The sequence below is a fragment of the Alosa alosa genome, chromosome 4 (assembly GCF_017589495.1).
Source record: "Alosa alosa isolate M-15738 ecotype Scorff River chromosome 4, AALO_Geno_1.1, whole genome shotgun sequence".
Taxonomy (NCBI): Eukaryota; Metazoa; Chordata; class Actinopteri; order Clupeiformes; family Clupeidae; genus Alosa; species Alosa alosa.
In genome coordinates this window covers 21,817,239-21,939,738 of record NC_063192.1, presented here as the reverse complement: position 1 = coordinate 21,939,738, position 122,500 = coordinate 21,817,239, and the positions used below count along the sequence as shown (strand labels likewise).

The 122,500-nt window shown below is 41.5% G+C and overlaps 7 protein-coding genes and 1 long non-coding RNA gene across 13 annotated transcripts; 6 read left to right on the top strand and 2 right to left on the bottom strand.

Moving 5' to 3' along the window:
- Window positions 1–16,665: 16,665 nt before the first annotated feature.
- On the top strand, window positions 16,666–19,424 carry LOC125293505 (zinc finger protein 135-like). 4 transcript variants are annotated; one of them, XM_048241444.1, is made up of 2 exons: window positions 16,666–16,767; window positions 17,679–19,424. In XM_048241444.1, the coding sequence occupies exons 1-2, from the start codon at window positions 16,748–16,750 to the stop codon at window positions 18,586–18,588; spliced, it is 930 nt and encodes a 309-aa protein (XP_048097401.1). In that variant the 5' UTR covers window positions 16,666–16,747; the 3' UTR covers window positions 18,589–19,424. The 4 variants fall into 4 exon arrangements, with proteins under 4 accessions (XP_048097401.1, XP_048097402.1, XP_048097403.1 ...); XM_048241445.1 differs by having other exon boundaries at window positions 16,702–16,806; XM_048241446.1 differs by lacking the exon at window positions 16,666–16,767 and adding an exon at window positions 16,889–16,963.
- A 348-nt stretch (window positions 19,425–19,772) lies between these two features.
- On the top strand, window positions 19,773–31,549 carry LOC125293909 (protein-serine O-palmitoleoyltransferase porcupine-like). 2 transcript variants are annotated; one of them, XM_048242136.1, is made up of 15 exons: window positions 19,773–19,957; window positions 20,766–20,911; window positions 21,649–21,841; window positions 22,498–22,541; window positions 22,770–22,951; window positions 24,196–24,323; window positions 24,478–24,498; window positions 24,708–24,722; window positions 24,839–24,964; window positions 25,329–25,429; window positions 29,066–29,142; window positions 29,675–29,738; window positions 29,974–30,059; window positions 30,168–30,278; window positions 30,774–31,549. In XM_048242136.1, the coding sequence occupies exons 2-15, from the start codon at window positions 20,773–20,775 to the stop codon at window positions 30,873–30,875; spliced, it is 1,389 nt and encodes a 462-aa protein (XP_048098093.1). In that variant the 5' UTR covers window positions 19,773–19,957; window positions 20,766–20,772; the 3' UTR covers window positions 30,876–31,549. The 2 variants fall into 2 exon arrangements, with proteins under 2 accessions (XP_048098093.1, XP_048098094.1); XM_048242137.1 differs by having other exon boundaries at window positions 19,773–19,961.
- Window positions 31,550–33,530: 1,981 nt separating this feature from the next.
- LOC125293908 lies at window positions 33,531–35,416 on the bottom strand. The gene is made up of 4 exons (XR_007193452.1): window positions 35,329–35,416; window positions 34,971–35,002; window positions 34,765–34,834; window positions 33,531–34,012 (listed from the first exon to the last, which is right to left on the bottom strand). It is a non-coding gene; the product is annotated as an uncharacterized LOC125293908 (long non-coding RNA).
- Window positions 35,417–36,686: 1,270 nt separating this feature from the next.
- On the top strand, window positions 36,687–44,861 carry wdr13 (WD repeat domain 13). Of its 2 annotated transcripts, none has more exons than XM_048242072.1 (10): window positions 36,687–36,760; window positions 37,518–37,606; window positions 37,816–38,047; window positions 39,138–39,247; window positions 39,723–39,853; window positions 41,074–41,381; window positions 42,030–42,210; window positions 42,502–42,643; window positions 43,182–43,300; window positions 44,078–44,861. In XM_048242072.1, the coding sequence occupies exons 1-10, from the start codon at window positions 36,689–36,691 to the stop codon at window positions 44,260–44,262; spliced, it is 1,569 nt and encodes a 522-aa protein (XP_048098029.1). In that variant the 5' UTR covers window positions 36,687–36,688; the 3' UTR covers window positions 44,263–44,861. The 2 variants fall into 2 exon arrangements, with proteins under 2 accessions (XP_048098029.1, XP_048098030.1); XM_048242073.1 differs by having other exon boundaries at window positions 36,720–36,792.
- Window positions 44,862–45,076: 215 nt separating this feature from the next.
- suv39h1b (SUV39H1 histone lysine methyltransferase b) lies at window positions 45,077–61,501 on the top strand. The gene is given in 7 exon segments (XM_048240253.1): window positions 45,077–45,131; window positions 52,438–52,625; window positions 57,290–57,949; window positions 59,443–59,589; window positions 60,460–60,528; window positions 60,530–60,590; window positions 61,003–61,501. Coding segments are annotated over 7 exon segments (1,278 nt in total). The 5' UTR covers window positions 45,077–45,112; the 3' UTR covers window positions 61,137–61,501.
- Window positions 61,502–66,915: 5,414 nt separating this feature from the next.
- On the bottom strand, window positions 66,916–79,615 carry si:ch211-167b20.8. Its single transcript, XM_048241573.1, has 4 exons — window positions 78,394–79,615; window positions 76,187–76,224; window positions 73,426–73,499; window positions 66,916–69,975 (listed from the first exon to the last, which is right to left on the bottom strand). The coding sequence occupies exons 1-4, from the start codon at window positions 79,233–79,235 to the stop codon at window positions 68,245–68,247; spliced, it is 2,685 nt and encodes an 894-aa protein (XP_048097530.1). The 5' UTR covers window positions 79,236–79,615; the 3' UTR covers window positions 66,916–68,244.
- Window positions 79,616–82,531: 2,916 nt separating this feature from the next.
- On the top strand, window positions 82,532–97,130 carry foxp3a (forkhead box P3a). Its single transcript, XM_048241884.1, has 13 exons — window positions 82,532–82,547; window positions 88,884–88,957; window positions 90,008–90,079; window positions 90,318–90,408; window positions 91,253–91,412; window positions 92,576–92,677; window positions 92,856–92,943; window positions 93,579–93,653; window positions 94,114–94,261; window positions 94,754–94,830; window positions 95,272–95,373; window positions 95,563–95,684; window positions 97,022–97,130. Exons 2-13 carry the CDS (start codon window positions 88,886–88,888, stop codon window positions 97,068–97,070), a joined length of 1,158 nt encoding a protein of 385 aa, XP_048097841.1. The 5' UTR covers window positions 82,532–82,547; window positions 88,884–88,885; the 3' UTR covers window positions 97,071–97,130.
- Window positions 97,131–97,735: 605 nt separating this feature from the next.
- On the top strand, window positions 97,736–110,032 carry tspy (testis specific protein Y-linked). Its single transcript, XM_048241883.1, has 7 exons — window positions 97,736–99,029; window positions 99,234–99,311; window positions 99,493–99,604; window positions 104,256–104,410; window positions 106,792–106,868; window positions 107,602–107,774; window positions 108,031–110,032. Exons 1-7 carry the CDS (start codon window positions 98,124–98,126, stop codon window positions 108,210–108,212), a joined length of 1,683 nt encoding a protein of 560 aa, XP_048097840.1. The 5' UTR covers window positions 97,736–98,123; the 3' UTR covers window positions 108,213–110,032.
- The last annotated feature ends 12,468 nt before the right edge of the window (window positions 110,033–122,500 follow it).

The following is a 122,500-nucleotide window of genomic DNA, read 5'->3' as shown; positions in this document are numbered from 1 at the left end:
TATGGTGGCACTACCTTGCATGCACTCATAGGGGAACAAGCAGGCGATCTGGAGAGAGTAAGCTATAACAGAGCAAAGGAGCATGGACACAAAAGAACAATGTTTCTGTGAATGCGTATATGCTTACCATGACACGGTACCGAACCGACGTGAAAAATACTGGTCGTTACCAATACATCAAAGCTATTGTGTACATCCATGTGCAATTTAATCAAAATACAACATGAGGAAGGAAACAGGACCCAGGTCTCCATAAGGAAACTGTGGTCACAAGAGGAAAGCAATGCCCTGAGAGGTTAATAATAATGAAGGTTCTATAATGAACTTCAAAAGGTTCTTCAAGCAACCTTTGAAAAGGTTCTTCAAAGAACCTTTCTTTAAAGGTTCTTCGAAGAACCTTTTGAGATTCCCCCACAGTTTCAAATTAAAGAACCCCTAAAAGTTCCTCCAGGATCTTATAATTTTTACACGACCGTGTTCTGCTGCTATTTTGGCATAGACTAGGCAGTAGGCCTAGCCTATGCTCGGCTAGTTTTTCAAAATAGTTTATTACACACAATTAACAAAACACCACACAAGTAGCTGAATGCTTCAGCTCTTTTGCGCAATGAAACACTAGTCAAACTATGGGCGATTATTCATCAAAACTCTTATTTTGTTGGCATAGCCTACAGGTCTAGCCATCATATTATCTGATAAGGCTATGTTTTGAATTAGTTAGGCCTAGGCTACACAGCAAATATAGGCCTGTAAAAGATAAATTCAAGAAAAATATTCTTTCTCAGCTGGAAATCCTCCAGGAACCTTGGAATTTACAAGCGCAGTTGAATGAATTTAACTGATGACAACAATAAAAAGAATCAAACATTTAGCGATCATGAAATAATACCATAATACCATAATACCATACAAGATGTTAACAAGCAGGGATATAATGAAGATCAGTAGTTTTACTCAAACTACTTGTGCACGTATAGGCTATGGAAAATTGGTAAAATCTAGCAAGTACAGTAGGAAAATTTAAGTGAATGATGTGAAAGTGAAAGTAAGACATTCGAAAGGCCAAAGAAAGTTAAACTTGCTTTTGACAGTACAAATACTTCCAAAACTGGTGCTCTAAATAGCGATTCTGTTGTCTTTGAAAGGTTCTCTTATCGACGCATTGAACTGCAATTTGGATTAACACCTGCTTTTACAAGGCGGAAGTATTTAGGCGCAGAATAGACGTGTGCCTTCAGGAGTAGTCTTTGTACATACCGCGGAATACATAATTAGGCGCTATTTACGCTTCCCCTCCCATCTTTTTACGCTAAACTCCCACTTTTCTCTGGATCCTCCCATGAATGCATATGCATGACATGACAAACGCAATCTGCCACTTTCATCTCCCGCGACAGGCAGTTTGCTCTTTTACATCATTACGGCCTGTTTGTACATACCTCGCAATGATTTTACACGCACTTTGCGAAACAAATACGCCTGAAGTGGGCGCAAAAGCGTTAGTACATCTGGCCCACAGAGAGAAAGAGAAAAAGAGAATCAGATAGACAGAGAGAGAGAGATAATCAGAGAGATAGAGAACAAAAGTAAAGTGAAGGCAATGAAACAGAGACAGGTATGTGGGTGAGCCCCTGTGGTAGTGAGGGATATTGATATGACAACCGCAGGTCCATTGGCAGTGATGGGTTGCGTGGTGTGATTAATAATCAGTGATCCTGGGTGAGTTCTGATGTGTTGAGCGAGGCAAAGGAGGAACTGAGACCAGCAGGTACAGAGCTGAGGAGTGTGTGTGTGTGTGTGTGTGTGTGTGTGTGTGTGTGTGTGTGTGTGTGTGTGTACTTCAACATACAGCCGACTATTCTGGCAGGAGTTTGTCGATTTGTTTTTCAGCTCAACAATCAAACAAATTACACCTCTCCCAACAGAACTCTGGAGGCAATGTGCGGATTGGCTATTGTTTATGGCTTGGTTTCTTATGGAACCACGACACCCAGAATGCAACACCCGGAGCTGTTTTCAGCTAACACATAGAACGGAAAGGGAGAGGGATAACAATTATCAGAATCTGACCAAATACAAATTAGGATAATATAATTAACTCAAACTCATGTCTTAGAAGATATTCAACAGAGCCCATGAGTTTTAGCCACCTTGCTGGCAAACCTTCCTCATATCCCTCGACTGAGGCAGCAGGTTTTTAGTCTAGTAAGGGGCTCTGTTTCTATATTAGCAACAGACAAGAGACGCTCTTAGCCTGGCGGGCCATCCTATATCATTGAAATGTATAGTCTGGCATCGAACCATTCACCTCGCTTAATCCAAGGGGCGGGCAGAGAATTGCCTTTCAAACTGCCTAGGCATGCAATAGGCCAGCGCCACGACCATATCATTATCCGGGTCGGCAAAACGGCAAATACATCCTTCTTAGAAAGGAATGACTTAAGTGCATTGTGTTGCTCAACTTTCAAAGAAAAGCACAAGTCCAACTTCTCCAAAGTTGACGCCAACGCCGATTCAAACAACCGCTCTTCATTCGCCATAGCCACCTTCCTTGTTGTTCACCGTCGCAGGACTGTCGTTATCCTGTTAAGCCCGCCTTAAGACTCTCTAACAAAATAGAGCGCTGTGATTGGATGAGGTCCACGGCGTCAGCCAATAGAAATCCCTATGGTTTGATACTAGACGTACAGGCTGAGCAAATTAATTTGCCGCCGCTAGGGTGCGTCTAGATTTCTAGGCTAAGACACTCTAATACACATCCAGAGCTTTTACATGAAAAATCCACATAATGGAACAGACTCTGCAACTGAACCATTCAAAAAGGAAAGAGGAAAGAGTGACAGGGATTTTTCTTTTTTTACACCCACCATGCACAGAGGAGTTGACACAATGATAGCAGTGTTTATCTGAAGGACTCTGAAATAAGGTTTCACAGAGTGGTAAAAGGGGGTGAGTGAGAGAAAGGGGGTTGGGTATTAGGGATTGGTTTGAAATTGAATTGTTTGAGTGTGTCATTGGGATGTAAAGTGTCTGTTGTCTGGGTCATGTTGTTGCTCTGGCAGCACTTAATAGCCTGTCATGCCAACAGAGCCAATTACATTAGAAACAGCCACCCCCACAACAGCTCCCCCACCCTGTGATCATAACAACTCAGTATTCCCAATTCCCAATTCCCAGACCAGGGCTATTCCAGATTCCCCATTCCCAACGCATCCACAATCCTGTGATATGCCCAAGCACAGAGGGGGAACGGAGGGAAGAGAAAGAGAAGGACAGACAGAGAAAGGACAGAATAAAGAGATGCAGGGGGGAGGACTGGAAAGAGTGAGGCCAGGGAGGGGGTGGTGGAATAGTGGATAGAGAGATAGAGAGATGGAAGGAAATGTGAAAGGATGGGAGAAGGGTGGGGAAAAGAGGAGAGTACAGAGAAAGAGATGGACCGCAGTCAGAGCAAACACACACACACACACACACACACACACACTCAGTCACCCACTCCCCAGGAAAGTAATAGAATATTCTGAGCTCCAGGATCTTTTTGCCAGTTGATTAAATACACCACATGAATATATTACAGCTCTCACTCTGTCACACTCACACACACACACACACACATACACACACACGCATGCATGCGCGCCGCATGCACACACATAAGCACATGCACACACACACACACACACACACACACACACACACACACACACACACACATGCACACACACACACAAACATTCTCTCTCTTCTTAACTCAGCAAGTTGTTGACATTCAGAGAGAGAGTGAACAGAGAGAAAGAGAGAGAGAAAAACTGAAGGGGATAGACAGAGAGAAGAGGAAAGGAGAGAAAGGGATGAGAAGAGAATGAAAGAGTGATAGTGTTTGCGTCCATTCTGCACCCACAGCCTTATCAGAGGGGGTACAAAGCGATAGCCTGCATGTTGCTAATGCTAACGCATTCTAATTCTACACGCGGCAGACGTCTGGCCAGCATCATTCTTTATTCAATCCATCCCCAAGGCTCCCGAGACAAATGGCGGAGACTGCTGGGGGCGCCCTGCTAAGCCAGCACCACTCTCGATTTATATGCAATCGATAGGCGAGCGGGCGGTGGCAGCGTTACGGCCGAGTCATTTCTGTTTAACGGCCCCGGGGCCTCTGGAGAGCCACCGCAATCTGCTGTGGCCAGCCACAGACCTTGACTTTTATGATACATTTATGACCTTGACTTTTAGCATGGAGTCTGACTTTGTTTGAAAAGTTTCACATGTGCACATAAGATAAGGGGGACCATCTGAAAAATGTGAAGACAGAGCTTGAAAATGTAGCCTTGCAGTTAAGAAGCAACGTCCTTTTTTAATTTTTGGGGGTTTTTATGCCTTTTAATCCGATAGGACAGTGAAGACAGGAAGCAAATGGAGAGGGATGAGGTGGGATTAAGGGAAATGACCCGGGTTGGACTCAAACCCTCGAATCTGGTATGGCCGCTGTAGCCAGTTGCACCACAGTGCTCCCCGCGAAATCTTTTTTTAAATAATAAAATCCCTACACCCTCAGAAGAACGCAGCCTGGTTTTAGAATTTGTTTTTTATTGCAAGTTCCTTGGTTTGAAGTACTGTAGCTGCAGCTGCAAATATTTAGTCTGAACAGAGGTGCGTTCAAATTTGGCAAACAGTGGCAAACATTCGTGGTGAACATGTTTTAACAATTACATTTCAACGATTTGGTGTTAACATTCAAATGTAACGGTAATTGGATTGTTGCCTATCAAACTCCGCCCAGTTCGAGAGAAACTCAGACTGTTTATGATTGTTCGCAAAGTTCCTGAAAACTGTAACGGAAGACTGTTTGCAAACATTCGCAAATGTTCACCTACCAGTATGTTTGTGAATTTGTACGCACCTCAGGTCTTGAGTTGGAGTCTCATTCTAAATGATCAAACACCACTGCCATTACACAATGACACGATTCTGAGATGCTAGCACCTTGTGCTCATAAAGGACAGCTCACAGCACAACGTCCAGGCACAGACGGGAACATCAGGGTGGAGACTGGGGGATTTGTTTGCAGGTAGGCTATGTGAGCGTCTGTGGTTGACACTGATGAAAGTGGAAGCTGTGAATGAACAAAAGGCCTCTGAAGAGTGGCAGCTTGAGCAGGCTGTGGACTGCCAATGAGCTCAAATCATGGAGGAGTTTTCTGAGTTTTGACAGTAGATTAATGCTGCCCCTGGATGACTAAAAACTGTTGACAGTGACTGAATGTAAACTAGGAGGTTCTCTGCCTCTCTCTCTCTCTCTCTCTCTCTCTATGTGTGTGTTTGTGTGTGCGTGTGCATGCATATGTGGGAGTGTGTGTGTGTGTGTGTGTGCGTACTGTATGTGTGTGTGTGTGTTTGCATGTGGGTATGTGTGTGTGTGTGCGAGTGTGTGTAGGAGTGTGTGTGTGTCTCAGAAACAAGAACAAGGCTGAATAATTAGATTTCCATTCAAGCAGGTTGTCAGGCCCCCGAGGGGTCGAGCCAAGCATCTCTGAGCCTGAGCTGGTGGCTGATGGAGAGAGAGCGCATTACACTTACAAATGAGTTATAACAGCTAAAGTAAACAGTCCTTCACTTTTAACAAACACAAATACAAGACACACACACCTTACACAAAACAAGACACACACACCCACACACAGCTACTTCACAAATTCGTACATGAAATTCCCCAAGGTATACTAGCTGCACACAAACACACTAGCATTCACACACAGATACACACACACACCAGTATTCACATCCATCTAAACACAGATATGCACACAAACACACATGGACACACACACACACACACACACACACACACACACACACACACAAATGGGCTTTGTGTGCAATTCCTCTGTGTGCACATAACTATAATCATTCTTTGTGCTATACCCACATGCATCCAAAACGCAACATGCAGACAGATAAACATGCACACACACACACACACACACACACACACACAAACACTCATTGAAAGTACACTTACAAGCTCCTGCTGACAGATTTCCATAATGCTCATAATTTGGCAGGCTGATGTAGTGCACACACACAGATTTGAATGAAAAGCCCTTGTGTGCAAAAACACAAGACCCACTCGGCCTAAGAACAGAGTGCCCTCAGGCGGTGTCAGATCAATATATCATTAGTCAGTCACTCTCTCCACTTACACACACACACACACACACGCACGTACAGTGAGAGAGAAGAGAGAGAGAGAGAGAGAGAGAGAGAGAGAGAGAATATCCAGATTTCTTGTATCTGTTGATGTGTACATTGTGTATTCTGATTCTGAAAGAAAAGCTGAGAGGGAGTTGTATGCGGATAGAGGCAGATAGAGGGGAGCGGGGAGAGATTGGAGAGAGTGAGGAGTAGAAGAAGAGAGAGAAAGAGGTGGACAAAGAGAGAGAAAGAGATATAGAGAGGAAAAGAGACCAAGGGGAAAAGACAGATAGCATGCATAAGAGGAAGACAATAAGAGAGAAGAAACAGGGTGGGTGGGCTTCTGCACTGCAGAGTAGAGTGTAGCATGGGGCCAGTTAGATACAGATAGAGAGAATAAGAAAGAGAAGGAGCGAGAGAGGAAGTGAAAAAAGGACAGAGGGAGAGAAATGAGGGTGAGGAAGAGTGGGGGGAGAAAAAGAATTAAAGGATTGCAGAAGAGACATAAAAAAGAGAGTGGACATGACAAAGAGAGTGAGGGAGAGAGGGGGGGGGCGAGAGAGGGAGAGTGAGGGAAGAAAAAGAGAGAGAGTGAGAGCACAGCTGTAATGAATGTGTAATTGCGCTCTACAGGCTCAACCTCCTGGTGTCCATCTGACTGATGGGGTACAGGGCTCTATCCCTCTCCAGAGTGCGACACGCTACTGATTATCACACACACACACACACACACACACACACACACACACACACACACACACACACACACACACACACACACACACACACAGCTCAGCCAACACAACACGCCCAGATAGCTAATACACAACACAGCAGGAAGACAGAGGAGTAGATTCACATGCAATGGACACAGAACACTACCGGTATATGAGAAGGCTAATTCAGTCTCTATTTAGAACACACTGGTAACCAGTCCAGTTTAGGCAAAACACTAAGGGCATTGGACATGGTCCAACTCCAGTTTACAGAAAACATAATACTGTGGGAAATGAGCAAATTAAAATTAAGTTTAGACAGGATACTGCATGACTAATAACTCAGAGATATAGGTAGAGATCCAGTGTACAAATAGCACAATCTGGTGTACAGAAAAACTGCCCTGAGCAGCTAGAGACACACCCATCGCAGAGTCCTATTCAGGAGATGAGCAGGTTCCGAGTCAACCAACACACACACAACATCATACCCAGGGTAAACAGCTTACCGGTAATACTCACAGAGCACAGTATATGAAGGCCATCTGCAAGCTTACGGAGCACTATATGATACAGGTTAAGAAGCTTATCCTGCAACACACAACAAAAACACCATAGAGAGGATGAAAAGCTTGAGGTCAAGCCTACAACGACCACGACATGCAAGATGATCACCTTCGGCTCAAGCCGTGGCACACTGTCGAATAGAAATAGGTTTTTGTGATCAATTAAATGCAGCTTATATTTGGAGGTGACACAGAAAGAGGTTATTGATTATTAGTGATTGATTGACTAAAGGGATACAGAAATCACACAACGATATTTATGACTTTGTTAAACAACAGACAATTCCATGAAATCTTACATTTCTATAAAGATTTTACGGGATAGAGTCTATGAGACTGAGTCTAAAATACAACGAAGGAATGATATACAGTCTGAATACTTGAGTTTATGCGATAACAGTATGCTGTTTCTCTCAGAGAACCAAACACACCACGCCCAGTCCTAACCCAAGGAGATTAAAGCAGACTCAGAGTGATGCTTTCATGCATAATAATTACAGCAGCAAGACTAATACAGCACAGCATGGCATTTATTTGGTATGTATAAAAGGCAGTTATAGCTATTTTCTAGTATTAATGAAATGTATCACAGTTATGGCTGTTTTCTTAATGAAATGAAACACAGTTATGGCTGTTTTCTAGTATTAATGAAAGGAAAGGTAGTTATAAAGCAACACACATCAAACACACATTAGAGAAATAAGCATTTAATTCTCTCCTTCTCGCCCCTCTATCTCTCCGTCTCCCTCATCCCTCCTTCTGCCTCTCTGTCCTACCCCTAGAGATGCAGGGGAGGGGGGGGGTAATTAAAAGAGGGATGTGTGTGCTGGGAGATGAAGAGTGGAGAGGAGCAACCATGAGAACACACCAGAGGGGATGCGTGGGGTGTTTGTGGGGTGGGGGATCACATCCACCATCGCAGCAAACTGGTGGGGTCGTTTAACGAAACATATTTTGGCAGCCGCTCTGCCGCCTAGCTCCAGGGTTGGCTAATACAAAATGTGTTTATTGTCTGCACATAGAGACAGACACACACACACACACACACACACACACACACACACACACACACAAATACACAGTATACTGTATTTCAGAGCCTAGCAATCCCTACAATCCCTACAAGCAACTCCACAAGAAAGGATGAGGATGTATACCCAGCAGACTGACAGAAATTCAGGCTTTCCATGGAGACACAGCAGCATGTGAATAAGGGATTCTGCTTCCAGTAGAAACCTTTTAGTAAAAGGTACTGGAATACCAACGGCAGAAGAGAGAGGAAATGGAAGGGTAGAATAGAACATAGGAGGAGAGAGGGAGAGAGAGAAGTGGAGAGAATGGGAGAAAGAGAAGTGGAGAGAGAGAAGTGGAGAGAGTGAGGGAAAGAGAGAAGTGGAGAGAGAGAAGTAGAGAGAGAGGGAGAGAGAAGTGGAGAGATAAGGGAGAGAGAGAGGGGGAGAGAGGGCAGATGGAAGTGTGTCACCATGAGAGAACAGGGGACAGGGAGGAGAGGAGAGGGAGGGGAGGAGTAAGGGAGGAGAGGAAAGAGGGAGGAGAGGAAAGAGGGAGGAGAGGGGGCAAGCCACAGTGCCAACTTGTTTCTCCAGGGATGGGAAACAGAGGAAAACAAAATGTCTTTCAGGAGCACACACAGATGCTGGCACACAAACACACACACACACACACACACACACACACACACACATGGAGAGAGAGAAGACGGGGCAGACAGAGAAATGTACTCAAAAAATACATGGGGAAAAATACATGAACACACACACACTCTCTCTCTTTCTCTCTCTCTCTCTCTCACACACACACACTAATTCACTCAACTGTTTGGTAATTGTTTTGTCCCTCAGTGTTCCATTGCGTTACCAACTGAATTAAAAAATAACTTGAGCATAATTTAATATAATTTAGCTCCTGTGGCTTTCACTGTTGAATAATTTTATTTGGCTTGTTTTCCTGGGCTTAAGCCTGTCCCGCGAATAACATATGCCCAATAAATGACGGGCATTGTCTACTTGTACAAGTGTGGGAGGAAATACAGCCTTTGTAGCTGAAAAGGGATTTTCTTTTCAAATTGGTGAGCCATAGTCTATTGCACTACACAAAAAACGTAAAAAAAAGTGGTGTGGTTAGGTAGGTGTGCTATAACAAAAGAATTGGTGTAAAAGTAGCATTGTTTTTCTTTTACTAAACATATGTCTGGGACAGTCTGAGTGAAGCATGCCGCCATTTTTGTGTTCCCAACCATTTCACTATATTAAATGTTATGCTGATATGCTATATTTCGATGCATAGTGATGTACAGTTGTGTGTGTGAGAGTGAGTGCATGTGTGCTGAGGCTACAAAGATAAAGTTGAGTAGGCCTACTGCCAAGCCAGATTTTTGTGGAATTGAACTCTGGAATTCCTGGAATTGCCGTGTCATGCATGTACGTGTTAGCGTGTAATATATTGCAACGCCCAGAACGGAAAAGGATCTCACAGGGATTAGGCTTTGTGGGAGCAAAGCTGTGTAGAGTCTGACTAGGGTCAGGGTCGGACCCATGCCTGAGGCAGCCACTGTCCGGCCTAACAGGCTACATGAGGCTGACTGCGCGTCATATTGAATTGTGTGGATATGAGTGCTGCCTGTCAGGACAATTGAGTATGCGCTTTGACTGCCATACCAGCAACTCTGGTGCTTTTGCATCATGGTTAGTGGTTTGGTCCTCTGCATACCTCAAAACAAGCAGGTTTGGTCCTCTGCAGTTCCTCTCCCTGTTTCAGGATACCTCAGCAATAATATCTCTGTTTGCTTAACTTTTTCATTTCGATAGACCAATTTCACAGTGTCCAGGTGTCCGGCCTCATTGATGTTAATGATACCTTAATTGGCAGGGTAAAACGTCTTCCTTTTTCTGTCTTTCCTGTGGACTTTTCTTTTGCTGTCTATGGGACAGTGCTCTTCCACAGGAAGTTGATTTACACAGCGGCCCCATCTTGTGAAATGGGCTAATTGTTAAGCTTAACAGAACAATCTCACATTCAAACACATTCACCCAGAAAAGTTGAAAAAAAAAGTCATTGCATCTATATGAGTCAATATGATTGATACCCTTTTCATACCAGTTTTGAAGAAAGATTTGTTCTTGCTGATGATCTTACAGTTATTCCAAAGAAAGGCACATGTGGGGAGAAATTGTGCAGGTAGCAGATTTTCCAAGATAGCAGTGCTTGTTGGTGAAATTTGGACAACTTAATTGGAAGTTTGGGTATCGAGTAATCACAGTGTAGCAGGAAATGTTTACCACCAACCATGCTAAAGACATTATGCGGAATAAAGTTCCAAATAGAGAGAGGACTACACAAAAGCCTCTTAATCCAGTTCACTTTAAAGGAATAATTCAGGTCAATAAAGTTCACTGCCTCAAGTCCACCCTCTCCTTTAGAGTTAGTGATTATCCCTTTTTTGAGTTTAGCTGTTCTGTTCTTCCAAATGAAATTAAAGAATAGCTTATTTATCTCTTTACAAACAAAATCATTAACAAAAAGACAGAGAGAGGGATAAACAAAACGTGATAACCCTTCAGCTTTGGACAGAAAAACTCGTCCAAAAATGGACACATCTCTTATTAACCAACTATTCAGTTTCATTTTAGCCATTTTTAACCTGGAGGAAAAATTAAGATTTTGCCTTTCAATATTGTTATTAGTGATATGTATACCCAAATACTTCACTACAGACCGCACAGCTATGTTACAGATAGAAGTCTCTGTCATTCTGTGTAAGGGTAGCAAATCACATTTGTTCAAATTAATAGTTAAACCAGAGGCCTTTGAAAAATCTTCGACTAAAGCAATGACTTTAGGAACTTCATCCTTATTTTTCAAAAATAAGGTGGTGTTATCAGCCAATTGAGAAATGTTCAACTGTTTACCAAAAATGTCAATCCCTGAGATACTGTTTTCTTCACGTATATGCTTATAGAGAGTAACTCAACAACCATCAATAAAAAAGGAGAAAATGGACACCCCTGTCGCACTCCACGACTGATACTGAATCTTTGTGAAGTGTTATTTCCAAGAATAACTACACTATTTATATTATTATAAAACATTTGTACCACATTAATAAAACTGTCGCCAAAACCAAAAACTCGGAGTGTTTCAAAAAGAAAATTTTGTTCAACGGCATCAAATGCTTTATAAAAATCCAGGAAAAGTATGAGACTATCTATTCCAACTAAGTGAGCATAATCTACTAAATCTCTAAAAGTCTAATGTTGTTACTAATGTGTCGATTTTTCATAAACCCAGTTTGTGTTTCATGTATAATAAAGTCTAAACCTTGTTTTAATCTGTTTGCATAAGCACTTGCTATTATCTTATACTCAATAGTAAGAAGACTGATTGGTCTCCAATTATCAATCATTAAACTCTCTTTACCCGGTTTGGGAATAAGTGTTATGATGCCTTGTTTCAAAGTGTCTGTCATTTCTTTATCTGAATACATTTATTAATCAAGGCACAGAGAGGTTTTTCAAGCAAATCCCAGAAATGTACAAAAAACTCTGTGGTGAGTCCATCTATACCTGGCGACTTACCCTTTTTCATTGCCATAACAGCCTTTTTAATTTCACAGGTAGATAGGGTAGAGTGACATAAATCTCTAAACTCACGTCATATTAAAGGTGCTTTCAACATCCTGATGTGTGAATCCCACAATGACCATTCTGCGTCGTCACTCGAAACGCACAAAGAGCAATAGCGACACCTGATGGGATAAGCATTCTCTTCAAATCACCAGCTTTCTGTGAATCTGAAAGTTAGGCTACATGTTCCATGTAAATTAAATGTAGGATATATAAAATCTAAAATCTCACATCAGAGTTATCATCATACAGTACCAACCACTTGAAAATATTGGAGGAAACTTACCACAAAAGGAACCATTGGCCATGGAAATCTAGGGACAGGGGCTCTTGTCCTGAGATGCACAAGTTTCTATTGTCTGGGAAGTTTTGTTTTTAGCTTTAGCCCCGAACCTGAAAAGTGGGAGTTTCACGCCTTTGCTCTTATCTCTCAGCTGTATGAAACCCTGCGTTGGCATGTAGCTGCCAAGAAGCCATGAGATAACGTGACTGTTGTGGTATTTTAACATTGATTGATATTATTGGCTAGCTTGAAGTGCTGAAGTGCTGTCAAAAATTGCATTCTTTGTCTTGACTTGACATTGTGCATCATTTTACATGTCTCGTAAATAGGTGATTGTGCTTCATCAGCATATGATATTAATAAGTAAATTGATACCTCAACGTTTTTGCTGTACATTGTTGGGTTTGATCCAAATGACCATGGGTTTATTGCTAGATAAAGAAGGTCAAATGTCATTATTGCTGTTTCTTCTTCTAATAAAACTTGTGTAAAATGTGGGGATTGAGTGCCAGATAGCTTCATCATTCATGCTGCATGTTGAAGCTATTATTTGATTGTATGGTAGTAGGCCTGCCAGTAATGTTGGATACAGCTGTTGTGTCTGTTTTATAGCCTTTTGCATGTATAGCGCCACCTAGTTAAAAACAAAAAAGTAAAAATGAGATGTTGTAATAGTAGGTATCTGTGACCTAACATGGTCGAAACTGCACAAAATTGGAAGTGTAGGATCATTATGAGACCCTCTGAAGGCTGTAGGTGGCGGACAAGTTTTTCATGGAATTAGGAGGACCACCTTTTTCATGTTGGTCTTAAGGGGCCATACAATAAATTAATTTATGTGTACATTTAGTGACCGTATACCAACAGAGTTTTCTGTGAATATCTTGAGAACCGTAGGGCCTAGGATGACCAATTTGTTGCGTCAGTTTTCCTCCAGGGGTCATGTTAACCCATTCCAAATGTACACATGTGCATAAACAGATATTCACACACACACACATACATTCATAAACAGAATTCATCACACACACACACATACATTGACACATACACATACAGTAGACATATGTACGCATGCATGCACATGCACACACACAGACACACACACAGGCACACCCACAAGCACGTGCACGCACACACACACACACAAACATAAACACGTACACGCACACATGCACACAATTCAAGAATTTCTCAGAATTATGAACAGGCAAGATGGGGGTGGGGTTGTATAAAATCCCAATGTCCTATTGCAGTGACAGGGACACTGTACTGCAGGAGATGTTTTCCTTTACATGAATGTTAAATTGAGGTCCTGAATCACCATGGTTGTTAAAGGAGAATTCCGGTGTGATATTGACCTAAAGTGTATTGAAACATGATACCGAGTGTGAACGTATGTCTCATAGCCCATCTCGGCTTGTCCCCTGCACTCCAAAATCTGGCGCTAGTTAGATTAGTTAAAATAATTCAGTGGAAATGCATGGATTCCAGTTTCTTCCAGTAGCAGCAACTGGAATCCATGCATTTCCACTGAATTATTTTTGGAATCTGATCCCTTATCATACCTGTTCATTCTTACTTGTTGCTCGACTTATCGTGACTAAATTCAAGATGGCTGCAAACGCTAAACTTTGTGAAGATACTGTCTGTATAAATCGTCTTGTAAGTAAACTACCAGTGCTTTTTCAAAGTTCTCAATGTCTCGTTTTAAATGTCAGGGCCCTCGGAAGTCTACCAATGAAGTGTGGAGATACATTGAGCCTCGTAAATGAGTGTAAAACAGTGATTTATTTGCATGGCTAGCCTGATTCGAGCACCACTATTGAAAAAGCTGTTGGTAGCATCGGCTAACTAGCCAGATTTTTTTTTGGAGTGCAGGGGACAAGCCGAGATGGGCTATGAGACATACGCTCACACTCGGTATCATGTTTCAATACACTTTAGGTCAATATCACACCGGAATTCTCCTTTAAAGATCCCATGGCACTTATCGCAAAGAGTAGGTGGTTCCCTGATTTGCTTTATTTATGTACACATACATAAAGACACACACACATGCGCACACACACAAAAACACACACACACACTACACATGCACACACACATACATGCACACACACGACACGCACAAACACGCACACAAACACATAAACAAACATACACACACACACACACACACACACATGCACCCACACATACAAACACACCTACATACACATACAAACACACGCACACAAACACACACACTCACACACAAAAAACACACACAAAACACATATACACAAAAACAACCACACACTCTGCAGACACTCAATTACAAACACACAAAAAAGGAACAAAGTAGGAAATTAACACAATTTGACAAACGTGACTTATTTTTCTGGAAAAAATGTGCTGGACTGGGCAGCGGTCATATTTTGTACCGCTCTGCGGTACATCTAGTTGTACATGATAGTTGTACATGATAGTGTGGTGGTTACATTAAGCACACAGTTTAATTTAATTCACACATTTTTTTTATTTGTCTTGCAGACTATCCACCACCACTGAGGAGCCGTGAATGCCATGGATGAACTTGATGCCCTTGATAAGGAGGTGCTGGCAAGAGAGGAGGCGAAGGAGGAGGCCTTGTGGAGCCTGCACCATGCTGCTGTCCATGTCGGCATCTCACCTGATGACCAGTGGCAAGCCTGATGGAGCCCAACCGCTCTCCTCTGTGTCCAGGCGACTGCCACGGCCCCGCTCCTCAAACCATTACACCTGCGAGGAGTGTGGCGAGATATTCCTCTCCATCATAAGGCTGACCAAGCACCATCAGTTCCACGACCCCGGCCGCCTCTTTCAGTGCCCCATTTGCAGGAAGCGATTCTTTTCCAGCAGTAACCTCAGCAATCACTTGCACGTGCACAGTGGTGTGCGGTTTGCTTGCTTGTGAGTTCTGCAGCCTCACCATGTCCTCAAAACACAACCTCATGCGCCACATGACCATCCACGCGAGAGAGGAGAAGTACCGCTGCCAGGAGTGCGGGAAACACAAGTACAACCCCGAGAAGCTCCGGCTGCCCACTGCCACCGTGCTCCCTGCCATCGCTCAGGCTCCCATCACACAAACGCTTGTCACGCTCAAGCACCAGCTCCCTCTAACCAATGACATGCCTTCCTCCTGTAATGTGATGACGAGTATGGAGAGGATACTTGTGGAGAAGAGGGAAAAGAAGTTGAAGAAGAAGAAGTCCTCTCCCGCTTTTCCCACCAGCCAAGAAGGAGCACAAATATGACTCTACTCTGTATCATAATGAGCAGTTGTACAGTACGACTACAGGAGGAGAAATGCGGCCACTGTGGGCCACAGAAAAGCACATACCGTGCAGAGAGTCACTTATGACATCGAGGTGGTGTTGTAATGTTACTGTGGAACACATCAATCATCAGGAATAAGGTGTAGGCCTATGAAGTTAGCAATGTATTTGAGCATATTGCATACGATAATAGTTGGTTTGATTGTTCTATTTGTTTACTTGTTTGATTGTTCTATTGGTTTGTATTTGTTTACTTGTTTTTGTCTAGTAATTTGTAAGGGGTGACATGACTATTAGACACATTTATGTCTGTTGACACATTTATGCTATTGTGTTTTAAAACATTCTACAACAGTCTACCTCAATTGTGTTTGTATTGTGTTTTGTGTGTGTGTGTGTGTGTTTGAGATTTTTGATGGAATAGGCTAGATTATAGACTGGAGAGAGAGCGCTAGGGATGCAAAGCAGGTTTTGAAATACCAAGATAGTATCACTCTGCACAATGACAATGAAAGTTCATATAATGGCATCCAAAATGGAGGAGGGGGGGGGGGGCATTGTCTATTTGCATTCACCGTTTCTTATTCACGTAGCTATCACTATATCGCATCTGAGATGTTCTGTAGTGAAAGAATCATGATAACAGAGCCCGTCTCTGATGATAATCAAGGTTGGCAGCGCTCTCTGCCCAGTTACTTGTGGAAGAAAGAGCAGGAGCGACACCTGGCGTAGCGGACTCAGCAGCACTTTTCAAATAATTACGAACGGGTTAAAGTTGATAGATTTTTGTAGAGGTCTAGTCACCTTTGGTGACATACATCATCATACATACATTTTATTGCAGGGAGATGTGTAGACATTTGTTACGTTACAACTGGAATTAGCTCTCTTGCACTTCACGGTGAATCAGTTGACTTCCTGGGCGGGAAGTTTTTGTTCCACAAGGAACCTTGGGCATGGGGAGCAAGGTACAGGGGCACAACTTTTCTTAGTCCGGATTGCCGGAAGTTTGTGTTACAGCCCAAAAACCAACCCGGCAAGCATTGATGTATTCACCGACTGAAAAGTAAGAATTGTGTACGCCGTTTGCTTGTATATCTCGGAGGTATGTTTCAATCAGGGTTATTGTTTTTAAGGATGGCATTGATGGTGGTGTATTACGTCACATGCGTGTTCGTAAAAGAAACCGCGCGCTGGACAGAAGCCAAGAATCCACAGGGCTAATGTTACTGTTGTGGTATTAGCGGTTGGCTAACTTGAAGGTGTGTCTGTTGTTTGTGTTGTCTTTTCTTTATCATTGATAGCTGATTTTGCGTCCCTGTATGCGTTTGCTGAAACATCTTATGATGTATTACATGCAAACGGAATGACAGTTTGTAAGTAACGTTAGTTGAACCTGCATTATGGACCTTGGTTCAGTATGCACATTGCTAAGATAACTTTGCATGGCTCAAATGCTAGCGTGGGTCAATAAACTAGCTACTAGCCTGCGTCAAGACGGGCTAATTTCAACGTAACGATCTCTGCTTACAAATAATGTACTGTCCTCACTGGTGTGAAATGTTGGGGTTTTATGGTGGTTCGAGGCACGTACTTCTTTTCAGCATTTTCTTCTTTGATTTTTGAACGAAGAGATGAGGCCGTAATTGTTCAACCAACACTGGCTGATCTCTAGTACGAAGGTGCAGAGACGTTTTTATATTTTGTCATAATCATGTAATTCATAAGAGGCTATTAACGTGTTCTATAGATAGGCTATGTCGTATTACAGTTTGCAACCTGCATCCGTTCCTACTGAACATCTCGTATACTCTATGCATTAGTGCACAAATGTAGATTTGTGAAATTCCATTACATGGAATTTCCTCGTTAAAATTATTACCAAACTTGACGTCATATTGGTTTGGTGATTACTGGTTTGGCTTTATGTTAGTCTTCCAAGCACACATTTCAAATGTGTTCTGGTTTGTCTTGCAGGCTACACCACCACTGGGGAGTTATGGATGCCTTGGACGAACTTGATGCCATTGAAGAGGAGGCGCTGGCCAGTGAGGAGGCGAGAGAGGAGGCCCTGTGGAGCCTGCACCATGCTGCGGCCATGTCGGCGTCTCACCTGAACAATGGCGAGTCTGACGGAGCCCTACTGTCTTCCTCCGAATCCGGGTCACTGCAGCGGCCGCGTTTCTCTGGCGAGTACACTTGTGACGTGTGCGGTGAGACCTTTTTCTCCATCGTGCAGCTGGCCAAGCACCGGCAGTTCCACGACCGCGACCGTCCCTACGAGTGCTCCATCTGCGGCAAGCGCTTCCTGAGCCGCAGCCACCACCACGAGCACCAGCGCGTGCACACGGGCGAGCGTCCCTTCCCCTGCGAGCGCTGCGACCGCTCCTTCACCACACACCACAACCTCAAGCGGCACATGACCATCCATGAGAAGGAGGAAATGTACCGCTGCCAGGAGTGCGGCGTGCTCTTCTGCCAGGAACACGAGTACAACATGGAGAAGCTCCGGCTGCCCTCGACCCTGCCTTCCATCGCTCCCCATGCGCCACCGTCGCCACCCACCATGACCACGCCCATGCCCGTCATGCTCGAGTCGCACGAGTTCGAGCACACAATCGACGAGGACGAAGCGCCTTCCTCCAGCAATGTGATGACGAGGATTGAGCAGATACTAACAGAGAAGAAGAAAAAGAGGAAGATGAGAAAGAAGCAGTCCTTGATTGATGTCAGCAGAAACATTGCCGCACGCCCGCTCTACTCCCCTCCGGAAAAGAAACATAAGTCTGACACGTACTACGACCAGCCAGCCCTCTACAGGAGGAAAGACGACAGAAAACTGCATGCCAGGCAGAGAGTTGCGTATGATATTGAAGTAGTGCTATAATGCAAGTCCTTGGTGCTGTTGAGCTGCAGGGAAGATTAAATCCAACACCAAAAAGTTGTGCTTTGTATTTTTTGGATGGCGGCAGAGTCGGTGAGGCGATGATCAGGTCTCTCAGATTCTTTATGATATGATTGACTAATCATCATTTTCTTTTCTCTTTTGTTATGCTATTTCCACTGTATGAAATACAACTGAATATCACTTTAAATTGCTGCTGGTTAATCAGGAATTGTAGGTATAGGTTAGCAATGTATTTGGGCATATTGCACACGAGTGGCTTTCCATTTGAATTTAAATTCCCAGATGAAACTTTGAGCAAGTCAGGCCTACTGTCTGTGTGTGTGCTGTACATCTACACTTTATCATTCCAGGCCAGTGATTTTGTAGTGTTTCCCCGTATAGCCTTTTGTAAAGGCTGTCTTTACCATTACTCGTATGTCAATTCTAAAACTACAAACAGAAATCTACGTTGATGATTTCCTTTGAATTGGGCTCTGTGTTATAGACTTCTCTATTGACTTGTGATGGAACATGGGCTTTCCTACAAAACTACCTCAAAAAGTGTGCCTCAAGCTATTAAACGGTCTTCGAATGACATGGTGTGAAATTTCTGTTCTGAAATCAGCCTTTTTTCTCCTTTTGTCTGAATTGAAGACGCTATTTTACTTTTTTGTATCTTACTCATTATTCATGAATATTATCAACATGACAGACCATTGCCATACTTGTTTGTGAATGCCATTTGTTGCTTGAATGTTATGCATTACACACTTGTTTGGTCATAGCCCATGCATCTGCTATGTGTAGACATCATCTACTAATAAAATTAATTATGAAATGGCTCTAATACTTGATGGTGAGTTTCCTTTAAATGCAGTAATCCATATTCTGCTGACGGTTGACTAAATCTTTGAGTGAAAGATGCAGCCATTGTGACCCCCATAATTTAAGTAATTTAAATTGGTCCTGCTTGGGCAATACTGAATTTCAGTTTGCATAAAGGCAGTGTGTTTCCAGCCTCCGCATAGAATTCAAAAGAAAACCCCGCTCGACCCAGCGGTTAATCGATGCCCTCGTTTTTTTCAATGAGCATACGTTTTCATTGGCTTATTCCTTACAAGCGACTAAAGTGATTGGTTTACGTGGTCTCCATTCAGTAGCCCACTGCGTGACGGGCAGTCGCAGTCAGCTGTCGTCGCTGCTGATGGCAACAATAGGAGTCGGCCACATTTTCAGCATCATCTGCATCCTACACATCGCCCATGAAGCGGAGGAGAATCCAAACGCGCACTGATCGGAATTTAGTCTCTCGTTTGAAGTGAAGACACGCCGGCTGCAAAGGATATTTTGCAATAGCCTACACACTTCAGTGAGTGAGTACATTCCGTTGGAGCACAATACGATGACATCCGTGGTGCGGTTGGCATCAGCCGGCAGTGTAGAACAGTCGAGAGCTGGGATGTTGCCGGTCCAGTCAGATCGGATTAATACAATCCAGCAAAGTCGGCTGCATGGCTGGCTAGCTGAAGAATTAGGTTTTGCGTCGTCCGTGGAGAGCAAAACCATTCATTGTTTAAGGAGAAAAATACATTTTATTGGCTTCCAGCTGCATTGCGGATGATTGTATAGCCGAAGTCCCCGAGCTAATTTGAGCTAGTAGAGATGTATAGCCTATCCTTAGTGCTCATGTATAGACATCCTTGTTGCTATGTGGCAAGATTTTATTACTTAGTTTAAATTAAAGCAATTTCTCAAGTAGAGCAGCATTTCCAGTTCCTGTTGCGGCGAGATATGCATGCGTTCTTGACCCGAGTGTGTATTCTGTGGGTTGCTTAACCAGTCAAATTCAGTGATTGAAATGACCCTTTCATTCTCAAGATGCATCGTAAGATTTATGTCACTATTTTGATTCATAAGAGATATGATTATTATATAGCATATCTATGAGATTCATATGTGATTCCTTATTCACACCATGTAGGGTATATGAGGGCTTGACATATAATTGCAACCATCTCAATTATACTAAAGGGAGAATTCGGGAGAATTCAGAATTTCCCAAATGTTTCCTCAGAGTTCATATTGATGTCAATACAATCATGTGACAGTGATAGCATACAGTATTGTGCACTAATGATTTTAACACAATGCCATTTCCCCTCAAATGTCCCTTGTAGAGTCACGATGCCAGCGGCACCCAGCCACCAGGATTTCTTTGCGGAGCTGCCAGGGGGATGCCTGCTCCCTACGGTCCAGCAGGGCCTGGAGCAGACCTGGAAGCTCCTCCTCATCTGCCTGACCTGCCGCTTCCTCTGGAGGCTCAGTAAGGCATTACCTGACAACACCGACCCAAACATATACAGCATTTCAGCAGTACCTGCAACACCAACCCAAACACACACAGCATTTCAGCAGTACCTGACAACACCAACCCAAACATACACAGCATTTTAGCATTACACTACCTACCTAATAATCTTCACCCACACACAGCATTTCAGCATTAGGGTACCTGACAGACGTAACCCACACATGGCAGTTCAGTCTGACTACATCAACCCACATAATGTTTGGGTTACCTGACTAATTTAACGGTGGTTCAGCATTATCTGACAAACCTAACTCATTTGAACATCATTTGGCATTTGAGTATTCCTTGACTGTCTTAACCCACACAACACAAGGTATTTGAGTGTCACCTAATGATCCAGACCAATACACAGCATTTCAACATTACCTGATGATTTTAACCAGTAAGGCAGGCAGCATTTGAGCATTACCTGACTGACTGCTTTAATATAGACAATTCAAAGAACACTGACAATAGTACAACCAAACAACATTTTCCTTGCTGTGCAGTCTTACCCTACACCAGACATTTAAGCATTAGGCTACCTATAGCACTCGGAAACCTTACCAGACATGTGATTGATTGGTGTTGCTGGTGTTATTATGGATAGGCTACACCACAGTACACTCCCTCTTGTTTTCGTTATAAATGTATTACCTTTAACAGGGTCTGTAATTTACTTTACTGTCTGTCTCTTTCCATGTGGACAGGGCTTCCCACCTACATGAAACACCTGAGCACCGTGGGCGGCGGGTTCTACGTTCTTTACCTGTTCTTCGAACTGCACATGGTGTGGGTGGTTCTGCTTAGTCTGCTGTGCTACCTCATCCTCTTTCTCTGCCGCCACTCCACCATCCGTGGAACGTTCCTCTGCATCACTGTCCTCATCTACCTGCTGTTAGGGTAAGCTATAGGAGACCGGACCACAGATTTATGCCCTGGTTCATGTACATATCATCTCTATAGCGTGTTAAAAATATGCTGAATTAGATGTTAAATTCATTTGAATTGATCCACTCTGCTTACCTAGCTTCTAAAGTAATGGAATGAAAAGGCAGACATACTCCTTTGCTGACCAAAAAGGCCCTTTGTGCTGCTAACTTGTGGAGACTATTGTTAAACCTAATGGCAAATAACACTTCAGGGGATAAATCAGAGGGATTCTTCCTAAGGTCCTTTAAACTCTAATTTGTTCGGCCTAATACCTGCCACACAGTAATGCCATTAATAGTGTGCTATTTAGCCATCTCAATGAAAAGTATGTATTGCGGAGTAGTATGTACAGTATTGTACTAGAATTGACAGATGCAGTGCTAAATCCCAACTAAGGCCTCCTCTGCACTGTAGCTTAAATATTTACATACTTTATTGTGTAGCTGTAGCTCTGTAGCTTAAATGTTATTATATTGCTGTAAGTCGCTCTGGATAAAAGTGTCCAAATTAATTAATGTAGATGTATATTGTATTAAAGAGTAACTGTACTTCTAAATTTGACTGTTCATTTTTTAATTGAATGTTTTGTTTTGTTTGTTTTTGTTATTTTGTTTGTTTTGTTTCAGTGAGGCACATATGATGGACACCACCACCTGGCATAAAATGAGAGGTCAGTCACCTTGGAGTCAGTGTCTGCTTCGCTGTTCTCCTTTTACATTCATATAAAAGCGTAGTTGAATAAATGACATCATAGGATATCATATCCAGTCAGTTCTGCTGAAGAAGCCCCAAAATACTCTTATCTGCTGGTTTGCACATTTCTTTTTCTCCTGTAACTCATACTCTGTTATGTTTCATGTCTCTGTTTTCATATCTCTGTTTTGGAAAATCCATTCAGTGTCCCAGATGGTGGTGGCCATGAAGGCCATCTCATTGGCTTTTGACCTGGACAGGGGGGTAGTGGAAAGTGTCCCCTCTCCAGTGGAGTTCATGGGCTACATCTACTTTGTGGGCACAGTCATCTTCGGACCCTGGATCAGCTACAATAGCTACAAAGAGGCGGTTGAAAGCCGCCAGCTGGTAAGTCCACCTACAAACTTAAAACAAAGACTAGGGTAGAAGATATAGAAATGTCTCAAGATCAACGTAACACTGTCCCTATTGCATAGCCTGTTTTTATAACAATGCTGTCAGTGAGTAGATGGAAACACAGAAATGATCGTAGTTTAGCAGCACTTGTATATGTCGCTAAAGTTACAGAATCTCAAGTCTAATCTTTGATCTTGTGTTCATCTTCTGAAATACCGGTAATTTGCATTGTGTTGAGTTAGCCATCAATAGGCTATAAGCACTATAATTTGGCATATCCAAAGTGTGTCAGATTGCACTATCCAAAGTGCACTGCAATTATAAACCATGGTGTAGTCTGAATCAATTGGTATCATTTAGTAAAATGTTTTGAGTATTCTCATGTGCGCCTGTCTGGTCATCATAGATTGATAGATATTCATTGATTGATCGGAAATTCATCATGCACCTTACAGCTCGTCAGATAGACAGACAACATACAACAGACAACAACAGGACCACTAAACCGTCCCATAACCCCACACAAAAACAATACACAACACCACGTATCTCTACATTATAAAATAGTACCAGTGTCATTAGTACCAGTATCAATAGTAAAGTGCAATATCATCAGTGGCACTTTAATATAATACCAGAGTGCAGTATTATCACAGAGAGAGGATCACATTATTTTCCCTTCCCAACTTATTCAACAGTGTAATACTGGTAGGGATGAATGATCTGCGAGCCCGGTTGGTTTGGAAGGACAGCACCCTATTGACCCCTTCACGGTCCACATCACAGCACATGCTTATCGGGGTCAGAAAGCTTTACATCCCATTGAATTGTATGTGTGGGAATTGACTGAAACATCAAGAAAACATCAAGAAAAATGGCTACTTGTTCTACTTTTTCACAAACTGGAACAACTTGTCAACCAGATCTCTGGCCACTTGCTAACGCCGTCTACCCATTCTGTTATCAGCTCAGGATCAGGTAGACAATCGCCATTGCCTAAGACTAATTTATCAAAGTACAGTTCACAGTCCTGGGGTGACAATGACATGTGCATACCTTGACAGCTCAGCATGCCGGTCTATTAGCTGCACCGTTATTCTAACCCCATGCTGTGCGCGCACCCAACCTAGCCTCTGGATGTTTACAAACATTGAAGGGGTCTATACCTTCTGACTGATGATCATGTTGTTTTGGCTCTCTAAATGTATGCTGACGTGGTCTCTCCTTCCCTACAGAGTTTCAGGTGGCTTGTGAAGGCCTTCACCAGCTGGGCCAAGAGTCTGTTCTGCCTGCTCGTCTCCAACTGTGTAGCTCCCTACCTCTTCCCCTACTTCATTCCCATCTACACCGACAGACTGCTCCGGTAAGCAGTGGCGTGCTTGCTTTGCTTTGTGTAGCTTGCTTTTGGTGAGTGTGTAATTCCCATAGTGTATGGTCATCAAATGATGTAAGATGATGATGATTAAATCCACTCTGCTTTTCTTCTCTGCCGGCTCTATTTGGTCATCGCTCCAAAGCAAGAAGAGACGAAAGAACAGGTAACTACCACCTAATTAAATACTTCACATTTAATTTCATACATTTTCAACATTGACACTCTTATTCACAATGTCCTTTGTCTATGGAGTTATGGAATGATGTATTAAATTTGCATACAATAAATGTGCATGGAGTGAGGGTATGTATGTGTATTTATTATGCATCAGAGTTTAATTATTATTTTTTCTTTCGCCTCATCGCTTCGCAGAGGGACTCTTGCAAGGTAAGCTTTTCTCGATCCAAGAGGGAAAAGTGTGCACCTAAGCACAGCTGCCCAGAGCTGCTTGTTTCAGCTTGTTTTTCATCTCCTAAACCCACACTCTCTTTCATCCTCTGTAGGTGGCTGCTGGGGTATGAGAATACCCTCTCCTTCCATTTCAGCAACTTCTTTGTGAGTTACCTCAGTGAAACCACCACCACTTTGGCGGGCTCTGGCTTCACAGAAGAGAAGGAGAACCTTAAGTGGTCAGTGTTGCCGCTTCTTTACCCACAATATGAATTTGATAGATTGCTGCATTGTTATTGTAACAGAGAGGCTACGCCAGGTCCGCAACTGAAGCGCTCCATTCGCATAGCGTAAACATAGTTTTAGAAGACTGGTCTAATTGTTTGGAATGTATGTGCTGCTATCTCATCTGGTGTAGCCAGTTCCATTGATTAAAGTGGAAGCTAATTGTTGCAGCAGACACTACGCGAATGGAATGCTTCAGTTACGTGGCCCGGTGTGGTCTCCCTGTAAGTCTACAGATATTTTTGGTTTAGACAGCAAAAACGACACGCTTCACCTTTGACCTATATTAACCTCCACCAATGGTTTGTTGTCCTCCAGGGACTTGACAGTGGCAAAACCTCTAAACGTGGAGTTTCCCAGGTCCATGGTGGAAGTGGTGACCTCTTGGAACCAGCCCATGTCTCAATGGCTGAATACATGTGAGTGTTGGTGATGACTCTGCTTGCTCTCCACACAGACCAAACCAAGCTCTCAGTCTCCAGTCTCTCTGGCCTACAGTAGTCTCTGGGAATAGTTTCCTTATTAGCAGCTTCCCCATTACAGCAAGAACTCGTCCAATAAGCCCATTTCACAGTGTCCAGGAGTCCAGCTTTGTTGATGTTAATGATACCTTAATTGGCAGGGTAAAACGTCTTTCTGTTTTTGTCTTCCCTGTGGACAATGCTGGGGTGCGTTTCCCAAAACCATAGTTGCTAACCTAGTTTTGGGAAACGCGCCCCTGTTCCAGAGGAGGTTGGTTTACAGTACACAGTGGCGACATCTTGTCAAATGGGCTAAATGCTGGCTCCTTTTTGCTCACCGTCTCTGTGTGTTTATAGGAACAGTCAAGCATTTACACAGTAATTGTGTGAGTTGGGTATTTGTTTTAAGTGTCTTGTTTTAACGTGTCTTGATGGGTCTCCAGTGGATGTTCTACTTTTCCTATATCTGAATTGTTAGGGCTGTGCCTGTGTCCTTAGTTTGACCTCAAAATGCCTGCCTCTCTGGTCAAGTTCTTTACCTTATAGCTCTATCCAGTACTATCTAACTTGGAACATCCAGGTTCACTTACAGTACCTTACCTGTACCTTGTCACTTCGCTTCTCAACCCGTACCCTCCTTTTGTGGCAGACTTGCTTTGTGCTCCCTATGATGTAAATGAATGTCAAAGTCAAAGTCAAAGTCAGCTTTATTGTCAATTTCTTCACATGTTCCAGACATACAAAGAGATCGAAATTACGTTTCTCACTATCCCACGGTGAAGACAAGACATATTTGACCAATTTTAAGTCCACAGACAAACATAACATTCAAGTAAACAAAAAAAGTAAGTAAATAAGTAAATAAGAGGGCACATATAATAATAATAATGAAAAATAAGAGCAGCAAAAATTTTGTTGACATTGTGCATAGACAGTCAATAAAATACTAGTGCAAATACTGTAAAATACTATAAAATACTGTTTGACCTAAGTAATAAAAGAAAGTGGCATAGTGGTGCAAGTTATGTAAGAGCAGCAGAAGTGTTGTGTTTTCAGGACAACAACACCAAGTTGTAAAGTGTACAAGTGTGCAAGTGTTCAAGTGTGCAGGTGGAGTAGTGCAGGCTGACCATTGTGGGTCCAATGTCCAGGATGTTATGTAGCTGAGGGTGGGGGGGGAGAGAGGAGGGAGAGAGTTCAGCATCCTTACAGCTTGGTGTATGAAGCTGTTAGTGAGTCTGGTAGTGCGGGAGGCGCAGGCTTCTGTACCTCTTCCCAGAGGGCAGTAGATCAAACAGATTGTGGCGGGTGACTTGCATCACTCACAATTTTGGTCGCCTTTGGTGGGTGAGGTGGGTGGTGTAAATGTCCTTCAGTGAGGGGAGTGAAGCACCAATGATCCTTCCAGCTGTGTTCACTATGCTGCAGGGCTTTCCTGTTGTATTCAGTGCAGCTTCCGCCCACACAGCGATACAGCTGGAGAGGATGCTCTCAATGGTGCCTCGGTAGAATGTGGTCATGATGGCTGGTGGAGCACTTGCTTTCGCCTGAGTTTTAGTGAGGAAGTACAGGCGCTGAGCTCTCTTAGCCAGTGATGCAGTGTTGGTGGTCCAGGAGAGGTCTTCACTGATGTGCACCCCAGGAATTTGGTGCTGCTCGCTCTCTCCACCACAGCACCGTCGATGGTCAGTGGCAGGTGTTGGGTGTGACCTCTCGGAAGTCAACAACAATCTCTTTGGTCTTGCTGACGTTCAGCAGGAGGTTGTTGTCCCTGCACCACGTGGGTCAGATGGTCGACCTCCAACCTGTATTGAGTCTCATTAAGCCCTTGGTGATGAGACCCACCAGAGTTGTGTCGTCAGCAAATTTCACTATGTGATTGTTGCTGTAGGTTGCAGTGCAGTCATGCGTCAGCAGGGTGAAGAGCAGCGGACTGAGCACGCAGCCTTGGGGGGCCCCTGTGCTCAGTGTGATGCTGCTTGAGGTATTGTTGCCAACACGTACTACTTGGGGCCTCTGACAGAGGAAGTCCAGTAGCCAGTTGCAGAGGTAGGTACTGAGTCCTAGTTTGTCAAGTTTGCAGATGAGTTGTTGTGGTATTATGGTGTTGAATGCAGAACTGAAGTCTATAAACAGCAATCTCACATATGAGTCTCTTTTTTCCAGGTGGGTGAGGGCTGGGTGGAGGGCAGAGCAGATTGCATCCTCTGTAGACCGCTTGGCTCGGTATGCAAACTGGAAGGGGTCCAGGGTGGGGGGGAGAATGGCTTTGATATGTGACATGACAAGCCGCTCAAAGCACTTCATGATGATGGGTGTCAGTGCCACAGGGCGGTAGTCATTGAAGCAGGATGGAGCAGTTTTCTCGGCACAGGTATGATGGTGGCAGCTTTGAAACATGATGGGACGATGGCTTGCTTCAGGGAAGTGTTAAAGATGTCTGTGAAGACATCCTTAAGCTCCCCTGCGCAGTCCTTCAGCGCACGACCTGGGATGTTGTCTGGACCTGTTGCCTTACGGGTGTTGATAGCAGCAAGTGTCCTCTTCACGCTGTCGGCAGAGAGGCACAGGGGCTGCTCATGTAGAGGGGATGGGTCTTCTGTGGGCAGGTGCTGTTTTGCTTCTCGGGCGAGCAAAAGAAGCGGTTCAGGTTGTTGAGCAGAGGGATGTTGCTCTCACAGCTCTGTGGCGCGGGCTTGTAGTCCGTGAGGGTTCAATAATGCTAGTGTTGTGCAGGGATTCTTCTTCATGAATTATTTAATATCATACTATTCCAGTGTGCACATTTACTCTAAGATTCTCTCATCTTTGATGACAGTACAGAAGTATAGCAATATCTTACTGAGCTTTACTGTCTGTTAAATTATTTGCCTTGAACCAAAGTCCTTTTAGGCAAGTCCCTCCACTCGGCGGCCATATACCAACGTTTTATGGGCACTCATCGGGCACAGTCTTTGGGTCGAACTGCGCGTGCGCAAGGCTTCACGACACCAATCTTGCTCCAGCGGCGAGATCACAACACATGATTGGCACGATGTCTTCACAACACACCATATGATTGGCTCAATGTATTCACATCACACCACATGATTGGCTCAATTTATTTACATGTCGACGTTTGGCCGAGGAAGGGGTGGGATATGTGTAGACAACGGCCATATTGGCGTGACAAACTAGCCCCATGCATTTCTATGGAGTATTTTTTGAGTGCTGTGTCTCCACATTAGAAAGTCTCTGCTTGAACCCAGTCGGCCATGCCCCATATGGAAGCAGTTGATATCCTCGGGCGAAGAGCAGTAAATACATTTGCCACTAAATGCCACCCAATTAAGTGATCGCTCATTTGGAAAAAGATTAGTAGACAGTGTGTAGGCTTGGCTGTCAAATTGTGAACCAGGGCAATCTGTATTTAGACACTGTTTCTCCTACACATCTTATTGGTTTCCATATCCGATCAGTTATGGGGTCAGAACAGCGCAAACATGTTTGACTTAATATGTAGTTTGCAGTGTGATCTAGAGCAGTTTCATGTGACTTACTCATCTTACTCGTCTGTATTTCCTATGTCTCTCTGTCTCTCTGTCTCCCACATAGACGTTTTTAAAAGTGCTCTCAAATTCGGCAGTTTCACTGCCATCCTTACAACCTACACAGCCAGTGCACTGCTTCACGTAAGTACAGTCTGTGTTTCCATTACCACAACTTAAATGTCCAATACTTAGGCATAAGGTCATCCTGCACATTTGTTCTTGATGCACTTTGGCATGTTAATAATTTATATAAAACAGATGGCAATGGCCTTCAGGGACAATTAGCTGAGATGGACTTCAACCTGCAGCACATCCCTTAATAAAGGCACATCTGCGAGGCCTATACTGCTTCAGCAAAATAGCCCTCTTAGAGTCGTCTAAGAGACCTTGAGGCAAAAGGTTATCTATGCAACGAAATCCAAGTTTGCCTGACCTTGTGATTTGTATTAGTCTAGGTGAAATCACAGTGGTTTCCTCTGACTGGATCCCTAAGGAACTAACCTTACAAAGTGAAACACATGCATAATATCAGTTCCTTTATTTGCTGCTGGTCCGTAGCTTTGTCAGTGCACACAGCCAGCCTGTGCCCTATCATTTCAGCTCCAGCTTGAGCGTGCTGGCATTAGCTCTCTTTGTACAATCTCTCAGTCTTTGTTTCCTATCTCTCTGACAGGGCCTGAGCTTCCATCTAGGGGCCGCTCTCTTATCTCTGGGCTTCATCACGTATGTGGAGCATGGTAAGACCCCGCTGCCTGGATAATTCGCAGTGGATGCTTTTTAAACGAGAACATAGAGTAGTGTATTCTTCACACGGTGCAGTGCAGCAGCAGCACCAGGCTGGAATGATTCATTGTTTTCTATTTTAGACCACAGGGCTTTTTGTCCTATTTTATGCTGAATTCATGCAGTGTTTTTGGCCACAGTGTGTTCCTTTCATAGGCATACTGCTAATGTGTTGCATTGCATTTCCAGTGTTGAGGAAAAGACTAGCCACTATCTTAAATGCGTGCATCTTGTCCAGGCGATGTCAGCCAGATTGCAGTCACGCACACAAAAAGGTGATGTATCTTTACAGCCTTAATAACAATATAGTGTATTTTTTAGTGTTACGGTTCTCCACTCCTTCTGGATAAAATGCTAATTCCCCTTCTCCAATTGCTCTTCAGGCTTTGTGGGTGTACCTCATAAACCTGGTCTTCAGTGGACTGGCCCTTTTGCATCTGGTTTATCTGGGCTCTGTGTTTGACTCAAACTCAGATGACATGGAGGAGAACGAGGTAAGAAAACAACAATTGTAACACATTTGTACAATCTTTCAAACAGCCCATGACATTCGGCCACAAGGAAAGTTTTTGCTAGACCAGGCAATAGGCCCTAGGCCAGGTTTGAACAAAAGCTAAGAGAGAGAAAAAAATATCTAGTCAAAAAGAGAATAAAGCAGTATGGCTTTTTTTCTCCACCCACACACAAGCTTTTTGATTTGAACTTTTGGGGGCTAAGGATCAGTGTCACCAATGGCAGGGTTCTTCTAGTGATTAATTATTGGAATTGGAAATGTATTTATTTAAAACAGGGACAATGCACAAATAAGCATTAATCTTGTGATACAAGAGAATATGTGTTTGGCCAGGTTATAGCAACAATTGCTAATTTCCACCTGTAGTCCCTAAATGAATAAATGTGATAAATGCAATGTAATGTTCACTTTTTTACCGTCATTGGTCTGCACCTGACAGCTCCCCCTGACCATGTTGCTTGGTTGTCTCTTCCAGGACAGCATAGCCAATCACACCATCAGAAAGTGGACAGAGCTGAGCTGGTCGAGTCACTGGGTCACCTTCGGTAGCTGGGTGCTCTACCGTATGATCCTCTAACAGTTTAGAGACGGGGGAGGACAGAGGAAGAACAATATCATTCTGGACATGAGAACAGGAGAACCGACGAGAAGACAAGAGCAGAAAAGAGAAGAGAAGAGAGAGAGAGGAAATGGAAAGCAATAAATCACATCAGGGCGAAACGCCTACTTCAATCCAATCCTGTCTCAGTGAGGCAGCCCTATATAGGACACTGAACTCTGTGACTGCACTGTGAGATACTTCTGGACTATATAACACACAAACAGAGCAAATGGAGACCCCCACCTCACCCACCCACCCACCCACACACACATACATACATCCTGTCAACAACTACTGATGCACTCTGTTGCTGCTCAAACACTCCTGGCCCTTATTCCTATTGCACATGTCTGAACCAGGAAGATTTGCACCGCCTCTGAAAACCTGGATCAACAGCACAGCAGACTCCAGTTATCGCCGAGCGTGGGTTACTTTTATATTATTCTCATTTTCTGTATGCTCATTTATATTATTCTCATTCGTTACCTGTATTTACTGTGCTTGTTACAAGAAGAATACTGGTCATCTAGTTTACAGTGAGCACAAACAGAATTGGGGGGGAAGATGACGTATTTCACGTGAAGAATAACTACTTTTAATTCTTTGAATAGGAGGAAAACCAACATTCCCTGTGATAAGTGACAAGTGGTTTCAGTGGTTTGGCACAGCCACACCCATCTGTCTGTGAGAGGTGTTTGTTTTCCTGTGGAAAGTACTAGCTTGCCTGAGAGCTCCCACGTGTGCAGGTTTCCAACTGCGAACAAGTGATGCTGATGACCCAGATAACCGTTTAGTCGAGAGCTGACCTGGACCCAACCTGGCTGGGCCAATGCAGAACTGGGCTACAAGTGGCCCCTGGTCAGTGCTCCTGTGTGAGAAAACTAAACTAGACTGGCAGTGAGGGATATCTTTAGACTAATGCGTTCCAGTGGTTAGTCAAGAGTGAGGCTGAATTGGAGGCCAGCTGTGTGCAGTGTTGCTTTCGAGAGAGGCTGAGTTGTCTTTCCTTGCCTTAGGCATACACACACAGCACCAGGCCATTCCATTGAGCCGTGCCAAAGACGCTATAAATAGAAGCCTCGTTGTCAAGTTTAGGGCCATTTTAGCTGGATGACACAGGTAGCTCAGAGCCCTAGCTTGCACACATTAGTGTTGTAGCCAGTGGACTGAGTTTACCAGCTCATCCACCAAGCACTGCATGTGTTCAGAGACATCTACTAGTTGATTATTAAAACATATCACAATCTGCGACTAGCAATCAAATCACTCTCAGCATGGTAGCAAGTGGTCAGTGAACACACATGGCAGAACATGGTCTGGTGGTGTGTCAGTGTGAACTGAGACTGAACTGAACTGAGACTTTGCTCAGAACTATCCTATCCCTTGAGTATGTTGCTGTGTACAGTTTGCAGTTTGCAGTGCATAGTTTTCATTTAGTTACAGTCGTTTTGCAATCACATTTGTTTTCCAGAAAAGTAGCATTAGTGCTTCAGCCCGTGCATCCTGTAACACACTTACTCTTAGAGCTCCCTCCCTGCACTGAGTGTTTCCCGTACGTCCTGGTTCCAAGTATTCTGATTAAAGTCAATGTGTTATAATTATATTCAGTGTAAATATGCTTTGATTAGATAGATTAGGTTTGTTCAGTATCAGTGCCATTCTTGGGCTGCGTTTCCCAAAAGCATCATTGAACAACTGTCACAGATTTTTAAAATGGTAGATCATTTTGTGTACACTCTCTGGAAGAGTGTCACTGATGAGGTAGACACATACATACAGGAAGAACTGGGGAGGATGGGATACGTGCACGGCAGATTGGATGACGTGATACAAATGGAGCGGAAGTGGCAGGATTGAACACCAGTGCTGCAGAAGACGGATTTACCCATCATCGGCCCTAGATCTGTTCAGGAGTCACTGTTCTTCTCCCGACCCTCTAAACTTTCAACAAGGGCGTTCCTTCGGTTGCTATATTTGCCTCTGCCTATATTCATGTTATCCTTTGTTAGTTCAACTTTAATGACTTGTTTTTGAAAACATGTTTTGATTTGCATCTCGACTGGGGTACAACTTTGTAATGATTTGATTAATAGAACAGCTAGTTTACACTGAAAATGGAAACTTGAATATGTTGTTTGAACAATGTACTGTATGTGCCAACTGGAATAATCAAGTCATTGAGTTGATACCCTACAATTAATGTACATTGTTGGTCTTTATAACTTATCCTATTTTGTACTTTTGTTACTTTCTGACCTAATTTCATATTCGTCTTTTCTTTAGTTTTCCCAACACATTATCCTTTAGTTTCACTTTTACTCTGTACTGTATGTATGTGCGTGTGAGAAAATGAAATATATGAAAATGTGTGATGCTTTTATTAAATTTTTAACCAGAAGAAACTGTACTTCTGAGACTCTTTTGTTATGTTTGAGTATTTCTACATTTCTGTCGGGCATCAGAGAGGTGAACCTGAGACTGAGTTTCATAAAAACCTAATATGAATATTGTGAAGGAAATGTGAGTATATGTTTTCATATATGTGAGTGATTGATATTTTTACAATGTACTGTAAATTGTTAAAACATAACATAACACACTGTTTGATTAATCCTTCATGACCGAGTTGTATCCAATATATTATTGTCTTTATTCATTTATCTATTTTGTTTATTTACAAGATAGGTAAGGACCATAAGATAGTCACTGAAAAGGGGCGGAGTCAGTTATAAAGGGGTGGGGCTGGAAGAGGGTTGTGAGCAAAATCTCATGTCATTGGCTCATCAAAGAAGCTCCTCAGCAGCATGTCATAATCCTGAGTAGCCAATAGGTGAAGACAGCAGGAGGGGGAAGATGGAAGACGTTTGGATCTGGCAGACACTGAGGTAGACACTGACCGGAGGCTTCAGGTCATCTCCATGATGACAAGACGAGATGAGCCGCCATTGATTGGCTAGAAGGGTGGGATGGTGGGTGGGGAGGGGTGTGGTTTAGTGATCTCAGCCTTGCCTTCCCCGGGGGCCACCATGTTTACGGCGACAGGAACCCAGAAGTGTCTCTAGAGCCATCTTCACAAAGGCTTGGAAGTTATTGCTTCTCTCCCTTCGGCTGTCCTGCGAGAGAAAGCCACACAGACAGATAACTTAACTGGAAACACAAACTGATGCTCAGCTACTCCACTGCTGTTATTACTAAGTTATTCTACAACTATTAGAATCATTTGATTATTATTGAGCATTTAGTGGTATAGCATGAACAAGGTCCACACTGCAATGTGAACTAGTCTATGTTCCTAAAACTGTGAGTTACTATTTAGTTTGCTGTTACTGCAGCGTTAATAAATGGTTGGGCCATCTTTAAGCATTAATTACGTGGGTGACAATAGGAACGTACAGGGAGATTTTTCTCTCAAGCAGAAAAAACCTTCCCAGTGTGGAACTGAGAGAATTCCTCCAACAGGTGATTATTGAGTCACTGACTGTACGTGATTCAGATCTGTCTCTAGGTAGCAAAGTGTAGGCAAGCTCTAAAACTGAACAATGTTTGTTTTTGTTCATGTCAGTAACTGATTTGTTCATTTCACTTGACAGTAGGCCTAATTAAATATTCCATAGAATTCCATCTGTCTGACTTAATTTTAAATCAATCAAACCGGTGGACAAGACACATAGTTTTGACCTTTAGTGTCCTCAGACTGGAGATATTTACTCCAATCTTGCATGCATCCCTTAGACAGATTTTTGTACCAGAAGGTACAGTCATGTCTTCACACTGGCTGATGTAGATCATTGATCTTAATCTAGATGCCATCTCGTCACCCTGCATCCGTATCATGTCTGATGGCTGTTCAGTGGTCAATGCTTACCTCCTTGCTTTTTGTTGTCATCTCCTTTCTGATCAACTTTCTTCGGTTGCTCCTTAGGACTCTGAGGCTGCTGTTGTGAGGAAACAGGCATAGAGGGTCAGTAGACTGTTCATATGTAACTGAGGTGTAGTATGGAATGTCAAAGATCTCTTTATCATGCACAATTCTATTTGGAATGGATGGTATTTATTTAATCTCGGTCTCACCTTGGTGGCTGATTTCTTGTCCGATTTATTACCTAGAGGACATATAAGATATTTTAGACATTTTCATTAGAAAAGCTCTCCCTAAAATGCCAAACATGAAATTTGCTGTAGAGTAATAACTGGATGCTATGTCCCCATGACATCAACCTAAGCTTGTTAATGTAGACCCCTCAGAGGAAATTATATTTTCTGTACATCCCCCCTCAGTCTTTAGCTATCCTTATGACCAAAAGTAGATAAAACAGTGACTTTATATCCTCAAATTGATTATAAAAGCAATACAAGTATTATATATGGACCCCATAATTTGTATAAAAAAATAAATTATGAATAAAAGTTTAGAGATTTCCTTGTATACCTTTTGTTCCTGGCATTTTGGCTGTACTCCAAAGTCTTTGCACTCTTTTTGAAAATGCAGTGACCTCCGTCATTCCCATCCCACATTTATGGCTCACGCTGGTCAATGCAGCGGCCATTGGGGCCCCTTCGCGAAAGAGCACGCTAACAAGCAAAGAGCCCTGTCAGCTGCGGAGCGAGCCTGCCATCCCATCAGGCTTTGCTGAGGTCAGGTGAAAAGCAGACGCCTGTGCCCATGAGATAATCCCGCCATTGTCTCCCCAGACGTGTGGATGCTTCGCTCCTATACTGTCTTTATGAATATGAAAGGTCACAAATATAACACATATGTACAGCGCTCCACATACATGTATAAAACATATAGGCTTTTAATTAGCATGTAATGAAGCTCTGTAGGCTATACACTCTGCATTATATTACATCATATATACTGTATGTAGGCTGACATATTTATTAGATCTAAAATACAGTGTTTGTATTGATATGTTGAGTGAGTCTTGCAACACTAACTACACTGAGAAAGCCTAATATATGTTTCTGCGGCCTTTTGTTTTATAATGTACTGTACACGGTAAACATCCTACAGTTGTCCACCTCAGTGTTCTGATTGACAGAATTAGTGTAATCTTCTCAAAGTAACATTGCATATGATATTAGTTTGGATAAGAACATTTTAGACTTGGATGGTAATTTAGTGCACAATCAAAGGAAAGGCCTTCATGAATGCAGCCCTGGTAGACAGGGACTGTGATCTCATGAAGGTCAAGGGGTCATTAGAGAACATTGCTTAAAAATGTACCCAGAGTTAGGAGATAGTCCACTTTGTATCTGGGTCTACAAAAAGGCCTATTTCCTGTTTTCTAAATATTGCTCTTAGTGTGTGTGGCTCCAGTCTTTAACTAATGTTAAGAGGAGATGGAGATGGTTAAGAGGAGATGGAAGCCCTTCTTAGTGTCTTAAGTATTTTTACATTGTTTTATTTATTTATTTAAATATTAAAAATGTCAAGTTGTTTATCTCAGTTCACAATGTTGCAGTTGGTCCACAGTGATACAACCCTACACAATGTAGGCTAGGGCTATATTACCACACAGATTTCCATATTGAGGCCTTTCAGGCAAACAGTGCTGTCACCAAGATGAATGATAGTTTTTTTCACCGCATCTGTGTCCCTCGACAGGATTACGAACACACCCTGTAATACCTTAAACCTTAAATGTGTTCACAAAATAGTAATACTGCGGCATCTGCCAATTATAACTGATTAGTGGAAGTAAACGTATGCATTTCGGCTGATTTATTCTAATCCTCATGTGTTATAGATCTGATAACGTTGGCAGCGCAGTGGGGTGGGTGGAATAATGTCACATGACCCGTCTACGGTCTGTCAGTGTCCAGAGCAAAATGCATCGGTGAAAGGTACTGGAAAGAAGGTGGGTTGAAAAATGACTCATACCGTAGACATGTAAGGACTTAAAATATTATTTATCTTTATGATCATCATCTATATTCTCCGGGGAAACTATAGATATGGTGGAAAACCCACTGTTATTGTTTCGAGTCCATTGAAACTGTCTACCTTGCTAACTAATAAGCTAGCAATATATCTGGCGTCTTCCCTAGCATTGCTAGGGATTTTTCCTCAAAACATTGCATCTTGCTAGCATGCTGCCCCCGCTGTGATCCAGGGTTGAAAAATGTGCCTGTCGTTGCTAGTCCATCATCTTTGTCACGAGCTAATAACACGTTACTGGCGTTATATTGTCTCAATTACATGTATACATAGCTGTTATCAATCAAATGAATGGCCGAAACACACCTGCCACAATTCTGGCTAACAGTAGTTGGATAGATAGCTGTCTATTTAGCATGCAGCTAGCTAATTTCCTCCGAGGGCTTGATGATATCGGCCACGTTTGAGGTTGTTGTCGTCGCTGATTTTTGTTATTTTTTTTTTAGCTATTTGGATTGTTCAATCGTTTTGCACGCCTAGTTGCTCATTACTGTAACTGCCAGTCTCCATAGAATTGAATTAATGTTAGCATATTCCTGGGAGAAATGTGTTATGACTGCTGTCACTTCCTGTGTTGATTAACTGGACGGCTGTTTGGATTAAGGTTTGTAGGAGTATGGTTTGTAGGAGTTGTATGCGAGATAAACAACTTTGTCCTCTTTATCTCTGTCTTTAAGTTTCCTGACGCCACATCTGCCTTAGGCTACCCTGCTACCTTGTGTGGAATGGCTGCAGTTTGGCAGCAGGTCTTGGCAGTCGACGCAAGGTGAGTCTCAGAAATTATACTTGCTCGGATCGACAGTATAATTTGCAATACCTACGCCCATCATGACACACTTAAAGTTGCATTTGTTTCCTGGGTGCTGGATTTCACTGGGCTGCTGTTTAGTTTTTTACTGTGTGTTTTGGTTGTGTGTGTCCGTGTGTTTCATTTTGACCTTTTTCCCTGTATGGTTTGTGCCACTGTTTCTGCAGGTACAATGCTTACCGCACGCCTACGTTCCCCCAGTTCCGCACCCAGTACATCCGCCGTCGCAGCCAGCTGCTGCGCGAGAACGCCAAGTGCGGCTTTGAGCCGGGGCTGCGCAAGCAGTATCTGCGCGTACGCAGCCAGCTGCTGGCCCTGCGCTATGGGCCTCTGTCCGAGCAGAGCAGCTTCAGGGCTAGCAGCGTGCGCAGCTCCCGCACCACGCTGGACCGCATGGAGGTTAGGCCCACACAGAGAGAAAGAGAGAGAAAGAGATTGATTAGGAGAGGAGGGATGGGAGACGGGCAAAATATTGAAGAGAAATAAGTTGACATCTGATCAGACCACTGTGAACAGCCATCGCAGAAATCTACAACAGTGAGCTCACAGAGAGGGAGAGAGATGGGAAGATGAGAAGGATGAAGGTGACAAGTCAAAAAGAAGGTTAAAAAAACTACTAAGTGAAGGGAGACATTGAGAAAGTAAGGGTCTCAGCAGGTTTTAACAGCAGCCAGTTAGCTTCAGAGCTTCAGGGGGGCATAAGTGAGGTAGGGATCTGAGCATAAAAGGCTAGAATAACCAATGTTATCCAACGAGAGATTAGAGAGGATGAGGAGGAAGAGTGAAAAAAAAGAGAGATGGGAAGAGTGAAATATGAAAGTGAAATTTGAGGGATTGTCATTATAAGCTGCTACAGATCAGATACAGATGTGTAGGCTTAATGAGACTCAGTCTTCATAGTCTCAGACTCAAGACTCAGATACGTATTAGGACTGTGGGGTGGTAGACATGAATGTATAGAACAAGCCAAAAGAGAGCCAAAGAAAGACAGATGAATAGAGTAAAGAGACATAAAGAAAGTGGAAGGTTGAGAGAAACATTTGAGAAAGAAATATATTAAAACGTATTTGAATAACAGTTAGCACTGCAGGAGATACTAAACAGACAGCAAAATTACAAAAGGAAACGGTTATTACGGTCATAGTGGAAAAATTAAACATTGAGAAAGTTTGTTGAGGCAGAGGCACTTTCAATGCCAATCAGCCTCATGTTAAAGCGAGAAGGTTCATTATCATAAGTGCATGATTGTATTGATAGTGCCTTCTTAAGTTGCTGTTTTCATTTCTGTTCATTATTGTATAATTTTTAGTTCTGTTGGTCTGCGTTGCATGGCTTGGGACTGCTATGTGTAATGAAGTTGTAATTAAGCATGCTTTACTGCATGAGAGTTAGTCTCTCTCTCTCTCTCTCTCTCTCTCTCTCTCTCTCTCTCTCTCAATCTGTTATTCTTCTGTCTCTTTATCCCTCCATTCACCCGTCTTCCTTTCAGGACTTTGAGGAGGACCCTAGGGCACAGGGAGCTCGGGGCCACAGGCGCTCTGTGAGCAGAGGCTCCTACCAGCTGCAGGCACAGATGAACCGCGCCGTCTACGACGAGAGGTAACGCCCCTACAACAACAACAACAACACATCAGGGATGGGACCTGACCAGGCTGTTTAATTTATGAATTTATGACTGTGTTTACATGCTCTTCAGTGTCCTGGTTATGAGGCGTATCCCAGTTTTTATCATATTCAGGTTATGGTGTTTACATGAACAAAGGTTATTATTACAAAACCTGGTTATTAATCACCAGATAATTTAATTCATAACAATTATACATTTTCATCAGTTTCCTATATGTGAGGTACTCAATCCCTTGATCTTGGTGTTGTTAGTACCACACCTTGTTCCAGCAGTTGCTCAACCAATTGCGGCACAGGAACAAAACTTAATTGCAAAGGCTATTGACTAACATGAGAGTGTACAACACATCCGTTTACATCAAAGAACTACTCTAAAAACATGAACTATATGATGTATATAGTATTTGTTAATGTTATTCTCTAAACTTTGGTCTTTCTTTGGTCCTAGGCCCCCTGGCAGCCTCGTGCCCACCTCAGTGGCGGAGGCTAGCCGTGCCATGGCAGGGGACACCACGCTGAGTGAGAACTACGCCTTCGCTGGCATGCACCACATCTTTGACCAGCACGTCGACTCGGCTGGTGAGTGGCCAGCCTAGCAGTAAGGATGGACCATATAGACTTAAAACTATATCACAGTATTGTTTTGCGATGACCGTGTAAATGATCAGAAGAGACTAGTCCCAGTCACTGCTGTCTTTTTGGCCAGCTCATAGACATGAGATGCTATGCAGACACAAAAAAGTGAAACTTAACCTTGACCATCGTCAGCAATTAAGTTTTCTTCCTCGCCTACAGTTTGAACTCTGCCCTGTGCCATGCTTGTTTTTTCATTGTGAGTTGCCCCACGTTTTGGGTGCATATTCAAACATGCCATCAACTATAGGCCATCATTAATATCGCAATATGACAAATTCTTATCATGGGCAGGAATTCTACAGGTAAATCCTGCGCAGTTATGATATGGCACATTCCTAGCTGGCAGAGGTCGGAGGCAGCTGTGCCGCATACACCAAATGCAGTGTTTTTGTGGTCATTGAGGGCGCAACGGTGGGACGTCAGCATCCGTCTGTCATGCATTCAGCTGATTCAGAGCCTGTCAGTGGACCTCGACAGCTGGTGAAGGTGAACCAAGTCAGTGAAGTGGTCAGCAAAATAGTGTTCAACATTAATAACTGTGAGGCAGAGGATGACTCATGAGCTGTCATAGCTGTGTTTTCTCTTAAGGAGAGAGAAAAAAACATTAAAATGGATGAAATGCCATAGAAAGCATATCAAAATGATTTTAAAATGTCATGGGGTAGTGTACCAATAGTAGCCTCATGACTTTGGAAAGTACTTGGAAAGTAGCGGGTGAAATGTGTAGTTCCTAGCCTAGGAATATTCATACGAACTTTCGGCAGTTTTGGGATTTGCTCTGCAGGTCCGTCTGGCCAAGGGGCCATTGAAGTCCATTTCCATTGTCTCTAAAACACGGGCACGCAAATACAGTCACTAATCCAGCATGGACGTGTATTTCTTTGGAATTGAGTAAACAACTGTGTTTAAAACCTTCGTTTACAAAATTGCTACACTTCTGAAACCATTTGGGAAGAGTTTAATGCACCAATTGAAGTTTAATTTCACTGCTAGTTACGCTCCTGCTGGAAGTTGTAAGTCAATTAACCTTTTCCAGACCTCAATTGAGAAGGGTCTGGTGTCAATGAGGCTATGTAGTTCCACTAACGTTATAGCCATTTGTGGTTTTAACTGCTTTCCTGGTCTTCTCTCTCTCTCCTGTCTGATTTATGGGTTCCATGTAGTTCCAAGACTACAGTTTGCCAATGACGACAAGCATCTACTGGCATGCTGCTCATTGGATGGGACCCTGTCAATCATGACACTGTCCCCACCTCCTCCGGCGGTCAAGGTGACGCTTCGGGGCCACGCGGGCCCGGTCACTGACTTTGCCTGGTCGCTTAGCAATGACATCATCGTGTCGACGTCTCAGGACGGTACTCTGCGGATCTGGAATACAGAGGATGGGCGCTGCATTCGGGAAGTGAGCGACCCTGAGGCCAGTGAGCTGCTTTGCTGCACCTTCCAGCCCATGAACAACAACCTCACGGTGGTGAGTCTGCCCACCCTAGACATTAACTCATTAACTCATAACACGATTACTACTACTGTAAGCCAATAATTAACATTACCATTACTACTACTGTAAACCAGTAAGACTACCACTACTAACTACTGTAAGCCAATAATTAACTCTATCATTACTAACTACTGCAAATCAGTAAGTAAGACTACCATTACTACTGTAAGCCAGTGACTAATATTGCGATAACTAACTACTGTAAGCCAGTAACTAATACTATGATTGCTAACTATTGGAAGCCAGTAACTAATACTATGATTACTACTAAGGTAAGCCATAGCTCCAAAGTCAAGGAGCTTCTTCCTACAGTAGAGAGTTGTAGTAGTATAAATACTACCACTACAACTACTTCTTTAGACCAAGAGCCTCTTATTACAATTAAAAGTTAATGTTATTGATGCTCCTACTACTACTGCAACTACTTGTTTAGGCCACGTTTAGGCCAGAGGCTACTATTACTATGACTACTACTACGACTACTACTACTACTACTTTGTATTGTTTTTGACTCACATTCAGTCCCACTATTTGATTGCACAGTTAGTTTTTTGCGTTTTTTTAGGCATAATATGGTCTAGTATATTAAATGTGTGTGTGTATGTATGTGTGTGTGTGTAGGTGGGAAACAGTAAGCACCTGTTGCAGGTGGTGAACATCTCCACAGGGAAGAAGGTGAAGGGAGGCTCCAGTAAACTGACGGGCAGAGTCATGTCCCTCTCCTTCGACGCACCAGGAAAGATCCTGTGGGCCGGAGACGACAGAGGAAGCATATTCTCCTTCCTGTTCGACATGGCCACAGGTACGGTGTCATCATGACTGCTGGAGAATCACAAATAGATGATTCTTGGTTTTCTGCAATTGCATAAGACTAACATTGTAATAGTTCTATAATTACATTAAACAAACATGGCAATACTTCTGTTATGACATAACAGCTAACATTGTAATACAAACACTTGTAATATTGATTGATTATAGTGTGATGACTAATTTAAATGTGACATTAAAACTTAATTGAGGTGATTTGATGTGGAGGGGTTCTATGAGGAGCTGTCTATTTGACCCAGTGCCCTGTGTGCGTCTTCCTCAGGCAAACTGACCAAAGCGAAGCGTCTGGTGGTGACAGAGGGAAGCCCCATCTCCAGTATCTCGGCCCGCTCCTGGATCAGCCGTGAGGCCAGGGACCCCTCTCTGCTGGTCAATGCTTGCGTCAACAAGCTGCTCCTCTACAGGTCAGCGGGGTTTTCTTATAGAGATGAAAGCAGCTGTGTGGAATTCTTCAAGGATTCCACTGTCTTGTTTCAGAACTTAAAAGATTCTGAAACATTGCCTGTTCTCAATAATCTTCCTTTTTTTCTTTTTGGTGAAAGCATTGAAGAGCTTTAGTGTTCCTGTCATTGCTCCACTTCACATCAAAAAAAGACCCCCTCAGGCTTCTTTATAATTACATCTAATGGTTCCAAAAATAGCTTTGAAGAGCCTTCCAGAATGTGAAGAATGTTTGAGAACAGAATTAAGATGCTTTTCTTTTTAAATGAGTATGAGTGGCATGGCTGGTTTGAACTCAGAAATGATTCCTATATGAATTAAGTTGTTTGAACTAAACTAATTAAGCTGTTAGTATGTTAAAAGATCTTTGACTACTTTCTCTCAGAATGTTGCGAATAGCATCTTATGGGGCTAATCGTATGTGTGTGTTTGTGTGTGTGTGTGTGTGTGTGTGTGCGTGTGCGTGTGCGTGTGTGTGTGTGTGTGTGTGTCTTCTAACAGGGTGGTGGACAACGAGGGCACTCTGCAGCTGAAGAGGAGCTTCCCTATCCAGCACGGCTCCCAGCCCCTCCACAGCATCTTTTGCCCACTCATGTCCTTTAGGCAGGGGGCCTGCATAGGTACTTTATTGCTACCCACAATGCACCTGGCTGTCACTAATACCCAATGCTCCACAGGGTTTATTTCTGGGTAGATGTGATAGTCAACATTGATGTCAGATGGGGAAAGAATGAACCAAAGTGACAACAGGGTTTTTGTATTGCATTGGACGGGGAGCCCGTCTGGTACAACAATATAGTTGTTCAAGAACATGAACAGAACAACAATATAGTTGTTCAAGAACATGATCAGAGTGGATTTTAACACACCTGGGGCCCATCCAGCTCATTCACTGTATAATAGTTTGTATCGGTCTAGTACTAGTATCAAACTTCCCCTCGCTCGGTCTGAAGCTCTTTTCCTTTTCTTTGCATCTTCCGTCAAGGGTTTTCGCTGCTTCTTCGCCGGCTCTGCCATTATACACACGTTTGCAACAATTGCTAGCGTTTCGTTAGCCTGCCTCTGTGCTGTGGATGTAGGATGTAAACTGATCCTGCTTCGGTCGGCGGGTACGATACACTGAACTTGCAAGCAGGATATTCTTCCTACAGGCAGTAGGGGCGGGCGAGAGAGTCTTCATTCGCCCTGTAATGAGTCATTTAACCATATACCGACTTACGAAGATGAGTAATTAACATGAAAACGTTGCCTGGTGTCCCTTTAGGACATTTTGAAAGGATCTTGTGTATGTTTATTGTTTTGAGGGTGAGAGCAATTTATTAGGAAATGATAGCAAGCTCTTTGATGTTCTCACCTTGATCTTCACCTCGACCGTGTCTCTCTCTTTTTTCCCCCAGTCACGGGCAGCGAGGACGCGTGCGTGTACTTTTTTGACGTGGAGCGCAACACCAAGGCCATCGTCAACAAGCTTCAGGGCCACAGTGGCCCCGTGCTGGACGTCAGCTTCAACTGCGACGAGTCCCTCCTCGCTTCCTCAGACGCCACCGGCATGGTCATCATCTGGAGGCGGGAGCAGAAGTAACCACAGCAACCAACGCCATGCTTCCACGCGCTAGCGACTACAGCTTGCGCACCGGTCTGTCCGTCCGTTTGTCCCTCTGTCCATTCCCATCATGTGCAATTAGACCTTTACCTCACTGGGTAAAAGACTCGCTCGTCTCTTCCAGGCTCACAAGCCATCAAAGAGAAAATCGCCTTTGTCTGACAAAAAGGGTTGGGGGGGGTTGGAAAATAGTAAGAGGTGTATTGCTACCTGTTTGTTTGTAAGTGCGTTATTATCACAGTTGCTTAGAAAATACTGACTGACTGACTTATACTGGCAGGGAAGTCCCATACATGTCCTTATTTCAGTGGGCATTTTTGTCTGCTGTCAATGTTGGTCTGAAAATGTTTGCACGACACTATGTGGCACTGCATTGCAGTGCCTAATGTAAAGTTAAAAAAATAAAAACTAATATAAATGAGATAGAAACATATCAAAATGGGACCTCTTAGATGATATTATCTCTTTTGTGTGTTTACTGTAAAAGTCATGCCGGCTTACACTACAAAACCACTCTCTGTTGTATTTATGATATGCATTGTTGCGAAATAACGTTAATAAATGACATATATCAGGTCTTTGGCGGTTTCTTCATTCTTTGCTGATTGAATCTGAATTTACTATTGAAGCTCAAAGGCATTTTGTAGCACCAAAATGTGCTTCAAGTGGAACCAAAACGGCGCCCCTATTGGAGTTATAAAGTAGTGCAAATCCTTGTACGTAGCATTCCAAAGTCAATTCCTATTGGTTGTTCAGACTACCCCTCGAACGACTTCCTATCCAATGATTGACGGCGACTACTTCTTCGTTTTTGGCGGTGGTAGGAACCATGGCGGAAAATTTGAAAGGTAAGACTACTCTTTCAAGTTTAAAAAAAAAGAACGAAATAAAAAGTACCACAGCATTACATAGCTAGTCATCAAAGCCAAGACAACACAAGGAGTAATTGTGCCTGTATGGGAGTGTGTAGTGAAACGTATACGATGTAACTGCAACAAGAACCTCCTTTGATTGTTGTCATTCCTTATTACAGCTCTCGATTAGCGCCAAGTTTTAACTTATGTAGCTACCTAGCAAGTTAGCCGGCAGAACCGCTAACTATGTCTTCGAGGAGAATCCACCGAAATGACATGATAGGCCTACTGATTGTGCTGTTGTCAGAAACGTTGTTAGTTTCACATTACATAGGACCGATCACACAAGGAATAATGTTTCCATTTGATGTTAGCTTGGTGATTAGCTCTGTTGATGTGGATAGCAGGAAAGATATCTAAACTTTAGCTAGCTACATAGCAAGCCGTGTTCTTAGCTCAACGTAAGCTGGCATCCATTGTTATTTTACTGGTGCAGATATAGATAAGACATGCAAAAACGTTAACGTTAACATTACTTGGAGTTGAGAAACGTTATCCAGCAAAGCTAACAATTCATTGAATGCAGTGCTTCTTGTTTGAAAGCGTTCTTCTGTAACAGTGGTTGTGGATTAATTTAACATGATCATGAATAACTTCGCTAACGGTAATGTAGTGTCTGTTAAATCACCTCAGATTCAGCCTAACGTTAGCTTTAATGTGCTCTCCTTATATTGTGAAAAAGATAAATATTAAGAGCATTATGTTAACACCCGCCACGTCGATTGATTCTAACTGACCTGGTCTGTAACTTAGTTAAAGCGCTTTATGAGTTTCAGGGTCGTAAAACACAAATAACGTTAGCTTAAGTAACGTTTCGGTAGCGCCATCGGAAATAGTTTTACAAAGAAGAACTTTGTAAAAGTTTGGATTCACTGGGGTGGACCACTTGCTTTAATGTTTGCGCTTGCTCCAGTGTCTTGCTAAAAAATCTGCTGCAGGAAACGTAGTCCGACTCACTCTAGATGTATGCTTGTGCATTTACTCCGGCCCCTTACAAAGACTGCGTGCTTAAAGTTCACAGCAACATGGTTTCATACACACCGTATTTTGTTCTTACAACAGGTTGTCATCGTCATTTGGCTTTTCTTACATTTACTCAATATTGTAACGATTTGATAGCGACACACACAGTTGTCCAATCAAAAAGTTTATTAGCCGAGAACGAGAGCAGGGACAGACACAGAACACAATCAGTGTTGCCAACTATTTCAAATGGAAAGTAGCTAAAACCAGCTCCAAAAGTCGCTAAATGTCGCTAGATGATGTCACACACTAATTTGCATATACAATACGTCACCAGGTCGTGACCCCTTTACAGCTGTTTGCTTTTCTCCTAGGCCTACTGAAAAAGGCAACTTTAAGAGCATAATTTAAATATATTTAATTTAATATTAGGATATTAATATATTAGCACGATATATCGGCGGCCGATATATTATTAGCCGATAAGTGAAAAAATGAAAATATTATTATCGGTCCGATAACAGAATTCTGGCCGATAATTTGCGCCGATATTTTTTAAAGTCCTAATTTAGGCCTACATAAGGTCCGTCTGGCTACACTGAGCTACTTGAGCTTGGTTGGCTATACTTTTTCCTCAATATAATGTCAGCGGTGTGAATGTATTTCACCACTCTAACAAAATCTGTGGATATGCGTTCATTTGGGAATCTGTGCATCTCAAAATCCTCTTGTGAATGATCCGCCATTTAACCTTAACAGAGCGGAGCTCAGCCCTATCTAAAGCCTCTTGTGCTGGTGTGTTTGCACTTTATAGCGCTGTTCGGGGAAACAAATAAACAAACTCGTTAGTGGGACGAGTACATAAGTAGGCCTAGTTCTAAGTTGTGTTTTAGTATTATATTTGCATTACTTTAGCTTGGGTTTTGTATTAGGCCATCCTTAAAAATATTTTCGTTTGCCGTAACCCGACCGACCTTGTCAATTTAGAACCGACCCAAATATTTATTTTTTTCCCCTTTTAGTCCGACCGACTTGCCGGTTGTAAACTTGCGTTAATACCGACCGATTGTTTTTTTTACTCTAAACAACCAATACAAATGCAATAAAAGAATATTTCTTTTAGTAGGCCCAAGTATTGTGAATATAAATTGCCTACATGCAAACGTGGCTCACTTAAAAAAAACAACCTGTGGCGTCATCTCTACACCATTGGTTTTACGATGTCACACTATGGCCACAGCCGTTTCATTCACACAAACTGATAACGCTTTTACTTGGCACGGTTCTGGAAGAACTGTGGCCAGATCTTTTCTCATCCCTTCTCCCCTAGTCTAACTTGGTGACCGTGTCGGAGTATTGAAATTGGTTGTGGTCTATTCAGCATTTCTCAAAATATAGGTCCCAACATGGAGACTGCTGGTCATGGAGTCGTGGAGTGAAATTAGGCCCGGTGCTTCATCTGATAATTTGCTGCGCAGTTGATCAAGAAACCGCGGATCGGCGAAAAAAAAACAAACGTTTCTGCTATCGATGTCATTAAACATGGAGCCCTACAATTAAGTGGTGGTATGAGCATTCATTCAATCTTGGCGTCTGCGCGGAGAAACTGAAACTAATCGATAGCGTTGGTATCAAAGCTCCGCTTCAACCTGTTGGAAGGCTATTTATTTATTTAACTAAACTTAATAGAACGACGTTGTTTTTGGAACTTCCTTAGAAACAGAGCAGAGACTGTATAATACACTGTATAGCATTGAGTATTGTATAGTCAAATTTCAATATAACGTGGCCAAGAGCTATTGTAGCCTTCTTTCTGGGTACATGTAGATGAGCCTTATGACCCAAAAGTCTGCCATGACGGGCCTCAGGTCAAAGAAGTTTGAGAAAGGCTGGTCTATATAACCTGCATCAGAATGAGGTTTGCAATCGATGCGCCTGAAGGCGCGGGTTGAAGACCATAGACATAATATACATAGACGCCGCGATCGACCGCTACTCCTTACTAGCTGGACGAGATTTGGAGCCGCCATCTTGGACCGGTCATCCACTCCACTCAGTGTAATCTGTTTGGCGGTGAGATGAGCTGTCAGCACACTTAATTAATCATATCTCACTGAATACCGAACAGATTCTCCGCAGCGGTTTTTTTGCTGCAAAGGTCATACATGTAGCTATGATACAGGACACATGATTTAGCGTATTTTAATATTCATAGTGGGTTTAACAGTAATAGAATATTCTGATATATAAAGTGACCTGACGTCCGATATCAAAACTGGGAACACAATCCATGTTTGACAGCATAGACAAAACTAGTTTGATACAAGTTTAATGAGTTAAATATAGTTCACAGTTGACAGAAAAGTTCCATCAACAGCATTATTCACAGTCCACAGAAAGGTTCCATAAACATTTAAAGTGAGATCAGTGCCATTCAGACTTCTGAGGGGTATTCCAAGTAGGCCTATGTGGTTTAGTGACAAACTTGGGTAAATTGACTCAGAATAAGTTGTAAACCTCCCAGTAGAAAAGCTGTATGATACAGGAAACATGGTTGTGTGTATTTTAATATTCATAGTGGGCTTAACAGTAATAGAATATTCTGATATATGATATATTATAAAGTGATGACGTCCAATATAAAAACTGGGAACATAACTAATCCACGTTTGACAGCATAGACAAAAACTGGTTTGATACAAGTTTTAATGAGTTAAATTTACAGAAAAAATCCATTAACATTTTCAGTTCAGTGCCATCAAAAAATAAAGTGATGAACAGACATTGGTGTGGCATAAAGGAAATGGAGTAACTGGGTTCAATATCAACAGCATTTGTTAGACAAGTTCCATAAATATTGTAAAGTGCAAGTTTGTAGGTTTGTTTCTGATCCTTAAAAACAGACATTGGTTTGGCATAGTAAGTGTAACAGTTCATCAATTCAAGACAAAAAAGGTGACTTGTCACTTGTACAGTGTCAATGGGTTCATCAACAGCATCTGTTATTTACAGTTCACAGAAAGGTTCCAGCCCCAATGAAGAGATTAAATAAAAAAGGAATTAAGAAACATTTTAGAAACTGCTAAGATCAACCCGTTCATTGCAATCAGTAAAGAATCAGGGAGTGTCTTCACAGGCTCAGTAACACAGAGTTACCGTCATGCAGTTGGTTCTATGATTTCGACAACTGGTGCATGTCATTTTGTATGTTCCCACCTTGCTAAAATTGCTTGGGTACACTTTGTCTGAGAACAAAAGTGCTTTCAGACAGCAGGTGGGCAAATAAGATGGCATAGTAAACTGGGTAAACTCCATAAAAGAGGACTGGAGTCAACCAGGCGATGGGAAAATAGGACACAGAGTGGCGAATGCAGGTGATGAAGGTGGAGCTCATAAATCAAACATTCAGTCACAGTGTAGCAGATGCCCTGCAGTACTGCAATGAAGAGCACCTTCCTCAGTTCCAGGGTGTGAGGAGACCGTTCAGTTCATTCAGTCTTCTTGAAAAAGGCAGTTGTTCTGGAGAGATACAAAATAATAAATAAATGAATGAAAAGGAATTTGAGAGGCATCTTATTCTTGTTAGGGTAAATGACATGTGAATAATACAGTGTTGGGCAAGCTACTTGAAATTTTAGTGAGCTAAACTATCAGTTACTCTGCCATGAATAAAACACTACACAAAACTACAACCCAGTCAAATGTATTAGTAGCCTAACACAAACACAGCAGTAGGCTAGTTCACTACATAGGAAGCTACTTTTAAATTGTGCTAATTTCACATGACAAAGAAAAGTGTAGCTTGTCTGGCTAAGCTACTTGATAAATAAAGAAGTTGAGCTATTGAAAAGTTACTTTATTCAGGAAATAGTGAGGCTACACACTACACACCAGGCTACACACCAACACACTTAGGCTACAAGTAGCAGCTAGCGATTGCCCAATAGGCTAGTCTATGCCACTTGTGTAAAATTCGCCGGCCAAATCTAGTATGATTTATTTCTACAATAGCCTTCTTGTGTCAGTTGTAATCTAAGTCAGTGTTATGGAATATGACTTATCAAGTCTCAGTTCATAGCCGGGTGAACACCGAGTAAACATAGCCTAGCTAGATGGCTACGATTTTCATACAGTAATATCACAGATTGCTCCTTCTCAGCTCTCTGGTAATATTCTATTCACAAAATACAACCAATAGTGCGGTTATGTTAAATTTTACTTGTGAAAAGTAAATCCCAGTATGGTCCGCCGATTTGAGAAGGAACATGCTGCACAGTGCTGTCATCTTGTGTCTTCTGCTGCAACGCAACGAGGAGTATGACCGGTCCAAGATGGCGGCCGCATTTCTTGTTTCCAGCAGCCAATGCGGCGTCTATGTATATTATGTCTATGTTGAAGACCCAGTCAGTTACGTCACGATATGCACATTTGTGTAAATTCATTCCTACGTAATCACCATGACCAAAATTGTACTTTTTTTTTTTTTGGAATCTTGAAAAAAAAAAATATTGACCTACCTACCCGACCCATTTTATTTATTTTTGGCTGTTACTGCAAACAAAAAATATTTTTTAAGGATAGCCTTATTACCTAGAAATATGCTAAACCATTAGGTGCTTCCAGTTCCAGACAGGTCATCATAATAAGTTATTAAAACCTTCGGGGCTAACTCCTTTCATTTCTGCTGCAGGTTTGCGTTTAACAGAGTAGAGGGACATAAGATACAGTCCTGAGGAGTTGCAGCTTTATTCAGTTACCCGCAGTTGAAACTAAACCTAAGCTTCCCTCACAAACTCTGATTTGGTTGCTATACTGTAGCTTATTCAGACTGAGCCGTTTATGAGCGTTTAGTCCTAAAATGAAAATGATTCAAAACTCTCTAGCCACTCCTCTCGCAATTCACTGACGTCAGGTTCACTTAAAGCGAGCCACACATACTGTAGGGCTAGGCTACTGTTATGTTGTTGACTGCCATACTATTGAGGACTATTATGAGTTCTGTCCATCATTTGGTGGTAGGTAAAATTACTGCAAAAAGAATTATGCTTTATAAATGCTTTCCCCAAATCACTTTTCACAATTTTTTTCAAGAGTAATATTATCGGGTTATCGCATTGGTATCGGCCACACAAACCAATAAATATCGGTTATCGGCCCTAAAAATTCGATATCGGTCATCTCTATTTAATATACTTGAATAGGGTAATTGATACACTTTACACTTCTGTACATCTTGTCATAGTATACACCAGAATGAACATTAAGTGGCTGAAAATCAGTGATTTCCCAACTACTGCATTTGCTTTGCACAGCTTGAAGTATAATTATAACTTAACCATATGGCTACATACAATTTAACCTTATAACAATGGCTATATTTTGGATTTATTTAGTTGTCACCCGGACAGGCCGACAGAATTTTTTCCCCTCAGCCAGTCTGTCCTGCATTGACAACATTGAGGCTACATAGCCTAAACAAATGCTTTAGGTTTTTCTAACTTGTATGCTCGATTTTGAACTGATCTGCTTGTGAATGAAGTTGTAGCCTACTTTCCTCTGTTGAACGGTGCTGGAAAGCGTGTCCCTGTTTCCCTGTCGTCATGTCATTGCTCTCGTCTCGTTGACTCTGGTTGTAATCTCACCCGAAGTTGCTGCACCTTCCAATAACGTTTTCTGAGCTGTTAGATCTATACAACATCTACTTCTGTGGATAACATGGGCTGATACTACATAGGCCAGTCATTACTTTTATAATCATGGGGCAACGCTTTGGGCGAACTCGATGTAGGCATGAGACTCTTATACAGCACAGCCGAACTCACTGCTCACATTATCGCATTACATTACATCAGAGTCTCAAAAAGTCTCCAAGAACGCCAGAAAAATAGCTAGATTTGTCGCTAGTCGCTTTTTACAAAAAAAGTCGCTTGGGGTGTCTGAAATCCGCTAAATATGGCGACAAAGTCGCTGAGTTGGCAACACTGAACACAAAATACACGGAGTAGGTCAAGTACACACACACGCTACACATACAGGGGTGGACGCAGCCCCCCACACAAAAAGGATCACACACGAGGGAGAAGTAAAAGGGAAACATGTTACAACAAAGACGCTAACATTACACTCAAAACTAAGGAGAAATACAGACATAAACCCCAAATGTTCACTTCCGCATCCCAGCATGTCCTGCGTGGGAGAATGCTACGCAATGTCTTGTGCGCTGACGTTACAATATGTTAACCGTACTAAAACGTCCTGACTTTTCTTGTGACCGCAGAGTGCAGAGTCCCCTGCAAGGCCACCACAGACGAGCTGGAGTCCCTCTGCCGTGTGGAGGGAGTGACGTGCAAAGATCTGGGAATTAGCAAGAACAACCTGACTGAATATGAAGTGGAATATCTATGCAGCTACAAAAGGGTAGTCCCAACAGAAAAGCTAAAGAATGGAATGACTCCACCGCCACAGGTGAACTGTTTTTGTGATGAACAGTTAACTTATTGCCATTGCTATTGCCTATGTAGTCACAAAGCCAGAACTGAGAGACTCAGGAGAAGTTTTTATCCCCAGGCCATCCGAACTCTGAACTCACACTATACTGACTTTGCACACATTCACTCCTAGGCACTCTCAAACATTTCCCAACTCTGAACTCACACTATACTGACTTTGCACTCATTCACTCCTCAGCACTCATGACCCCCCCCCCACACACACACACACACCCACACCCACACACACCTACAAGACTTTTAGCACTTTTTACATCCCTCTCCCTATGCTACAGACCTTTTATTTATTTTTCTTATTTCATTTCATCAAAACACACACACACACACACACACACACACACACTTATCTGACTTTCTCCAACTTTTTGCACACTTTTTATTTATTATTTTTGATTTCTCCTCCATCTACCCATGTCCTTGATTGCCTAGCCTTTCTGCCCCCACCCCACCCCCCCCATCCCCAACACACACACTTACATCATCACTGTCATCACTTCACATACATACAGCACACTGCTTGCTACAGTAAGCCTCCTCTACATACTTTGCTGCTTGCACTGCCCCCCACATACACAGCACAGCACAGCATTGTCTTCGGGATCTTCTCCAACACACATCCTCTACATGCCTTACAGCACACTGCCCCCACCTACCCACACACACACACACACACACACACACACACACAGTCACTGCTCCACTCCCCTCCCCACACACACATCTTCACTGTCATCACTCACATACATTACATACAGTACTCTGCTTGCAATAGTAAGTCCCTGCCCCCTACATACACAGCACATTATTTCATCAGGAAGCTTCTCCAACACACATCCCCAACATACTTACAGCACACTGCCCCCAAATACACAGCTTCTCCAATACACATATTGCACACTGCCCTCTCCCCCACATACACAGCACACTATCCCATCTCCTGTCATCCCCAACACACACACCAAGACCCCTGGCAGTTGGGTTGCCCCCTTGAACGCGGATGGATCAAGGTTTCTATTTCTTGGTGGGGTTTTCCTTGCCCTGTTGCTCTTGGGTGCTCCTTGTTTGGTGCCCCCACCCATTCCTGATCCTCCCCCATCTTTTTATGCAGCCCTTGCCACTTAATCTACTAAACCCCTCTTCTACTGCACTTTTACCCCCCCCCCCCCATTAATGCACAAATAAGGCTGACACCAGACATAATTTCACTGCATTTCTTACTTCCAGTAACTATATGCATGTGACAATAAACTTCCTTGTATCCTTGATTAGTTTAAATTATCTGCTCCACTTGCTTAAACATGTATTTCCAAGTTGTGAGACTATCACAAGTATAGCCAGCGAACATATCTTCCTCTTACTGCACTTTATGCTTTACTGCCATATGTAGTTGTAAATCAAACAGAAAGCAAAGGTAGTTGCAACAGAGTATTTATTATCAGTCTGTGTGTAAGGTCATATAACACACCTACTTGGTCTTGGCCTTTGTTAGGCTTTTTAAAAGTATGGTTAGCATTTCTATTTCATTGTGAAAATGGAAGTTCAGGAGTGTTTTCTCATGATTATCCATCAAATGCTTAAAAAAGGGGTGGTCAGTCAGAGTCAATAAAATGAGCCTTCAACGAAATTCACAAGCAGCTGTAAGTAGGCTAAGCGTGCTAAATTCAACATCCAAACAGTATAAAACGTTACCTTTGAGATACTGCTTGATTGCATAACTTAACTTAGTAGGCTACATTGAAGAGACTAAACTATGTTGTGATAACACCTTAGCAGAGTTAACTTCAATGCAGCAGTTTTGAACAAATTTGCGCAGCATGGTCACAATGCTAAGCGGATTTAATAGCAATTTAGCCAGACGTCTTCTATGCAATGCTTCTATGTGGCAACAACAATCCTTCAAAAATCGTGAATATTTTGTTAAATGCACATGCAGAGGAGGGTCAGCGGGCTACGAGAGAGAGCGGGGCCGGGTAAGGAAAGGCTGCGTGCGTAAAAAGCGCAGCTCAATGGCAATGCAAGGATTTGATCTTATATTTAATTTAAATTAAATTAAACATAGAATATTAATCTGTGGCGCCCCGCCACAGATTAGTCAATGTATGGGAAACACTGAGGAGTTTATTTAAATAACACTTGCCTGATAGCTTCTACTCTGCTGCTATCTACCGCTGCGTAAAAGTCCCCCCCCCCAAAAAAAAAAAAAAATGTTGAAAAAAGGACTCCTTAAATGGTGATTTCTTGTGGATTTTGTGACAGATTGAGTGTTAGGATACAAATTATGACATAACCATCAAACAAGCATTTACAAAGCATGATTATTGCAGTACTTGAACAGGATTATTCATGTTTTTCTTTCACCTTTTTCATTTACATTATTAGTAATTAGCCACTGTACAACTGTACACTGTAGGCCACTGTAATTATTTACGATACATGATAGATTAAAAAATAATTGATGTCCTATTTTTTTTTTTTATTAAGGCATTAAGACAAAAGGCAAAATATGTTTTTTATTCCTCCCTTTAGTCAATTTCAGCATGGGTGTCTTAACTTTTGCACAGCACTGTATAAACTATATAGACTTCTCTTTCATGTCATTACACTGTATTGGTGCTATGCAAGTCTAATTGAGTGCCTGTCAGTTTAAGGCCGTGGCGGCCCGTGGGGCTTGCTTGATTCTCACGGTTTTAAGCTAACTTAGTAGCGTTGTTGTAGCCTAGCGTTGTTGTGCATGGTGCATAAGAATATGTGGATGAAATGAATTATGTTTTCCATGTCATTCCATATTTCCAGATGTAAATGGTTGCGTATCCTATTACTCAAATTCAATTAAACCCACCAATAGGCTAGCTAGACCTTAGTTTCACAGCCTAGGTATTTTAGGGCTTGAAAGCATTGCCTGTATCACAAACAAAAACGAAACAATGCATGGAATTTATCTGGGAATAGGCTACTGAAGGTAGGGGCGAGCTACCTCGCTGGCGTGTTTAATTTGGTTCCTTGGTTAACATAATATAGGCTACGTTTTTTTGCACAAAATTGCGTCTTCTAATAAACTTAAACATAAACACAAACAAGCATGATCTCCTGTGGAATCCCTGATTGCGCCTTCAACGTTAGCCTACTATTATTTGTTGACATCAAACCTGAACGAACGGCAGCTGTTCCTGACTGCGTGTTTTTTTTTTTAATTAGGTAACTTTTTTTTGCAGTGGCACTTGAATTCCAGGAGCGGCGCTGCGCCGCTGATGAATACATTGTAGGGGAAACACTGATAGCGCATTTCATACACAGAGGTCATTCAATGTGCTTTACATAAACAAAACTAAATAATAATAACAAATAAAAGCATAGAAGGCCAATATGGTCAAAGAATAGTTCAAAAGGTAAAGATCATAATAAAAAGAAAACATAAAACACAAGGCAAAATCATTTAAAAATAGAGAATGATTAAAAAGACAAAATAAAAGACACAAGGTAGAATCATTTTCAAGACAAATTCAGAAATTATAACTCAGTGCAGTTAGCAGAAAGCATCTGAGAACAGTTTGGTCTTAAGTCTAGATTTAAAACTGGCTACAGTTGGAGCCTTTTTAATGTCATCTGAAAGTTGGTTCCAGAGCTGAGCCACATAGCAGCTAAAAGCTGCTTCACCATGTTTAGTTCTAACAGCAGGTTTTACTAACAGGTTTTTATCCTGAGACCTGAGAGGTCTGGAGGGTGTGTACTGCTGAAGCATGTCAGAGGTATTTAGGTCCTGCTCCATTAAGTGATTTATAAACAAGCAGTAGTGCTTTAAAGTCAATTCTGTGACTTACTGGAAGCCAGTGCAGGGAAAGAAGGCTTAAGAATTGGAGTAATGTGGTCAGTTCTTTTAGTTTTTGTGAGAACCCTAGTTGCTGCATTTTGTATCACCTGAAGCTGTTTGATAGTCTTTTTAGGAAGGCCTGTGAAAAGTCCATTGCAGTAATCAACCCTGCTGGAGATAAATGCATGAATGAGTTTTTCTAAATCATCTTTTGACATCAGCCCTCTAAGTTTGGCAATATTTTTGAGGTGGTAAAAAGCTGATTTAGTTATCGCTTTCATGTGGCTGTTGAAATTTAGATTACTGTCAATTAATACACCAAGATTTTTAACAGTATCCTTTGCTTTTAACCCTTTTGTGTCAAGGACAGTGGCAACCCTGTTACATGTTCTTATCTATATTTCTGATATGTTGCTGATTGGATCATAAACGGCCACAGCAACGAAGAGGAATGACTGATAATGACTGACTCTTCTCTATTGTGTTACATACTCCAACTGTAAAGCACTTTGAGCTGCATTCTGTGTATGAAAGGTGCTATACAAAAGCTTATTATTATTATTATTATTATTATATTATTATTAAATTACTGTAACTCGTTAGCCTCCAACATTGCCTGTAGGTACAGCTAGCCTAAAATTCACCAACAATATTGCTGATGCAAGTGAAAAAGCCTACTGTTGATTACTGTTAAAGACTCCATTTGGTATATATATTGAACCTAACATCCTGTATCTACAGGTAAATGGTAAAGTATGAATATGTGTACCTATACACCCCATGTTTCATAATCAAGTTTTTTTGTTTCGCAGGAGCTATTCCTCGTGAAGTGGCGTGGCTTCCCAGAGTCCATGAACACGTGGGAGCCGCGCAAAAACCTGAAGTGCGTGGAGCTCCTGAGCCAGTTCTGGGAGGATCTGATCCTAGAGATGCGGCGGCAGAAGCGGCGTGCTGTGCCCCGGCGCTTGGACCCCGCCACAGCCTCCTACATGGTGCAGCGCGCCAAGCTGCACGTTACTCTGGGGCACTGGGAGCGCAAGCTGACGGCGCTCAACCTGCAGCGCGGTGGAGGGCGCATCTTTGTGCGCAACCACGTGGACCTGGAGGGCCCGCCTCGCCACTTCACCTACATCAACGACTACAAGGTGGGCGAGGGCATCTCGCTGACCGAGGTGGCGCTCGGCTGCGAGTGCACAAACTGTCTGGAGGAGCCGGTGAACGGCTGCTGTGCCGGCGCCTCGCAGCACCGCTTCGCGTACAACGAGCTGGGCCAGGTGCGCCTGCGGCCCGGCATGCCCATCTACGAGTGTAACAAGCGCTGTCGCTGCGGGCCCGAGTGCTCCAACCGTGTGGTGCAGCGCGGCATTCGCTACTCACTCTGCATCTTTCGCACGGACAACGGTCGCGGCTGGGGCGTTCGCACCATGGAGCGCATACGGAAGAACAGCTTCGTCATGGAGTATGTGGGAGAGGTAGGTCAGGGGATGGGATGGTTCATAAAGCCCCCGCAGTAATTTCAGAACAGCCAACAGTGTTGTTAAGCTCAATACATTAACATTTACCTTGATTCATTTCACAGAGGCTTTCAAACAAAGGGACTTACAGCAATACCTGTCAAGGTTTCATAAAATAAATGCAACCGAGAACGCAACAAATTATTGATAACAATCATCATTCTTCCGCTAAGCAAAGTAGGGCAACACAATTTATTTTGGCACACAGTAATACAGATGTAATGCAATCCCAGCTGTGTGATCGCAGAAGAGTTAGTATTATCATAAGCAAGGACCGGAACTGTCTGTTTATAAGGAGGGTTTTCCCTGTCCTGGTGGGAGGGTCTGTTCTGTGTCCGATGGTTTCTTCATTTTTTGATGAGCAATAGATAGTTTAGTTTGGGCAGTTACACAGTTATATTAAATCTTGGACGTAAAGGGTAGGGATAGCTTTAAAATGTTCCTTGTTGTCCCCCATGTAAAATTCTTAAGGACCTGCCTCTGGTTCTCTCTGTGTAGTAGGCCTATTTCTAAAGATCTCTGAACAATTTAGACATAGACATTTTTCCCCTAACAGAGGGTTCTTTGTGTGCACACAATAAATGTGGGTCATTCCAGGTCACATTAGTTAGGTTGTTGCTGCACCATTTCAGATTTTGTTCAAACTGTGTCTGTATCTTGAATGGGTCGCAAAACCATGGCCTGTAAAATTACTTTTACAGCCTGAGATTATCTGGGAAGTAATGTTTTGGCATAAATACTTTGAAAAGTATTTTTCATAGCCAGCCCAAACTTTGTAAGATGGAAGACAAGCATGTTTTAGTATGATTGAACCTTTAAAAGCGTGTATGGCATGCTCATTGATTTTCTAAAAGGCCATAGATTTGGAAAAAGGTGCAAAAAGAACATTGAGGGTGTTGCAATCTTGTTTTGTTGTATCCATTTAGTATCAATCATTGTTTTTTCCTTTTAAACACATTACTAATGTGTCCATATTTAAATGCTCCACCTACAATGAGCATGAAGATATATTAAGGATAAAACAAAGGAAGGGTTTAATTTTCAGTAATTTTCAGAGGACTAAAATGTTATGTTTGGTAGCACTCAAAAAGCTATATTTTCATAATATGTCTCCCAGTGCATGCAGGGCGAACCACTGCTACTTGGGATTTGCAGAAGTAAAATTGTAGCTTTTCAGGTACTGCATGGAAATCACTCTGCCCAAGTGCTTCACCTGAATGAGAACATAGTTCCAAGTATGTATACGCTTAGAAAATCGCTGTTTAATTTTACATTGGTATGGAAGACGGTGAATAAACTAAAATGTTGCCGTGTTCCTTTAAAGCGCCGGTGTATGTAATCTTGTAATACTCTGTTCATTTTCTTAGTTGTGACAGGATAAATGTCATTGGTGTCTGACCTGTTGTTATTGTCATATAACTGAGTTTTGATTGTGTTATGGTCTATTCCAGATCATCACAACAGAGGAAGCGGAGAGGCGAGGTCAAATCTATGACAAAGAAGGAGCCACGTACCTGTTCGACTTGGACTACGTGGACGATGAGTACACTGTAGACGCAGCCCACTATGGCAACATCTCCCACTTTGTCAACCACAGTGTAAGTGACATATGCCTCTAGCCTGCCCGTCTGTGTAGATGTACATGAGGTAAACCTTTCCACCTGACAATTGGTCGGTTCAGGTTCGAGTCACAGACGCACCACTGAGAGTCTGTGTTACTTAGGATATAAGTGTCTGCTAAGTAACATTTACTATACTTTACTTTACGTGACTTACAATCACAGCTTCATCCGAGCCTGCTTTTGACATACAGTAGGCCTGGTAAAATGGAACAAAACTGGTACCGTACTGATTCTGTTGTCTAATTGATGGTTTTAACTACGATTCGGATTAGGCTACACCTGATTTTAAAAGGCGGAACTTTTTCACCGCAAAATGTGCACTGTATGATGTAGCCACTCTGTGTCTTTTTCTGTTCGCGTCCACATTAAATCCATTCCACTCAAGTTTTATCTTGAACGCTTACTTTGGTCTCACTCATTGCATCCAAATAGACAGAAATAGCAAACTCCAAGTTATGGTAGGGTAAGTTAAGTTATAAGCACATAGCCAATTAAACATGAAGAAAAAAGTGAACTGGACACTTTTTGAAACTATTTCAGCTTGTGTAGGCCTATCAGTGCTTTCTGAACATATTGAACACACTTTTAGAAATACTGTGATAATACCGAAAACCGTGATAATTTTGGTCACTATAACCGTGAGGTTAAATTTTCATACCGTTACATCCCTAACCCTAACCCTAACCCTAACCAGTAGGCCACGGCTGCCCAATATACATCTTTGATATCAGTAAATCGGCAGTTCAAATAAACTGTATTATTAGTAGGTACTTGAAATTAATCAGTTAAAGTGATTTTGTTTTTGTTTTTGAAAATGTTTTTTTATTTATGGATGCTCCTCTCCAGTGTGATCCAAATCTTCAAGTCTACAACGTTTTCATTGACAACTTGGACGAGAGGCTACCTAGGATAGCCTTTTTTCGCCACGCGCAGCATCAAAGCCGGAGAGGAGCTCACCTTCGACTACAAAATGCAGAGTAAGTGTTCTGTAACATTCTGTTTGGACAGGCACTCATTCTTTTGTAATGGAACTTTTCTAATGACGTGAGAACATGTATATGAATTTAATGTTGTAAGTTTTGTTTCTGAGTTCAATATGTCTGTGGTAAATGCCATTACTTGAATGTTGCTGTACAGTAACTTGCCAGGAAGACTAGCATGCTTACTGATGAGCAGCTAGTGTGCATCCTAAATAAACAAAAACATACGCCCCTCCAATCATAAGTTAAATCGGCAAGTAGCCTCATAACATGTATGCTTACATGTGTTGTGTGTTCCTTTGGAATAAAAGCAACCTCAGAATGGATAGAATAAATATGCTTTGTTGATATGTAGTCCCTGATGAAGTGTGTGTAATTAATTGGTCTCTCTCTCTGTTCTCTCCCTCAGTTGATCCAATGGATGCCGAGAGCACAAAGATGGACTCTAATTTCAACGTGACCGGGCTCCCCGGCTCCCCTAAGAAACGCATGCGCGTGGAATGCAAGTGTGGAGTGGAGTCCTGTCGGAAATACCTCTTCTAGTTTGGTGATGCCAAAAAAAAAAAAACTCGAACTGGATACCAAAACCATCATCAATTCCATTTGTGTGGAGAACATGATTGCATGAAGAATGTTTTTATTCAACGATCTTTACGACATATTAGCTTAAACTGACATGTATGTATGTGCCTTCTTTCTTTCTTTTCTTTTCTTTTTTTTGGAGAAAAAGTTGTCTTCTCAAGTATGTCAAAGGACTACATCCATAATGCTTCTGTTCGAACAAAAGATCTCTGTAGTTCATATTTTATATACATTTTTTACCCCCCATGGAAACCGTTGTGTAAATATGTAAAGCACTTTTTTAGGTACAAATAGATTTGCTGTTATTTATGTCATTCTCAACCCCCCTCCCCTTTTGCTTTTTAGCATGACACTTGACATCAGTTATATTATTTCAGTACTGTTTTCCCCCTTTTTTTTAAAGGGACATCATTAATACCTAATGTGATTTAAATGTTTATAAAATATTTTCTGTAAATTCATTTTTATCAGCAATCAGGAGGGTCAGTGTATAGGGAGCTATTTGTGGTGATTTAGGGGGGGATTGGTAGGGATTGTTTATCACTGAGATGCATTTTCTTTTTTGCTATTTTCTATTCTTTTTTATTTGACTCTTTAAAGATCTTTTTAATGTTTTATACTTTTTTTATTCTGTACTTTAAAAAAAGAAATGTGATGAAATATTTTCGGTAAATGATAGATGTACTGCCTTAAGCCTAAAAAAAGAAAACACAACTGGCTCGATCGAAGTACTCTCTTGTTTTTGTGTGAGTGAGATGAGCATGTGTGGTCAGAGGCAGTTGTAGTCTGATGTTGTTACAACTGAAAGTTAAATTTAGCTAATTAGCTGTTTTGTCCTGTTTAAAAATCATGTATTTTGATGATGAATGGGAAAGCCTTTCTGTAAAAAATGTAATGTGAAATAAAAGGTTACCCCAGAAACATTATTTTATAGAGTAGAGTTTTATAAAGGGTTTTTTGGCAGATGTTCTCTAAATTAATAACTTTTTTATCTGATCATTGAGCAAAATGTTTCTCTATCTCAAAGCTGTTTATAGATCATTTAGATGAACTGATTTAGTAGATCGTCTACAAGTTCACATTATCGCCGCGGTTTCCATGGTCGTGAAAATTCTGGAAAAGTCATGGAATTTTAAGATTTATTTTTCCAGCCCTAGAAATGTCATATCAATTTGATAAATTAATTAATGGTTTTGGAAAAGTCATATAACACATTTGTTGTATGTAGGTCTAATGAAGTTTGTGTTGCTGTACTGTTTTATTGAACAAATGGTAGTGGTATGATGTTTCCCCTATTATTGACATGGTCTAACGATTTCTAACCTTTTAGTAAATAAATTAAGGTGATTGTTTATTTTTCGTTCAATAATTAGGCCTAACTGCTGGATAAAGAACACATTTTTTTTACTTGCAGGTTTGTGACCGATCATGGAAATTTGCTGTTAAGGGTACTTTAAACAGTCATGGAAAAGTTTTGAAATTTTGTCAGTGAAAAATGTGTGGGAACCCTATGTGACTTTGCAAAATTTCTCTCTGTGAATAGCACGAAAAAAAACCCGTCACGGTTGTGTTTCAGATACCCTTAAATAAAGTAAATTATGAAAGTAGGTCAGCTGCAAACTGTCCACATATTTTTCATTACCGAAACAAACAAAAAATGTAAAAAAAAACATTTCAAGGGGCACTCTGACGTGTAATTTCTGTAGTTTCAGACGGTGGTTTTTGGTGTTAGAAGCAAAGTCACGCAGCAGTTAGTCTCATCAGATCGGTCTTGCTTCTTATGTGTGATAAGTTTACATGTGGGTTGAGAGCCTTTACTGTGTAATGAAAGTGGCATGACCCAGACGCCTCTGTCCTGGTGGTGTAGGTGATTTTGGACAATTATTCATTACTGATTCCTGAAACCTGAAATTGTCATGTTGACCTTTTTGTGCAAACATCAGACTTATGTGCGATTTCTTGCTCAAACCAGTGTGACTTGCAGTAGTCTGCAAGGGTTAATATCTGAACCCAAATCAATCTTCAGACTACCTTGCGTAGCAGCCTCATTAACCCTTTCACATCCTCCCACACACACACACAGTGCACCAAACCAGTGTGTCTGAGATACTGAAGTGAACTGTGGTTCAGCGGGGACTCGAATTTATTTAGAGGACCGACTAAGCCAGGGAGCCTAAATGAGAAGCTTCTCTGTGAGAGTCCCTTTCTTTATTTGGTCATCCGTGTGTTAAAGCTCAACAGTAGCCTTGAGAGAGTTGCTGTGATGACTTTATCTGAGGTTCATTCTGGACCATTGCTCAATTTGTCATGTCCATGTTGGGAGTTCTGGGAGTTATTTTCTATGGCTTTCATTTTCTGTTACTGTGCAAATCACTGTCAGCATTGCTTACCCCTTAAAGGAGTAAGCAATGCCCCTCCCTTACATACACAGCACATTATTTCATCAGGAAGCTTCTCCAACACACATCCCCAACATACTTACAGCACACCCCCCCAATACACAGCACATTGTCTCATGAGGAAGCTTCTCCAACACACATACCAAGTGCCCTCTCCCCACATACACAGCACACTATCCCATCTCCCCTGTCATCCCCCCAACACACACACCAAGACCCCTGGCAGTTGGGTTAGCCCCTTGAGCCGTGGATCTGCTCAAGGTTTCTTCCTTGGTAAGGGAGTTTTTCCTTGCCCCTGTTGCTCCCCCAAATTCCAATCCTCCCCACCTTTCTTTTTTGCAGCCCCTTGCCACTTAATCTACTAAACCCCTCTTCTACTGCACTTTTTACCCCCCCCCCACTTTGCACAAATAGGCTGACACCAGACATAATTTCACTGCATTTCTTACTTCCAGTAACTATATGCATGTGACAATAAACTTCCTTGTATCCTTGTATCCTTGTAAATGAACGTTCTAAAGAATATCTGGGTTCATTGAATTCAACATAGAATTTTAGAACCTTCAATTGTTGCGGAACTTAGAATGTTCAAAAACCTACACCTTTAAAGGTTAGAGAGATTTTTTTTTTGTTTGTTTGTTTTGACAGTTTTGCTTGTTTAGTCATTTCTCATTTTGAGGGAAAGCTAAACCCTGCACTCTTAAAACTAATGTGTTAGAAACAACACAAACTGTGCTGTCCCTATCTGGACATAGTGATGTGTTAAAAACAACACAAGTTGTGTTATTTTCAACACATTCATTTTAAGAGTGTGGTCACGTGAGAGTCACTGGGTTGCGTTTATCTCAGGCTTATCTGCAACATTTCTGTAAGACTCAATACAGTCCGGTCAGTGTTCTGACCGTTCGTTTTTCCCTTGTAATCATTTGCATCATCATTTGCCTTTGTGTGTCTGATGTATAACATAGTAGGCTCTGTGCTCAATATGCAATTCATGTCTGTCACCATGTTTTTGTGTTAGGAGCTTCACAGCTGAGAGGCAGCTGATATATTTAGTATGTGGCTGAATGGTTGTAACAAAATGCAATGAGAGAATGTTCAGCCTTTTCTATGCCAGCGTTTTCATTTTCCATTCATTTTCTGTGCAAATCCAAATTAAGTGATTTTTGTTTGTGGTTTGTTTTTGTTTTTTTATGTCCACACTTACTAATTTTCCACGCATGTAACATCTGATTTGTAGACTCTTCAAAGATCACATTTGCACATAGTAGACATAAGAGGCCTCTCAGACATGCAGCAACTGCATTGCTGAGATAAAGAAAGAAGCCTTTGTTTAGAGAGGCATTCAACAGTTTATTCAGGGAGCAACAGAGTTGCCAAAAAGCCCCAAATAGAGTAATAGCTCACTTAATTTAAATCTTCCCATTTGGCAAGGAGACAGCAACTATATAGAATGTTTAAAGAGAGAATCTGTTATCCGCAAACAGTGAGAAAACGTTATATGTGAATGTTGTCATCTCTGTAGTGAGCCATTTTCTTAGACTTTCTTAGAAAGTCATTGCTTTGACAGTTGACTGAGGGCAAATCTGTAAATGTTTCATGGACCATGGTCAATTGGAGCAGAATTAATGGATAAACATTCATTATCAGTTTAAATACCAAAAGCACATGGTGCAGTTAACGCAGGGAGAGAATCATCACTGGATCAGCTGTGGTCATAAAGGTCACTCAGTTTCTCCATTTAATGCCATAATATGCTTTCTGGAGATACGCTTCAAACTTCCCTAATCTGGAGTTATTATTCCTATACACCCTCAGGACTGTTTCAACTTGTTTATATTTCAATGGTTTATACAGTTTAGCATCTGAAAAAAAAATTATATACAGAAACCAATGAGTCTATGCTTTCCTCCATACAGTTATGTAGATTTCATGCTTGTACATGTACACAAGGTACCAATAAGTTACTTCTCCCCTCACAGTAGTAAATCTGTCACAATATGACAGCAGTTTCCTAAATTATATAATTTGGATCCCATAGCCTAAACAACTGGACAGAGAGATGTCTTTTCCTGGACCGTGTCACAGGGGACCACTTTACCCTGCTAGATTAAAATAAATCTGCTTTTATTTAAGGATTAAATACACTGCACAACATCTTAGGGTTACATCCACACCCAGTGTCCAAAATAACATTAACACGGATGTTGAGAAGGTAGACCTACTCCCAAGATCGGCTCATACTGTTAGGGGAACACTTATGGATTTGTATATAATCCATAAATTATAAAACTGTAGTGTGTAGTTTTAAAAACGTGTTTGTAGTACATTATGTTTTGAAGACACTGCATCTCAGATTATTGAATTAAGGATAGCATAGAATGGAAAGACCAGAATAGAAAGGCCATCAGCAGTAAAGCTCACCTAATTATTGAAGTGGGTGCCAGATAAGCATGAGGGGGCTCTAGATATCTGCTGAAATGGGTCATATTATTCCCCAGACAAATTCTAGGGTTGTGAATTAGCTTGTAAAATAGTATCCTGGCATGTTGATAGACCAACATTGCATGCCTTCTGTGTTCACGTCATAGAACAAGGTGAAGTACTCTATTCATCCATTGTATGTCATCTTTAATGTGTTTTACAATGTGCTATTCAAAGATTTCAACAATGTTTATATAATCTGTATAGTCTTCACAAAAGCATCTTAAAGACAGTCTTCCTACTACCCTTTTCTAGTGTCCTAAAGAAAGCAGTATATAATTTGCTGTGACATTATATAAATGCTCTCAGTTAACAATGAAAAATCTATGTCTCTATTCTACATAATCTAATAAATAACCTTCAGAACAGTGAAAAAAAACTTTCTATACTAAAAAGTAAACTGACAGTTGACTGAGGGATCAGTCACACAGGGCCTGAGGTGGACGGTCTGTGCTCCAGGGATTGTCGCCCCCTCACACCTGTCTCAGTTTACAATGGTGGCCCGGCTCCCCAGTAACATGAAGCCTTGACTTCTATGCAATGCGTGACCTTTCCAGCGATATCAGTGCCATAGGTCATTTAAATGACTCCTGCCCAGTATGTGTGCAAGCACAAGAACTGTCTCCTCTAACACACACACACACACATAAAAACTCCTGCCTTAGCCTGCAAGTCTGAAGCAAATGTAAACATGTAAAGGATACTCCTTACCGTACGCCTACTCCTACAGCCAAAAACTTGTGATGGGTGCATGAATGTGTTATGAACTCACCCGTCAAGTAAAGTGTTACCAGAATTATAAACACCAGATATTTCATTCAAAAAATCGAGATCTGATTGAACACTGACAACTTTGGTGCTGTTGAACATGTTTAATTGTGAATTTGTAGTCCTACATTCAACATGTATCCCACAGTGAGATTTGTGTTAGACTTGTTGCATATACACTCCCAACACTCAATGGGACACTCAAAGAATATGACAGATCACATCAGTTTTCAGACATGGTTAAAACGGTGCTTTTTTTTGTTGGTTAATGGCTGAATACAACAGTTTTAGTGTAAATGAAACACTTCTTATAAGACGAGAAACATGTTATCCATGCTGTGATACCTGAATGTAATACATGATATCTGAAGAGTATTTTATACAGGAACACATATTCACAAAACATACACACACACACACACAGGAAATACTCATCACACAATCCACACAGCACACACACTCACGCACACACACGCAAAAGGAAATTTACCATTAATCTCGGCAAACCATCTATCAAATCACATATCATGTCAACCCTGTGCCGATCCTCTTTAAATTATCTTTATAAAGGACATTTATTGCTGGCCTTTGACTTGTATCCTTTGACTGGATCATTCTTCTATGCACAATAATATAACTACTTATGGGAAAATAAACATACATGGGGATAATAAGTCTTATCTTAGACGTTACTTCCAAACCATCATTGTTGTCTCAACGTCCTCTTCAACATTTCCAGCACGTCACAGACCATTCACTTCAGACACAAATAACCTTCTACAGGATGCCCTACCACTCATCGCTAGTGGGAAGCCTGCCATATTTGTAATTCTTTTACATAAAAGCCAGCCATAATTGTAGATCTTTTACATAAAGGTATCTTGAGAAAGAGATGTTAGCCACCGTTCTTTTTTTCAGAAGTTGGAGGATGAGTATCATAATTAATTTAATATGGCACCCACTGCGTATCATATAGCATGCTTAAAACCCTCAGAAAACACACATCCCAGGAAAATCCCGCCAGACACTTTCATTATAGACACTGCCAATGTTAAAGTGTAAATAGAATTTACTTCACCCTACAAGTAGACTAGATTGCCGTTGTTATGAATGTTGTTACAGTATTGAGTGCACCATTTAAGATTTGAGGATGTGACTTTGGATATGAGTGACTGGTGGTTGCTACATTTAGCTACTTTGTCATATGGACCTGAAATATTAATGCAAAAAAGTGAACTTAAAACAAAAATAATTTTTTTACTCAATGCTTATGGGGTTGAAATGAATGAAAGAAACTGAATTTTGTCAATTTAAACTACTTTGCAATGTATGTTGGTGATAGGTTTGGACTGACCAATAAGGCACTCAAGAAGATAAAAGTAAAGCAAGAATAGCAAAAAAAAAGAAAGGAAGATGGATCAGAAACAGTGAACAACTAAATAGAGTCCCAGCACGAGGAGGATGCTGGGTTCTTGCACGGCTGCGATGAAACAGGTGACCACACTCATGCCAAACATGGCAGGTCTCAGAGTCCTCCAGATGCTGACAGGACCGTCCAGGGTGCCCACTGAGTTTCCAGGCATCTCCAGTGCATCTTCAGGGGCCTCCAGGGTCAGGATGGTTGGACAGGCTGGACAGGAGGCTTCAACGGGGGACTCCTTTTCCTCAGTACCAGCAGAGACGTCGAGACTGTCTTTCTCTGGGACGTGGGATGCATCTCTGGTCGATGGTGTAGTTGTGTGGGAGTCAATGGTGAAATACTGTGGCAAGGCCATTTCTTCAGCAAAGTTTTTCTGTTCAACTGGTCTGAGATCGGAGGTAACTGCCAAATCTTCATGATTAGTAAATTTGGAATCCAAGGAAGCAGTTGATTCCTCTAATGCAGGTGGCTTGCATGGCTTCGGGTGCAGCGGTGGTTTTGGTGACTTGTCAGCATCAAAGATGGTATCAGAGAGAGAGAGTGTCATACTGTCTTCGCCTGTTGGCCCTGGGTGGACAGGGCTTTGGTGGGTTGGCAGCAAACGGCTCGCTGCTGAGGAAGACAAGTCCTCTCCTGCAGCTTGAGCAGACTCTTCTTTCAGTCTGAGCTCTCGGCCCCTAGAGATCTCCGACTGACTGCCGGACTCGACTGTTGACGTCAGTGGGCCCGGGCTCACCCGAGGGACCTCCTCAAGGTCAGCGTTTTCCTCCAGAGCAATTTCTACTCCAACGACTTCTGTGCTCCCATTCTGTGCATGTTCATCAAGGATGTCCGAGCTTATTGGTGACTCCAACTCTGTGACGGTGCTTCTCTCTGCCCCTTCAAACCTCTCACTGGTGTCAATCTTATCCTCAATCTCCCCAGGCTCCTCCTCTGCCCCTTCAAACCTCTCACTGGTGTCAATCTTCTCCTCAATCTTTCCAGGCTCCTCCTCTGCCCCTTCAAACCTCTCACTGGTGTCAATCTTCTCCTCGATCTCCCCAGGCTCCTCCTCTGCCCCTTCAAACCTCTCACTGGTGTCAATCTTCTCCAGATCTCCGATCTCTCCAGCCTCTTCTGCTAATGTTGTGAGCTCCTCAAAATCATCCTCCATCTCTTCGGCAGATGTGAGCCTTGTTTCTTTGTCCTTGTTCGCATCCATTTCTTCAGCAGATGTGAGCCTTGTGTCTTTGTGCTTATTCCCATCCATTTCATCACCTAATAACAGACACGGGGCAGCCTGGTCAGGAGGGTCTGAGTGATGAGGTATATCTGTTGCTATATCAGGCTTAGGGTCTGTGTGTCTGGTCTCTGAGGGTGGCATCAATCCAAAGTTGTCTTCAGCAATAGTGTGTTCTGCCAAGGCTGATATAGCACTGTGGCATGCTGAGATTGAAGTTACATCTTTGACTTCTTTCTGGACCGCTGGTTCACTCTCTTGGTTCTCTTGCTGTGGTTGCGGTGGGTGGTTCAGGTCTGATCCAAGTTCTGGTTCTGACAGTGGCAGGGAAGTGCTGGCTTGGGTTGTGGTGTCCTGCTGATCGCACAGGCTCCTCTCAATGGCTGGAGCAGTCAGGTCAGTGGTAGAGCTAGAATAGGGTGTGCCTTCTGTTATTGTTGTTGTTGTTACTGCTGTTGTTGTTTGTGAAGGGTCTGTGCTGGAGAGAGATCCCTGCTCCTGACCTCCCACCTGTAATACAGAGGCAGAGAGTGACAGGCAATACAAACAACAGCAAACACAACTAAGGACAATAATCAGGGGTCCTAAATCTAAATAAAAGGGTTTTGTGGCTATTCTTAACCATTTATCACAAGTTTGATCATGCAGAGCAGAAAAAATAGCTCCTATGAAATCTGGTAGATATAAGAATTAAGAACCTTTTTGCAATGTACAAATTAACACCAGACTTTATATTTAGTTTTATTAAAAAAAAAACATGAAATCAATAATAATACCATGCCACTGACACAAAAACAGTGGGAACCCTTACGTTTGAGAACAAGAACCAAATAATTAGTACTGAGCCTTCAGACACCATGCTGATGCAGTAAACTGACTCATCAGGGGTGCTCAGTAAACCATTTTTTTAAAGACATCTACACATGTATGAGGATTTTAAAGATTATATAGGTCTATATATTAAAAAAAAAACATCCTATAGAATTTGTGTGGTATGGGGTGATTGTTTTAATACTTTATGTCAAAAAGACCACAAGAGGTTTTGTTGATCCACCATCTTAGTTGACTTCCCCTCAAAGTGCATGGACATTTGCAGCTTCTGTGGTTAAGGAAATTCGCCAGGAAGTATTTTGTATTCTCCCATTTACTCCAGTTCCCATTGGCTGTCTCCCAAGAGGACGAAATAAAGGAGCTTCTATCCAGTCTCAACATATAGTGAGCATTCTTGGCGTACTGGGTTTCTTCACTATGTACATATTGTATATCCCCATGCTTTTGACATTCAAATCGATTAAACACAATGCATCAAATAACTGAAAGTGCACTACCATGCGTCATTTAGTGTGGCAATTAAGCTGCTACAGACATACAGTACATCTAATGTACATTCAAAGTCAAATTAAAACACAATACACAGACATATTATGGCACTGAAATGTTTGAAATAAAATTAATACAGGATACAAGGCAGCAATGTTTCCTGTTGATACATTGTGTAGTGTTGTCATAAAACACAAACACACTTGACAAAAATCAAGTAGCCAAGCATAACAGAAAGGCAGTTTGTAATCTACAGTTACAATATCTACATATACATGACTGTATTTGTACTCTAATAGAAACATTAATTAGAAGAACTCTTCTGGATATGTGAGAAATTAAGAGTTTTTGTTCTAGATACATCATACACCATAAAAACATGTACCTGTATAATGACACAGATGGAAATGAATGCATCATGTTTATGTTTTTTTCTATTAACGTTTATTTGGTTAGACAGTCAGCAATCATACGCGATTGTCACATTCAGCTATGTCCTCATGATCCATTAGCTGCCCATCCCCTGCACTGTAAAAAATGGTCTCTGTAGGCTGCCCAGGCTCCGAAAACTGGAAACAAACAAATTAGGGGCAGCCTGTCCTCCAAACAAAAACAAAACACTGTGTGAAGTTTCTCTGGGAATGCTGAAGGGAGGGGTGATCTACCTCTCTAGTGTGTTTTGTTTGGTCCTTGATTAAAATATTATGTAAGTTGTTTTGGACAAAAGCATCTGCTAAGAAATGTAAATATAAACATAAGAAAAATGCAACGCCATGCACGATCGCTGACTGCACCTTTAATTGGACACTAAACTACTATCATTAACTACAATGGCATATTATGAGACGCTTAAAGTTTAATGATTAATATTAATATGTATGATTGTAATGTGTTTTAAGAACAGATATGGTTTCCATGAATGTAAGCACAGTCCAGTGTCCTAGTTCCAGAAGATCACTGAAAGCGTATGAAAGTATTAATTCACATTATTTAGATCTTTTTCATGAACATTCTTCAATCCTGTTCCTGTCGTCACTGTTTTATTTATTTATTTATTTATTTTACCTTTCGGGTAGGATAGAAACAGAAGAATCTGAACACACTCCACTTAGCCAATAAAACATTATTAGCTAATCCAGTGTGTTCAAGCAGGAAGTCCAAATCATGCAGTAATGTGGCTTCACAGAGTCAGGATTAAGAAGGATGATTTTTAGATGAATCAGGCTGTAAGAGGCTATCCTCTGTTTTTTCTGTCACGTTATTAATACATCTGGGAGATGCATGAGGTAAATAGGGGGATGGCATATTCAGTGCATGCAGATGACAGACAGTTGACAAACTAATGACAGACAATTAGCAAGCTCTGTGCACATTACCTAATGTCTTGCGGAAGCTTCAATAAGCTGTGTTCAACAGAAAAACAGCCATTGAGGTGAAACAGGAAATAAACAACATAACCATTAGGAGGAACATTATTAGCAATGGAAAAAGAATTTCATTAGAAGTATTTCATGAATTATATAATATGGTATATTAAATATAACAAGTTTTAAATGTATATCTGCAGCATCTGGAATTGTTGTTTAAATTGTCAGTTTGTAGAAGTGGACTAATACGTTTAATCTTGACATTACATTTTAACTGAATGACATGAGAGATTAGCAGCAAAGCTGATTTGAATTAATCATTTTGAATGATGTTTTCATTTTCTTTATAAATGAAGCCAACATAATGACCCAAAAACAGTGGATATTTGTGTTTATAACATATTTAACTTTAACAGACACACAGCTTATATGTACAGCACAAACATATTAACAAGAAACACATACATAGAGTCGCATGTACATGAACTAATAGATGTACAAACATGTATACATACATACACATCATAAGGGTTAATTCTGCCAGCAATAAGCAAATAGTACATCAGATAAATTTGACAACAACATATTTCTGAATTATAATTAGAATAACAATGAATGTATTTCATTTCTGTACTTATATTTATTATTATGCATGTATTTCTGCATCTGTGTCCTTGCATGTATTTTGTATTTGTTTGTACTTTTTTGTACAAGTGTTGTCAATGCTGTTGTTTGTTTCTGTTGCAAGTCTTGTGAAATTAATGATGTTGCTTAATCAACATTGAGTATTGCAGAATTTGTCAGCACTTTTGACATAAAACACTGTTTGACATCTTAAGATGTCTGTAGTTAAGCCCGAGAGCAGTTTTATATATTTAAAAATCTATATATTTAAATAAGAGTTACACAATTGCAGACAACTATAGAAACAGTCTGTGTGCTAAAGTGTCCATCAAAAAATTGGACAACCAATCATTATCTCTTTAGGAATAAGTGCTGAAATACAAATTTAGTAAAGCCTTTCAATTTCACTATTATTCACTATATTACTAAAGATCTACCATATGTGAAGTAAATATTGTGATCTTTTAGGCCTACCTAAATCAATATAATTCTAATTGTGTTCTAGGACATCAACAGTATTCCACTCTAGAATATTTATTAGAAATAGTTTGATTAAAATGTAATGAATAGAATAATATTTAAGAATGCGTTCTAGAGTGTTCTCTTTATGGATGAAGTGCCTGAGTAGTACTGTGGCAGGCCTACTCACATCTATGTCCATCTCAGGATGAACGATCACAGGGTGCACCGGACGTGGCTGGTCCTCTGGCTCCCTACTAGCCCCTATGTTAAAACAGGAGAACAGGAAACCATCGTATGACTCAAGAGGAAGTCGACTCTGATTAAGCCACCATAAAAAAAAAAAAAAAAACATTTCTCCCCAAGTCACCCCACTAGCACAGTAATTATGCTTCCGCTTAATACCTCTTCTAAACTAAAAGCATAGTACTTCCAAGACCTATTCTGAAAATATAAAAGTGTTTCTAAACTGACCTGAACATCTGAACATGATTTCATCATACTATGCAGCTTCAAGTACACTGTATGCGTCTCAAACAAGGCTGTGCATTGTGGTAAAGACTTTAAATGAGCACTTGATTCAGCACTGCATTTTTGATGAAAAAATTGTCGCATTTCAGTTCCTAATACCAAAACACATGAGCCCACACCCTCCTGCTGATGTGCCATTTCACTGGTTGGTTTCACCAGACTCACTACTTCATTTCAGTTCATGAAGACAGTCTGGGTTCTCTCCATTGAGAAATGTTTTCAAAATGTGGAAAATGTAATGGGTGTAGACTTTGCGTTAACTTTGAAATCATTGACCCGGCCTAACCAATTACATTGATCAGGGATTTGTAACGTTACTTCCTACTTCGTCTAACCTTTACAAACTGATAATAAACCGCATTGGCAGTCAGGAAACAATGTATTTACCTTTGCTGTATAAATTTACACATTCCTTCAACTGCAAATGTTTCATGTTTGCAGGTGTTGCTACTGCCGTTTACTAGCCTAGAAATCTATACGCGCCCCTAGCGGCAGCAAATTACATTTGCTGCCAGGGCTAGTCTAGCAACTCTACGTTGGCTTGTGAGCTCCAGAAATCGAAACTCAATCAGGCCAATGAAATCGTGTATATAGTCGTTAGGTGGGCTTAACATAATGATTGATGGCAGAGTTGCACCGGTTTGGCTTGAATTCCCTGCTACTTGAAAACAAATAAGATGGATGTTGCTGTTGGCGAACAGTGTGACACGAGTTAAGCTTTTATTAAGTTGGCAAAGGTTTGAACTAGCCAACTAGCTCCGCTGGTGGGAAACGCATGGGACTCATAGCGCTGCCGCTGTCCTATTGCGTGCAGAGGGAATTTGAAAGACAACTGATTATCCCGCCCCTCGGACTGAGCACTGCGAACGGTGAGTGCCCAGACCCTACATTTTAATGTGGGTCTGGCTCGTCAGGCTAGCCGTTTACCACAGCTACTTTCAAAACAACAAACAAATCATCAAATCATCAACAAGCAGAGTTCTCGTGCATGAACTATTGTACTACAGTACTCATGCGTCTCATCAGGCCCCTTCCCACAGGTGTATAAAATCAAGCACCTAGTTTATGAATGCAGACTGCATGGTGCTTGATTAATACACCTGTGGCAAGGGACCTGATGAAACCCATGAATACTGTAGTTATCATGTGACATGTGGATATTCGCAAATTGACACACTTTCCTTGGTTATTTAGACTTAAGACTTTGCACTTTGCCTATCATTCAAATTAGCCCCCTAGGTGTTGATTACCATGTCCAAGAGAGTTCCAGACACATAGTTCTAAGTTCTTAGAACATCTATTTGATTCAACTGCTGTCCAATCATGTCCAGTATGAAAGGTGAAATCCACATGTCTAATAAAACTGTTAGCCTAATTGCTCCTCATGGCCCTATCCTGTAACTGTTTGTTCCATGTGTGCACTCATAAAAAATGTTATTGTCTTCGCTCTGTTTTTCATGGCAACAGTGGCCACATAATTCCAGCCAATCAACACGTTGCTTCTACAGCTTGCAATGCCATGCCATGCCAGTTAATCTAACTAGCTGTTACCGATTAAAATAGGTCTGTAAAATGCATTCATGTTTATTTATAGTTTATACAAGCACCGTTTGTCAACACATAATTACTGTAAGGGTTCTCATACACAGCAAAATAAAAAATATACTTTCTAAGAGCTACCTTGCATGTTGAAAGACATCATGCCATTTTAGTACAAAATGTACAGGCAAGCTCTTTACCACAGATTGCTCTTCATACTACTCATCCTGCACATTCACTTATTCTTACTTCTCTTATAATGTTACTGTCTCTGCACAGCAATGCACATATCTGTCTATACTATACTGAATATCCATATTTATTCTTTTTTTCTTATAATATATTCTAGTACACTGCATATATCTATATTATTCTTACTACTCTTATTATAATGTTACTGCTACTACACTGCACATATCTGTACATGTTGTTCATACATTGTTCATACTACATAGCCATATTTATTCTGTTTGGATAAGGTAACTGCTAATACTGTACACTGCACATATATTTATATTTAATTTGTATTACTCTGAACCATCTTCAAACCAACTGTACACTACTGTCTACACTGCACTACATATATTGTACTGTCTGCACCACATGTCTATACTTTGTATATCACATTGCACTTTTTTGCACTTCTGGTTAGACGCAAACTGCATTTTGTTGTCTTTGTACTTGTATCTGCACAATAACAATAAAGTTGAATCTAATTTAATCTAATTTATAGAGTAATATACATGGCAAGTATGAAACCTAGGTGTTTCTTACGCTACAGTTTCAAGCTTTTAACCTGTAAGTGTCCATATACTTTGCTGACAGAAGCTCTCAGCACTATGTCGAAATAGCTAAATCGGGCCTTTCCACGTGTACTGTACCTTCGTCATCGTAGTCCTGAGAGTCGTCATAGTCCATTCTGGAGGAGGAAGAGAGGGTCATTTTAAAAGATCACATTCCATGCCACACAGCCGACTCAAACAATTAGATGAATGTAATGGTCATGTATGATTTGTGATATGTAAACATCAGAATGTACAGGCCTAATTTGGTCAACAGCAGGCACATTTAGCCACAGATGGGGCATATGGGAGTCCATGTGGAATGTACTCTACAGGGATTCTTTACTGAAAGATGGTGAGATTAATGTGTAGTGAACCTCCCAGACAGGCTGTGCTGTAATCTGGCTGTGAGGATGAGAAACTCTTCTCACTGGAAGCTAAAAATACTTTTAGCCTTTGGAGTGGAGTGTAGTAACGTGTTGTCTATTTTATCGTTATTGAGGGGAAGGACATTTGCATGATATAAACTGGTGGAAAGTCACTGATGAAACACTGGCTCGGAGTTGTTATTTTCACATGCACCTCCTAAATAATGGCCACAAGGATGAAACAGGTCTCTTACACAACTCGGTAGTAAGTTGTGTTAATTTACGGTGTACGTTTACGTGACCTTTTTCCTCAGAAGGCCAAGTCCTATGAGAGACATGCCTGTTGCCGATGCCGTTCCTTTTAAGAGTGGAAAGTCACGATGACCCTAGTGGCATTTGCCTCCAGTGATCCCATCTCAGCTGATCCAGTGTAGGACCTCAGAGATTCTGGGGACTGTGCTAAACGTCCCCCACCCCCCTTCCTAGCCCTCTAGCCGTCCCAGCCCCACCTTACCCCGCCCTCCACCTTCCGCACCCCATCAAGACCTTCACCCTTTTCCCCTGACACGTGACCTCATGCAGATGACAAATCACGTGGATCTACCTGACCAGACACAACCTGTCCTAATTAGGACCCTTTGCTAGGACACTTGGCTTCTCTGTTGGCCTCACGCTCTTGCTTGTGGTCACCTATGTGGTTTGCGAGGTGCTATCGTATTATCCCACTGTAAATCTGCAGGGCCACACTTCCACAATGCAGAGCATCTTAGTCGGTCCTCTTTTGTTATCACTCCAAAGAAACGCTGTCGTATTGCACAGCATCTGCTTGTGGTATTGCAGCAGATGCATGACAATGATAAAATAAATAAAACTGCATGAGTAAGATAGGACACTAAGCACATCTTCTCTATGCTTGTCGTATAAAATGTTAACCTGACATATGATCAATGCACAAGTAAGATCAAATGCAGAGAGAAATAAAAGAGAAATAAAATTATAGCTGCCAATTGTACATCTGACAATGTAACACTTAGCAGTCTAAAACATAAACCAGAGCAAGTTCGCTCATAAAGGCATGACATGTGGAGGTGCTACACCCTCATCCTTTGAACTACAACACTGGAATCTACCTACGAGTGTTCAGACTATGGAAGATACGCTTTAAAACACTGCTAACCTTTATGGCTTGTCATGTATGGATCAGTTTGGGCCCCCAACACTCTGTATTGCCCTTTCACATTTAAAGCACTGAATGATGATGTGGTTTGAAAGGGTAGGCCTAGTGTGTGTGTGTTGGGGATGGGGTGGGGGTGGGGGTTAGTCGCTGTACAGCGGAGGAAAATTATCATCACTCGTCACAGACACTACTCCAGCAGTCAGGGCAGGAAGTCAGCCAGCCCAGTCTCCCACTCCTCTCTCTCTCTCTCTCCCACCACTTGCAGCAGAAAGGTCAGGGGTAAATCAGGCTAAAAGCAACACCTGCCTTGTCCTATTTTCAAGCTCCTCTCACACTCCTGGATAGTTGCCATACTGAGGGGTGTGTGCACTGTCGACTAAAGGCCAGACCCTGGATGTTCTGCATGTGGAATGACTGACTGACGTGAAACTAGTGACGTTTGCCATCTCTGACTATGTGCTATGACTTGCTTTACCTTTCGTTTGCTGTTCGGTTGTTTCGTTTGATGTCTGAAAACACGAAGCAGTGGACTACAGGCCAGGCTCATGTTCCTTTAAAAGAGCAGCAAAGGCACTGATAATAATGTCACTGGGGATATATTAAGGCTAATTAAGGAAGAGGCGGTTGTCTTTATTCAATTCTCCAATCAACAAAGTATGTGTGTGTGTGTGAGAGAGAGAGCGAGAGCATAACAACACAACATAACATGTTCCGCTATAACTACACTAGGTTAACTGGTGCCGGCTACTCAATATACTTACCCAGGTCTTGGCGGCTTTAATATACCCCGTATGCTATGCAAATCCATGCCAGAGGCGTGAACTGCACGGTCTTCAAATGTAACGAGAAGTGTAACCGAATAATTCTTGCCGGAATTGTTAGCCCAGAACTCTCCATTTGGCGTTTCATAACGCACTACAAAATCAATTCGCGCGCCGTGGAAAAGGTAAGGTGGAGCAAATGACAATTTAAATGAGAACAGATCGGATTCTCCGTCGTTAGAGCTTTCCAAATAATCTGCCGGATAATCAAAGAAGGTGCCCCAACCGTCCATGGTAGAGCGCACATACACTGACTTCTGGAACGAAATATTGAGAACACGAATTTTTCCGGAGAATGCCAGTGGCTCGTCAGGATCAAAAGATACAGGTTCCACTTCTACTTTATGGGCGCGCACAGCTGCCATCAATTCATCGCCAGATAACCCCTGAAACTCTGGATGCAGGTGGTAGGTCGGTTCGCGTACAGCGGCGCGATAACGAGCTTCCTCTGCCTCCCATCTTTCGGCGGTGTCTTCGTCGTCTGAATCAAAAGCAGCAAATTCTTTCACATCCACGAGATCTCCACCTGTGGCATCGGCGAATGACACTCGGCGTTTTAAAGCCAGTCGAATTCGCATATACTCCGCCGTCTCATCAGCAATTGACGGGCCGCGCTTCCTGGGCACGGGAGAGGACCTGGGTATGAGTCGAATGTCATCCTCGGGTTCCTCGTCCTCGTCATCCACGGGAGAATTGCTGCGCTTCTCAGATCCTCCATTCCCCACCGGGACGAAGAGATCTCTTTGATCCGGGATGGCTAAGAAATTATTGTTTTGTGACATCTTGTCATGTTTCGACTAGCAGCTGATATAAGCCATGTCTCTTGTTGCAACCACTCTAATGCAACTCTTTTACCTACTGTAGGCTTCAACTTAAACCATCCACCCTTTTCGGCCCACTGTAGACCTGAGTCGGACGTGTCTTCTTGCACGGCGCCAGTGGAGAACTAACAGCAGCGCTGAAGGCGAATTCTGCTTCGGTATTTCCCAGTGATTCCGATACTTTACTGTGCATTGCGTGCATAGCAGATGTTCGGCTTGGATCGACAAGAATAAGTTTCTATTTATAGACAGAATTATGTGTCCATGATTTGACCGCGGTTAAAAAGAGAGGAATCGCTGTGTTGGTGTTGGTACACCCCCCCTTTCTGTCTCTAAACAGCACACGCCCCCTTTTAAAAGCCAGAAGTGATTTTAGTTCCCCCGACAAAAAAGATGGCAACGTGACAGTAGCACCAGTCCGAGTAGAAAATCTGTCACTGATGTGGGTGGTAGGTAGGCCCTGTAGCCTACCGGGTCTTCGATACTCCAGACTCACCCCGGAGACTGACTGACATTTGTTTGTCATTAAATTGACGGCACAGCATGGTTCATTTGTTGCGTCACAAAATTACATCTGTGTGAACATAATGTGAAAGCAGTAGGCTAGCCTAGGCTATGGGTTGACTGCCATCACGATCATTATGAAATGGCACTAAAATAGCCTTTTAAAGCTCCGTTGCTTAGGATGTTCGTGTTACAGTCGTCTTGGTGACTCACTTTCATGGTGCAGTTAACTCTCCTGGTGATAGCCTGCCGCGCCACGCCCGGCGTTAAACCACTAGGTGGTAGTATCAGTGTGTAACTCGTAGACAGTGGTGTAACTAGAAGGCATAGCCCACACGCAGCAGCTGCTTGTCTGTGCGATTGACATCTGCTGGGCTGAGGTTCTTTCCAAATTACTGAGATATCCTAGAAAGCGGGCCCTTTGTATAGGCTTTGGCCTCGTGGAAAAATACAAAAGGAGGAAAAGGATAAGGAATGGAAAACGAGCACCTCAGACATTTGATAAACCTGCTGATTAACACACACTTTGCATTTTGAACTTTATCAAAAGTATTTCCGTTAGCATGTGGAAACAAAACAATGGCTCCAACTAGATGTTGTAAGACAGTTATTTACGATAGTTAGTTTAGTTATATCGTTTTTTATTTTTTCAGTTCTGAATAGATGACTAAGAGCTTTGAGTGCACTAGCCTATACTCTTTTAAATGTTATTTACCTTGAATTCTTTATAGGTATGTCCATGTTCCTACCCATGCATCTTCTGTTCATGTTTTTATTTAGACCCTACCGGAGAGGATATTTGGTTGTACTTTTTGTTTTGTCAATTCTTTATTATTTAAAATGCATAATCAAAGCATTTTATTGACCTTTTTGTCAATATAATTTATATGAAATGTGTATTTTTTTGTTATTGTTGTTTAGAAGCAGAACTGTGCAGAAAGCTCCAGCACATTACACCTTTATCCTTTCACAGATGATGTACTGATAATCATCTGAAAACCCACAGAATATTAACACACACACAACATACACACCTGCACTCCCTCCCACACACATACACCTGCATTTCTTGCATACACTCTCTCTCTCTATCTCTCTCTCTCACACACACACACACACACACACACACATACATACACACATTCGCATGCACAGAAACGTGCACAGCAAAAAAAAGCTCAAAAACCGACCAATATCACGTTTAACATGTATCCTTATCACGGAAGCCAAAAGCCACAAAACTATTATTGAGGTGAAACTCAAAGAGGAAACAAGGCCCTGTGTGTCTCATGGTTTTAAACAAGCACTGTACAGTTTGTGCCAAATAAAACCAGAAAAAAAAACAAGTGACCTTTTTACAGTTCTGTTGTTTTTCTTCTTAAAGAGTAGAGAGGAGAGATCTTGAGAAACATGGCAGGTATCTGAGATGCCGTAAGACACTGTGTTTTTGTGTGAGGTCAGGGCCCCGCGTCACATACCCCCCGCAACGGACTTTCCAAAGACGTAACAGGGTTTTCCTCTAAGCATCTCAAGCTTTTCTCCAGAATTTCTTTCCACGGATTATCAGGGGATATCCATATGTCCAAAGTTATATATGAAAGAAAAATAAACATTATCAGGATTTTTGACCCAATCATTGCTGTTGTAATGCTTACTAATGTATTTTCAGTATTATGGTTGTTGGTAGTGTGTTCGCTTTTATCACTTTCATCATCACAATACACTGCAAAATTCACTATTAAAAAGATAGCTTCAATTCATGAAGTAATATGAAGTAAATGTATGTAGGGATCCAGGGACAACAGAGAGACATACCAAGTTTGCTAATGACAAAAAGCATCACAAGGTCCTCCACCATTATCAAAAACTGTCTCCAAGCCTAAGCTCTGTTGAACAGTTGAACGTCTGGTCTATTTGGATGCTGCCAGGGTTAAACCTCTGTGTAATCTCACTCCATATTAAATTAAGACAATAGAGGGTTCCCCCACAACCCCTCCTCTCCCATCAGAGTTGTTCAGGAGATAAACTGCAGAGTCTGTCTTATTGTGGCCTGCTTCCTGGAAACCACTATCCTTCAAGACACATACCACATATGCCTTGCCTGAAAATCTGATGCTGCATCTCTCGGTAAAACACCACACAGAGGTATGGTTCCCGTGTGAGAATGTTACAGTATTTAATTTCTCTTCTCAGCTTCTGACAGCTCAGGAGAATAACTCTAGCTTTGTTTCCTTTGCGGTCTCTTTTGAGTACCTGCTCAGCATCTTCTCTCCCACTTTTTCCCACTGGGTTTTACATGTTTGGAACCACAGGAAGCTATGATTAATCAACATGCTCTGACTTCTGTTTCTCTACATGAGTTTAGTACTCTTAGTCATGCAGGATTGTCAGCAAGTTTCACATTCCACAAAAAAATTGAAATTATATAGCGTGACAAGACACAGCACATTTAGCTGACCAATTATAATTTTTTGCTGCAGAATCTTTGTAAGCTGCAAGTTGCCACCTCTAGGTAGTATCCCATACTGAAAGGATAAACAGTAAAGATAACTATTTAATTCTTAAATACACTTCATTTTGTCCAAGGGCATCCATTGGCAAAGGTCAGAGCACAGCTCTGTTAAGTTACTACATAAAGCATTCATAAATTTAATTGGTTGTATGTGTGCAAAGTTGTTGTAAGTAAAGAGGGAGTGGCTTTTTTCTGCATATAAAGGCCCTCAGATGTGAATTACACTGCACAGCACCTCAGAGAGACCACACATTCAGGTAAGTTTACCTTTTAGCTAAAGATATCCAAGATCATGGATATATATAATAACATATAATATAGGCCTATGTAACAACCATTATGTTTATTATCGTATTCCATCATTACTATATTATTATATATTACTATTTATTATTATTATACTTATTATTATGATTATGAGTAATAATAATAATAACAATAATAATATATGACTAGTTCTTACACGAGCAAGTTGTCGTTAAAATGTATCTAACGACATATGAAGCGCAAGGTAATTCTTCGTGAAATGCATCCTATTGTAATGGTCTCCATTAGCAGCTTTGATGCCACATAGGCTACATAAACTTAATTGCAAAAGACCAACTAATTTAAAACTAAGCCAAAATAGCCAAATTTATTTATAATACTAAATCTCAGAACAAACAAGAACGTCAAACAATTGGGGTGATATGTTAGAGAGAGCATGCACTGTGAGGGCTTACGGAGTAGACTATATTTGGGTATAAGCCTTCTAGAGATCAGATTCTTCTGATAATCCTTCACTATTAGTTTTGATCAACCTATTTTTCCTTCAATTCATCATAGAAAAATGTGGAGGTTGTACAACAGTTGTGGATGAATTGTGTTACTATCATGTTATTATCAGTTTCGTACAGTTCACTCTCTTGTTTTTCAACATTGGGTCATTTTTAAAGGACTGGACAGTGCAAAGATGTATACAGTTATTATTATTATTTGAGATACTAGCATAAGTGGTTACACCTAGTATTTGGATACAGCTTCTGAATCCTTGAACATTTGTCCATCAGCCCTTGTGCGCTTGCATTCACCCGACTCACCCGACTGTAAAGTCTTCTCCAACACGTAAGGCCGCATGGTAAAAAGATCCTCAGACATCCTGTGAAGTGACCTTGTGTCTTGAAAGGTGCTTTATAAATAAAATGCATTATTATTATTATGTATTATTTATTATCCCAAGGAGACAGAAGCCTATTCAACCATCTTTAAAATGAATGTGTCAAAAACAACGCAACTTGCGTTGTTTTAACACATCTCTGTGTCCAGATAGGGACCACACAAGTTTGTGTTGTTTCCTTTTCAAAAATCTGTTGAAAATAGCACAACTTGCGTTGAATCAACACAACTTTAGTTGTCTTTTTAACACATCTCTGTGTCCAGATAGGGACAACACATTCATTTTAAGAATCAAAGCCACAGACAGGGGGCCTACTTTTGGTCTGGTTTCCCTTACCACACTTTCTGGTTAAGATAAAAAATACTAATAATAAAAAAAACAACACTTAAACAGGTCTAGTGTTACAAGGAACAACCTCCTCCACATTCTCCTAAACATTCACTGTTGTTTTTATTGGTGCTTTAATTTTCAATAGGTTTTGTGCGTGATTGTACATAGCATACAGCTCCACTGATGCAATGCAGCAGTGGAGTCTAAGCAGGACATAGCCTTAATCTTGTTCTGCTTTGTATTCTTTTATGTTTTTTTATTCTTTATTCTTATATGTGAGTATTAAGTGAGTGTTGTACTTTGAGAGCAAAGATTAACCAGAGTCAAATTCCGTGTTTGTTTACGTAAACCTGGCCAATAAAGCTGATTCTGATTCTTATCTGTGGCACATTTGAGGCAGGCTAGAGTTTACTGCTTGTATCTAGGATAGGCTACAACTTTCACATGGCAGCATAAAGGAAAATACACTACACTACAGTTCCATTCTGAAAAACAGTTTTGTTATTCAAAGATGTGTCAATTATGTTATTACCAGGACTGGATAAACAGACGTGTGGCATTAGATGACTCATTGAAACTGTTTTGTTTGATGTTGATATTGAGATTGTCTGAGACTGATAGAATCAAATTCCCACTTATTTCGCTCCCTGTAACCCTGAGCGAATAAATCCTGTGTGTGTCAGTCATGAAAAGCACAGAAATAGTTGACATTTGACCCACTAACCCCCACTGGTTCAAATAAAGTAAAATAAAGTCCTATCAAGTTAGTTCCAAGGCTGGGGAAGTATCGATATACCGCTGATTTATCTTACTGCCATAATAAAAAGACAAGTATATGACAATTTTAGAATAATGATGTGTGAGTCTTTGTGAATATCTTGAAAGATTTGTGAGATCCTTCAAGCAAAAACATTGGTAGTACAGCCTAGTATTGGTAGTAACCAATACCAGGCTGTAAGTTATTCACGTGTTTATAGAAGATAATTGGTGAATAGATGTTTTTTTCTCATTCAAATGATATTATAGTCAAACAGACCAACAGAAATAAAAAATAATAAGATTGCAATGTGATTTTAACACAGAGAATGTAGTTCAGTTTATAATCATGTGTAAAATGGGACATAACTGTGATGAAAACATTAAACACTAACAGAGATGATGTGGAGATGTTTCTGTGGTTGGCTTCTTATCGGGGTGAGCACAAGAAGGTAACTCAGAGGAAGGCTATCAGTGCATCTCTTCTTCTCTTCTTCTTCTTTTTCTTCTTCTGTTTCTTCTCCTTCTTCTTCCTCAACATAAGTGAAACACTACTTTTAAGTCTGTCACTGGCTTTGCTCTACCTACCGTGTGGAACCACCAATTTTTTGTTTTGTTTTTGTTTTTGCTTGCCGAAAGAACAGAGGAAGAGACAGAGTGGGTGAGGAATGCTTTCTGATCTTATATTTTTTAGTTTCACTCCCGCTCCTCCAACATATAGAAATGCAAAGTGTGATTTAATTAACAGACTGCAATATTTTTGAGAGACTGCTCTGGTCTGGGTAAGTATGTTTGGAATAGTCATGACAATACTATTACAAATATCACACGTGGGGGTGTGAAAGGAAGACTAAGATAGCGAAATGGAATATATGTGCTGTTTCAGATTGAGTTATGAAGTAGCCTAAGTTGCTCTTTTGGTAAAGCGTAGTAGATATTAGATTAGAAATTAGACAACCAGATATTCCTCAGTATTTCTCGGTCTTTCTCAGCCTCACTGAATGGGCAGATGAAAAAACATCTAGATTTCGCTTTTGACAGTGGTACTGAACAGGTCAATTTCATCTGTAATGCTATTACATGTTCATTAATTGATGTAAAATCGCAAGTTCATTTGAACATTTTATTGTTTATCTGATTTCATAAAATTATGGTAGAGGTATACAGATACTGAGCTAGATACTGTTAGAACTGCTATCTAGATGCTAGAAACATTTTAACAGCATAATGTTGTCTGGTTGTTTGACTATGCATGTTTACTTTCCCAGACAACCAAGAGGTTGTCTGCTTGCAAATAGTACAATAACTTCACATGCAGCATACTCATAGCATATTCAGAGTCTTTACAAGTCCATAAAAAACATTTGAAAATTACCTGTGTATGCATGACAGAACAGAGATACCACCAGGTCTAACACAGAGGTAAATGTCCTGAAGAAGTCGTGATGAATGTTCGAGCAACAGGCATAAAGCAGGTTGGTTTGCATTACCTTGCTGAGGCTTGGCTTTTATCAAGCAAACTACCAGCTTGCATTAGTGAAGCGTAATTTTGCTACAATTTATGGAAGCTGTGAGTCAGATTTGGCTGAATGTCACTGGCTTGCTAGTGCCATGCAGAATCAGTGGGATGCTGTTTTCTAACCCACCTCTGCAGAATCAGACATGCATTGTTTCTGAAACGCAGTATGCTGCACTGCCTGCATTGCTGTCTTTCTAGAAGGTGTTGAGAGCAAACTGTGTGTGAAGATTTGATGTGAAAGTGTAGTGGAATACAAAGCATGGAACGTGTGTGTGCGTGCATGCATGTGTTTGTGTGTGTGTGTCGTGTGTACAGGCATGTTTTTACTTACTTACTACTTTTACTTACTGTGAAAAAGCATGCACACTTTTGCTTCTAATTGTCTCATTAGTAAACTACATGAGTGGCATAAGAGGGGTAAGGGCTTGGAGGGGATGGATATTTCTGGGGTAGAGGCAAATGTTTCTACAAAGCTGGGCCAAAAGTAGGCCTACAATTTCCTATTGTTCATGATCAAAAGTATCATTACTAGTTCAGTGGCAGCTCTGGTTAAGGTGATGGTGGATAATAAATGTCTGTGTTATAGTTGAACCGTGAACATGCGTAAGATTGTGAGGTTACTGAAACTGAAAAGTGAATCTTCGTTTTTCACCACAGAGACAAAACATATGCAAATCCAGCCGGTTCAGAGGAATTATTTGCCCTTGCAAGGGCCAGGAAACCAAACATTCCCTGAGCATAACAAATAGTAATGTATGTAATGAGTCAAATATTTCCTTATTATCATATCTGACTCAATACACGATCAAGCATCCACCCCAAAACAACTTTAGTCTTTGGTGCTCTGTAAAGTGTTTTTGTGCATTTCCTGATTTTGATCAGTTATTATGCCTTGATCGTCTACATTACAACAGCAATAATATAGACATTTGTGCATATGTGTATAATGTGTTAGGCTTCTGCATCTTTCAAGTGAATTACACTTGAGTGTAAGTGCTGATATTCACCCTGTTGGTGTTATTTTGTATTTTAACACTACTAGGGGGGATGACTGTATGCCTGGAATGCCACATTACATCACATTACACTGTGTTTTTGGTGAAGCATGCAGGCATGGTGCTTTTCATCTCTTTTAGATGCACTGCACACTTTACACAAATCAGTGTGCCAACATGTGTTTATTTCACATCAGGCTCCAGGGAAGCACACAGTTTCTAGTAAAACAAAGAATGTTACCGACAAATGCAATCACAGCTGTTATTATTCAATACAGAACTGTGTCATGGCCACAAACCACATGCAAATCATAAAGGAAAGAGTTATCTGGGATTCATTGTGCACCTATCAGACCAAATCAATTCAGGTAGCAAAAGATAGCAACACTCATATTGGAACACCATGCACCTCTACTCCTTCCATTTCTTTACAAATATTATCAGTAGCTTAAATGTTTTCTGTTTCCGGTAGGGAAATTGTTTTTTTAATTACAATTAATTGTACAATTAATAGTACAAATATGAAAACAATGTACTAAGCAGCTCAATCAAAGTCTAGGGAGACCATTCTAATAATTTAAACATAAATGAAACCAGGTTCATTTGAGGTCTCATAGCTATTAGTTAACCCTTGAAGTTCAAACCAAGGAGATATAAAACAAACAAGAGTCAATATTTACAGCATTTGGCCTGTCACCTTTGAACAGCCGCAAAAACCAAAAGAAAATTTGCACAGCTCTGTTTGCCGGAAACTGCTAATGCCAGTCTTTTGACTTTGATGGAAGGTGACATCACATGGGGATGTGGTTTGTCTCTAAATGTCAAAAACTCCTCACGCCTCATGTTAAACATGCCCTTTTTTTGCAGGTAATACACAGATTAGATAGATTTTTTCTGTATATGTGTGGGGGGTGTCATTGGAACTGTGGAACTTTGCACAGTCTTTGCTTTTTGATATTTTAAGTTTCCATTGTATGACCTCTACAGCCCTGCTGTGTCTGTGTGTGTGTGTGTGTGTGTGTGTGTGTGTGTGTGAGACAGAGTGTGTAGTTTTGTTACCTCCCACAGTGTGGCTTCTGTGTTTGGGGGTTCTGCTCTTAAGTTGAGTTGTATCCACACAGCAGTACATGTAATGTGGCACACAAACAAAGCGCCTTGCTCCCAGACATGCTTCATGTCTAAACCACAGCTGTGAGTTGCACCTGTGCACTCAAGCTGCAGGCAGCCACCCCCTAAATCTCCTATAGCTCTTCAAGGCTCTGTTCACCCATAACCTCTGGATAAGGAGATAAAGAGCACTTTCAGAAACTCCCTCGCAGGGGGGAATTGGTGTCACTGAATACTCTTTGACGTATAGTACATGTCTTGGTTTTCCAGTGAGCGTGCCTGAAGCACACGTCTGTTGTTATTTTACAGTGGTGTTTTTTTTTTAAGATAACCATCTGAACACTTGCCACTGTGCCATCTAAATTGTCATGATTGACATGACAGCAAGATTGTCACTGTGAGGAATTTTCATATTGGTATTGGAATATCTGGGGATCAATTTTAATAGTGCCAATCTATCATAAGCACCTTTGTTACAGTGTAATAAAATAAATATCATGTCTTCCTAAGTAAAAAATGAAAAACATTTAATTACTAAATTATATATATTATCCAAAAAGGCCTTAACCAAAATCCATATCTAATCCATATCCAAAATCTAATTCCAAAATTAACCCCAAATACATTGTGCACTAACATGACCTGACCAAATCTAACACAACCCACAAGAATAATGTGGAACTAACATCAATTCGGAGGTCCAAAAATTATGTCAGATTTTTCTCCACAGGAATGCCACGCAATGACAACGCAGAGGGCAGTAAAGGCCACGAAGGTGACAGCCAGAAAACACAACTAGAGAAGGTAACAGGCCTCAGTTCAACCCATGACACCTCTGAGAGATCAGAGGGAGATTGACCTTATCCGTCACCAATTGGGGAACGTTTTTGCAGTTGTTTACAGTGTATCGTTGAGAAATCACATATGCAATTGTGCCATATATATGCCTATATAGTCAAGGCGATTTTCACAGCCCAGGTTGAACTTGAAGTGGAAAGCCCTAATAGAGGCAAAGAAACACTCCCTTTGAACAGAAGGAAGAAACCCTGTAGAATCACGACTCACAAGGGGAGGCAGGGTAGAGAGAAACATGAGTTCATACACGCATCAGGATAAGCATACTATTCACACAACTTACATACAAATGCTACAGACCTGGCTCAACATGCGCTGTCTGCGCCCAATCAACATTGTAAAACAACAGGGTGCCAGATACAATATGATATTTTACAGATCAATAACTAACGATTTTTGTTCATCTGTCAATTTTCTCGATTAATCAATTAGTTGTTTGATCTAAAGAATGTCAAAAAGTGGTCCTCAAATTCCTTAATTTGTCTGCATGCCAAAAATATTCAGTTTTACTATCATAGAGGAATAAATATACAGGAGTTCTTTTTTAATAAGCTGCAATCAGATATTTCAGATTTTTTACCTTAAAGAAATCCCCCTCGCTCGGTCTAAAGCTCTTTTCCTTTTCTTTGCGTCTTCTGTCAAGGGTTTTCGTTGCTTCTTCGCCGGCTCTTCCATTATACACACGTTTGCAACAATCTCTAGCGTTTCGTTAGCCTGCCTGCTTTGGTCGGCGCATAGGACACACTGAACTTGCAAGCGGGATATTCTTCCTACAGGCAGTAGGGGCGGGCGAGAGAGTCTTCATTCGCCCTGTAACGAGTCATTTAACCATATACCGACTTACGAAGATGAGTAATTAACACGAAAACGTTGCCTGGTGTCCCTTTAAATAATTACTCGAATCAATAACCAAAATAGTTGGTGATTGATTTAATTGTTGACAATAGAACGACTTCTCGATTAATAGTTTTTGTGTGTTTCACATCTTCATATATACAGTTCTCAGGTGGGGCCAGGTCAAGAGGATCCATGTTCACGCCCGCACATGCTCAGTCTGCTCATGTATCACAGGTACAGTAGCCTACTTTGCAAGTCATTCAAACCCAGACTATGACTGACTGCTGTCTGAACATGTGACTGGTTCTGTAGTTGTTCCCTAAACATTTCAGTAATTCTGTTATAATGGCTGTTATCTGCACATCTGACTGACTCTGTGGTGCTGGCTGTTGCTTAAACATCTGTTTTCTTTGTTGATGGCTCTGGCCTGATTATATGACTGATTATGTGCTGTTTCCCTTGACATTGTAAGAGTGTCAGCATCAAAGTCCATAAGCAGCCCCTTCAGCTGAGGCCACTCAGACCTACAGTTCTGCGGAAAGGACACCAGCTGCTGTCCCAAGGTCTGCTACACTCTAATACCACCTCTGCCATCCTACACCACATCCTATATGTTATTGGTCCTGTTAATATCAATGTAGAATCCTGTTCCAATCTAAGCAGGTAAATTAGGGCAAAGGTTGACTGAGAAATGAACAACTTTACTACTACTATTTCGGATGATGCTATTGGTACTACGACTATGTGTATTGTAATGTAATGTCAGTATTTTACATTCATACTGTTCCTTTCAAACACAACAAAATGAGACAGTCAAAACCATTTACTGTTTTAACTAAGAACAAAGGAAGGGCTTTCTATAACACGCAGTACCTACTGATACAAAATCTCAGTATCCATTAATCATATTAACACATATCCTAGGTCACATATCTTTAGTTCCCAAAGGAAAATTTTGTGTCTCAGAAAAACTATTATTTTTGTCTTGTGAGAAGTAAATCTCTTAGAGATCTCACCTGTTTCTCCCTTAGGATAAATAAGGCAAGACAAGAAAAGAGTATTTTAAGTTCTTAAGTTAAAATGTAATTGAACTTGAGCTGAGACGAGATGAGGACTATATCTCAGATTAGGGTCCCTTAGGAGAAACAGATGAGATCTCATTTCAAATGTTGCTTTCGTGCTTTCTACAGTTTTCTGCTATCTCAACTGATGCTAAAATCCCATCAATACACAGGAGACCACAAAATCTGATTTGCCCTATTGTTTGCTAGTTGGTGTACAGTTCAGTATACAGTAGGCCATAGTACAGTCTATAAATATGGCTGCTAACTGAATGGATACTGTAAATGTCAAATAGAAAATATACACATTCTCAACGCAAATCTGTTATTCTTTTCCCTCATTCAGATCTGTCTCTGTCCACGGAACGTCCAGATGTTAATTGTCAAGCCAGATCAAACCAGAGCTCACCTCACTGGCCAGACTCATCTTGTCAAAATAAAGGTCCTCCCTCTGACATAAAGGCAGCAGGCAGCACACAAGGAAGTCCTGAGCGAAGCCTCACCAGGTGAATAGAATGATATATAGAAACATATGTGTGACCTACAGGGTGCGCAATAGCACACAATTTATGTTCAATAAGCCCTATGCTACCCTTTCCCAATCTCTGTGCAGGCTGTCCAATAAAGGAACTGTATTGGGGCTGATGTACTCAAAAATAAAATTTTATTACACAACAACCAGACACATTAAATAAATAACAGACTGTGGCACCAGGACAGACAATAACCTGCATAGGTTACAGTGATTAATAGACTACAGTAAATAGGTCTTGCAATAAATTAGTGCTGTTTGAACACACATGCAAACAATACAAGAAACATATAGTGCACAAGCACATTTTGATAAAGCTACATTAGAGTTCCCCACGACAACTGCCAACACTCCCGTTTTTCCCGGGTTTCCCCCATATTTCAAGGTCTCCAGACGCCCTCCCGTTTTGTTATTTCTCCCAGAAAACTCACGGAATTTGCATGACCATCAAACTTCATTTTAAAATCACGGATCCATTCATGTTTTCTGTTAGTCTGACATTTCCCAGGTTGCCAAATTGTGTATGAAATACACCCTACACATAGCCTACACAATGACTTACTTTCAACCCAATATCTGATACCTGCGAGTTCAATTTTATACATTTCAGAGTTGTTTGAATTTGAATATAGGCTACAAACAGTTATTTCTTTATTAAATGTTTTTGCATCGAAATGATTCTTGTATCCGGGGCAAAATAAAAATTATTTCGATGCAAAAACACTTGATAAAGAATTAACTGTTTGTAGCCTACTCAAACCAAAAAACTCTGAAATGTATAAAACTGAACTGGCAGATATCACAGAGAAAAAATATCCTGTGAACATCACAAACAGCTTCAGATGCACATTCTCTCGACATATATCTTTGGAAACAAATCAATGGTGCAATTTGAATCTGTTATGATCTGATCTGTATCTCATACTTGTGTTGTTGCTGTTGTTGTATCTAACTGTAAAGGTAAATTGTAATGCAAAGTGAATTCCAGTGGAACAATATATATAGAGCTGAGTGAAAATAAGATTAGCCTACTTAAGTTTGAGTCACCTAAGTAAAATTCAGCAAACCTCACTCCCTCTGTTTTTCTTTCTCTCTATCTCTCTCTCTCTGTTTCTCTCTCTCTCCCTCTCCCCTCAGCAGTGGTTCTGAGGCAGCCTCTGAGAACTCTCCGTTTGTTAAGGGCACCTGTAGATGGCCAGGTTGCAATCAGAAACTTGAGGAACCTTCCTATTTCTCAAGGTATGGCATCAGAAATCAGTAATAACACATATAGAAAAAAAATCATCATTCAGAACTTGTATGTCAGTCTGCAGACATGAGTCAATAATACAATAAAAAATAAGGAATACAAATGTAAGAAAATACGTCTGGATCCTGTCTGTGTTCTGGAGGTTATTTTGTGTTTCTTTTGTCACAGACATCTCTGCCCTGAGCATGGTACCGGGGACACGAGCTTGGCAGAGTGGAGGGACCAGAGAGAGCGGGTTCAGTACATGGACAAGCAAGTGAGTGACACACCAAGTGGGTTAAATTTTAATAGTGCCAATCTATCATAAGCACCTTTGTTACAGTGTAATAAAATAAATATCATGTCTTCCTAAGTAAAATTTAAAAACATTTAATTACTAAATTATATATATTATCCAAAAAGGCCTTAACCAAAATCCATATCTAATCCATATCCAAAATCTAATTCCAAAATTAACCCCAAATACTTGTGCACTAACATGACCTGACCAAATCTAGGCAAGGGCAACAGAGTACCGAAGCCATGAGGTAGCGTTGTCAATGCAACAATTTCACTGGATCTAAACAAACAGTGACACTGGCGTCATGGAATCGAAACGTCACACTTCGGTACTCTATATGTCCTTAAGGGAAAAAATTGTGTATGGTATGGGGTTTCAATAAAGGACTTAGTGGAAAAGTGAAAATGCTGCCTGTATGTCCCTACAAAAATGTCATATATTTCTGGTCTATGCTTTCTGAATAATGCATTACCCATTATGTGTAAGATGCAATCTGAGGTTGGTTTCAGCCAATCAGATACCCCTCCTTTCTGTGCTTATGAAGCATTTTGCAAGGTGCACTGCAGTGAAGATGATAATTATTGACTCGAAATTATGTTGGTGTTTGACAGCTGGCTTTAGAGAGAAAGAAACTGCAGGAAATGCAGTTCCATCTGCATCTGTCTGACCACGGAGACACTGCTGAGGTACTACAGCTACAGCACATGCATGTGGACACATGTTTTACACAAATTCATTTTCTGACTTTTTGTCCAATTGTTTTGTGCAATTAAAGTAATACATCAGCTTGTACAATACAACAATCTGTGCACAGCCACTCACAATACCCGCAGAATGAGACAAACCAATCAAGCCAAAAAAACATTCAAACAAACATCTGAAAATGGCCGACAAAATGTCCCACATTGAATTCCATTAAGCATAACCATAAATCAATTTTCTAAATAGTGCTACACTCAACATGCGACCTTCATGACCCTTTTTTCATTGACTTATTGTCCACTGCTACTGCTACAGATTTCACACAACCTTCTATCTGCTTAATTTTTGGAGATAATGTAACAAATAAGAGATAATAAATAATGTCAGAGATTCAATATGCTGCTGTTTGACCTGCTTTTGCCCTGTTTCCCATTTGCTGTGCAGAATGAGGGGGTGGAGAGGAACCTTGGGGACCCTCTGAGGGTTCCCCACTTCATGCTCCCAAACGGGGGCATTCAGGGTGCCATGGTGACGCCCAATGATCTGCTGTCCACCAGCTACCTGCACTTCCCTGCCTCACAGTTCATGCCGGGTGAGGTGCCAAATGCTAAACGACATCACAGCTGAGCTACATTTCAATCAGTGTCCCATATGAGCCCTAAACAAACCTAGTAGAAAAAGAAAAAACCTCCACCGAGGCCCAGCGCCCCCTCTCACAGTGAACAAAAGTTAATAATTCATCTGCCCCGTGATTCAGATCCACTCCAGGGAGTTTTGAACATTATAACAAAAGATTTTGTTACGCAAAACAATGTAAGGTTCTAAAATTCCATGTTGAATTCAGTGAACCCAGAGCCCTAGAGAGAAAAACTTGAGACCTTTTCTCTCACACTTTTGTCTATCTATAAGGCTCTGAGTGAACCCAGACAAAAAGTATAGAAGTAGGCCTGGGCTCTGGGCCTAACTTCTATACTCTTTGACCCAGATATTCTTTAGAACATTCAATTTCCAACATTCCCATATTTGTGATCACCCACGATGCTTCCACAAATATTTATACTAATTTCCCCATTAACCACTGCAGGGGTTATGTCCACCATTGACTGCTACAAGAACAACAACATCAGACCTCCTTACACGTATGCCGCCATGATCAGATGCGTGAGTTACATCACATTTTATTGAGCACAATTTTTATTTTTTGCAAAACTTATTTATTTATTGTTTTTGAAATTCAAGGAATAATGCATTTAGGGCTGACATTTTTTCTCAACACACATACATTATTACTTATACTTTATACATTAATATTATAATATTAAAAATAATTAATAAAAAAAAAAAATAAATTAATTAATTAAATTAATAATTTCTAATAGGCTATCTCAACAAGTTATGATTACACAGGTGTTGAACAGACAGAACACTTGTTTTTTGGGCTCATCGTGTAATAAATGTCACATAAATTGGGCAGTTCCAAACGTTGCTCTAAGTTTTTTCAAATGCTGTAATGTTTGAGAATTTTAGATAAGTTAATTCTTCTGTCAGTTCTCCATGGATCTAAAGTAAAAAATGCTCTCTGATGCTTCCCCGTGTTCTAAGGCCATACTGGACTCTCCAGAGAAGCAACTGGCCCTTAATGAGATCTACCAGTGGTTCACGAACATGTTTCATTACTTCAGATATAACACCGCCACATGGAAGGTACAGCAGGAGAGATGATGTTAAACACACACACACACACATACTGTACACACACGCACGCACACACACACATACACAAATAAACCACTTTGAACAAGAGCATACTAAATGTAAGAAGTGGATGGTCTTTCTTCATACTATATAAATATGGTCTGAGTGTAATGTCCCTCTCCGTGTATGCGTGTCCAGAATGCCGTGCGGCACAACCTCAGCCTGCACAAGTGCTTTGTGCGTGTGGAGGGAGTGAAGGGCTCTGTGTGGACTGTGGATGATGCGGAGTTCATGAGGAGAAAGGGACAGAAGATTCACAGGTAAAATGACCTCACTTCTTCACACATCATACGGGACTCGTATAGATCAAGTATCACCACACATTACTTTACACATGATAGGGGACTCGTATAGATCAGGTATAACCACACATGTCCTCACGTGTGGTAGGGGACTACTCATATAGATCAGGTATAACCGCACATGTCCTCACGTACGGTAGGGGACTACTCATATAGATTAGGTATAACCACACATCCTCACACATGGTAGAGGATAGGGTAGGGTATAGATTAGAGCCCCTGTATAGTGTCTAGGCACATATTCAGGGGTTAAATAAACACATATATACATGCACATAAAGTGTATAGTCACACACTTGATATATTCTTGAATGTCAACTTTAATGCTAAAGTTTTGGCTACAACATTCTTTAGGGTCTCTCTTTCCCAAAACCATTGCATGCATAAGCTTTCAGAATGCCAAGTGCTTCTATACCATCTAAAGTATCTATAACTTCTATACCAACACACATTGCCAATAATTAATCACTAATCATGACAACTGACAGAATTAATCTGAAACAGATTAATGAGAAATTTCTGTGGAAGTAAAAGTCTAGCCCTGACTTTTACCTGGAACATCAGGTTCGAACATCAAGCACCTAGATTATGAATGCATTGCAGACTGCATGATGCTTGATTAATACACCTGTGGAAAGGGACCTGATGAAACCCATGAATACATACTGAGTAGTATATACTGATATAGTATAGTGTATACTATACTATATATGTTTACTAGTATGTATACTATACTAGTATAGTGTATACTACTATGTATACTGATAGTGTATACTATCAGTGCTTCCCAAACGGAGCGCTGTGTAAAAGTATGTTGTGACTTGTGTATGTTTAATATCATGGTAGTGTGCTTCGAGATTATCTCATAATAAATAGTGTGCCGCAAGAAAAAAAAGGTTTTGGAAACACTGTAGTTACTATACTTGTATACTATACTGTGGTTGCTGTAGTGAACAAGTGGATGTCCCAAACACCACTGGCCACACTTTACATTTATTCATTTATCAGACACTTTTATCCAAAGTGACTTACAGCAAGAGAATCACATTCAAGCTACAGTGCAGAGGAGACCTTAGCTTACGGCATCTGTCAATACCATTACTAGAGGATGGGAGTGCCTACATTTACAAGTGTTGATTGGTTGTAGTAGGAAGTATCTTGAGGACTTATTTATCATTTTCAAAAAAATGCCACACAGTTTCAGAATTTATTGTTACTCCTTTTATAGATTTTCTTAAAAGGTTTCACATTGTTTGTTTTAATGTGTTGTGATGTCATTCTTTATTCTTGTTTAGGAACCAGGATTTCAACTTGGTGACACCCTATTTCTTTTACGCTCAGTGATGAAATCATGTGGGTCGCAGACACACACACACACACACACACACAGAGAGAGAGAGAGAGAGAGAGACAGCCTTCAGCTGTTTGAAAACACAGATACCTCAGTTTATGTTAATAATATTGCTGAAATTATATTAACGCAGTGTGGATTTCTTTACTACTTTATTTGTGCTTTTCTCATATCCTGAATGTGCACTGATTATCAGTAGGCTGATAAAAAAAAAGCATCATGAAAAAAAAAACTAATTTCCTAATCTGTTATTGACTTCTCCACATGGAATTGTAACACCATATTGTGTGCTCATATATTTTATGCATAATAAAAGTGAAATTATTCATTAATAAAGACTTAAAATGTGTGTCTTGCTATTATTTGCAGTTCAACACTATAGGCTAGTGGAAAATTAACACCCTGTATCGTTCTAGGAAAAAAGGGTTTGTAACAGTGACCTCAGGATCTTTAAATCTTGCACACATCGTATTTCTATTAGGTAGGTCAGGTCTACATGGGGTGGTATGAATGAGAAATCCATTAATGCGTATTTTGAACGCAACGTGGAAGTCAAGAGCCTTGTACATAGCCACTACCCCTGCATGTGATTGGACAAGAAATTTCCGCGCGGTGGGTTGCAGCCAATGAGAAAAATTGTTTTTCTGGTTCGTAAAAGCAACCTCGAGTCCAGTAATGGCGAGCGGAAGGACAAATTATAAACAATTTCAAGGGAGTGGATAACAGCAATCCTATGTTGTCACGGATGTAGTCGAGGTACTAGTGTAATTGTGTGTACAATTTTATATAGGCTACATTACCAGAGGTTTTGCGTAAAATACCATTGAAGTACCATGCAGCTCGCAAAGTACTGTACAGATAGGCTACACTGCTAGGCCGCTAAAATTTAGCTACGCAAATACGGATAACTGAACATGGAACAATGTTGACTACTACCAACTTAGCCAGCAATTTCACTGTAATTTCTTGAAAACGCACGATACCCAAGTAGCACAGCTACATTGCAGAAATATACGAATTGTGGTTCTATTGCTTGGAACGATAAAATGAGCAAGCAAGTAGACAGCGGTAAGCTGTCTGAATCCACCAAGAAACGAAGCTCTAGCACTGATCAGGGTAGCTCCCCCCACTCTAAGCGGTGCAAAGTGGATGACTGTTCTGGGGATAAAGTTGACGTTTCAGAGAAAATTGAATCTACAGCCCAAAAGGCAGACGCACAAGATAATGGTGGGGATACTAAGTCAAGAGAGGACGACTCTCCCCGTTGTGTGTCAGGGACGCGAGGACAGGTTGAGACTGCTGCTGACACTCAGGACTTGAGCAGGAAAGGCGACGTTGATTCCAGTAGTGCGGAACAAGCGGGAAGCAACAGTGACAAGTGTGAACCAGGTGGAGAGGCAGCTGAAGCAGCATCGTATTACGGCGATAAAGAATGTCGGCCCTCAACGTCGGAGAAGCGGTCAGATTCAGCGGCGATCGCCGCAGCAGAGGCACTGGCCAGTCTAACCGGTGGAAATAAGGATAAAAGTGGCGAGGAAATGCCGTGCTCGTCTAAGCAAGCCACCAGTTCTAAGGACATATCCAAGCTGGGCCAACAACCGGAGGCGGCTCCTGCAGACAGCTCCTCGTCGCTTCTCACTCGGGATGACGAAGAGGACGCAGGGGATGGCGACGAAGACGACTCTTTACCAGGGTCATCGTCCACCCCAAGCTCTTCGCTCGCGTCGGATAATGACGAAGACGAATGTGCCATAGTGTCTGTGAAAATGGCACCGGAGATTCGGCAGTCCATCGCACATCTTGCCCAGGTGCAGACACAGCTGAACACGCTGGAGAAGAAAGGCGCGCGTCTCTACCAGCGCCTCGAACTCAAACTGGAACGGCAGCGACGCCCTCACCTGGACCAGCGCAGCGCGATCACCCACACCATCCCTGGCTTCTGGGTTACCGCCGTATCCTTTGCATCAGTAGTGGATACAATCAAGTCTAACAAATTATTTCAGTGGATACAAACAATAAGTTCTTCACCTTTTTTCTCAGTTAATTTCGGCATCATTTGTAAATTCATGAATAGTGTCAATAATTCCATAATTGTGTAAATATGTAGTGTGTTGATTTTATTGTACAAAAGTGTCTCTCCTTGACTCAGACTGTAGCTTCTGAATCATCCATACCTGTCTCCACACATAGACGAAAATGATGAGGATGCACTCAGCTACATGACCAATCTGGAAGTAGGTATATACACCCATATCCACCCTTGATTGAATCACTTTCAGACAACCATGCAGAGACCATTTCCAATTGACCACCACCAGTTCACCATCTGTTTTCAAACATAGTAGTAGTACAAGTAGTAACAAACATAGAGTATTTATTTCAGTTTGTTGTCTCTGTGTGTGCTTATTTTCTTAGATTGAGTCATTCAAACATAATAAGCTTGGGTACAGGATCCGCTTCCACTTTCGACGCAACCCTTACTTTCAGAACACCGTCATCATGAAGGAACTCCACCTTGGAATGGGAGGCAAGTTTAATCTGTGTCTATTTCATGTCCTCTGTAATTGTCATGGGTCCCTTGATGCTTATTGTATACAATAACTGAAGCAGGGATGCAAACAGCGCGCCTTTTGGCGGATGCCGCCTTTTTCACGGCTGTCTGGGGGACTTGTGTGAATCGTGCAGATCCGACGAGTTTTTTTTTGGGGGTTGAAGTGTCTGATTATAATTTCATCAAAGTTAATTCTGTATTAAAATGACTACCTAAACACATAGCCTACCGTTACAGTCCATGAAACATAGGAAGTGTAAGACAACTAAATCAAAAGCTGCACGACGTAAAATCCCATTTGCTGCGCACCATTATCCTACTGCTACAAGGCTGCACTTCACTGCACTCACCGCAAGGATTTAACGTTACATCTATCAGTCCGGGATCCTTTAATTTTGTGTCGCGCCTGGTCTTTTTTGTAAGAAAGGTAAGGTTAACCATATTTGATGTCTTCTAATCACATAATTTCTACCATTTGCATTGTGTAATGTTTAGGTTGTCCTAATGTGTCATTACAGTCTTTACAATAACTATGCCAGGTTAGTGCTAGTTATACAACAATTGGGTTCTATGGAACTATTTATTTGTTTCTGATTGGCCGAGAGACGTTCCACGAGTTGGAATATCCCTGGACATTTCAACTCAGACTTTGCACAGCTAATAATAAATCACTCCGCGATACAATGCGAAGATTTGACACAATGTTCTCATCCCAGCTCTCCACTATTTCAAGCAATGGGTTACTCCTTAGCAAACCATAACGAAACAGTGCTTCACCACATCTGTGGATTAAGCCACACAGTCAACTCAATGTAAGTAAGATAAACGAGGATGCTAATTGTTCTTAGCATTGCCAGCATTGTGTATAATATGATTGTCACTTGGAGGAGACTAACGTTAGCATAATTAGCTAACCGCTGCTAACGTGCTAGCATCGTCATGTCAGGCTGTGCACAGTAATATAACATTTATTCACCATAAATTAATAAAGTTGAGTGGTTCTGCAATGTAGACAATGTTTCCGTTTTTTTTGCAGTACCATGTCCCTTACATGACATGGCCCATTGTCCTTGTAACATGCATTCAGCAAACCTAGATATGAATGTGATTTCAGCCCGACTTTCAACATTTCTTTCAAGAAGACATGTAAACCACCAAGACCCATAACCATAGACAGTAAAATAACGAGGGATCTGGAATGTTGGTTACCTAGCAACCAAGATGCTGTCTATTGAAAAGGGAACTATTTTTTGATGCGTAAGAACGATGTCGAAATTAACATTTTTAAACAATAATGGGGTGTTTTCAGATTATTTAGTTTGTTGTAGAATTGTTGTATAAAAGCAATATAGCACTCGTGATCGTGGGGATTGGTCATGGATATTCCCACGGCTGTTGTTGCTCGCGCCGCCGTCTAACCAGCCGTGGGAATATCCATGACCAACCCAACAACACTTACCATGACTGGAATATCCATGACCAGTTTATCCCACGACAGACAGCAGTATTTTGTCCTGTAATATTTTAGTAGCAGCCTGTTATATATTACCCCTTTCCAACGTGTAGCCTTAAGCTAGCATTTGATGAGAGCTTTTTCATAAATGAGGCACTAACAGTTAAGAAAGTGGATGAGGGTTGTAAAACAAATTGGAACTGGTCTTGGTTACAGGTTGAAACTGGAGATTGAGGTCCAGACAGCCAAACACAAATTCAAAATGTCAGACTCTTTAAGAAAAAAAAAAAAACTGGTCTTGGTTAAAAAAAGTTACATGCCAAAAAATGTACTTTCTGCATGAAAGAGATTAATTATGCTAACAAGGGAGTGCATGCTCTGTTGAATCACTGCCAGAGTGCTATACACACAGAGAGAGTGGCTACCATCATATCTACTCCAGTGTGGCCCAGCTCCTCTGTCAAGACAAGCCAGCTACCAGCCAAAGTCAGGCCCCAGCAGACAGAATAAGGGAAGGTACTGGGACAGTGTATTTTCATATAAAGAACATTTTTGTGTGAATAGGGTGAGCCCTGGATGGCAGAGGTGCAGTGGTGATTCTAGACATTTTAACAAGGGTGGCACTGGTGAGGCACTGATTAATTCAAGGGTGGCATGAGGCAAAACAACCAGATAAACAGAAACAGGCTCAAGATGTGAAATTAGCACAAATACATTAGGGAAACCAGACACAAACACCATACTCATAAATTGAAAGAAAAAAAAAACACAAATACCTTACTCTCACATAAAATGTCTTTGTATTTGAATAAAATAATACAAACATTAAAGTTAATTATCTAAGTTGTCTGTCCCTGGGCTATGCTGTGCTAAAACAAATCCATCATGGGGACATTAACATATAATCCATTTTATTCTATTCTATTAAATGAAGATATACAAATATACTCATCCAATACATTTCCTCCCCACAATAACTTATATCTATGTGCATCTATTTTTGTAGCTGTTAAAATAATTTGACCTGCTTTTTTGTCTATTTGTTTATTTTCTTTAAAGTTCTCAAGAAACTTGAGGGTGGTATGAAGGAGTGTATTGTGTATGTGAGCAATTTCATCTTCCTAAATCTCTTTTAAATTATTAATTACATTTTCACGTGGGGTAACTTGTTGCAGGGCAACCACATAACCGGTTCCATGTCTTCCGATTGGATGATTAATGATCAGTAAAGTTCTCAAGAAACTTGAAGTTGGTATGAAGGAGTGTATTGTGTATGTGAGCAAACATTGTTAACGTTGCACATGGGGCAACTTGTTGCAGGGCAACCACATAACCGGTTCCATGTGTTCGAATTGGATGACTAAAGTTCTCAAGAAACTTGAGGTTGGGATGAGTGTGTGAGCAACCTACATGTTACTTATCTGCCTGAATCTCAATATTCTGATCACAACAACTGTGGGCAAATAACAAGTCAGCACCAGTGCTGCATTCATTGTTTTTCACTTTTATAATCACATCACCAAAAGAAGGTTATTGGTTTTACCAAAAGTATTTGGCAGTATTTTTAAACTACAAACCTATAAAGTATTTTGATACAAAATACGATGCCATTTATTTCCAACTAAATAAAATACAAATTTGTATTTTAAATACATCAGACATGCCTATCCCTGGCTGTTGGCTGCAGTAACTCAAGCTAGGTAGTACTTATTGTTTTGTGTTTATGTTAGTTTTGATCCAATTTGACAGCTTTGCTGTGTTGCCCACCCAAAATTTCTACCAGCCCACCCAAATATAGTAGCCTAGCCTAGGTTAGAACCAGCCCTGCCCTGCATGGAGACATATTTTACGATAATAATGGAGAAAATGTTAGCAAAACTTTAGGTTTTTGTTAACGAAATCTCCCTCCCTCATTCATCTATTTTGCTAACAGCCCACATTCTGTGTTCAATCCAGAGACAAGTGAAATAAATGTTTTGTTTTTTTTTCTTTTAAGCGGACATCGCCATAGGCACGATATTTAGGCTACCTCTGTTAGGCCTACAAAAAGTTCCAAATTAAGGAGTATTTCCTGATCGGGGAAACCTTTCGGTCCGCGGTTCTATAATATCATTCAATTGTGCCGCAAATTAACAGACAGAAGTGGAAGTAATTTAAATTCATGGCTCCGTAGACCAGCAATCTACTTGTCGAGGAGGCTCATAATTTGAGAAACGCTGCAGATCATAGACAGAGAAAGCTCTGGGAACAGAACGCAGGCATATGATTTTGTTGTCACGCGCTACTATGGAAAATGAACTTTATAAAGACTGGCTCGGCCAGGTATTGGGGACGAAATAAGCATACAGTTTAGCATAAGCTATGTAAACTTCCAATAATTTCAATATTTTACAACAAATGCTTGACTGGTTGAATGGTCATACATGTCATCAGAATATCGCTACCTATAGCCTAGATGCGACGTGTGTTTAGTGAGTAGGCCTAAGCTTGATGAACCATAAATGAAAAGTTTTCTTAACATTACATTAGGACATTATTACCATTAAACACTTTTACAAAACTATAGGCCTAGCCTACAGTTAACACTTAATGACCTATCAAATGTCGGCGACTTAAGTGTGTGATTAGATAAATAGGCACTGGCAGATGCAATAGGTAAAAAGATATCTTTGTGTGTTAGCACAAGCAGTAGCCTGTAGGCCAATAAAGGCAAGCGTGTTTGCCACTTACATTTCTTACGTCTGATACTTCAAACTGCTGCAAGTGCATCAAGAAAGGTCCTGCCTTAGACCATGTTAATGGCCAATTGTAGACTAAGATTTGGGGGTGGCCAATCGAATCTCAAGGGTGGCCTGTGCCACCCGGAGCCACCCCTCTGACTCCGCCCCTGCAGAGGTGGAGGCAAAATGTAATTATATGACATTTCCTGTGGGAGCGTGGGCTTCGATAATCTCACTCCTTTTTGACCATACCTCTGTTTGCATCCCTGCTGAAGGAACTGTTTGGATTTTGCCCATAATATTTCATGCCTTTGTTTACGTAACTAAGCAGATATAGAGAGGTAGAAATATCAGGCTTTCTACACTACTATCTAATCAAATAATGAATATAAACTACTTCCTGTGCTTTGTGAGATTCGAACCCATGACCCTGAGCTGTGGTCTAATCTGTCAGGTTCGCCGGTGTCCATGTCCAACCCCATCCTGTGGCACCGTGGGCAGAACCTTACAGGCTCCGCAGAGCAGAGGCGCTCCACACGGGGCGGCTACCAGAGCTTCTTCAGCTGGTTCAGTGACCACAGCTGTCCTGGCAGGGACGACATCGCTCAGGTAGGACTTCAACACACCTGAGGGGTATACTACAGAGTGAGATGTGGTATGTTGAAACTGAAGCCAGAGGTTCGTTCAAATTTCAAATTTGGCAAGCAGAGGCAAATGTGGGCTGCAGTGGCTTAGGAGGTAGAGGAGTCATCCAGCAACTGGAAGGTTGTCCTTCCAGACATTGAACCCCAGTGTTCCTAATGAGCAGGTTGGCGCATTGCATGGCAGCCTCCGCCATTGGTGTGTGTGTGTGAATGGGTGAATGTGAGCCATGACATTGTAAAGCCATTTGGGTGCTCGGAGGAGTCGAAAAAAGCGATATTAAAAAGTCTCAAAAAAACTCCTGAAGACCCAGCTTTTCAGAGAGTACCTCTCTCTCATAGCACTACCAACAACTAGACATGCTAATTCTAACACTTACCACTTGACTAGAACAGACGCTATGCAAGTAGTACTTATTACTGCACTAACATTTCCTTGTCTCATTGTACCTTGATTGTTTCCCTTTTTTGTAAGTCACTTTGGATAAAAGCATCATCTAAATCACTAAGGCTGCAAGTCTGGCAGCGTATTCTGCCGCCAGTGCATGCACACTGTGGCCAGAGCAAGCCTAGGCTAGGTTAATTAATAAAATATTTTAGCAGTGTTGAGCAATAAATGGAATAGTTACATTTAAATGGAAAAAAATGGAATAGTTACATTTAACAGTAAACAATTTAAAAAGTTGGTAAGACTACACTAAGGATAACAGCAATAATAAACAACAATGTCAATTCAATCAATAGCCTAATGAAAATAAATAAATACTATAATATACAAACCATAACTCATAAGAAAAACTTAATAAACTAAGTGCATGTTAAACCGATATGCCTTTAGACCACTCGTGAAAGACCCAAAACTATCACAGGAAAGGAGAGCACTGGGCAACTTATGCCACCAACAAGGAACCACTGAAGAAAAGAGTCTTGAATTTGACCTAGCGTTTGTGGCTGGTCAACACAACAGACGCTCATCAGAAGACTGCAATGGGCGGTTGGGGATATACATCTTGATCATTGCATTATGATAGCAGGGAGCAGATCCAGTCAGTGTCCTATAGGCCAAAGTGAGAGATGTACATTTAATTCTGGCAATTATAGGGAGCCAGTGGAGGGGCCTCTTTGGCTTATTGAAGACCAGGCGTGCTGCAGCATTCAGATTGCAGCATTCATAACGATCTTACTACACAAGGAGGTAGGCCAGCTAACAGTGAATTACAATATTCCAGCTTGGAGATAACCATGGCCTGTACAAGAAGTTGTGTGGAATCTTGTGTCAGATAAGGTCTGATCTTATTTACAGTAGCATTTACAATACAATAGGCCTATTGTTGCACATCTGATCTGAATATTTTTACAAAGAATAATATGTAGCATTTCTTCTGCTCTTCCAAGCAATTCAATTTTAAAATATGGTTGTAGCTTTTCAGACCTGTTTTAAATACCATATCACATTCGATCAGGCTGTTATTTTGTTAATCCATAGCAATACGATTTTGAGCAAAACATATGACATTACATATTCACTTATGAGTCGCGCTGAACGTGTTTAATCTCCAAAGGATGGGGTAGGCTATAGTCAACTCTGTGTTGATGCCAAAAAATGACCTTAGGAGTTAATATCTGATAACAATGATAGGCCTACTATTGTAAAATGATATCCTCATCTGGTGTTAGCGTTAATTGGAAAGACGTTCAGAAAGAGATGAATGAACTGGATGAATTGACAACAACGCAAGTTTTGATAGCCTACATAGGATGACTGGTTTATCTTGATTCATACTGGTCATGCATTGAAATACTATATTAGACCTACTATCTTTAGTGGTTAGAAATAATGTAGCCAACCGACGTTGTCTATGTAGGCCTATGCGTTTTGTAGCCTATGTTTTCGAATAAGTGACGATACTTTTGAGCACACTCCTGTCCGCCTGCGTGTTCTCATGCACCTATTTTTCAGTACGCACTTAGGCTACTGTATGAATGCAAGAGAGTGGACTAAGATCAATTATACTCTATATATGTGTATGTGTGTGTTTTGAATCTAGACTTCAACTTTTTGGCCCTCTGCATGCGAGTCCTTCCTGGCTGTAGCTCATGTATGGTCTCTCTGTATTTGAACTGCACACAACTTATTTATTTTGAGAGAGCGCACACTCATAAGAGCCCTACGATATCATCTGACAAAAGTGTCACCCTAGTGTCACAGGGACATGCTGCCATTTTGTCAGACGATATCGTAGGGCTCTTATGAGTGTGCTACCAAAATAAATCAATCACGGCCAATCGTCAATTTTCCCCATAGTTTATGTCAGCATTTTGTTTCTTTTGTCCTCCTTTTCCGTCTAGATCTTGAAGGATGACCTGTACAGAAATCCTCTCCGGTACTACCTAACTCCGCTGTGGGAACCTAGGGAGAACGGCAGGTGAGAACATGTCTATAAGAGTGTGTTTGCCCCAAATATTGAGGGTTAGGAAAAGTTGAAGTGGTCCTTTTCTGCCACCGTCTTAGCGAGAACTGGAGAAATGTTTGGTAACGGACAGATTAAAGCATCCGTCACTCATATTGGAATCGTAGGCGGAGGAGATAATGGTAATGCCCCATGTAGATAAGAATCACCACAGGGTGGCGTTTAGGTCACTTTCTGCGTCAGAGACTTCCCACATAGGTGGCACATAGCATACTTTGGGCGAATATTCTACAGTATCTACAGTATCTTTGACATCAAGAAAATACACAATTAGTCACACATATGTCTATTATTACAAGGGCCAGTATCTCCAGAGCAACTCGGGGGTTAAGTGCTTTGCTCAAGGGCACAAAGGTGGCAGTCGAAAAATTAACCTACAGTGTAACCTTAATGTAACCTTCTGGCTACTGCATGCTAGCCCAGCTCCTTAGGCCCAATTCGCACCAAAGATTCGCGATGAGACAAAACCATTGCAGAAAGAGTTGCAGTGGTGTGAATTAAATGTTGCACGTCGTTGCCAGCTGTTGCAAGCCGCCGCAAAGCATTCACCATGTCTAGTCGCAGTTGCAAGGTTTTAGCACATCGCAGCTCATCTCGTCGTGAATCTTTAGTTCGAACTCCCCTTTAGCCACCACGCTACCACTGGTCATATCCATGCAGCCAAGTCCCTGTCGCTGTTCCCCTCCAGTGCCCCGAAGCCGCCGGCCAGCAACAACGGAGACGAGTGTGTTGTGATCTCTGACTCGGAAGATGACGACGAGCCCGACGAGAGTAGCCAAGAGTCTCGCCGGGAGGAAAGACAGACTGAGGAGGAGGAGGACGACGACGACGAAGATGAGGATGAGGGTGGTCGAGTTGCAGGTTGGTAGCCGCATCGTGCCTCTGCAGAGATACATGTGACTAAAATGTTCGTATTCTTTGAAAGCCAAGATTGTGGTCTCAGGTGGAAAGCTTCATGTAGTGCTAATAACAGATTACTCAGTGAGGAGAGGCAATGCTGTAATGCTGCCAATTAGCCTGTAATAGAAACATGCTAAATGGGTTGAGGGTAAATATGTTCTGATCCTGACGGTGTGGTTGTGTTTGTTTGTTTGTTGTGATTTCTTTTGCTCTACAGGGTCGGAAGACAGCAATGCTGATGTCGGAGAGTCCTCTTATGAGGAGAAAGAGGAAGAGGAAGTAGACGTAGAGGAAATGGACGAGTCACATGACTCTGGGGCTGATGAGGTCCGAGACCGAGAGGAAGAGGGTGAGGAGAACGTTGATGTTGATGAGGGAGGGGAGGGAGAGGAGAACTGATGAATAGCAGGGATTTGATCTCAGTCAGGGTTTCATTTCACCATCAGGTGATGTAAGTTAGCACAAAATGAAAGGCATAAGATGCAATGCTTGTGACGACTATGCCACAAAAAAGGTACATTAAATACTTCACTATTACAGTTGTTTATGAAAGTCTCACCACACAAGATTGTTGTAAAACAACAAATGACCTGGCATTGCAGAGAGGCGTTTGGTTCTAATCACCAGTTGTTAGTAGAAGAAAGGCTCAGGAATGCCCCCCCCTTTTTTTTGAGTAAGCATCGTTGAATTCCCAAACTCAAAGGTTTATTTTCAACCATGACCAGAAAGCCAATATGAACTCACACAGAAAATAAGTAATACTGAATTGGTCCCCTGCTTTGGAAAGCAATATTGTTCCTAATGTTTCATTAATTTTTCCCCATTCCAACCCTAATGTTTCATTTATTATTGGGACAATAAGGGCTGTGTAAAAGTGCTTGGACCTACAATATTGTCAGGTTTTTAGCTTTTTTTTTTTTTTATTTTGCTTTGTGTAGCATGTGCATATCCGTGTCCCATGTAGACTCACACCTCACATTACGATCATGTTCTTACAATGGTTCAATGCCACGTACAATATATACCATAACAGAAAGTAATGCAGGAACGGTCCTTTTTTTCAAAGTTGAACTCGCATCCTGTTAGCAGTGTATTATAAATTCGGCTCACTGTGGCAAACATTTTTACTGACCTAAACATAAACATAATGGCCATTTACGTTTAAGAATATGGGCATGGTCGCCCTGATATAGTCCTGGTATTGGTTGTCTTGGTAATTGGATTTCCAGACTCCCATGACCTCAGTAACAACACAACCCATAATATTAGCCTATTTCTTCCACTGATGGTCTTCTCTGCTGGTTGCTTTCCTTTCCAGTATTAATCAAGACCTTAGTAGCTTTTGCTTAGGAGAATTTTTAATTTGTGGTGTAATTTTGATAGTCATTCCACCTCGCGCTCAATTAAATGTTCAACCACACATAATAAAAACCAATGAAGACAAATAGGATCTGCATAAAAGACTGTTCAATTGAATCTCGTTGGTACTGTAAAATGTTTGTAAGTAATGCTAGAATATAATTTAAAGATCTAATTAATACCAGCATTAGATCCACTAGCTTCCTTGTACTAAAAACCTTTTTTATTTTTTAATCCATAAATACCTAGCACGTCTTGTGTGTATATAGTCATAAGATGTTGGACAGTGTCCTAAACAAATTATCTGAGTGCTCATGCCACCCTTGATATCCTTTGGTCAGTTGCCATCCATTTGAAGGTTTCATCAGAGGGAAAAGTATAACCTTTAAGCTTATTAAAGTCGATATGTTTGACAGCTATTTCTGTAGTGGAGAGAACAATGTTAAAAATGTTCCGATGTACCTAGTAGTTCCAAACCAAATCTGGAATTCTCAGGGATGTTCTAAAATCCTTTCTTCACATTGATCTCTTAGTGTTTACCCCATCATCCTTAATTATCTGCTTTATTGGTTTGCTGTGTTTTTTTTCTGCCCTGTCTCTCCTTTTTTTATATATCTGAACACACAGAGACACACCCAAGCATCCCCTACACAAAAGCACACACCTAATAATTATACACAATGTAAAGTATAGGTGTCCGTGCATGTTGAAATACTTCATAGACTCCATCTGACATGCACCACGGGAAGGCGGTCTCTCATTCAGCGTAATGTTAACTCCACACCTTCCATAAGAATACCATGCTATACATTTGCTGTACATGCACTGCTATTAGGTGTTTATTCATCTCTTAAAAAGGTCATTTTATTCATCTTTTCATCAGGTCTGACCTGTCGAACGAGTGGGCATAAGATCATGAAGGCACTGTTATTTAGAAGTGTGTAGGTTATGGTGTCAACCTGCTTGGCTAACAGCCAGGAAGCTTGAGCTTCTTTTTGTTATGCATCTTCTGTATCACCTAAAACTACATTTTCTTTTTTTTTTTTACCTCTAATATGTAATTAAGCACATAGGTTTATCCAGTGTATTTTAGTGAATTTTTTTTTTTTTTTTTTTTTTTTGTTTGTTTTGTAACAATGTGTACCAGTTGGTTTGTTTAGTTTTTGGCTTTTTTTCTCAGTTTTGTTTTGGAAGGTTTTGAACCCCTGTGTGTGTTTTGCCTTTTTAAGGCTGTTTCTGTCCCAGATTCATCTCTCTCCTCTTGATGTTGTGTTTCTCTTACCTCATGGCTTGCGTGTCAAGAGTAAAATCACACCTTTTGTTTCAAAGAAATAATATTTCTTATGAAAGCAGTAATTGTGATGATATAGCAATGTACTGAAATTGTAATGATACTAGATGTCATTTGAATATCAAAGGATAAAATCTGGCTTGTAAATATGTAAAACATTTTCACAAGGAGATATGATTTGTTAATGTTTGCATTTCGCATTTCAAGTTACTTAAAATCTTAAATTGGAAATAGTAACAGAAAGCTCTATTTTCTGTCCTGTATTTTATAGGAATTTGCTGTTTTTGGAAAATGTGTTTAAGTTTTTTTAAGAAAAAAAATAAAGTTAATGTCCTGCTTTTGAAACCACTTCATATTTAGAACCAATGACTTTGTTCTATTCTCTTGGTTCATATTTCGAGCCAATGACTCATTTGATCACTTCAGCTCATGCAAGGTGCATAAGCCACTGGACAAGATGATTATTGGGTCTATGTTTGGTCTTGTTGCATTCCGCTCAGCATGTGCCCAAAATACATTCAGACTGCATAATTAGAGAAAACGGGTTATACACGCCTTATGCTAAAAGTATATGGCTACGTTTTCTTTATACTTCAAAAAAGCGTCTAAGTACAGACTTCAATGTAAGTACATGCGGTCCAGTCCAAGGTCATGTTGCTGTTGCTGGTTAGACCTGGTGTCTCCAGCAGGAGGTGCTATAGTTAAAGAAATGTGCTCAGCTCATTGTCAAATCTGTCTGAAGAAGCATCTTAAGAAGGGCCGGGTTGGTTACATGTTGATCTTTTTATTTCCAGAATCTTAACAGTCATGGTGAAAGTCACCTAAAGGTAAATCAAATATGGCACACACGCTAATACATGATCAGACGACAAATCTTGCTCGGCTAATACATCATCCAAACTGTCCTCCCATGGCACGATATGTTGTCAGTGATGAACTGTTTTTTTTTCCCCAAGCAGTGTGTACAATGGAAGACGAGCCTATGGTGAGCCTCCGTCTTGTGCTGTTTAGTCTGCGGACATGTTTGAAGTGCCCCTATCTGTCCTCCAGCTGCCCCAGGGGCTTTTAGAGAGGGGTGGGTACGGGCAGGAGCAGCCTGTTAACACAAAGACAGACCCCAGAGCTTATCTGCTGCTTCATTACACAGGCGGACTTCATAACCAAAACCACTGAGAGAGTTCTAAGCACTCTTGGTTCAATGTGTAATATGCAGTTTTAGAGTCAGACTGATGGAAGTGTGATGTATTAACTCACAAATTATAGCCTCTTGCTAACTGGTACTATGCCCTTGTCACCTGTACCACCTATGTACCTGTCAGTCGATAATGGATAAAATTTTCAACTTAAGTGTGCCTTCCCCCCCCAGCTCTAGTTTACTATGAGGTTTTATGCTATAGTTATGTAAGGCAAATACTAAAAAGCAAAGTGTCTTGTTCATACACGCTCTCTAGTGACATCCCTGTTGACATATGAGAACTCTGATTACTACAAGAACGACCCTCATTAGGTTCCTGAAGTAGAAACACGCACACAACTCTACAGTGACAATCCAGTCTTCAGACACGTGAGGTGCACATGTCTGCCACACTCCCCTCTTTGTTCATGTAGTATCGTTATGATATGTCCTGTCTCTTTAGTGCTAGCTTGATGTAGAGCCTTGTATACAGTATGTTCACCTGTTTGATCTCGGCCTCTCTCTCTCTCTCTCTGGCGTAGCGTAGCCCCCGCGACGCGGCAGCTTTGCAAACAGCCCGAGGCCGGGCATATTTGGACAGGCCTGGACAGAGGAGCGACAGAGGCGGCGGTACACTTAAAACCCTTGATTCCGCACTGCTTAATGCATTGCTATAAATATTCCACCAGCAAAGACCTGTCCTGTTTTTAAATATGCCACAGTAAGGCATGCAGCAGGGACGAGGGACGTCGGGCGCTATTAATACAAGCACTGGAAACGCCGCATAGCCTAAGCCTACTGCACCGGGGCTACGCAGATAGGCATCATGTGGTGTGAACTGTGACGAATGGCTAACGTCCATGCCGACTTACTCCGGCCTAATCCTTAGACAACGGGCAAATTGAATGCCAGATTTCTGTCACCGCACTGTCATCTGATTTGAAATACAAGGTGATGCTTAGCTAAACTGGTAGGTGCTGCACAGTAGCCCATAATCACTGCTTACCTGTACGGCAAATAATAGATGAAGCACACCATAGCCTAGATAGTGTAGAAAAGAATATTTCCAACAGCAAAGAAGACCTTGAGTGTTTCACATCTCATCATTTAGGCCGTAAATGTCAACCAGCCAGTGTCAAACCAGCTGCATTAACAAGATCAGAGAAACACATCAAAGGGCCTAACCTCCTACCTCTATAGTTGTCACCAGACCCCATGTTTTCTCAGCTGAAATCACCGGGGTATTAATGCTTGTGTGTGAATCACTGGTTATAAATACCAGAGGCTTTTACTGGTATAAATTAATCATGAAGCAGCGTTTCCATGTTATTGATCCTCATGACAAACCAGAAAGTAACATACCATTCCCCACAGCAGAGGTCTCAAACTCCCGGCCCGCAACCTGATGTCAAAATATTAATGTATTTTGGCCCTTGAAACCCCTGCCCTACAGGGTAACTACTTAACAGCTTTCTGTCTCCCCTCCATCACAGGATGTACTATGTTGTGAGGTTCCCCTTGCAGTCCTGTAGAGTACAGGGTTGTGCAAAATTCCCAAATTGAATTGAAATTGGCTGTTAAATTCCAATTCAATTCTTGAATTTAACTTGCATTTCAATTGAAGTAGCAAACAGGAAGCAGAATTGCAATTTGAATTTTGCACAACCCTGGTAGAGTAGACACTGTTCCCAACAATCATTTACTCCTTCAACGTCTGAGACTTAGAGCTGCTTACAAGTGTTCAGGCCAAACCAAGAAATCTTGTGTAGGCTATTGTGTTGTACTAAAATGTCTGCCAAATGAAGGGATGAGAATGGAAGTACCACTACACAACAAAGTTTGCACGTGCTTGCTGAAGATGATTTTTTTTTTTCAGGAACGTCGACTAGAGAAAGTGATGCGTTGCCATGCTTCGAGATAACAGAAATGCTATTAGTGGAGTGGATTTAGCTTAGCAACCAGCTGAACAACTGCTCCTCGACCCAGCTCAAAGGCCCAGCCTTTCTGACAGTGGTTCAGCAGTATATTATACAGTCTATGGGTGGAGCGGTAGTAGCTTCGCCGCCTGACAGTCAGTCAACCCGGGATTGATTCCAGGACCCAGCCTCACTTTGGATAAAAGTGTCCGCAGTCACTATAAGCATGAACTTCAATGGAGGTGATTGCAACACCCTATCCGTCTAGCTAGGCAATCATACTTAAACAGCAACAGCAATGCACAGTAGCAGCAAGAGTTGGCAGCTACGTTCAGAGTGGTGTGATCCTCCTAAAGAGCGCTGAGTGAGTGACGACTGTTGTGGCAGCAGAGAGAGCTTGAGGGCAGGGAAGAGCCATCCTATATCAACATATAAGCTGCGCAGAGATAGGGACACGAACCCCATACAGCGGAATGCGTGCAGGAGATGGGAATCTTCAAGGCCAAGCTGCGTTGCCGTGGTGATCCGATGCCTTCATGCCTCTGCGCCACCAGAGGCTCCTGAAAGTGTTGTGTAATAGGAGCAAAGTACACTAAGCTATAAGGTGTGCGTGTGGAGGGGTGTGGGTGTAAGTGAGTGTGTGCATATCTGAAGTCTGTGTTTGACGGTGAATACCTTTTGTGTGTGTGTGTGTTTGAGCATGCACTGTATATGGATATGTGTGTACGTGTGGGTTATGTACACACCATAAGAGTGTGGGTGGGATCCTGGCTGTCATCAGGAAGCCCATGGATGTTTTGAGAGAAACAGACGTTCTGGTGTCCTCTGCACGGATAGGAATGTTCTCTTCATGTGGAAAATGCAAACCTAAGATCGAGTATACTCATCACCAGCATGCACTAGCTCACTCCACACATCAAACAAGGTGCTGATTATTGCCCACAGCACTTCTTCATGCCACTGCCTTTTGCACATGTGTGACTCACTGCGTTGTCCAAGCGCCACAGACACTCTACAAACACTGTTATGTATTTGCTAATGTGATAGAGATTGTGTCACACATCTGATAATGTGCCGACCACAAGAGGATAACACAAGATGATTAACATCAGACAGACACACTCACACACACGTGTCCTTGACTCATCTAATGAGATAACGTGACAAAGATTCCATACATTTTCATAAGCAGAGAGGAAGGTTGCTTGGCCCTGTGTTGCTGTCAGGTAATTTTATATGGCTTAACCCCTGGGCGGAGGGGCACACCTTCAGGCCACCCCAGTGTGCGGTTTGACAGCCCAACATATGGTGTGGCATACCGACCAGGCTGGCTCCTCAACAACAATAACGCCCATGAGCTCATCACCCGAGCATGCAACTTACTTTGTGGAGCTCTCCCTCATTGTATGTCAGTCTGTGTTTTTTCTTACTGTCTCTCTAACTCTCTCTCTCTCCCTCCATGTTACAGTACCTTAAAAACACAGCAGATTTCTTTTACAAACCGTCCAACTATTACACCCTCTGTACATGTTCATTAATCAAATGATGGATTATGTATGCAACAGTTAACAGTTGTTGCGCAACCAGTGATAGATGGCATGTAGCATGTATGACAGTGAATAAAGACCTTGCGCTATTAAAGTTCCTTAGGCTCTTAAAAGCATTCTGCACATTCAATTGAAATTCCAACATAATCACATTTGTGTGAATTACATGTATTACACATTGGACATTTCAAAAACATAACATTCATACATTAAATGTAGTGCACACCATAAGCATAATATATTTATTTCTGTGATATAAGCACAGACAAAGAAGGTCAAAACATGAGAGAAGATAATATAAGAGAGAAAAAGAGGGTGAGTGGGGAAAGAGAAAGTGATTGAGAAAGGAGAGATAGTGTGTGTGTATGGATGGAAAGAGCAAGTGAGAGTAAGAGAGCAGAAAGAAATAGAGAGAGAAAATGACAAAGATTGAGTACATGATGTGAGTCTGTAGAGCTGCTATCTTGACCAGGCCTCTTTTGTAGAGAAACAGTTTTATTTTTTTGTATATATATCTCTGCAAGGAGTTCCTTGTAAAATTAAGGTGAAATAAAAATACATTAAAAAATAAAATGGGCAAAGTGAAATAGAGAGAGAGAGAGAAGGAGATACAGATCATGGATGTTTGCGTGGATGAAAGAGTGAGCAGAGACGGAGAAAGTGATAGAGACTCTGATAGTGATTGATGGAGAGAGAGGAGGAAGAGTGGGTGAGTGAGAATGAGAGAACAAGTGACTGCACGTGTGTACAGTAGATGGATAGAATAAGTGAAAGAGGGAGAGAGAGGGAAGCGAGTGATCAGAGAGATAGATGTGTGCGGGTAATTAGTCGGGCCCCAGTGGTCTTGACAGCCCTGGTGGGCAGATGGATGGCTGCTATCAGAGGGATCACACCCCACCAGCGCCGGGCAGAGCCTCAGCTACACCCCCCACAGACCTCCAGGTTTTCCTCCTCATCAGCCAGCCTACCTGGCACAGGAGAGGGGGATCACACCCACACACACGCATGCACACTCACACACACGTACACACACAGCAGGGACAAGAGAGGGGAACTCAGCAGCAGACAGGTGAGAGCCCGGCCAAGTGCCTCCGGCCTGTTAGAGCACCACTGAGCCCAAGATTGAGATGGCACAAGCCTGTGGGAGCCAGAAGCTCAGAGAGAGGGACCGTATGTATCTCATCTCATTTAGCAGCTCAGAGAAAGGCTAGAGCAATGTATGTATCTCATCTCATTTAGCAGCTCAGAGAGAGGCTAGAGCAATGTATGTATCTCATTTAGCAGCTCAGAGAGAGGCTAGAGCAATGTATGTATCTCATCTCATTTAGCAGCTCAGAGAGAGGCTTGAGCAATGTATGTATCTCATCTCATTTAGCAGCTCAGAGAGAAGCTTGAGCAATGTATGTATCTCATCTCATTCAGCAGCTCAGAAAGAGGCTAGAGCAGTGTATGTATCTCATCTTATTTAGCAGCTCAGAGAGAGCCTTGAGCAATGTGTACAGTATCTCATCTCATTTAGCAGCTCAGAGTGGGGCTTGAGCAATGTTTGCATTCCATCTCATTTAGCAGCTCAGAGAGCCTTGAGCAATATGTATCTCATCTCATTTGGCAGCTCAGAGAGAAGCTTGAGCAATGTATGTATCTCATCTCATTCAGCAGCTCAGAGAGAGGCTTGAGCAATGTATGTATCTCATCTCATTTAGCAGCTCAGAGAGAGGCTTGAGCAATGTATGTATCTCATCTCATTTAACTGATGCTTTTATCCAAAACAATGAAGGTACAATAAAGGTACAGTGCCACTAGGATATTGTTAGTGCAGCAAGAAGTACTAGAATAGAATAACAGTAATATCTATCTAACTATCTTTTATTTATGTATTAATGAATTCATCTTCAAATGTGTTTATTTACTTCTTTATTTATTTATTGGGTGGCATTTAATATATCCTCAGCTCTGGCGCCACCACAGTGATCTTGCCTGGGAGCCTCCAGTTAGCTAATACATCACTTAGAGTACCACTCTATTTATCTATCTATTGATGCATTTACTTGTTTGCACTGTGTTTATTTATTGTGTAGTGTCATCAAAGCTTAATTATATTAATTATGTTATTATTTTATGTTATATCTCGGCTACATTGAAAATGAGGGCTGCCCTCAATTGTACACCCGAAAATGGAAATAAAGGGTGAATGAATGAATGAGTGTGTGTGTGTGTGTGGTGAGATGATAGATTGATCACAAAGTTGTGTGTGTGTGTGGTGAGGTGGTAGGTTGATCAGACAGTTGGAATATGGTTTCCTGAAAATGACCACTCGCAGTGCTTAGGATGGTTGCAAGATGCAATGGACATACTTTAAATGGAGTGCAGTCATACATGCACACACACACACAGAGTGAGAGAGCGAGAGAAACAGGGTAAATAAGTAAGTGTTTATTTATATAGCACATTTTTTCATGCACATAGAGGGTGCTAAGGGGGAGAGAGAGACACACAGAACAAAACTCTTTAAGAAAATGCCTTTCATCCTTAAATAATCAAATATGCTCTGTTCCTCTCCTCACTGTTAATGTAGTTGTGAGTGTCTGCTTGTGTGTGTGTGTGTGTTTACTGTAAATATGCTTGTGTGCAACACGCAGTTGATGCGCGTGTCAGTGTACATGCAGTTTGTGTGTGTGTATGTATGTGTGTGTGTGTGTGTGAGTGAGGTGGGACATGTACAGTGTGTGTGTGTGGAGTCCTAAAGTATGATGGGAGTGTTGTCTTCACCTCGAAACTCACCGCAGCCTGCTGGGCCTCCCTTTGAGCAAAGCAAACAAAGCAACAGATGATGGACAATCAAGATGGAGATGAAATGAAGTGTTCAGTGCATGCAAGAGAGAGAGACAGAGAAGGAGAGAAGGAGAGAGAGACAGAGAAGGAGAGAGAGAGAGAGAGAGAAAGAGAGAGGGAGTTTTGGGGAAAGAAAAAAACGTGGCCCTCTTTATCGGCTCCTAAAATCACGCGACGCGGCATCCATCTTTAATGAGCCGCGGCATTAGCACGGCCGTCTATTCTGGGGCTCCTTGAGGCTAACGCTAAAGTGTCGACAGATTTCCCTCAGAAGACAGATGTACCACGCTCTCCCTCCTCCTCCACACAGTCCTTTCATATTCCTCCTCTCTCTCTCTCTCTCTCTCTCTCTCAGGCCTTTCTTCTCTGCTCTTGTTTGGAGAACAGAAAAGGGTTGTGCTTAAACAGCTGTTGCACCTCTATGGGAGGAAAAAGCAAAGCAAACTTGCCGACTCATTGTCGGCGGCCTGTCAAAGGTGACAGAGCACGGATAGCGTCACAGGGAGAGGGGGGATGTTTTTCTAGTAAATAGCCTCACATTCATAGCCTTAGATGCACATGCACACACACACACACACACACACACACACACACACACACACACACACACACACACACACACACACACACACACACACATACACATACACATACAAACACACACATACACATACAAACACACATATGCACACATACTCACACACATGCATGACACACACACACACACACACACACACACAAACACACACATGCACACATACATACAAACACACACACACATACACACATGCACACACATATAGCTACACACAGACAGCTATGCACACACAACTGACATAAACACACACACAGCACACACTCACAACACACACATGCGCATACTAAAAACACATGTGTGCCTACACTCACACAGCCTTTGACTCACCCATAACCCTCCTGGTCCGCTCCCAAACACCCATGGAAAGACAGACATATACCCCACACACACTCACACAGAGAGACCCTCACTCACACAACATACAGCCACACAATCTGACACAGACACACACACACACACAGACCCTCTCATTTCAGATGTTCATACACTCCCACACACTGTCACACACACACAGAGTCATCCACACTCCTCAATATGCATATACACAAAGCCTATTATTCTTATCCTGCACCCTACACTTACCACACAAATTGGCATACATAGACACCTATAGTCACTCACATCACACCCATTCATACCTCCCTTACACACTCACAAAAACACACATACCCCCTTCACACACACACGCACACACACAGACACATACACGCACACCCCCCACATTCACACACACACACACACACACATATGTGCATGCCCCATTCACACACACACATACACAGACATATGCACATGTCCCATTCACACACACACACACACACATATACACGCACACATACACACACACAGAGACATGTGCACATGCCCCATTCACACACACACACACACACACACACACACACACACACACACACACACACACACACACACACACTCACACTGAGAGCACACCCTCTTCCCACCTATATGAGGCAGGAGCTGCTGGAATGTGTGCCACGTACGCATGGTTCACACACTCCAGTGAGGCGTTTTCACCAGCCCTCTTCCTTTGATACGGGTCTAAGCATGCGCTCTATTGAACATCCCAACACCTGTTCTCGGATCCCCACACTCCTCCCCTCTTACATAACCCAGCCTTCCTCGTCCCAGGAATCAGATTCAAAATGAATTCATGCACCAAAGACCCTATTAGTCATACTCAGCCTGGAGGGGGTAGTAATCAGAGGCTTTGAGTTGGGGTGATATGTATGTCGTCGCTTGAACAGGTGATGCGTATCAACCGACAGAACCTGTGAATGTTTAAAGCCAACAAAGTGTAATTGATATCATAGTTACTGACACTGTAATGTTGTGGTTTGCTTAAAATGTGACTAATGACAGATCAGGGGTGTTTGTTGGGTCTGCAGAGTTAAGGGATTTTAAAGCTCTTAATTAACATAAAACACTGTCAACGCAGTTTACCTGTCTTGGTCAGCTGAGGACATGGCATTTTGGACATGGTGTGTGAGACAGAGCAGAAAAAGAACATGGCTACCTCAGCTTTTGTTCTCATTATGTCAGAGACTTGAGATTAATGTATCAGTATTGTTTTTGGCAAGAAAGACCACACATCCACTGGGTTATACAAAGTTGTACCTGTGGCAAAGTCTTTGATATTACTGTATCACATGTGACATGCTGATAATGAACTGACGTGGTGTTGGATTTCTGAGCTGTGATTTATTAAAAGCTAAATGGTTTGAGTCAAACCAAAATGCTGTCCACCACAAAACTATATGTGATTTTTCATACTAAACAGACTTCTATCAGCATCTGCAGATTTGCAAGTCATCATTCTACAGCCAAACTTTATTTGTAGAAACAGCACAGTACATTTTAGCACTGTGAAGACTTCCCATTTCACACGGTTTGTCACGACGAGGGGGTCTACCAGAACAAACTCACCCCTGCCCTTGGGAAGGCAAATGTTGTGACCTGTCAGTTAAAGCTCGGGGCCCAGAGGCAGATTTCAGCCGTGTAACATTTCATTAATATACAGGAACACGTTAAGCTTTTACAAGTTAGGGTCAAAGTTCACAGAGCATGAAACTCCATCCGTGTCCATGTTAATCCTTTACAGAGAAATACCTCCAGCTTAAGGAAGTATGACCCAACTTTAAAGAAGGGGAAAAAACAAATGATGTGGGTAGGACCAAGGGTCTGTGAATGGGGTGTGTACCCAACCTGCGGGTCTCTTTCTCTCTTTCTCTCATTTTCTCTCTCTCCCTCACTTCTTTTCTCTCTCTCTTAATCTGTCTTTTCTTTCTCTCTCTCTCTTTCTCCCTTTTTCTCTCTCTCTTTCTGTTTTCCTTCTTTCTCTTTCTCTCTCTCTCCCATTTTCTCTCTCCTCTCTCTCTCTCTCTCTTTCCTTTTAAAGCTCTCATTTGGACTGGGAACGTATTTACTCACCCTCCCACCTACTTAGCCCCCAGAGGAGGAAGTTCATTCATAGCCAGCCTTGGGGCCAAGGCCTTCATAATGGGCCAGAACCTGTGCAAATGTCACGGCATGGCAGACACTCAAAATACAGATGCAGACGAAAGACGGAAAATGGAAAAGAAAACAATGGACTGAAGTAATTTCTCAGGAATTGGTTGAAGTACCTCTTCAGAAGTAGTGATGTAGTCCCCAGTGGATGCTATTTTTGAATTTGATCATATGTTGCATTTTATCTTCACTTTAGAGAGGCCTTTTTTGGGAGAGGTAGTAGCATCCACCTATAACCGCACGTTCACCAGAGAGGGCTTAAGGCCCACAGGGACCAGGGAGTAAGAGAGAGTGCAGCCACACCTCATGAGAGTGGGCTGAGTGGGGTATAGGTTACACTTAGTGAAAAAAAAAAAAAAACTCTCTTGCAAAACGTCAGTTCCACACAGACTGTTTCTTTTTTGGCTAAAGTCAAGTTGTTCACCTAACTGTAGGTTTTCTCATCCTATCTTGTGACTAATACGCTGGAGATGTACACATATACTACAGTGTTGAATAGACACAGCACCAGTTCGCTTTCATTCCTTGATGAGTGGGGTATTAGGAACTGTGTCCTTGTTCCCAGAAGACCGTTAAGTAAGCGTGACTGTGTATATACATTATGTGCATGCAGAGGATGAGGAGTCAGTCTTTATCTTCGCTGACGTCAGTCCGGGGCTGTAAAAGCCATGAGAGAGGGGTCAGTGGGAGAGGGGTCAGTGGGAGAGGGCAGTGAGACTTCTGCTGCGCTGGTGAGCCAAGGCTCGTGTGTGCAGGGACCTGGGCTTTCACACATGCAAAAAAAAACCACACAAATGACTCACTTCCTCTTCTCTAGAATAAAGGATGCCCTCCCACAGAGAGAAACAAAAAAACGAGTGGAGCCTGCACATCCTTGTGAGTTCTGAGGGAGGATAGATGTAGTATAGACCCCTAGCTGACCAGTGGCTCTCCTTTTTAAAGTCAATGATTTGTAATGGACAGAGAATGCCAGCTGTGCTGATGACTTGTAATTCTCAGCAGATAAAAGTAATTGTTTGCCTGTCTTAGAAGTGATCTCTTCATATGTGCAAAGTGATCCCTTTCTTTCAAAGTCTTTGACAACAGATATGTGAGTGATTTTCTGGGTTAAGCATCGCGCAGCGGGGGTCGGTGCCATTTCAAACTCCTGGTGTTGCCTGGTACACAACAAATCTCTGTCTATTGTAAGTCCAGCCAAACGAAAAACTAAAGCGCACAGCGGCAGGCCCATTGACAGGACACCGCTGGGTTCAAACAATTCGCCCTCGACACGAATATCCTCCCTGAAAACCCTTCCCCCGGCTGCCTTTTTGTCTTGGTTGTTGCGAGCCCCGAGCAGGACGGCCAGGAATCTGGAGAATTCAGGGAAACTTTTCCCCGCAGTCTCGGGGACAGTGCCCGTTCCCATTTGGCCGTGGTGATCCCGGGCAGCCCTGCGACAGCT

Coding starts and splice junctions, on each gene's coding strand:
- LOC125293505 (XM_048241444.1), top strand. CDS start 16,748: ATGTATTCACCGACTGAAAA. Junction 16,768..17,678: donor ATGTATTCACCGACTGAAAA/GTAAGAATTGTG, acceptor TTTGTCTTGCAG/GCTACACCACCACTGGGGAG.
- LOC125293909 (XM_048242136.1), top strand. CDS start 20,773: ATGCCAGCGGCACCCAGCCACCAGGATTTCTTTGCGGAGCTGCCAGGG. Junction 21,842..22,497: donor CTCATCTACCTGCTGTTAGG/GTAAGCTATAGG, acceptor GTTTTGTTTCAG/TGAGGCACATATGATGGACA. Junction 29,739..29,973: donor CATCACGTATGTGGAGCATG/GTAAGACCCCGC, acceptor TTGCATTTCCAG/TGTTGAGGAAAAGACTAGCC.
- wdr13 (XM_048242072.1), top strand. CDS start 36,689: ATGTCACATGACCCGTCTACGGTCTGTCAGTGTCCAGAGCAAAATGCA. Junction 38,048..39,137: donor CCACGCTGGACCGCATGGAG/GTTAGGCCCACA, acceptor TCTTCCTTTCAG/GACTTTGAGGAGGACCCTAG. Junction 43,301..44,077: donor TAGGCAGGGGGCCTGCATAG/GTACTTTATTGC, acceptor TTTTTCCCCCAG/TCACGGGCAGCGAGGACGCG.
- si:ch211-167b20.8 (XM_048241573.1), bottom strand. CDS start 79,235: ATGTCACAAAACAATAATTTCTTAGCCATCCCGGATCAAAGAGATCTC. Junction 73,500..76,186: donor TCAGGACTACGATGACGAAG/GTACAGTACACG, acceptor GTTTTAACATAG/GGGCTAGTAGGGAGCCAGAG. Junction 69,976..73,425: donor ATCCTGAGATGGACATAGAT/GTGAGTAGGCCT, acceptor TCTGTATTACAG/GTGGGAGGTCAGGAGCAGGG.
- foxp3a (XM_048241884.1), top strand. CDS start 88,886: ATGCCACGCAATGACAACGCAGAGGGCAGTAAAGGCCACGAAGGTGAC. Junction 94,262..94,753: donor TGCCTCACAGTTCATGCCGG/GTGAGGTGCCAA, acceptor TAACCACTGCAG/GGGTTATGTCCACCATTGAC. Junction 95,374..95,562: donor ATAACACCGCCACATGGAAG/GTACAGCAGGAG, acceptor ATGCGTGTCCAG/AATGCCGTGCGGCACAACCT.
- tspy (XM_048241883.1), top strand. CDS start 98,124: ATGAGCAAGCAAGTAGACAGCGGTAAGCTGTCTGAATCCACCAAGAAA. Junction 106,869..107,601: donor GAACCTAGGGAGAACGGCAG/GTGAGAACATGT, acceptor GTTCCCCTCCAG/TGCCCCGAAGCCGCCGGCCA. Junction 107,775..108,030: donor TGAGGGTGGTCGAGTTGCAG/GTTGGTAGCCGC, acceptor TTTGCTCTACAG/GGTCGGAAGACAGCAATGCT.